A 123477-nucleotide genomic window follows, 5' to 3' on the forward strand; every position below is an offset into this window, starting at 1 on the left:
GGGGAATCCGCCGGCCAAAAGCGCCATTGTACCCTCTTCCATTGATCGAGGTCCCCTTCGAAAGAATTAGCATGAACCTTGTCAGAACATTAGAACGGAGAGCATGCAGGCATCACTTTGTGTTAGTTCTGGTGGACTACGCAACACGATAAGTATGTAAAGTTGTGGAGGCACTCTTCAGAATTATCTCCCGATTGGGGATTCCAATAGAAATCCTCACTGATCAGGGCACTACTCTCATGTCACGCACACTTTGCGAACTGTATGAATTATTGGGGATTAAATCGTTTCGAACAAGCATGTATCACCAAAAAATGGACGGTTTGGTCGAACGATTTAATCATACATTTGAAAACATGATTAGTAATTTTGTGCAAGAAGATTCTCAGAATTAGGATAAGTGGCTCGAACCCCTGTTATTTGCCGGTAGGAGTTGTCCCACAAGCCTCCACCTGGTTTTCCTAGTTTGAATGTTCCTATAGGCGGAAGCCCCGTGGCATGCTAGACATCATGAAAGAAAATTGGGAGGATGGAACTTCAGACAGCAAAAATGTAATTCAATACATTCTTGACCTGAGAGCAAAAGTCCACACACTGGGGTGACTATCACAGGAGAATTTGCTACAGGCTCAGGAACGTCAGTATAACAGGCTGTGTAACAGGGGAGCTTGGCTACAGGAATTTACACCTGGAGATAAAATGGGGAAGTCAACTATGAGTTTAGGCAAACGGATAGGGGCGGGGCACATTAGATATACCATCTCAGTCTCCTAAAACCATGGAGTGAGGCGGTCCCTGTGACCCTGGCGATGGTGGTTCTAGAGAGGGAGGAGCTCGGACCGGAGGTGAATTTAAAAGCCGATGAAGTCACAAATCACGGAAGTTTCCAGGTTGCAAAAGGAACTCTCCAACGTGTTCTCACCTCTTCCCGGCAGCACTAATCTCATAGAACAGCACATTGAAACAACCCCAGGGGTAGTGGTGTGCAGTCATCCCTACCATTTACCCGAACACAAATAACAAGTGGTACGGGAAGAATTAAAGGCCATGCTCGATATGGGGGTAATAGAAGAACCTCACAGTGATTGGGCCAGTCCAGTCTTTCTAATGTCTAAGTGCAATGGCTCAGTCCGGTTCTGTGTGTGCCCGGGGGACCCAGATCACCTGTTGGTATCTGGCACTCCAGGCCGGATGGTTCCCTGGGCTGAGTCGGGCGGTGAGTGTATGTTGGAGGCGGTGCCGTGGTCGAGCATTCGCCTGAGGGAGAGTGGAAGCGGTAAGGGTTTCCACCTGGGGTGAATTGTAGCTAATTTGCAGTGAGAGATGGGGGAGAAAAAATGACCAAGTCCACAGAGAGAAGAGAGAGATTCGTATCACACAACACATTCTGGGAAGGTTAGTTTATGATTATAAATAAAAAAATAAAATTAAAAAATACATAAATCTAAATCTAAAAAGAATATTCCTTCATTAAAGAATTTAGGGGTGCTGAGGCATTGTAAGGGGGCGCATGATACTTTCCTTGTTCTCAAATCTTGTTCACTGTCTTTTAAATCTAAGGCATTGTCACAGGATTTTACTCGAGTGTCCCGATTTTTCGTCATGGTCAATACATTTTTTTTTTTTTAAAGCCCAAAATACAAATAGCCCAAAAATGTGAAAGAAAATGTTTATGTGTGGCTTAGGGCAGGGGCGGATCTACCGGGGTGGCATAGGGTGGCAAATGCCACCCTAAATGAATACCTTGCCACCCCTGCTGCCACCCCAGTTGGCAGCAAAGAATTAAAAGTTATGGCCAATTTGCCAATTTACGAGCACGAATCTCCAATGTCCAACTGCACTGAATGCAGCACGAGATGACACCAGAGCGGCAAGAGACTGATCAGTTTGGAATAAATGTGTGTTTTGAGTAAACAATTAAAGCGATGTCCAGTACCTCGTTTGAGTGCCGTGACCTATTTATTTCCACAGTGTATTTATGCTCACTTTAGTACAGCTCAATCCATAGATCTTCATGTGTAATTTTTCTTTGTATAGTTTCTTCTTGTACAAATGCTGCATGCGTTTGCTTCCCCTCTCACACATCTGCCTGTCATCACCTGTGTCATACCTTAATGCCTTTCCGGTAATAATGCCCTTACTTCAATCATACTTCTATCTCCTATTAAGTGAGATCACATTTTATGGTCACTTATTCCTAATATGAACTGTTTCACATGAAACCACAAATGCAAGACATTGATTGCATGAGATTAAGTTTGTCTGTATGAGTTTGTAAATGGCAGTCTGTGCCCTTTTTTAGTGTGTACATACTATTTGTCATCAAACTGTGATAAACGATTAAATTAAGTATATATAAGTCTGCCATATGTTGCCACCCCTCAAAAATTCCTGCCCCTCTCTCGCCACCCCATAAATATTTTTCTAGATCCGCCACTGGCTTAGGGTAAGTATGTTTGGTTGAAGGGTTTATAGTTAGTGATTGTAACAGCCTCCTGCTAAAAAAAAAGAAGAAGAAGAAAAAAAAAGCGTGTGTGTCTGTGTTTCAATGCGGTGTGTGTGCAATATGTTCTATTTTACTCACTGGCATAGCAGAGGCGACCAAAACAAGTCCTCGTGTTATTTTTAAGAGTGAAAACACCCAATCACCAACGGCTTCAAAACGTCACGCCCATTGGCCGTCCTCCAGTTACGCGTGTAAGCCAATCGAAAACAGTTCTCGATGCTTTTTTTCACCATGACAAACGCCTCACGTCAGCTGGGTTTTGTTTTTGCTGTAACTGATTGCTGTGCGTGTCAGCAACTGGACATCGAGCATTAATAATAAGTTGTGATAAAAAAAATAACCAAAATATTTATTTTGAAGCAAAATTGGCACAATATATAGACGCATATTCGCCCCTTGAGACTTTTATTTGAGGAGGTGGACAGTAATGGGATGATTGAACCGATCCAGGACGCCAGAACCGAAGAGGAGGCGCGAAGATCCGGTTCCCCCTCCGACAGAAAAAGATCTGATGGATCTCCGACATTTCAGAGACTACTCTGTTCTTCCTTCAACCAGGACATGACGTGAGCGCAAATGCTGTCTGTCTGTTTATGTATCAAAAGTATCTATCTACACTGTACAAATTAATCTATTTATGATCAAATCTGTTTTCAGGTCTTTGGCAGTTGGTTGTAAGGATGGCTACAGGCTTTTCTCTCTGTCCTCTGTTGACAAATTAGATTGTATTCATCAGGGGGGTACGTAAAAATGGCCTCTTTTAAATACAGATCAAATCTACCCAGTCATATATAATGCTAAACCAATTAGTTTTGTTGTTGTTGTTGTTTGTTTTTTTGCACACAGAAAGTAAACAGAACTAAGGCAAGTGTCAGGTCATCTCAGACACATCTGTGCATGTACAGCCACACAGAGCCTACAAATCAATTGTTCAAATCATGTATTCAATCTAAAATGTGTTTATGAGTGGGTAAAAAGTGTTTGTTTTTTGTCCCTGCTTTTAACCAACTGTTCACAAAGGTATTTTTAAGAGGATATTTTAAGTGGAAGTTAAACATTGTTCTAGCAGAGCAACCACATGTGTAGTTCATTATATTGACTGTGAACATATTTTGGACATTTATATCTATTTTTATAATATTAAACCTAACAAACTTCTTTTTTATGTAAGTGAGTTTGTGCTATCGTTCTTTAATAAAATTTTACATTTACATTTATGCATTTGGCAGATGCTTTTATCCAAAGTGACTTACAGAGTCCTTATTACAGGGACAATCCCCCAGAGCAACCTGGAGTTAAGTGCCTTGCTCAAGGACACAATGGTGGTGGGTGTGGGGCTTGAACCAGCATCCTTCTGATTACCAGATTACCAGTTATGTGCTTAGACCACTACAACACCACCACTCGCAAAATAAATCCAGTGTTTGATATTTTGCTAATAAAATAATGTTATACATTTTGGGCCTTATTTTAAAGGAACAGTTCACCCAAAAATGTAAATTCTCTCATCATTTACTCACCCTCATGCCATCCCAGATGTGTATGACTTTCTTTCTGCTGCTGAACACAAACAAAGATTTTCAGAAGAATGTCTCAGCTCTGTAGGTCCATATAATGCAAGTGAATGTTGATCAGACATTTTAAGCTCCAAAAATCACATAACAGAAACATAAAAGTAATCCATATGACTTCAGTGGTTCAATCTTTTACTTTTACATTTGAAAGCATATGTGGTGCCTGTTTAGTTTCACTTTCACATCTAAAAGTGAAAGTGGAGATTTATAGTAAGAAATGGACTTATGTTTTGATCTGTTTCTCACCAACACCTTTTATATTGCTTCTGAAGACATGGATTTTAGCACTGGAGTCATATGGATTACTTTTATGTTCCCTTTATGTGATTTTAGGAGCTACAAAGGTCTGATCACCATTAATTTATATTGTAAGCACCTACAGAACTGAGATTTTCTTCTAAAAATCCTTGTGTTTTGCAGAAGAAAAAGTCATACACATCTGGAATGGCATTAGGATGAGTAAATAATGAGAGAATAACATTTTTAGGTGAACTATCCCTTTAAGAGCACTATGCCTTAAGTGGGCTTTGGAAAGGTGTTATACAAAATAAATGTATTATTATTAGTATGATGTTGATGATTACGATGATGATTATTATTATTATCAATCATATTGGTCTACTGTTAAACAAATCATAGCTAGTATTAAAAGTGATCAATAGCTCTTTGATAGCACTTGCTGTTGGAATCCCAAAACTGCAAATGCAAGAATTGAGTTTAGAATTTGCACCAAAACCAGACGTGGTTCTCAAACGTCTTAGTGCAATGACCTATTTCTCTGGAAAATAGCAAATTGAAAAAAGCCTCACTTCATTACATACAATACACCCGCAGTTTGTGCGCATACACACAGAGCTACTACAAAAACTCCCAACCACGCCTACTTGCGTTCGCACTGTTGTTGAACTTAGCGCTGTTTCTGGCACGGTCATGAAAATGGAGCCCTTTTTTAGAGTCTTAAGTGTCCATAAACTTTTTCTTTGTACCATTAGTTGAAAGCCCTTATGTGTACATCGTGGAGCGGCTCTTCTCCAGCAGTCTGATGGTGGTTGTGAGCAGATCTACTCCATTCCGAATGAACATCTACCATTTTAAGAAGGGCACAGAGATCTGTAACTACAGCTACTCCAACAACATCCTCTCTGTCAAACTGAACCGAAAGGTAAACATTTAACTCAAAGTAAGAACATACTAAAGCTACTCATGGCTTACTTTCCTGATAGCACACGTACATCACCCAGATGTCTATTTGATGTGTGTGTTTACATCTGGAAGACTTATTTTTTACGTTGTTTGCTCATCTGCAATACATCTATAAGCGATATGTCAATAAGTATGTCTCGGATGTCAATAAGACATTCAGCAGATGTCTTTGAGATGTTTAAGATTTAGAATGTTTGTAAATATGTTCTTTTTAAATTTAAAGCAGATGTTAATTAGATTGTGATGCAGATCTAAAAAAGACATCTCAGAGAGCTACAGATGCTATCAGGGTTATGCAAACTGCAGTCTGGTTAATGCGAAATGTTCCAGTGATTCTAGTAGATCACTTTCATTTTTGAGATGTGATATTAGCTTACAGTGAGCATTTTCAGAACACAGCTGTACTGTATTACAATTGTTGTATTTTCTTTTATTCAGAGACTTGTAGTGTGTTTGGAGGAGGCCCTGTATATCCATGACATCAAAGACATGAAGCTTCTGAAATCTCTCCGCAACACTCCATCAAACCCCAAAGGTAAGACTTAATAATCCCCTTTGTGCCCACTACCCAGTCAAACAACACTCAGGAATATATTTATGAACTGTAATGGAGTTGTTTTCTCTCACTTTGGTTGCGTTGCCTCTTAAACACAGCATTTTCAGGATGTTGTGTCAAGTTAAACATTGTTTAAAACTAGAAAAACATGCCTCTAGACCTCTGCATTCTCCATTCAGCTGTGTTTGAATGCAAGAGCACGTCCTCATCTTGTTCTGTCTGTTATTGATGGTAAGTGTGGCTTGTTGACTGTAAAAGGCTTTTTGGTTGCCTGTACAGCTAAAGTGGCGCTTACTGCCCTCTGCTGAATTGGACTGCCTTAAGTTTTGTTTTCCGCATAATGTTTATAAACACTCAGCATTTTATTAGGAACACCTGCACACTTACTTAGTCCTGCAATTATCTAATCAACCAATCATGTGGCAGCTGTGCAATGCATATAATCAAGCAGATACGGGTCAGGAGCTTCATTTTATGTTCACATCAACCATCAGAATGGAGAAACAAATGTGATCTCATGATTTTGACCATAACATGATTGTTGGTGCCAGACAGGCTGGTTTGAGTAATTTCTGTATCTGTTGATCTCCTGGGATTTTCATGCACAGCAGTCCCTAGAGTTTACTCAGAATGGTGCAAAAAACAAAACACATCCAGTGAGCGGTGGTTCTACAGATGGAAAAGCTTTGTTTACTAGAGAGGTCAACATAGAATGGCCAGACTGGTTGGAGTTGACAGAAAGTAGGGCGGGGCGATATGGCCAAAATTGTTATCACGATAATCTTGTTATATTGTTCGATATCGATATTTATTACGATATACGTTTACACATAGCACTTTCTTTTTTTTTTATTTCAAAGTTGATGGGAGAAAAGAAGAAAAAAATTATAAACAGACAAAATAGTCTCTACAAAACTGCACAGGGGGTCCAGAGATGGCCAAAGCAGTGGGGTCTGTGGGATCTTTTACCAAAATATTAAAATAGTTTATAGTTTATCAATTGAAAATGAATGTTAAAAGATCATCTGTTTGTTCTGAAGCATAGTGACAGCAGTCCAGTATTTGTTGGAATATTTTTACATTAAAATGAAATATTTTTTAGATTCAGATACCCAAGTATGGGGCATAGAAGCCCTTGTGACTGTGGAATGATGCTTAATGTGGGTTTGTAGTCTTGCCTTATTCATTGCAGACATCTAATTAATTTTCACAAAATTAGAAAAGAAATCAATTTGTTTGTTATTAAAGGCTCATAACATGCTGATTAATAAAGGGAAAAGGGAAAAACGTTATGGTCTAAAAGGTGCTTTGAAACTGCGCTTCATGTCTACACAAATGCATGTTTGGTGCCAGAGAACAATATTCAAGATTACAGCGCAGAAAGATCAGAGCTGTTGTCCACATCACTGTTGTTCTGTCGCGCACATCGCTAGAGACGATGAGAGGGCGCAACCATTGTCATGAAGTCTTGCGGTGTGGATGGAATCAATCCGGTGTCCGACGTAACCTAATCTTTAGCAAGGCAGCTAGCATTAGCAAGTTCATCCAGTCTGACCCTACGCTACCACTGGCGCGTTGTGAGCAAAGCTGAGAGCGTTTTCAATTCATTCCTATGAAAGCCGAGCATCATGCTCGCAAGGTGGATCGTAGGATTGGCAGCAGTGTGGAGCAAGCTCTCTCCTAGCGCTGTGAGCGCCTTTGAGTGGATTCCGTCCGCCCCAGTGGAAACGCAGCCTGAGAAAACCGAACTGCTTGTGTTTTAGCAACACACAGTAAATATCAAAAATTCCTCAAAAGCTTATCGTAGATTTTCTTTATCGTGATAAATATCGATATCGTTTTATCGCCCAGCCCTAACCGAAAGGCTACGGTAAGTCCGATAACCGCTCTGTAGTATTGTAGTGAGCAGAATAGCATCTCAGAATGAACAACATGTCAAATCTTGAGGCGGATGGGCTACATCAGCAAAAGACCATGTCGGGCACTTTATTAGGACCACAGTGTTGCTAATAAAGTGCTCAGTTAGTGTAATTAATCGCACTAAATTAATGATCGACAGCCCAAATCAATAGTCAATAGTTTCTTTTGACAGGTCTCTGTGCACTCTCTGTCAATCATTCCAACTCATATCTGGTTTACCCTGGAAGTTCCACTGCTGGAGAAATTACTCTTTATGATGCCATGAATCTGGTAAGAACATTTAGCACCCCACTGCATCTCTTTAAGGTTGCTTAAAAGGAACGTTTATTGCCAGTTACACCTGTCCACTGTTATTCTTTTAGAGTATGGTGACTGTGATCTCTGCCCATGCCAGCCCTGTGGCAGCCATCTCATTTAATGCTTCAGGAACCCATCTGGCCAGTGCTTCAGAAAAAGTGAGTCAAAAAAGGTTATGTTCTTGAATATCTACTCTATGAGTGGCAGACATTGGTGGAGCTACTTTTTTATCCTCACCATGGCAGGTTGCCTTATCAGTTGTTTTAATTTTGTAACAAACCAGGGCACTGTTATAAGAGTTTTCAGCATACCTGATGGAGTCAAACTGTTTGAATTCCGCAGAGGGATGAAAAGGTAAGTGTATTGACATATAGGCAGATGATTAAGCACTGCAATTTTACTGTATATACAATGCATTCAAATAACATAATTAATACTTAAGAGATTAGAGTGTCCTTTAAAGGAATAGGTTACCCAAAAATGAAAATTATCTAATTTGCTTACCCTCATGCCATCCCAGATGTGTATATGACTTTGTTTATGACAAAAACAAAGATTTTTTGAAAAGTATCTCTGCTCTATAGGTCCATACAATGCACATGAATGGTGGCCAAAACTTTGAAGGTCCAAAAAGCATTAAAAGGCAGCATAAAAGTAATCCATAAATCTCCAGTGGTTTAATCTATGTCTTCAGAAGCACTATGATAGGTGTGTGTGAGAACCAGATCAATATTTAAGTAATTTTTTTACTATAAATCTCCACTTTCACATTCTTCTTTTGTTTTTGGAGATTCACATTCTTCATGCATATCATTACCTACTGGGCAGGAAGGAGAATTGTTTTGTAAAAAGGATTTAAATATTGATTTGTTTGTCACCCACATCTATCATATCACTTCTGATGACATGGATTTATCAAGTGGAATCATATGGAATTACTTTTATGCTGCCTTTATGTGCTTTTTCTTCAAAGTTCTGGTCACCATTCACTTGCATTGTATATATAGACTTGTAGAACTGAGATATAATTCTAAAAATCGTTTTTTGTTCTGCAGAAGAAAGAAAGTCATACACATCTGTGATGGCATGAGGGTTTGTAACTGATGAGAACATTTACATTTTTGTGTGAACTATCCCATTCATTTTTGTGTCAAGGTATGTTAGCATCAGTTCCTTGTCATTCAGTGCCGATGAACAGTTTCTGTGCGCCTCCAGTAACACAGAGACTGTTCATATCTTCAAACTGGAGCATCACAATCCCAGGTATGCACTGCCACTCTCAACCAGAAAACATACTGTACAGTACAAATAAATAGTTTGATTATATCAGTGCATTAAGTATGTTTTTATATCTGCATGATTACATTTAGAGGAATCTAAATTATTTTTAATTTTTTTTCAAAAGCTACATTAACCTGCTGAAAAGACCAGCTTAGTTCCACACATAGTGTAGAAAATTTGAAAACAGAAACTGACAACATGTCCTTTATTGATGATGTTATCTGTACTAGTAAGGAGTCTTCCTCCTGGACTGCATATATGGGGAAGGTGTTCTCTGCTGCCAGTACATACCTTCCCTCACAGGTGTCAGACATGATGCATCAGGACAGAGCATTTGCTATCGTTCGACTAAGTGTTTCAGGCCAAAAGAATGTATCAGGTCTCGCCATGTGAGTGGAAAAATGTTTTACTGTACATATTGAATATATGGAGATGAGAACAACGTAGAGGCTGTAAGTATGAGGAAGTACTGCACCTACAGTAAATATAGTTATTTGTGTATATTCTGCACCATCGTTTGCAGGATCCAGAAGGTTCTGCGTCTATTGGTGACCTCCTTAGATGGTCATCTCTACATCTACAATGTAGATCCCCAGGAAGGAGGTGACTGTAGATTAGTAAAGAAGCACAGGTGAGCCAGCTCTTATATGCGGAGATTACACCTTGATTTATTTAAAAATCTTAATATTATAGGCATTGATTTACAGTTTTTTTTAGCTGGGTAGGTACACACTGACTGAAACAACCAAAGCATCAATTGCCAAAGATAATGTGTCAGAAACATGTAACATTTCTGCAAAACTGTTAACTCAAAATGTGCTGTTCTGATGCACACTTTTACAATCACTATATACACTATGCACATTGTGAACACACTTGCAACAAATCTAAAATCATGAGAGACTCAAAACTCAATGAGCTGTTGAGCAAAAATATGTCTCATCCATGCAAACAAATAACCAACATTTTCTACTCAGTTTATTGTTTCAAATATAAAAGGCACAATTGCTAATTGAAATCCTAAAAATGTGAACTGTCCATCAGCTCATACTTTGCAAGGCTATAATTAGAAATTTGAATAGTTGATAATAAAATCTCAACATAACTTTGCATTTCACCCATCCTATAGACTGTTTGAGAGTAATGATGAAGATCCAGTGGAGACCGAGCTCCAGGATGAAAGTCTCTCCTATGCAACGACTGTCAAAACCACAAATCAAAACTCTCCATCCTCCAGTTCACTCACAGGTACATCAAACCTCTCATACACACCTGCTTGATGGGAATATTAAACTGTGTGTTACTCCTTCATTTTCTGGGTCACTGGTAATGTTTCAATCACAAGACATGACATTTTAAAAAGTATACAACCAGTGCTGGGTAGATTACTTCTGAAATGTAATCAGGTTTTGATTACAAATTACACAACTTAAATTGTCATTTGTTACGTAATATTTTAGATCACACTTTTTAGGTAATCTAATATGATTACTACAAAAATCGAATATTTTATTTTTTAATTTTTAAATGTATTAGGTACCTATTATCACGCGTTTTCATTAAACGATAGTAAACATAAAATCAAATGGAAAATTGCTATTTGTCTGTTGCTGAGACAAAAAAGGTGCTTAGAGAGAGTTAGAGTTAAAGAGAGTTAACTTAAAAAAGAATATTGTCTCATCATATATTCACCATCATACCATCCCAGAAGTGTATTACTTTCTTTATTCTGATGAACACAAATTAAGAATATATTTAGAATAATATCTCAGCTCTGTAGGTCCATAAAATGCAAGTGAATAGTGGCCAGAAATCTGAAGGTCCAAACTGCACATAAAAGCAGCATAAAAGTAATCATCATCTTCAAAAGTGATATGATATGTGTGTGTGAGTGTTTATTTACTATAAATCTCCCACTTTCACATCTGAAAGTCACATGTGGTACCTGTTTAGTTTCACTTTCACATCTGAAATTTAGAGTAAAAAGGGACTTGCATTTTAAACTGTGATTTTTGGAAGTCTGATCGCCATTCACTTGCATTGTATGGACCTACAGTGCTGGGATAGTCAAGGATGAGAACAAATATCTAAGTGTGGAGGCAAAGATAACAGAATGTATTAACAATAATATAACACCGCTGAGCTGGCGAAGCATGAGGGAACCTGGCACAGACTGCGGCGTGGAGATGGAGGGTGTGTTTGTAAACTTGTGTGTGAAGTGGTAGTGTGAAGCGCAGATCCACGAGGAATCCTCTGGAGGAAAGTGTGTTTGTTGGCATGAGTGCATCGTGGTAGTGTAGAGGTATAACTGATGAGGAATCCTCAGGTGAAGAGTCGAGGCGAGCGAAGAAACCAACAGGAAGGTAACCACAATCTGGCACTGCGACAAATACTGGCAACCAATAGAGAAAACACGTTTCAGGACTGACAAGGGCAGAGAGAGAGCGGTGAGTAACTACACACACAACAACAATCTAGCAATGAGCACGAAACAGAGTGGGGTTAATATAGGCAGGAAACAAACAAGGAGCAGGTGACGACAGCCAGCTGAAAGTTGGCATGATCAGCATTCCCATGGAAACGTGTGGCAGCGGCACCTGAAACAAATGACGGAGAGAACGTAAACACAATAGAACAAAGTGGCGGACTCACAAGAGACCGTGACATGAGATATTCTTCTAAAAATCTTTGTTTGTGTTTTGCTGAAGAAAGAAAGTCATACACATCTGGAATGGCATGAGAGTGAGTAAATGATGAGAGAATTTGTATTTTTGGAAGAACTATTCCTTTAAACTGTCGTAAATGTTTCTCACGATAGAAAACAAAAAAGCATGTTTGTATTTTTTTTTAAATAATTTTTGTTATTTATGAAATTCAAAATAGTGATTGGACTTTTTATTATCCAGCTTTGAAATCAATAATGAGAGAATGTCTCTAGATGTGATGGAGAGATGTACAATCTGTACCTCCTCATAATTATTCATAAGAAGGTGTGGCCTTAACCTAAGACAGACACTTTTTTGCCATCCTGAAGCATGGGCCGAAATGCATTTGGATTGTATATCAGTCGCATATGACGACACCTCTGAAATATTTATTTGCAACTTATGTTTATTTACAGAAGAGTGTCATAAATAATCGACAGGTGGACGATTGCTTGTTTGAAATGCATTGATTTCGATGCAGGGTGCAAAAACTATTTATTTGTGCATTCATTTAAAAATGAAATTTAAAACAGGCCGCTCTTTTCAAATTTAAGAGCATACATTTGTGTCAGTTGAAGTTTAAGAGGACTACCATATTAGTCAGCACAATATAAACAATAAATTACTGAGTGCACCTTTTAAGAGATCTTATTGAATATTTTTTCTGTAAATGACTATGCTGATGATCCAAAACTATTCTTTCAGGTTAGTCTGAGGATGGAGGTGCAAAGAAAGGGGAGCTTATTCCAGAATATGAGTTTGCGGATGGACCTGTTTGTATCGATGATGAACAGGAGTTTCCTCCAGTTAGCTTTCAGAACACCTGAAGATCTACTAGATATGTCTTCATATTTCTTCAGAACGCCTTAGTGGAAAATAAATTTTGGATACAAGATTTGGAAAAGGGGACAAAAGCTGTTTGTATACACTCTGGGTAACTTGTGTCACAATAATGTGGGAATCTGCAACAAGGTTTTACTATATTTCCTGGAAAACTCCATTTAAAACAATCCAAACACAAACTACAAAATTCTTGCATTTGAAAAGAGCAAAAGCTTGTCTGATATTTAGCAGATGGACACATCTGACAAGGTAGTATTAGTCAGTAACAGTTTTAAGGTGGGGATTAGCGAAGTGTCAGTTCAGGGATTCAGAGTTACAAGCTCTTGCTAAACTTACACAAATTCATCCAAATGTATGGAGCATGTTAAAACTAGAGCAATTTATAAATGTGTGTGTATAATGCATTTCCCAAGTAGAAACTGTAGAAACAACTGCAAAATCATATTTGTCTTTCAAAACCCTTAAGCTGGCTGACATTTATGTTGAAGCACAATTCTTTTTACCTTGTCTATACATAGAAACATGGATGTAGAACTGAAATACTCTCACTGATGGGAGTGAAACTGAATTTTTATGAGTGTAGGAGGAGGCTTAAAGTCTGACAGTAGTCAGATTTTGAAATCATAGCAACATTTGCATAAATTGCAGTTAACCTACAATTACAAGTAGTAAAAGTGTACAATTAAATTTTACATATTTGTCCATCTCGAGATGTTACAGTTTTGACCATAATAAAAACATGAATTGTTGTAAATCACCACAACAGGGGGAAAGGGTTTACTGAAAAGACAACACATTTCAGGGTGATATGTAATTTATTTTCAGGAAGAATTAGGGAATAGGGACACCACAGTTTTTCCCTTCCCTTTACACACTCTAGTCTGTCAATATCACACTGCTGATTGAGGTGAGGAACTTATAAATTCTGACCCTTTTAAAATGAAGTGGCCAAAATGAAATGGTGTGTTGACATAAAATGAGTATAGGATGTAACATCACTAAATAAAGCACATGAACATACAGTATACATCTCATTAAACACAAGATTACACCATAGTAAACACATGAAAAATTACTATGGCTTGCTAAATATTTAGTAAATATGGATTCTATAAAACAAACTGGAATTATGGTATTTGTTATGAATATTTGTTAAAATAAAAATAGAAGTTACACTATATAATGGGGAGAGAACCCATAATGACAAAGACTGTTTTATGACATCACAGAGGCACAGTTAAACACCATAGATCCACCATTATGACATCATACATACTGTATTATGATTATGGCACAATTATGAAATTATAGATCCACCTTTATGACATCATAAAGGCACCATTATGAAGACCACACGTCATAAAGACTGCATTATGGCAAAATAATGACATAAATGTTGGATGATATAAAATGGTCTTTATGATAATATATGTCATAATGGTGAACAAGGGTGGACTTGGAAGAGAAAACGGCCCGGGATTTTACATAGAAACTGGCCCCCAAAAAAGGTGGGGGTGGGACTGTGTCGCTGCCCCCTTCAGCATATCGCGGTGTTATTTTGTGGCGCATTCTGCATAAAGCGGAAACCAGCCGAATGGGCCGCGATGAGTAAAAATGAGCTCCCGCGTTATGCAGAACGGACCACAAAACTGCACCACGATATGCAGAAAAGGACAGCGAACAACCAACCGCTTAACAACTTTTGGATCAACCCCTGCATTATTAAATTTATATATTATTAAATCCATAGGCCTATATATTGCCCAATAGATATCATTATTAACGGATATAGTTTAAAGAAGCCATCTTCCATATGTATGAGTTTTACTATGTATCATTTTCCCTATGAATGAGTGTTTAAGAATCGCCACCCCGGCATAGTTACTACTACCACAAGAAAGCCAAATGTAATTTCCCCACAGATTTTTCCAAAGATTAAGGTTGTATGACATTGTATGTTTCTTGCATAAAATAAAAGTCTGCATTACATTGTTTTGCAATAAAAACAAAACAGCTATGCGTTTCAATAGAGCTCTAATACCCCTAACATAAGCTTTTTTTAGCTCATGAGGGATTTACACCCAAAACAATCATTATACCAAACTTTGGTCATTAATATTCAAAAGTGCAATGAACAAGAAATATTTTCAGAGCAGTTGAGAACAAATTAACTGTGCATAAAGCAACACTATGAATGGTGCCGCTAGGATCTATGATGCTACAAATGTGCCTCCATGTGAAATCATGCAATCTTTATAATGTCATTATGGTGTCTCTATGATGTCATAATTTTGTCTTAATGGTGTCATAATAAGCCATAGATGAAGTTACTATTTACAAACAAATGCTCCACCCCGCCCCTTCCGGGTTCATTTGGTTGCCCAGCAAAGAGCTGCTGTCTAAGGGCACTTTGCTCAAATTGTTCTGAAACTGCCCAAAAAGTGATGTTTGTGGGGTTGAAACACCCCATTTCCCACAGATTATTTGAGATAAGAGCTTCATTAAATTTGCACCAGATCGTTGAATGAGGAAAAACTCAAGATTTTACATAAATGATGATATTTCACGTGTAACCGTCATTCTTATCATGTCTGCTCTATTAGACACAATTGACCTGCAGCAGCTGTTGGTGGATATTAACTTTTTTTAACAAAGAAATCATGCTGTTTTTAATTTTCAAACTGCTGTCGCTTTGATCTTATATGATCAAGACCACCATATAAGATATAACAGGAGGAACAGGAATCATATCCACCACTGCTGCGAAAAATGGACTTCTGTTTGTGAAAGGATAAGTGAATAAAAATAATGTCATACTGCCACCACCCAGTCCTCCATACTTTCTGCCCTGAGGTTGCCTCCTAGACCGCCAGACCCAACCTCTGTCCTGAGGCCTCCTCCCAGGCCTCTGGACCACGTTCCTTTCCTTAAACCCCCTCACTGACTCCATTTCTGTTGTGTTTTCTGTCCTTTGTTGGTGCTCTTTTTGTTTGTCTTGGTTTTTTTTTATGTTCCCATCTGGAGGCATCCTTCTGTCTTGTGTTTTGTGTCCTGTCTATGTGTTAAGCTCACGAGTCCGGGTGTGAGTTCCTGCTGTGCACTCTTCAGTGATGTAGCGCAGGAACAAACAAGGGACAGGTGCTGCTTGCTAGCTGAGAGTTGGCCTGATCAGCGTCCCCATGGAAACAATCAGGGTTCCCATGGAAATGCTAATTCCTGACGAGGGATAAAACGTCAATACAATTGGAACAAAACAAACAGAACATGGAACATGAGTGTCCGGATCCCGACAAAGACCAAAACCAAACCATACAGGAAGTCAGGATCCAGACACCATGCTACGGACATGAAACAAGACAGACGAAGAGCACACAGCAGTAACTCACAACCAGACTGGTGCGCTAAAAACAAGAACGTACACGAAACACAAGAAGTAGGATGATGATGTCACGGTCCTGTCAGATTAAAAACCCAACCTGACCCGTAGCATGGTGTCTGGCTGGCACATGGAATCCTGTATGGTTCAGTTTTGGTCTTTGTCGGGATCCGGACACTCATGTTCCATGTTCTGTTTGTTTTGTACCAGTTGTATTGACGTTTTCTCCCTCGTGTGTCTCATGTGCCACTGGCACATGGAATCAGCATTTCCATGGGGACACTGATCATGCCAACTCTCAGCTAGCAAGCAGCACCTGTCCCTTGTTTGTTCATGCCTATTTGAGTCATGTGTCATGTACTTTGCTGGATTGTTGAATGTAGTTGAATATGTTTAGTGTTGAAGTGTGTTTGGTGTGAAGTAACTTACCTCACTCTCTCTGCCAAGTTGGTCCTGTCTCGTGTTTGGTTGCTCATCTCTGCCTGTGTGTCGGGAGTGTGGTTGACTTCCAGTTTGCTGTACTCTTATTCTTTGCCCTCATAAATCTTCAACGGAGGATTCCTCGTCTCTGCCCGCATGTCAGGAGAGTGGTTGCCTTCCAGTTTGCTGTTCGAAAGGAGCTTCTCTGCTCCTCGCTGTCACGGCGTGTGCGATCGCCTGCAGGATCACTCTTTACTGAGGATTCCTCATAACTCTGCTGAAATTATTATTTGAACTGTAAATACATCTTTTGAACTGTTCCTCTGCTCTTGGTTCTCTGTCTCAATCTTGCTCTCTGACACATACAGCGCAAATTATGTCTTTGCATTTATTTTGAATGCAGTAATCTGTTATTAAGTTTTGATATGGAATGTGATCATATTGAAGTAAAATAGTATTTATTGTATGTGGGTTAATAATTTAAGCAGTTAAGACACATATTATATGTCCAATGGTAGTTTTAATTTCTAAGTACCCATCTCTTAGGCTTTAGAAGTGTGTTAAACGTGTGAGTATTCATCAGTCTGTTACATGTCTGACATAATCATACAGGCTCATTAAACAAAGTTTAAACCGATATTTCAGAAAAGAACCCACATAATTTATTCACTGTAAACCATAGATATTCCTTTATAATAACATTTATTAACATTAAAAGACATTATTACATTCTATAGTGCTTAAAAGATAATTAAAATTGCAGCGCTGCCTGTTTCCACCATTGAAATCTGCTGGTGGAAAGAACCCAGAAGCGTGGTTTCCTGCGGTGTGACATAACTTCATCTATATGGTTTTTATGATGTCATAATGGTGGCACTAAGATGTCATAATGCAGTCTTGACGGTGTTATAATTCGATCCTTATGGTATGTGATAATGGTCTTTATGATGCCTTTATGTGGTTTTCATGACATCTAATACTAATTGGTTTCCTTCAATAGGCTACACTTTGAATATTACATAAACATAAATTACTTGGAAACCAATTCTTGCCATATCCTATCTTCAACTTCAACATCTGGAACCGTGATTCATTGTTTATGAAGGTCCTTCTAGTTGTCCTGCTGTTCTGAATTAGTGTCTTCTTTCATAACATTATATAACATTACAGTTAGGTTGGAACATTTGATTTTGGTGCGCATTTGTGAGATGTTTTGATACTATTTTATCTCCATATCACCTCCTCATTGATCCCGTAAAAAAACCACGCCCAGCGAGATGTCGGTGTTGCGGTGGGTTGTGGGATATGTGGAGCACACGTGGCTCCTCCCCACGTGTTTGAGTGACTGTAGCGCTGCGATCAGCAGCATGGCAGCGGCAATAGCGGCCACTGCGATATAGACACGTGATAGATCACATCGTTTCAGATTGGCGAACTGAAAGAGATTAAGCCAACACCAAAGAGGTAAGGTAATAACCACGATTCTCTCGTAAAAAACAGGTCAGATTATAAACTTTAACATTATGCATTTGTTTATTTAGTGGGACAACTGAGGCCTTGCTATGTATGGGAGTTGTGTTGAGAGCATGTTGACAGTTACAATGATTTACACTTGTATCAAAAGTTACATACGTATAAAACATGCATGTAAACACATACAGATTGAGAATGTTAGTTACATAATATGATCTGGGTAAAATGTGACTTTATGGTGCCTCTGATAGTGCTGATAACATATCTTAGCATGTTGCTTTTTATTCGCAGACTATTGCAGAATTAATTATTTGAAGTTTTCAGTTTGGATATATTACGTGGATGTATACATTTTATGTAAAGTTGTGGGAATTCAGTGTAGTTTTGCACGCCCTTGCATCAGTAACTAAAGATTAGCTACCATGACAAATAGTGATTGACAGTTTAGCATGATTGGATTAAATCATAACCACTTACATTTAATGTTCACGTCTACATCTCCAGTGTTTTTGGTATTAATGTGGATGGAAATGTGCAGGGTGCTTTCAAGTATTTTGATGAAGTTAGGTGGATGAAATTAGCTGGGTAGGGCAGCCCTGTTTAAATGCACGTTTGTGCTGTATTGTTAAGCTAATTACTCTATTAGCTATATAGACTAGTGTAAAATGTATTTAGTCAAATATCTACACTAATATATATTATAATGGAGTCCATATGGTGGTACAAAATGTTGTAATTACAGTCATACTCATGTTAATGTGAGAAAAAAGCTTTGCTCCAATATGTCTGGGCCTGTTTTTGTCTGTAAGTAATTGGTGAGTTCTGTGTCTGCAGGATTGAAGTCCAACATCAGCTGTTTATTCTAGTCATCACTATGGCCAGTGGAGATGATGACGATCCAATTATACAAGAGGTAAACATGAACACATTTACCTTTTTTCCCAGTGAATAACCAAATTCCAACACCAGTGTTGCACTAGCAACTTTCTTTATTCTAACTGATGTTCCTCGTGTTAGATTGATGTGTACCTGGCCAGAAGTCTTGTGGATAAGCTGTATTTATTCCAGGTAAGAATGACACAGAATTACATATTCACACTTTTTAGTGCAGATAAACAATTGGTCGACCAATTGTGAGTTTTTCAGTGGCTGATGCCAATTCTAATAACTGTGGAACAGGGTGATTCATATAATGCTGATATATAGATATGACTACTAATGAGACAATTACCTAATATTTACTGAAAGTACTAAAATTTCACAAATAATGTAGTCAGAAGTTGTTTATTATCCATTGATGAAGATGTCTGCAGATTTTGAGACTGGTGCAAATCGGATTTGCTAAAGGAATAGTTCACCCAAAAATGGAAATTCTCTCATTTACTCACCCTCATACCATCCCAAATGTGTATGATTATCTTTCTTCAGCAGAACGCAAAACAAAGATTTTTACAAGAATGTACCAGCTCTGTAGGTCCATACAATGCAAGTGAATGGTGTCTAAAACTTTGAAGCTCCAAAAAGCTCATAAAAGCAACCAATTGTTTAATCCATGGCTTTTGAAGTGATCAAATTGATTTTGGATGAGAACAGACCAAAATATAACTCCTTTTTCACTGTACATCTTCAATTACAGGCTCTAGGCACAACCATGATTTCAAGCTTGATTACACTTTCTAGTGCTTGACGCATACGCTAGATGGTGCTAGGAAATATAATCAAGTTTGAAATCATGATCGCCAAGGAGACTGCTGATGTCAAGATGTACACTGAAAAAGGAGTTATATTTTGGTCTGTTCTCACCTAAAACCAACTGGATCACTTCAGAAGACATGGATTAAACCACTGGAGTCATCTGGATTACTTTTATGCTGACTTTGTGAAAAAGCACACAAACCACACCCCGCATCTGGCCACTGTTCACTTGCATTGTGTGGACCTATAGAGCTGAAATATTCTTCTAAAAATCTTCATTTGTGTTCAGCAGAATAAAGTCAGATGGCTTGAGGGCGAGTTAATGAGAATGAAATTTTTGGGTGAACTATTCCTTTAATTGGCAGAGCGGATATGGTTATTGGCCGATAATCTTAATATGGCCGCATATTGTTCTGGTTTATCATATCATTACAAGTTTGTAACTTTTTTTTTAATCTCATAGTACCCAGTGCGTCCTTCTTCAATGAGCTACAATAATGTGACTCATTTGACAGCCAGAATTAAACCCCAGCAGCAAAAGGTGAAAGTTTCTGAAATTAATAGAATTAATAAGTTATTTAAAAAGGCATGGAGTTCATTTTTAAGGACACATTTTTCCTACCTATATCAAGGTCGAACTTGAGGTTGCCATGGATACCATGAGTCCAAATTATTGCCGCAGTAAAGGGGAGCAGATCGCACTGAATGTGGATGGCACATCTTCTGAGGACTCCAACACTTACTCCACGTGAGGAACATCAACCAATCCCTCATTTAAAACCAGCCTTTAGTATTAGTTCAAGGTCTGATATTTTTTCCATGTTGTCTTTCTGCTTGAAGGAAAAAGATGGACAAGCAAACATTCTCATCAATCCAAGCAACCACAAATACATGCCGCTACGCTGCAGCTGTGTTTCGCAAAGGTTCGCATTTGACAATGTCAAATACCTATTGAGTGAAACAACGAAGATAAGAGGTTAGTGGGATAATGTCCTATTATTGGTATTTGTTGTTGACAGGAGAGCTCCACCTCACTCCATTGCAAGGTATTCTTCAGATGAGACCAAGCTTCACATACCTGGACAAAGCTGACTCAAAACATAGAGAAAGAGAGGCAGCCAATGAAGGTAGGCAAAGTTTGTGCAAAGCTTCCTCTTAGTTTTGAATATTGTTTTTTTTTTTTCTTCTATTTGTGATTTACTAACTACTGTATCCATTAACAGCTGGAGACTCCTCTCAGGATGAGGCAGAAGAGGATGTTAAACAAATCACTGTAAGAAGTCAATCATATGTTTCACATTGCATTTGTTAGACAACAGCACATGACAGATTTTTTTTACATCCAGTGAATGTCCTCCATTCCATTTGTTGTTTGGTTGCCCTTTGTTCAGGTGAGGTTTTCCCGGCCTGAATCAGAGCAGGCCCGTCAGCGGCGAATCCAGTCTTACGAGTTCTTGCAGAAGAAACAGGCTGAAGAGCCCTGGGTCCACCTGCATTATAACGGTATAAATGTAAGTTTGATCATGTGACCAACTGCTGCAACGTACTTGACTGACACATCCTATAACACTAATCTCATTGTAAATATCAGCTACAGAACAAACAAGGGAGTGAAAAAGAATCAATCTTTTATTCACCAATGGACGGTGTAATTTTCAGTATTATTATAATTTATACCATGGTCTGTTCGAATACTCAATACAATACAAACTGTAGAGTGCACATGTAGTTCTGGTCAGTTTTAATCCCCGTTTGATAGGAATGCGCTGTTTGTAACCCTAGCAACATAACATTACAGAGCAAGCAGAGTGAGTTATAGCAACTGAAAACATTTCCTAACCACTTTCATCAGCATAGCTAATATAATTCAGCTTGTTTTGCACAGAGGGTGAGAGAAATCAGAGACCTATTAAATGTGTCTTTCACTGTCAGTGTGTCTTTCACAGCAAGACAATTGAATCTGTTATGTGCTGAAGTGCTGCCTATAGCCACTAGAGACTGCCAAACCGCTCGCACATCTCTGATTGAACTGCTGAAGGATAAGCGTTGTTTACAAAATGCAGGCAGCATTTTGCGGTGAAGTGCTACCGTTCGTGGACAAATTGCGATTTCATTAATTCTGTCAATTGTGCAGCCTTTATGGATACTATACCAATGTCTCGGAGGTCCAAATCTGTAGGTTTCAGAGTGTTTTGAATGGGTATCCCCTTATTATACAGTAAGTGCTACTTTTCTGTCACTGCCACATTTGTAACATTGTTTTTTCCACATTAATGTGAAAATGACAATGAATAAATATTAAATAAAACATTTCTCTAGAGTGCCAAACTTTCTACATTCTGTGGATATTGTTATATCTAAATTGTGCATTTAAATTCACAGTTTTGACCAAGTGTGTTGTCGCACTACTTCTCTGTGTCTGAATAGGCAGATCTATAGATCTAAAATTAATTGTTATTTTTTGTTCTTCCAGTCAAAATTTGTGCTGCAAAAAGATATGACAGCTGTAACTAAACAATTCTGGCAAGTGGCCATGGTATAAGTGGGATAATCCACAGCGTTAACCTATTTTAAATGCACTTCGTGGAGGCAACCCCACGCCATGTCGAGTATTTAAAATGTAGCTGTGGATTATCCCTTTTTTAATGCCCATGTAAGTTACACTTACAAGGCATTTGACTAAGTGGTTTACTCCTGAGTTAACCGTAAACATGCCGTATAAATACTTACAATATACTGTAACATTACACAACAATCTTATACAATAGTTGACATGCAATACTCCATCTGAAACTTGCAGTACATAGTTCACCCAAAAATTAAAATGTTCTCATTGTTTACTCAATCTCATGCTCTCCCAGATGTGTATTACAATGCAAGTCAACAGGTTCCAAAACTTTGAAGCTCCAAAATGCACATAAATGCAGCATATAAGTAATCTACGAGTCCAGTGGTTTAATCCATGTCTTCTGAATCGATCTAATAATTTTTTTGGGGTGCGAGACAATTTGCTGTAGTCTCCTTGTCTTCCTAGTGCTATCTAGCACACTACGCATGCATCAAGCACTAGGAAGTATAATCAAGCTTAAAATCATGATAATGCCTAGAGACTGTAATGGCAAGATTATATCTTGAATAATTAAATTTTGTTCTGTTCTCACTCAAATCTGAACGGATTGCTTTAGAAGACACTGATTAAACGACTGGAGCCTTATGGATTACTTTTATGCTGCCTTTATGTGCTTCTTGGAGCTTCAATGTTTTGATCACCATTCACTTGCATTGAATGCACCTACAGAGCTGAAATATTCTTCTAAAAATCTTTGTTCTGCTGAATAAGGAAAGTCATTCACATCTAGGATGGTTTGAGAGTGAGCAAATTATGAGAGAATTGTCATTTTTGGGTGAACTTGGTATTACCATGTTATATACATCATTGTACCAATAGCAGTCAATCATCAAGTGATTAAATATATTTGCATGTTATTATTTATATTTATTTACTTCTCATTTGTTCTCATTCAATCTGTAGGATGGGCGTTCTGAGCATGAGCGACAGTATCTTTACTGTCAGGCCATGGATACCACAGAGAACACAGAGCTGGTGAAAACGCCTAGGTAAGAAGCGTGTGCTAAATCTTATGTTCTGAGTTCATTCTACCTATAAACACTAGAGGGAGCCATTTGACCAACAAAATATGGTATGTTTTTGTGCTGATGTTTAACTCATGTTTTTGCTCCCCCAGTGAATATCTGTCCATGCTTATGCCTCCTGTGGCTGAAGAAAAAGTGTAAGTAGAAGTAATACAGAGTACTGCACTATTATTGTTAAGTGAATGCAAGGAGCTGGGAATTTTGGTAGAATTTTGTATAAATTACAGCTCTTTCAACTGTCTGAAATTTCATGTGCAGATCCTTTCGTTTTTGTTTGTCTCCCCATTGTCTAGTGTCAAGACGATGGGTCCTAGCAACGTACTCTCCATGGCCCAACTGCGCACCCTCCCCCTCGGTGATCAAGTCAAGACGCTTATGAAGAACGGTTAGCTTGACTTGCATCGTCATTTATGGTCTGCTCATTATTTTAGCTTTTTTGTTTTATCTTTATACTGTTTTCTGTTCATAGTCAAGGTGATGCCATTTGCCAATCTGATGGGGCTGCTTGCATCAGGCACAGACTCCACTGCAGTTCTTCGCTGCATACAGCAGGTGGCGCTGCTTGTCCAGGGGAACTGGGTCGTCAAGAGGTGAGTGTGTTCGTTTTCTTTTCTGCCTTATGTTTAAGAAGCCAAATTTGATTCGGTTACATAATAAATTATAAAATGTCAAAGGTTCTGGACTCTCCTTCTTCATGTACCATTCAAAGAAATCAAAACAGTCTTTAGTATGTTTTTAGATTCTTCAAAGTAGATTTTTCACAGTCTGGGCAGCTTTGGCACATTCATTTGTTTTAATATGGATATTAATTCTGTCTGCAAAACTAATTTAAATTAAGATAAAATGTGTTTTAGTAGAAACATGAATTCAGGCAGGCGTGTCCCAACTTTTTAGTGATGCTGTAGATGCTGCTCTTTTTTTTTTTAATTATTTTTTATTTATAATTTTTCTCCCAATATGGAATGACCAATTCACACTACTAAGTAAGTCCTCGTGGTGGCGTGGTTACTCACCTTAATTCGGGTGGCGGAGGACAAGTCTCAGTTACCTCCGCTTCTGAGACAGTCAGTCCGCGCGTCTTATCACGTGGCTCACTGTGCATGACACCGCGGAGACTCGCAGCATGTGGAGACTCATGCTGCTCTCCACAATCCACACACAACTTGCCACGCGCCCCATTGAGAGCGAGAACCACTAATCGTGACCACGAGGAGGTTACCCCATGTGACTCTATCCTCCCTAGCAACATGGCCAATTCGGTTGCTTAGGAGATCTGGCTGGAGTCACTCAGCACATCCTGGATTCGAACTTGCGACACCAGGGGTGGTAATCAGCGTCAATACTCGCTGAGCTACCCAGGTCCCCGATACTGCTCTTTTTAGTGTTTATGGTATCTGAAGCTCTCCTTTGCTAGTCGAAAGTTCGACTTGTGTTTTTACATTTGTTGTTGCAATAATAGCTGAAAGTTTGTGAATGTCTTTGGCAGTGACGTGCTGTATCCTAAAAACACCTGCAGTTCACACAGTGGAGTTCCTGCTGAAGTGCTCTGTCGGGGTCGAGACTTTGTGGTGCGAGGTTTTTCTAATTGAAATAATGTATTGCAGTCTTTTGCTTGATTATGATTTTTGCTAATAAAATTAATTATTAAATGTTAAAAAGCAGCATCATGATAATGCAGTTGTTGTTAGTGAGCTAGAAATTTACAGTGTTTCCCTTAAGGCAGTTTTTCTCTTCTCAGTTATGGCGATTCACTCAAGAGCGAACCCTGGTGAGAAAAGAAGTTGCTGCTATCATAAAGGTTGGTCTGTTGAATTATTCAGGGAGTACTTCAGTGTAAAACCAGATGGCGCTGTAAGGGCCTGATTTGATATGTTCTGACCAAGCACTATGCCGCCTTTGGCCATTGATAGACAGATCCTGTTGCGTTTTGATCTTGATTAGCTATAATCCTAATCTGATTATTATTATTTTTTGTTTTTTTTGTTGGTTTTAATGTTTGCCCATTTTATGTGACCACAGCTGCCCCCAGAGGACGTGAAGGATTTCTTGGAGCAGATGTCTGCCCCTAGATTAAATAGAGGCTGGGAATTCCTGTTGCCCACCGACCATGACTTCAACAGAAAGCACCCTGATGTGGCTCAAAGACAACAGATGCTTTGGCTAGGCATTCAGTCTAAGTATGAAGTAACCTCTTACTATTGACCTTAAACTTAAAGGTGATGTAAGCGATTTTAGCTGTTCTGGAGCTTCCACCATACTAGCCGTTGGGTTAGCCACGTCCCTCTCTTTCCAAAAACCTGCACGCACACAAACTCTCTAGAGACCACTATGTTGGAGCAGATGGAGGGGGGTAGGAGCAGAACTCCGTACCGGCACTTATACAAGCATATATGGGTTTCCTTCTGAATGCACACAATGATTGACAGTTAGAAATACTTCTAATTGGCTAAACAAAAAATCTGACCATGGACATCTTTTCCTCTGCTGTTTTCCCAGCCTAGGGCTGTTACAGAGACAGATATGCTATATCATGACACATATTTCAGTGATATCTGACTGGTAATAGAGGTGGTTTCTGCATGTCGTTGCATACAAAAATTTTTTACAGCACCTTTAAAGTTATATTCATTGCTCTTAAAGGGATAAAAAATAAAATTGTCATAATATTCTCACTAACGTTGTACCAAACCCATATAACTTTCTGTCTTCCGTATAACACCTCCTATTGTGTTCCAAGAATGGAAATGGAAAGTTAACAAGGAGAGAATTTACATTTTTACATTTAAATATCCATTTTATATTTGTTATTAGTGAGAGACCAATATATTGGCCAGGCCGATTAATCAGATGATATTTGGCCATTTTGCGATAATTAACAATGGCCGATAACTGTGTTCGCTTGGCCGATTAACAATAGTGTTAACATTCTCTTGTGTCAGTTTCAAAATCTACCAATAGATTGTATCGTCAATGCTTTCTCTTTTCAAATTTGAGGAAATGTTGCATAAAATCAGTGTTTGCTTCACTTAATAAATTTTGTGTTCATTTGATTTGCTGTTGTTAAATTGTATTATGTTTATCGGCATTTATATCGGACATCAGCCATCCGGCTTTCTAGATATTGGCATTGGCCTTTGAAAAACCCATATCGATCGAACACTGTTCTTTATCATTCATGATGTGTTGCTAAAGGCCTTTTCACATGACTTGCATCAACTTTCCCCAGTGTGGAAACAATTTCAGCTTTGACCCCATTTGCTGCTGACCTTATGAAGCACAGCCAATGTTTTCTAGACCGTCTGCATTTTGTAACGTTTAGGGACGTGCATGAGAATTCGACTACTCGAGTACTCATTCTGCATATACTAATTGACTAGTAAAACCACTACCTGAATGTCGCAAATGTATTTTTTTTTTCAGTATTTGCACTGTGAGCGGCGCTGAATATGGTACTTTCCCTCTGAATCTCACACAAATCTCGCAATTGCAATTGAGTCCACTGTGAGTTTGTGTTGTCGAGGTGCTGAATTGGAGAAGACATGATGACGCCTCGTGTAACATTAGCAATACTTGTAATATTTTAGATTCTTTTTTTTTATTTTACTCTTGATATTCGGTTGTTTTTGGAGTTATGCAAACCAATGGACAAGGATCTGCTTTTGTAGTGGAAAGAAACAGTGAAGCGGTACAAGAAACTCACAAGTTTATCAGACCACAGTGTATGTTAAATCACTTAAAAATGGGCAGAGCACATTTTATGAAAAGCCAACTTTCACTAGTTTTTCTTAATAATAACATGTGAAATTATAAAAACGTGAGATTATGTGCATTACCCTTATGCCTTCAGCAGTGGCTTCTTTGTTTCAAAGCTCCCGGTGAGTGCAAATGTTTTTTACTTAAATGTTTGTATTTTTTTATTCCCAAATGAAAAGCCTTGTTTGTTGAAGTTAGCTTATTTTGAAACCGTTCTTGGTAATGTTTGTGAATAAAACAAAATATAAATTTCACTTGACTTCAGTTTTTTTGTGGGGAGAGTACTCGACTACAACATTTCTTGAAAATGCCCATCCCTAGTATTGTTATGAAGGCAGTGCCAAAAAAAGAAAAGAAACGTGTGCTGGTCTAGATGCATCAAAATGTTGTGTTGATGTAAGTTGCTATCTGATGAAGCAGATCGTATTGTACCTCCAATAATGACACCCTAACCTATCACAAAATGAAAAATTAGGCCTTTTTGGTTTGTTTGTGTATGTGATGCTTGCGTTGAGAGGTGCATTAAAGCCCTTATGCATGTCACGTGAAAGGGCTCTGAGATATTTCCCTTCTATTTACAATAAGTTGTATACAGTATCCTTAGTCTCCCAGTGAATCTAAATAAAGTTCTGTATTTCAGGTTGGAAAAAGTTTTTAACTTCTCAAAAGAAGACTTCATGCCTAAAAAGGATGCTCGGATAGGTAAGTTTGGACTGTTATACATTTAATGATCTTTGTTTGAACACCAAGTTATGCTACGTAGTTTTAGTTTTGCATATGTTAAAGGGGTAGTTCACCCATAAATTAATATTCAGTCAATATCATTTACTCATCCTTATATTATTCCAATCTATTATGACCTGTATGATTTTTGGGTGAACTGTTCCTTTTATTAACATTTTGCGTTTGCTACAGAGCCCGTTCACGTGAGTGGAGAACAGCGTCTCAAAGCTGCCAAGGACAGTGCTCGGCAGAAACACACCACTATGCAGAAGGAATTGGATGCTCATAGACTGAATGCCTCCAGCCTCCCTGAGGCCTCAAGTGCAGACTACACCCCAATGCAAGTCAAACAGGAGCCCATGAGTGACTCTGAAGAGCCCATGGACACCTCTCTCACAAATGGCTCCAATGGTTACCCGAACTCTACCTCTCCAGTCACAGACCCTCATAATGGACATGGGGTCAGCAATGCACCCACACCTGAGCTCCAGCTTTTTGTGCGAAACACTTTCCTTAAGCATTATGTGCTGTGTCTGAGTGAACTGAAGAGGCTATTTAATTTACATCTGGCCAGCTTGTCCACGGGTCACTCCGTTTACGGCCATGTGACAGACCGTAAGCTGCAGGACACCATCCTCCTGAGTCGGTGCAAACAGATCCTGGTGCCTGTAAGTACTGAGCCCTGATCTGACATTAAGTTCTTTATTTTGAGTCGCAAAATTATCTTAAAACAGCAGACTGTGAGGTGGAAAAAAACTGAACCCAATTATTAATTTAGTGAGTAATGATCATTTATAATGTGCATCTGACATACAAGTAGGCATGCACCAAAACTACATTTAGAAGCTTGCACAGGCGTAAACAAATTGCATGGTAGCTCAGCTAATATGAGCAATGCACTTGAGGTGCAAAAGACCAAGGACGAGTTCTGAATAGCACATGAGCTGAAAGTTTCAATAGTTTTCAACTATTGCTATTCCATTTTTTTTTTTTATCTCGTATAAGCTTTTTGATGCTTTTGGTTAGATTTAGGTTAAAAGACGTGATTTTTTTTTTTTATATATATATGTTCCTTGAGGATCATTTATAATATTAGTGAAGTTTTTTGCTAAAAAAAATAGTCACATATTTGTAAAACATGATAATTTTCCACCCTCATTCTGACCCTCTGCTTCTCCTATAAGACTTGAGAGTAAACGCCCACTGTTCTGACCTGCTCTTTACTTCCCATCTCACTGTTCACTTCTATTGGGCAGACTACGGAAGAGATTGAAAGTAAAGTAGGCATTTATATGTTGTTGTTCAGGCTGTCAGATGGAAATGTCAGCCACGGTGTGACATCACAATGTGGAAGAAGTAGAGAACGAGTCGATTTGGCAGCTTGGTATCAACAAATATTATGTAGAAGAGGAAGTTTTGAGTTCTGAAACCTACAGTATGTTTCTAGAGTTATTATGGTAGTAATTCTGACTCTGCACAAAATACAAACGGGTTTAAAAATGAATTAAAATACAAATTCTAGTATACGTGATGTAAAGTGAGTCGTGACAATCAGACGTTGTGTAGAGCGATGGAGACCGTTTGAACAATCATGAGTTCTTTCAGCTTCACTCACTTCAATATGTACTCTCTCTGGAGCAATCAAACTCATGTTTTATTTGAGCTTTAAATTGTCATTTTTACAGTGGTTTTAGGGTTAGTTGGAAAAGAAAGTTGTAAAATTGGCTATAACTTTACACAGAAAAGATTAGTAAGTGATTTGTCACACTAAAACTAACTAATCTAATGCAAAGGTTGGTAGTTTTTCAGTAATGTGCAGTGTTTGTCTTTTAACAAAACATTAGTCTTAAGATATTTATTTTATATATTCTGCTTTAGTGTGTTAATAAGAAATATCAATAGAATAGAAGTAGAACAAGGAGTCCTGTAACTGATGGCATGGCCCCCACAGAGCCAGATCTCAACATCATTGATTCAGTTTGGGATTACCTTTCTGCCAACAACCTTGAAAAACTGTGCGCAAGTGTACCTAGGAGAATGGACCTCCTCCCCCCTCGGTTGTGATCGCTTGCTCTGACAAACTCAGCAGAACTCCCCATAGGAATGAATGGGGAGATTGCCATGAACTGTGCGGTTTCTGGCAAAATATTCTCAAAAATGAAATGGATAATATTATTACGTTGGCTGGAATGAAGAGTGACATTGTAAAGCTTATTTATCTGACATTTCTTGTAAAATAAATTGTTAAATTACACAGTAATTTGATTGAAAACGGTGGATACTGTGAATCAGAATTGAGGCAAATGAATATCACAGTCACATGAATAGAGAAAAGCATCATTTGATAGCGAATACACACCTGATAACATTAGTGTAAGTGAACAGAACTGCATATAACATCTCATAACACTTATTTTGATGCTGTGAACTCTTTATTTACCATCACCTTTAATAAGACTTGACTCAGTATGTAAGTTAATGAATGTTAAGTTATTAGCTTTAATTTACCTTGGAGCAAATGTAGATGTCCTCACTGATGTTATACATTCATTGGGAATGAGGAATGACACTTTAATCCATAGCATGCTCTTAAAGATATTTTTTCTAAAATAAAGTAACAAAATAAAAATAAATCACTGCTTGTATCCTTTCTAGGTACCTCGTTGCACTATTAATATTATAAGTGACCTAGCAACAACAGGTTATTTTTTTATTTTTGGTTTATTTATTTTTTTATATTTGATTGATTCAATAAAATCCCACTTAACTACTCAATCAAACATTACTTCCGTAGGCTTTTATTGGGGAAAAAGGCAAACTCTTGTCAGAGAAATGGCGGCGGGGCAACATTTTGCTTAGACAGGATTGATCAGAAGCACTTTTAAGGCAGGCCTTAGCGAAGAGTCGATTGGTGCTGTTTTCAAGGCATAGGATGGTCACACCAAATATTGAATTAGGATTTTTTTATTTACTCCACTAAGTTAATTGATAAATGTAATTTCTTATTTTTTAAAAACATCCTCACTATACAACATTTTCACAACTGCATAAAAGTTTTGCACAGTGCTGTACATCAGCAGCAAAATCTTCTCAAAAATATTGTGAATATTCAATATATTGAGGGCTGACATACATTTATTTAAAAAAGCAAACTGTGAACTATTAGGACATTCTGTCCAGAACTTTCTCTTCGAGGATTTGACCGAGAAATGCACCTAATTTAAGTGAGATTCTGTATTGACCCAGCTGTGATTTGTGTGCCGTGTAGTTTCCCCCTCAGAGCAGTGCCACCACAGAGGAGCAGAAAGTGTTCGGCCTGTGGGAGAGTGGAGAAACCTTTGACAAGGTAATGTCTATGAATGGAGATTTTCTTAGTTTAAGTGCTGTTTTGTGAACGTGTCTACACTGTGAGACTCCGTACTAGCTTTGTCAATTAAGTCCAAAATCCTTCATTCCACAGCACCGTCAGGTTCTATTTGAGATCTTCATGAAGAACTATCGTGTCAGGAGAAATGTGATCCAGTCTCGTCTTACACAGGAACTCGGTGATGCTGTCACCAAAACAGATTTGGATAGACTGCTCAAGGTACCATTACAATACTGGATTCAATGGTCTTCATAATACAAAAATATGAATAATCCATACAAACAGCAGTGAAATGTTACAGTTCTCTGTACCAGTTTGTATACCACAGCAAAGACGCACACCGTCTGAAAGTAAAAAATTAGAAATATTCATTTAAAACGGTGACATGTAGCCTTCAAGTATTTCTCAAATAAGCAATTCAAGTAAACTGAAGTGCAAAAAAATCTATATAGAAAACAAAGAACAAAAAAACAATGGAACAAAGATAATAGAACAGTTTTCAAAATATTTCTGTAAACTTGTTTAAAATGTTACAAATCTCTCTATTTCTATATGTGTATATATATATATACTGGTGGCCAAAGTTTGGAATAATGTACAGATTTTGCTGTTTAGGAAGGAAATTGGTACTTTAATTCAACAAAGTGGCATTCAACTGATCACAAAGTATAGTCAGGACATTACTGATGTAAAAAACAGCACCATCACTATTTGAAAAAAGTCAAACTATTTTTGATCAAATCTAGACACGCCCCATTTCCAGCAGCCATCACTCCAACAACTTATCCTTGAGGAATCATGCTAAATTGATTAATTTGGTAGAAAGAAGTTTATCGTTGTCTTTGTGTTTGTTTTTGAGTTGCCACAGTATGCAATAGACTGGCATGTCTTAAGGTCAATATTAGGTCAAAAAGAAATGAAAGAAAGCTTGAAATTGCCAAAAAAAAATTTGAAGATTTCATACAAAGGTGTACACTACAGTCTTCAAAGACAAAGGTCAACTGGCTCTAACAAGGACAGAAAGAGATGTGGAAGTCCAGATGTACAACTAAACAAGAGGATAAGTACATCAGAGTCTCAAGTTTGAGAAATAGACACCTCACATGTCCTCAGCTGACAACTTCCTGACATGAGGAATCATTTTCACGCATTAATTGGCCACAACAGAGTCCTGACCGTAACCCCCATTGAAAGTCTTTGGGATGTGCTGGGATCTCCCGTCGTCAATACATTATCTCTGCCAAAAATGTATGCAACTGGACGGAAATAAATGTCACATTGCATAAGGCTGTCGAAATTGTGCCATGACGAATGCGTGCCGTAATCAAAGCTAAAGACGGTCAAACTAAATATTAGTGCATGCAAATAATTTTTTTGGCCAGGCAGTGTAGATTTAACTCAACTTCATAAGGTTAGTCAAACTCAATTTAATTGTTTTTATTTAATTTTAAATTTTCCTACTTTATTTATTATATTAATCATTAGTAAATGCCAGGTGAGCAAGTGTAAGGACAGTGAAACTGTCAGTTGTATAGCAACTATTTATGGAGCTCAGCAGCACCCGAATCAAACTTGAATGTGAAAGTTCACCCTCAAACTAAGCACAAGTGCCAATCTACACCACAATGGTAACCCCCAAAACACCAGCATAACAGACACTCTTTCAATAGACTGGCATGTCTTAAGGTCAATATTAGGTCAAAAAAAAGAAACTGTAGACTGTAGTGTACACCTTTGTATGAAATCTTCAGTTTTTTGGCAATTTCAAGCATTCTTTAAAGTCAAAGGACAACTTGCCAAAATAACAGTACATTAAACATTATCAAATCTCCTCCTTTTCTCATCTTGCTCAAAAATAGAAACATTGTTTTTATTTTTTCATTAAGTAAATGGACCCATTTTGTGGTGTTTAATTTCAGGAATGCTGTACAAGCTTAGGAGGGATGTGGTACCTGAAGGGTACTGTGCACTCCTGACAGGAAGAGCAGGAGCCCCGGGGATCACGTCAATAAACTCAACTCCCTCAAGTCTAGTGAGAGTAAACTTTGCACAGGGAGGCGGAGCAGACACATGAACCAATCACTGCCCTCAGCACATGAAGACTGGGGCAGGGGATGTCCATCCACTATTTTGCAGAATCTGTGTAAGTTAACCCTTCGGAATGCAAAAACTAGTGTACTCGTGACCACGTCTGGTCCGAACACATTACCATCTCAGAAAAAGGGCCGAAGATCTGTTTGATCCTGTGCAAGTGTTCCAGGAAAAATTAAGCCCTAGGAGATGTTGTATGCTGAATGCATACCTGGACTTTCAATCAATTGGGTTTTCTTTTGGTTCAGTTTTTTATGACCTATTATGAAAGGAGATATTACTAATAAAGATAGGAGGAGATAATGGTTCATATTATTTTGTCCTGTTTGTGGCCTTTGGGAGCTTCCTGTCAGATTTTTGCCTTGTCTAGGATCTTTAGTTGACTGAAAAAAGGATGTTTTTGTTTAATAACTTTCCTTGATTTTATTGCATTTTGTTTTTCTTGAATTGCTTTTTTTTTTGCCCCACATTGAAGCACGAGTACTGTAACCAAAAGAAGTAGAGGACGCAAATACAGGATACTAACAGATTTGAAAGAGCACTAGATCATGTCAAATAAATTCTCTGAACTTCTTGCTTTGTGAAATGTTAATTTCTCTGCTCTCATTGGGTCAAATGAAGACTGCAAAGATCCCCATTCACACTATGCACTTTAGTGCCCTTTGCTCTCTTTGAAATGTTTACATCCCTTCTCAAATATATCAGTTGTAAAACACAAATCTCTGACAACTAAAAATGTTTTTTGATTTGACAAAACATATTGCAAGCAGTTTGGATCAAAGAACAAGAATTATGCTGACAACATGTGTTGGTTATATTGTTGCATTATTTTTTAGGGTCGAGTCGGACCTAAAGAAAGTACCCCCGCCGCCCTCCCTCCAAATCTAAGGCATGACATGAATTTCACGAAAATGTAATATTTATTTCCTGTCATACTGGTAAAACTGGGGTTATGGAAATATTAATATTTCACGTTTAGAGGTTAAAGCTGTTTTAAGGGGTTGCTGAACTGTTTTTTGGAGCGTGATAGAAAGTGCCCCTTATTTATTCAGGGGAAGTATTGTACTTTGATATTAAAATCTGACATTTATGACTGAAGCAACCTTCCCATACACCTATAGTAAACAACATGTCTGTGTTTTCAAACTAATGTACACCTTCTGTACCATGTAAAACTGCTTTCTTGTCAGTTTTTAAAGCATTCCACATATTCAAAGACTCACTGTAAACATTGTTGCCAAGTATGTGACCACAGACTCAAACAGAAGGTCTCCTCTCCAAATCTAAACTCGACCCTAACCAAGTGTACATAATACACTGAAGAACAAAAAATGGGAAAATGCATGTTGTCTGATTTACTAAAGCATAAGTCAGAAGATTACATACACTTAGCCAAATCCATTTAAACTCAGTTTTTCACAATTCCTGACATTTAATCGTAGAAAACATTCCCTGTCTTAGGTCAGTTAGGATCACTACTTTATTTTAAGAATGTTAAATGTCAGAATAATAGTACAGATAAAGATATATTTCAGCTTTTATTTCTTTCATCATATTCCCAGTGGGTCAGAAGTTTACATAGAATTTGTTAGTATTTGGTAGCATTGTAACTTTACAATGGCATGGTAACTTTAAATAGTTTAACTTTGGTCAAACATTTTGGATAGCCTTCCACAAGCTTTTCACAATAAGTTGCTGGAATTTTTGCCCATTCCTCCATACAGAACTGGTGTAACTGAGTCTGGTTTGTTGGCCTTCTTGCTCGCACATGCTTTTTCAGTTCTGCCCACAAATTTTCTATTGGACTGAGGTCAGGGCTTGTGATGGCCACTCCAATATCTTGTCTTTGTTGTCCTTGCTATTTTGCCACTACTTTGGAGGTATGCTTCTTTGTCCATTTGGAAGACCCATTTGTGACCGAGCTTTAACTTCCTGGCTGATGTCTTGAGATGTTGCTTCAATATATCCACATAATTGGGGATTGCGTTCTTCGGCTTGCAAGCCTAACCCTTTTTCCTCCAAATGTAACGATGGTCATTATGGCCAAAAAGTTACATTATTGTTTCATCAGACCAGATGTGCACTTGCAAAGTGAAGTCTGGCTTTTTTATGTTGGTTTTGGAGCAGTGGTAACTTGCTGAGCATCCTTTCAGGTTGATATAGGACTTGTTTTACTGTGGATATAGATACTTGTATACTTGTTTCCTCCATCTTATCAAGGTGCTTTGCTGTTGTTCTGGATGGATTTGTACTTTTCACACCAAATTACATTCATCTCTAGGAGACAGAATGCATCTCCTTTGAGCAGTATGATGGCTGCGTGGTCCCATGGTGTTTATACTTTCGTACTATTGTTTGTACGTGGTACCTCGAGACGCTTGGAAATTTGCTCCCAAGGATGACCCAGACTTGTGGAGCTCCACAATTCTTTTTTTCTGAGGTCTTTGCTGATTTCTTTTGATTTTCCCATTATGTCAAGAAAAGAGGCACTGAGTTTGAAGGTAGGCCTTAAAATACATCCAGAGGGACACCTCCAATCAGAAGCTAATTGGCTTATTGTCTTAAGGCACAATTAAGTGTATGTAAACTTCTGACTTAAACTCTATATTATTTGTGATCAACACAAAAACAATTGTGTTTTTTCTTTAAACTTGTTTTCATTGCTTTTCGATAAATGTCATTTTCTGAAATGTGCACTCTACTAGATTAAATTATGTAGGGTAAATGTGAACCAATCAAGTATGTTCAACAACATGGGCAAGGGGATTTGTTCACAGCAATGCTTTGCTTGGGACTTGAGGCGGAGAGAGAAAATTAAAGAGTCGTTTTAAGCAATTTTGAGAGAGGTGAGAAAAGAGGAAGAATTAATAGTGTTTACTATTGTGTTGAAAAATGGAGCTTTTGCTTCTGTTGAGGACGGGTACCCAATTAATGTATGTTGCTTTACTCGAGGAGTAATACCGCTTTGCATTTAGCATGCTAATGTGTCCTATACAGCGTAACAGTGCCCGTCCACTATTTCAGCAGTGTGGGTTCCAGAATTATTTCCCCCCATTTATTTTTCCATAGACTTTTTACAAAAACCTTCATAAAAGACTTGTAAGCCAAGAACCAAACCAACCAGATCCAAGGTGAATTACAACATCACAAACTTTGTTTTGAGACAAAAAAAAATTAGAAAATCGGACATAAAGACAAAGGTACAGGACCGTGTACTTACCGTCTTTCACGAGGGCACAAACTACAATCCCATGAAGCATTGTGAATGATTGCATTGAATAAAAAGCTATGGGATTTATTGATTTAAGGTTGTTTCCTTTTAGCATAGAAACAATATATTTTAAGTTTATTGCATAATATTCCAATATGTACAAATATACAAATAGTTTAAGGGTGAAGGGAGACCGACTCGATTATGACATTCATGGGAGCACGCGGTCACTAGGCACGTTTCTCGGGTTTCGTTGTCCGTGGTTCTCTGATTGGTGGATTTTATTTTTTTTTTCTGCTGTACCATGGGCAATGTAGTTGTTTACCATGAATTCCACTATAATACATGATTTTTAAACAATGAAGTTGAAATAACGCAGATGGATAGCTTCAACTGAAGTTTTTACCATCGATGAACAACCTTGTATCTCACAATAGGTCTGTCATTTAAAGGTTGATAAGATATAATTGAAAATCAGTTCGTCTATAGAAAAAACGTATGGGATTTTTACTTCCGTAGTCAGACTGTTGCACTTTGTGAGCTAAAAGTTAACCAAGTAGCATAACTTTAAAACATAAATCAGTAATGTGACACAAAAATTATATGTAAAACTGAAGAAATGAATCCTGTTTGGGACATATATAAAATCACTTTGAGGGTACATTAGGGAACATAATTCCATTATGTTAAAAGTACATAAATTATGTTTTCTAACAAAGAATGTGCTAAACCAAGAGGAAAAATATATACTTAATTAATGTGGAATCTTTTTCAGTGTCTAATTCACATTTTTACATATGAAAATGATATGCAACCTCACACATAATCTTCTCTGCATGTGCACTGTAATAAGTGTTCACTTTGATGAAGATAAGGAAGAGATGTAGCATGAGTTTTTGTACTCTGTGTCCTTTTTTATGTCACCCTGATAAAGACATTACATAATACCATGCTATGTCACTGAAATCTTATCAAGGGCTTTGATTACAAGCAGCCTTTCAACTGGGAGTAAAGACGACTGTTCTTTGATGTCTTCAGTCCAAAACTGTCCCCATGAGCTAAAGGTCCATGCGGTGTTGCGAACAGGAGACCAATGTACGTATATATATATATATATATATATATATATGCAGCAATTAATGGGGTTCAGAATGAGGAGATCTGTTTTATGATATAAATAACGTGTCTGTCTGAAACATTGCAGAATACACAACCATTAACACATGAAAACACGAGAGCACAAATATTCGTTGACGGACACCTTCCAGCAGATGGGATTGCCCTGCAAATGCATCAGGATGTTCTTCGCCTGACACTCAGCGCCTGCAGCAAAAGACTCATATAAAGAGCTTCTTGTGTGTATGCCTCTTTTTAAAGATGTCATATCGCAAGTGTTCCTGTGAGTGACACATCGCTCTGTCAGACCAACATGAGAGCTGTGTTCACATCTTGGGATGCACCCAAGCCAAAGCAGCTCTCATGGGGACAGACTGCCTTCACTGCGAGAACATGAGTCTCAAGATGCTCTGCTCTAGGGTCGCTCTCATTCTGAGGGACGATTCCAACACCAGCGTGAACCTATGCCTCTGAACGGAGCACAGTGAGCGAGCCTGAATTGGCTCAGTCAATGGTAATGAACACCATTTTGCAGGCTAGAGCACTGTCTATGCGACGCCGCTATGCCCTAAAATGTGGTGTGAATTGCTTCATAACGGAGATCCTTACATTCCTTCAAGAGTGGTTGGATGCAGTTCTTACTCCAACACTTAAGGTTTATGTAGCAATGATCTATCAAGTTCTTTAGGGGAGCGAGGCGCTTTATCCCCCTCGCCCTGCTAGGGTTCCAACATGGGGCTTAAATTTGGTGCTGAGGGTTCTCACGAGCCCCCAGTTTTAACCACTGGAATCTGTTGAGTTACGTGTGCTCTAAAGACTGCACTGCTGTTGGCTCTGGCCTCAGTCAAATGGGTTGGTGATATACAGGCGCTGTCAGTTGATAGTTCATGTCTGGAATTTGAACCGGGCTTTCGAAAGCCACCATCAAACCCAAAAAAGGCTATGTGCCTAAGGTGCTTTACACGCCCTTTAGGGCTCAGATAGTCCACCTACAAGCTTTATCTTCCCCACCATCTAATTCGGATGAGGAGCATTTAGCGCAATATAATGCCCTGTGTGGGCATTGCACACATATTTGGAGTGCACCCGTCAGCTTAGACTATCAGACCAGCTCATTTGTTATGGAGTATGCACAAAAGGCATGTCCGTTTCCAAAGAAGGCTTTCTCACAGGATTGTTGATGCAGTCACCCTCGGTTATGAATTACAGGGTGTGTGATGCCCTATTGGCATAAAAGCACATTCAATTAGAGGCATGGCCTCTTCACAGGCACAGACAAACGGTGTATCCCTACAGGATATATGCTTTGCAGCAGGATGGTCTTTGCAGAACATCGCAAGATTTTATAACCTAGATGTGGCTTCCATCATTTCGTGAGTCTTCTCAGCCTAGAGAGTTTACTATTCCAACACCTGGCAGTTGAGCCCGAGCTCCATATTACGTGTGGACTACCTATTATAATTTTAATACAGCCACCTGTGTAGGCTGCTATCCAATTTACTCCCACTAAAATTCACAAGCACTTCAAGCACTATAACGTTACATAGTGTGGTGTGATAGGACTCAAAGTGTTTAACTGCAATGTTGAGTGAACTGAATCGATAGGGAACGTCTCTGGTTACTCATGTAACCTCGGCTCCGTGAGATAAAGGGATGAGATACTGCAAAACTTGACCGCACTACTGCTTCAGAGTTATGAGGTACACACGATGCGTTCTTGTCCTTCAGTCAGAAGCGGGAAGTTTGAGCTCCCGCTTATATATGGCAAATGCACGCCTAAAGGGGAGGGGCTCAAAAACCATTGCCAATAATAAGATTGGCGTTATGATACAAGGGCTTCAGCTAGGTCGTGGAAAAGGAATTCCCCATAGTGTTTCACTGCAATGTCTCATTCCCTTCATCTCAGTGAACCGAGGATACATGAGTAACTGGGGACCTTTTCCTTTAGCAGTTATTGGCTTTTGTGTAATCTAGGTCACACAAGTTTAATTTACCTTGTTATAGCCATGAAAAATTAAAAGTTCAAAATTTTTGGATAATTATTGATCTAGGCTGTCCAAAGATTCTTCCTGTAAAGGTTTTGTTAATGCCACCTTAAAAACCTAGGACTAGTTCGCAAAAAGTATTATTTAAAGGTTTTTTAAATAATCTCAAATATTATTTGGGTGGAGGGGGACCCTTTGAGATAACTGGTCCCAGGGACTTAGCAAGACATAATCCGTCCTTGCCTAGACATGCTATCGTTAGATTTAATTTAGTTATGTATTTGGAAGTTGCTTTTATCCGCAGCAACTTATAATGAATTCAAGTTATACATTTGATCAGTTTGTGCGTTCCTTGGGAATAGAACCTTTGGCGTTGTTGGTGCCATGCTCTACCAGTTGGTTCACCCACTATAAATATACACAAAGATTTGTGAATAAATCACTTACAGTTCTTTTAAATTTACAGAAGCAGCTTTTTGTTTTCAACATTAAAAGCATTTACAACTTGCATTTAAAAAGTGCTGTCTACAGTAAATAGTCATAGGATCTTATGTACATTTCACTGAGTGCAGATGAAAGCAGATTTGTTTTCAGGTGTGTGTTATCAGGCTGTATCACACATTTTATGTCTCTACGAGTTCAGGCATTTAGCTTACTAATGGATTACTCCAGTCAGACTAACGCCCTTTGGCAGTGAATCCAGGTTCAACTATAGCACACTGGCTGAAAAATCTCCAGAAGACGCAGAGTGGCGACTCATCCAACCTGACTGGGCTTGATCCTGTTTTCCTTCATGTCCTTTTTGCTCTTTTCAATAAAGGTGAAAATCTTATGGAACAGGGCTTTATACTCAGGCAGCTGGGTATTGTCATGTGTGCTTACACTCTGGGACTGTGTGTGGATTTGGGTGGAACTGGCAGGTGGTGTCTGCACAGCTTTATGGTTCTGTGGCAACATTCTGGTTTCACAATGACGCTGTAGTGTGTTGTATTTCTCCTGCAGGGCAGTGTATTGGGCATCCACCTCGTTTAGAAGCGAGATGCTGGGATGCTTCACCTCCTTGACATGTTGAAAACAGCCCCATCCATTCACTCGGACAAAGTCTATTGTTCCTCCCTCCTCACAGACAGAGTTACGCAACTGCGTCTCACTGCAACAGCGCTGTAAACCACACCTCCTAGGTTTGACCATGCCCACTTCCTCCTCTGAGGAGAAGAACACTGTGTCTGGCAGGATGGTGTGGGTGCTAGAGCGCAAAAGAAGTCGGAGCTCCTTGACTTCAGTCTCCATCTCAGCCATTTGGTTCTGGTAGCTTCCCAGTAGTGCCAGTTTTGGCTCTAGTTCACTAAGCTCACGTGCCAGAGCATCAGCTTCCTGCTCTGCAGCCTCTCTCAGAGCGTGCTCTGTGCTCAGCTGGGCCTGCAGGGAATGCACGGATCGCAGTAGGTCCAAGTGCTCCTCCTCCTCCTTCAGAGAAGAATGGCTGGCAGAGAAGGTGTACTCATGGGAACAGAACCTGAGAGAAATGTAGCATGGTAGAAATCAGAGCCATCAGATAAATTAATATTAAAACCCTTTTAACTCTATGGACCCATCGGCAGATCCAAAGGGGGTGCTATATCACAAACTAAGTTACACTTTAAATTTTAAAGTCCCAGGATACATATGTCAGGCATAAGGGGTCTCATTTGAATGCTTAGAATCTGAACATTTTAATTAGGTAGAAATATTAATTTGAATATAAATGTCTTTCACATAGCAAATTGACAATCATAGACCAAATGAAAGCTCCCATTCACAAGAATGTGAATATACCATTAATATTGTTGCCCTAATACCACATTTCACAAAAGTGAAATATGATTTATGCAAGACATCAAATACAAATGACTCTTTTATGCGCCGATTACTGCTGCTGTAAGCCCCAAATAGATAAATATAAAAACTTTATATTTCCTCTTACCTTAGGCAGTGTTCTACAAAATGACCCATTTTTTTACTTGTATGTGAGCTTTCTTGTGTGAAAAAATCTATTTAATACCTTAGCTGTCCAGGACAAAATACGCAGTCCAGCACGAAGTGCATGATAAACAAATCATCAGAAACATATGTTATTGATTATTGGTGATACATTGTTTTATATCATCGCAGATATCTCAGCTTTCTGGTGACACATTGGGTTAAAGTTGCTATATTTAAGATTGACAACAAGCATTTGAAATGGGTACTGTAGTCCAAATTCAAAATATTGGGGAGTTGTCTGCCCCGCCCCAGACTCGAAGCTCATGCGGGTTGCCAGAATGTTGACATGCAAATTTGCCAACTCAGCATCCGTTTGAAATGATATCTGGGCTTTAAGCTGTCTCCGTCTTCCAATATTTATCCTTGTTTTACTACGCCTCTGGTCATGGTGGTTTTTAGACGGATGGTGAGGCTTTTTAGGTCGGGGGAATCTGTAATCTCTGATCCAGTTTGTTTGTTGGCTTCCATTGCTGCTGCATGCAGTGTTGTTTTCCTGCCAACTTTATCAAATCTGGCAACCCGGCGGTGTCTAAATACTATTGGTGAGTGGGCAGTGGGCGGGATCATACAGGCCAAAACATAAACAGAAATTCCGGCCTGGAATGGAAACTTCAAAGTAGAATAGACTGGCTGTAGCACTGTTATCGGAGAAGCCAGTATTTCAACTTTGCATGTTTCCATGTTTCCTAATTCTCTAATGAAATACTATGGTCATTTTATGATTTTGTACAGTAAAAATATCACATATAGCACCTTTAAAAAAAAATCTCTCTGAGACCAACAAAAACAATGAAAAGTCTAATCTAAACCTGGAAATAAAGTTTCATGATTTTGAAACATTTATTAGATAAACAAGGAAAATAAAAAATGGCACTCCATGTCAAAAAGGTTGCTGAGCCCTGGTCTAAGCTATAGTATGTATTCAGAAGACATGGAATATATCGCCATATGGACGTTTTTTTAATCATATTTTTGTCCTTTTTGAAGCTTGACAGACATGGCCACTATGACTTTAAGATGTCTCTTTGAGATTGACCTTTGAAAAGAAACAATCTTGGTTCAGTCAGGTCAGCAATGTAAACTCATAATGACCACTTTACCAACCAAGATTACTGTCTTTCAACGGGATTAGGCAAGCTTAGCAAAGGGCGATTCTCTTCACTGATCCTCTTATTTCAGCAAAGACTTATCAAATACAATCCCGTTCTACTTAACAGAGTAAACAGTGTTGAAAATGGAATTAGTTAGTTAATTAGTGCTGAACTAATTAGTCTGTTTGGGCAAATGTTCGAAAATATTGAATAGTACGTACGTACGTACGCACGCGCACACACACACACACACACACACACACACACACACACACTATATTGGCCTAATTCAACATTTCTTTAAACCATATTCATGGTCTTTATATGACCACAGCAGAAGATTAAGCAGAGCCTCCCTTTCTGAATCCCAAGCACTGTACAAGAAGTTTAAAATCCGTTTTCTTCATTTACTAATCCATTTGACCATTACCATTTCAGGACTGATAGTTTCATGAATTTAACTTAGCAGATAGGATGTAGACAAAACACTTAATTTGGAATTTCAAATACAATGAAAATGCATGTAAAACAAAGCTTACTTTTGTAATTGGCACTGCTTTTTGTAGCATGTGAGACCCTGATCGTTACAAGGCTGTGCCCTGGGCCTGGTCTGCTCAGCAGAAAGCAACTTCAGCTCTTTCACGTTTCTCTGGAGCTCCTCCACATAAGTCTGCAACCCTTCCACAGTCTCTGTGAGCCTGCCGTGACGAGACACATGATTGTTCTTGGCTTGATACATTAAGTTCAGTTCTGTTCTTTTTTTTACTTTCTTACTTTTTTTTTTTTTTTTTTTTTTACAATTTTGTGTTTCAGGTTTTGTGTCTTACCCATAAATTTTGAGCTGGGCTGCACGGTTCTCCAGGACCAGTGTTTGGTTTGTCTGCTCCAGGTCTCGTGCAGAATTGTCCAGCTGCTCGTACACATTAGCATGCTGATCATTTACTGACCGCAGTAAATCCACCTGTTTGGACAGATACTGAACAATGGAGAAAAGAACGTTAGATCTTTAGAACTTTAATAGATACGTTTAAGTACCCTTGTCTCTCTTGATTACATTATCTTTAGAAGAGTGGATAAGCAAAAATTAAAAACAAACACTCTCTGTTTGGGACAATTAGATTTTTACTGATTTTTAACAGTTTGACTGTTGCATCATCAGTAATAGATTCTTATTGCTCATCCTGTCATCTGCATACAGTAAATCCGGACATTTGTCTATCAAGTACTGCTTGTAAATCAGGCAGGTTATCTGGCCTCTAAACGTTACAATGATTATACACCCAGTTAATAATTACACTCAAATAAGTTCAATAAACTCAAATAAAGTAATGTGCACCTAGTTAATAACTCAGCCCTTTATGCAGAGAAAACCAACTGCTCTATTTTTTTTAATTTTTACTTTTATTTAGCTTTCTAAATAAAAGTTATTTGTCTGTTCTTCTTTCTATGGAGGTTTTTAATCATCTAGGACAATGTGTCAACCTGCTTTTTAGTCTGTAATGATTTTTAGTCAAATGATTTCATTATGCACACCTTCTGTGCACATATACAGTAGATAGAGGGAATAGAAATGCCCTGCTAGAGAAAAGAAACTCCAGTTGCAGTAACATTCTATTTACAGATAATTAAATAAATGGGGTATACCTCTATTTCCTGTAGCTGCTCCTGATCGGTGGCGTACATCTGTTGAAGTCCCTGTTTTAAATCTCTGTTCTGCTCCAGTAAACTTTTACCCAATTCAGCAGCCAAATGAAGATCTGCACAATGAATAGGAGAAATCAAGGCAATGTCATTGAATTTCCATGATGGGTAGTCTATTTTAAAGGCTTGCTAGTGTAAATATAAGCTATAGCCCATGCAGTTGATGATGCCAAGAGTAAAAAAACTAACAGCAATAAATGAACAAGTGTATCATACACATTCAAACACGCCAATGTGTTCTTTAAAGTGCTGAAATGATTCAGACCAGCACTGAAAAAAATGAGTAAATATAACAGAAAACATTAAGTACTTTCTACATTCAAATATGTAAACATTAGTGCTTTAGCTTATAAGTAAATATTATTTATGATTGTTTGTTATTTATTTTTACAATGTGTTATCATGTATAAATCCTAAAGTAGAAAACTTTGTCATATTTATTTGCTAATTTGAGTAAATTTCACTGGTAAAAGAATAAGTGCATTTTACATAACTTTTCAAAGTTGGTGTTTCCAGCATGCACTGGGCTTGAATAATTAATCAGCTTGCAATTCACTAATTCACTATTTGCAAGTTTATTTACACCGTTTTATTGTTATATTTTGTAACTTCTTGTTTTATGAAGTTGTGAGTTTATTTACTACTCATAATTACCTGTTAATTATCATACAAATTATCTGTTAACTGTCACCGTCATGGTGGTTTGTGTAAAAAGTGTTGAGGTGTGCATGCACAGCTCTAACAGGGCTTTTCCACTGCACAATGCAGCTCGACACGCTTTTTCTGGGTTTTCCACTGTGGATAATACCTGGTATTTTTTAGTACCACCTCGGTCAAGGTTCCAAGCTAGCCGAGCCGATTCTAAATGCGACGTCAAAATCCTGGAGATCACTGATTGTTCAGAGAGAATTGTCTCTACCAGTGTCACTGGATTTGCAACACGGGACATAAACCTGCTAGTTTTAAAGTTAGCAACAGCGATTGCATGTTATGTTGTTTCTATTGCTGGTAATGCTGGATGATGTTGTCTCATACACATAGCATGCATTAAGTTAAATAGCTTAATTACTAAGTTAATTTAAGTAAAATGTTGAAAATATTTGTAAGTAAAAGTTACCAAATTTGCTGAAATTAATTTCACTCACTTTAATCAATATTATATCGATTTTACTTTTTTATACCATAAAGTTTTACTTAGAAAAAAACTGTGTGAAAAAACTTGCAAAAGATGAATGAACTAAATCTTACTAGAATTTTTTTAGTGTACTAATATTAACTTCCAGGCTGAAACAGGCTGTAAATTGTCTTTAAAGAAAAAAAAGATTCTGACCCCCTCAACAGCCAAGGACTTTTCCTTACCTTCATCTTTAAAATTTGGAATACCATTTTCATTTAATTTCTATTAGGATAAATACATTTACTTGGGAAGTATGATTAATCTGGATTATGCATTAATTTTGATTATGTTTCAGTTTACATTATGAGGCAGTGTTTAGTTCTCCTTTTTCATAATTTAGGAAACTTCCATTTACTTATCTGCTTTACGAACATCAGTTTCAAGCTGCAGTTTACTGAAACTATATTTGATGCCACACAGGATGATATGAAGGGCCATGAACAGCCAACAGACATGTTCACAACATGCTCCTTTATTCAACAGTGTTGTTTTAAAGTTTAATTAGATTTCCAAAAAGAGATAAGCCAAATCACAGAGATGAAATGCAACTAGCCTACATACTAAATATATCAATATACTGACAGCTAAGTATAGTAGTTTTTGCACAGTCTACCACATGTTCATTTGATAAGTAGCAATGATTATCTTCTGTGCGTATTATACCAGTATGTCTGATAAAGAATAACTTACCATGTTCCAGATCTTGATGGTCATACCATGGTTCTTCTTCTTTAATATCAAATTCATCTTCTATCATGTTTGTGAGCATCTTTAGTCAGATGTTTCACTTAACTAAGACCTTAAGTTTAGTTCAAGTTTAGATCCTGTCAGAAAATTCACTTTATATATTTTTTTTCTTTTATGTTTCTTCATAAATTATTTAATTATGAGGTATGAGAAATGTCTCTGCATATTAATCTCAGTCTGATTCTGAATGAGAAGAGGTCTGTTCTGCTCTCCTCAGCAGTGTGATCCATGAGGAGGATCTCAACATTGCACGCGCTCTCTGTAATCTAATGGTATTGTGACGTATGGATGCACTCCCTGCCAAGTGATCTCTGCAGTTCTACGTGTAATCTAAACACAGGTGTGCAGTTGCTAGGTGATGTTTATCTGATTTTTCCTTAAAAGATCTAAATGATGGATCAGTAAAAGCCCAAATAGATAAATTAATTGACCTACTATAAATATAGGCTAGCATTTACAAATTTCTACATATACATTTATAATAATAGGCCTGAAAAAGTTGTGAAATAATACTTTAACGTGTATGCTCCCTCTATCAACAATTGGTTATCTTTAGATGACCTTTGAGCTTTTGTATAATGTGTACATGGCATTTCTGATTAGCATCTATATTACAATATCTTATTCAGATATGATTGTGAAATGTGCATGCATGCAAAAAAAAAATGCTAATTTAATTTATAATTTCTTTGGTAATGGGTTAGATGCTCCTCTCAATACATTTTCTAAACTCTTCATACTAGTATCAACACAACATCAGTGTCTGTGGACTGAACTGTGGATTATCATGTCATTGCTTTGATACAAAATGCATTTAATGTCTACATCTTTCAAATTCATTAAATGTTTTCTCACTCAAAAGCAACCATTAGATAAACTCTGTGTATCTATAACTTACAATAACTGAATTAGACAGCATATAACTTACATGCATTTAAAACACCTTACATACATTTAAAACAATCAGTAAAACCTACTACAGCTTGTTTCTCTTTTAGCTAATGACCTACTCGGCTATTTTGCTTTATCAATGTTGTTTGACTACTCACATAATTTGTGTTTTGGTCATGTAACAGGCGCTATAGTGCATCCTGTAGGCCTACATGTTTGTAAATATTGGTTTCTGGAAAACATAGTAAATATAGTATATAGTTAAATATCATTTTCAGTATGTAGTGTTTTAAGGTCATTGTGTTATGAATGACAAGCTGTGGTTGCTGTGTGCGAATGTTTGCTGTAATGGTAGAATGAGCTGATTTTGAGACCTGTATTCAGAAAAGCACGCAACCAATTGTGAAAGCTGTAATTTAATTTTAATTATCCAGTCATAATTTATGGCTACGTATTTTTTACAATATTTTTTTTCAATAATGCTCTATTTCTACAATTAAATGTTCCCTACACAGTTCATATTACAGCTGAAATGCGCCACCTAGTGGTAGTATAGGACTCATTGACAAATCAGGCTGTCCGTGGTGATAAATATAATGTTTTAAAAATGTAGTTTAAAACACATGTCAAGTTCGTAGACAAATAAACTTTAAGTTCATGTTGTTGTCACAAATGTTTGAAAAGGATTTCTAGCATTTTCTACAAAGAAAATGATTTAATGATATATATAAAAACAAAAGTCATATGGTGCAAACAAGGTAATAAAATAGCTTCATTGTGAAACATATACAGGTGGCCAAAGGTTTGAAATAATGTACAGATTTTGCAGTTTCGGAAGGAAATTGGTACTTTTATTTACCAAAGTGGCATTCAAACTGATCACAAAGTATAGTCAGCACCATCACTATTTGAAAAAAGTCATTTTTATCAAACCTAGACAGGCCCCATTTTCAGCAGCCATCACTCCAACAACTTATCCTTGAGTAATCATGCTAAATTGCTAATTTGGTACTAGAAATTCACTTGCCATTATATCAAACACAGTTGAAAGCTATTTGTTTCTTTACAGTATGCAATAGACTGGCATGTCTTAAGGTCAATATTAGGTCAAAAATGGCAAAAAAGAAACAGCTTTCTCTAGAAACTCATTGTTTTGAGGATTGAAGGCTATACAATACTTGAAACTCCAAAAAACCAGAAGATTTCATACCAAGGTGTACACTACAGTCTTCAAAGACAACTGGCTCAAACAAGGACAGAAAGAGATGTGGAAGTCCAGATGTACAACTAAACAAGAGGATAAGTACATCAGAGTCTCTAGATTGAGATATAGACGCCTCACATGTCCTCAGCTGACAGCTTCATTGAATTCTACCCGCTCAACACCAGTTTCATGTACAACAGTAAAGAGAAGACTCAGGGGTGCAGGACTTATGGGAAGAATTGCAAAGAAAAACACTTTTTCCACTTCTTATCCTATCAATACGGGCCAACATTTCTAAAGAATGCTTTCAGCACCTTGTTGAATCAATGCCACGTAGAATTAAGGCACTTCTGAAGGCGAAAGGGGGTCAAACACAGTAATAGTATGGTGTTCCTACTAATCCTTTAGGTGAGCGTATATATATATATATATATATATATATATATATATACAGTGGGTACGGAAAGTATTCAGACCCCCTTAAATTTTTCACTCTTTGTTATATTGCAGCCATTTGCTAAAATCATTTAAGTTCATTTTTTTTCCTCATTATTGTACACACAGCACCCCATATTGACAGAAAAACACAGAATTGTTGACATTTTTGCACATTTATTAAAAAAGAAAAACTGAAATATCACATTGTCCTAAGTATTCAGACCCTTTGCTGTGACACTCATATATTTCACTCAGGTGCTGTCCATTTCTTCTGATCATCCTTGAGATGGTTCTACACCTTCAATTGAGTCCAGCTGTGTTTGATTATACTGATTGGACTTCATTAGGAAAGCCACACACCTGTCTATATAAGACCTTACAGCTCACAGTGCATGTCAGAGCAAATGAGAATCATGAGGTCAAAGGAACTGTCTGAAGAGCTCAGAGACAGAATTGTGGCAAGGCACAGATCTGGCCAAGGTTACAAAAACATTTCTGCTGCCCTTAAGGTTCATAAGAGCACAGTGACTTCCATAATCCTTAAATGGAAGACGTTTGGGATGACCAGAACCCTTCCTAGAGCTGGCCGTCCAGCCAAACTGAGCTATCGGGGAGAAGAGCCTTGGTGAGAGAGGTAAAGAAGAACCCAAAGATCACTGTGGCTGAGCTCCAGAGATGCAGTCGGGAGATGGGAGAAAGTTGTAGTAAGTCAACCATCACTGCAGCCATCCACCAGTCGGGGCTTTATGGCAGAGTGGCCCGACGGAAGCCTCTCCTCAGTGCAAGCCACAAGAAAGCCCCCATGGAGTTTGCTAAAAAACACCTGAAGGACTCCAAGATGGTGATAAATAAGATTCTCTGGTCTGATGAGACCAATATAGAACTTTTTGGCCTTAATTCTAAGCGGTATGTGTGGAGAAAACCAGGCACTGCTCATCACGTCCAATACAGTCTCAACAGTGAAGCATGGTGGTGGCAGCATCATGCTGTGGGGGTGTTTTTCAGCTGCAGGGACAGGACGACTGGTTGCAATCGAGGGAAAGATGAATGCGGCAAAGTACAGGGATATCCTGGACGAAAACCTTCTCTAGAGTGCTCTGGACCTCAGACTGGGCCGAAGGTTCACCTTCCAACAAGACAATTTAGCACACCGCTAAAATAACGAAGGAGTGGCTTCACAACAACTCCGTGACTGTTCTTGAATGGCCCAGCCAGAGCCCTGACTTAAACCCAATTGATTATCTCTGGAGAGACCTGAAAATGGCTGTCCACCAACGTTTACCATCCAACCTGACAGAACTGGAGAGGATCTGCGAGGAGGAATTGCAGAGGATACCCAAATCCAGATGTGAAACACTTGTTGCATCTTTCCCAAAAAGACTCATGGCTGTATTAGATCAAAAGGGTGCTTCTACTAAATACTGAACAAAGGGTCTGAATACTTATGACCATGTGATATTTCAGTTTTTCTTTTTTAATGAAATAAAATGTCAACAATTCTGTGTTTTTCTGTCAATATGGGGTGCTGTGTGTACAATAACGAGGAAAAAAAATGAACTTAAATGATTTTAGCAAATGGCTGCAATATAACATAGAGTGAAAAATTTAAGGGGGTCTGAATACTTTCCTTACCCACTGTATAATATATATATATATACAGGTCCTTCTCAAAAAATTAGCATATTGTGATAAAGGTCATTATTTTCCATAATGTAATGATAAAAATTAAACTGTCATATATTTTAGATTCATTGCACACCAACTGAAATATTTCAGGTCTTTTATTGTTTTAATACTGATGATTTTGGCATACAGCTCATGAAAACCCAAAAGTCCTATCTCAAAAAATTAGCATATTTCATCCGACCAATAAAAGAAGTGTTTTTAATACCCCCAAAAAAGTCAACCTTCAAATAATTATGTTCAGTTATGCACTCAATACTTGGTCGGGAATCCTTTTGCAGAAATGACTGCTTCAATGCGGCGTGGCATGGAGGCAATCAGCCTGTGGCACTGCTGAGGTGTTATGAAGGCCCAGGATGCTTCGATAGCGGCCTTAAGCTCATCCAGAGTGTTGGGTCTTGCGTCTCTCAACTTTCTCTTCACAATATCCCACAGATTCTCTGTGGGGTTCAGGTCAGGAGAGTTGGCAGGCCAATTGAGCACAGTAATACCATGGTCAGTAAACCATTTACCAGTGGTTTTGGCACTGTGAGCAGGTGCCAGGTCGTGCTGAAAAATGAAATCTTCATCTCCATAAAGCTTTTCAGCAGATGGAAGCATGAAGTGCTCCAAAATCTCCTGATAGCTAGCTGCATTGACCCTGCCCTTGATAAAACACAGTGGACCAACACCAGCAGCTGACATGGCACCCCAGACCATCACTGACTGTGGGTACTTGACACTGGACTTAAGGCATTTTGGCATTTCCTTCTCCCCAGTCTTCCTCCAGACTCTGGCACCTTGATTTCGAATGACATGCAAAATTTGCTTTCATCCGAAAAAGTACTTTGGACCACTGAGCAACAGTCCAGTGCTGCTTCTCTGTAGCCCAGGTCAGGCGCTTCTGCCGCTGTTTCTGGTTCAAAAGTGGCTTGACCTGGGGAATGCTGGGGATGTTTCTACTCCAGACTCAGTCCAATGCTTCCACGAGGTCCCCAAGGTCTGGAATCGGTCCTTCTCCACAATCTTCCTCAGGGTCCGGTCACCTCTTCTCATTGTGCAGCGTTTTTTGCCACACTTTTTCCTTCCCACAGACTTCCCACTGAGGTGCCTTGATACAGCACTCTGGGAACAGCCTATTTGTTCAGAAATGTCTTTCTGTGTCTTACCCTCTTGCTTGAGGGTGTCAATGATGGCCTTCTGGACAGCAGTCAGGTCGGCAGTCTTACCCATGATTGTGGTTTTGAGTAATGAAACAGGCTGGGAGTTTTTAAAAGCCTCAGGAATCTTTTGCAGGTGTTTAGAGTTAATTAGTTGATTCAGATGATTAGGTTAATAGCTTGTTTAGAGACCCTTTTCATGATATGCTAATTTTTTGAGATAGGAATTTTGGGTTTTCATGAGCTGTATGCCAAAATCATCAGTATTAAAACAATAAAAGACCTGAAATATTTCAGTTGGTGTGCAATGAATCTAAAATATATGAAAGTTTAATTTTTATCATTACATTTTGGAAAATAATGACCTTTATCACAATATGCTAATTTTTTGAGAAGGACCTGTATATATTACAAATGTCACAAATTGTTAAGTAAAAAATCTTTCTCAAGGAATTACCATTTCTTGTCCATTACCACCTTCTGCTACTTATACCAATGACTAAAATAAGCGCAGTTAAAATAGCTAAACATGTGGGAGAGCATTGTTTAGAACCGTACTATGACCTTGTTTTAATGCATTATGTTGCACTTAAAAGTATATAGTTTACACAGTGATAGGAACCAGACATAGATTAAGGAGAAAATGTTTATTAACTGTCTCCAAAGGTTACATATTAAATGTATGAAACCAGAATGCATACTACCTATGGGGAAGAGAACAAAAGATGGAAAGAGAGAGACTGTAAAGAGGCCATTGAGAGCTAGGATGGCCTATGACCATGCTGCCCAAGAGTAGAGCCCAGAGAGAAGTCAGAGAAAAGAAAGAAAAGCCCAGTGCAAAAGTTACAAACTTTTATTCCTTCCCTGACCATGTGACTAGAACCAGACCAGATACATTTAGACTGACCACTTTTAACCCCGACTGTACTCAACTTGTGACTATTTACTTTATTTATTTTTATAGGCTGATAGATCACTATCAGCACCCTCTGTATGTCTTGGAATGCAACAGAACTGTTTTCACAAAGAAATGGGAGTTGTAACAGAAATTAGTTAGTTAATTTTCCAACCCTACACACTCTGTGTGCTGTTTTGGGCCCTGAAAACTATATTTGATGTGAATAGGAATAGGAGGTCCACAAAATGCCTTTGCCACCACATAAATGCCTGATTGCGGGTCAATAGGCAGACTCTGTAAGTGGCATTGTTTTGTGATGTCTGGGAACTCAGAATGTCTTCTTTGCACATGGCGCTTCAGATTTTTCCGATGCATAGACATATTGCAGTGAGGACACTCTACAATCCTTTGGCTTAATGTATTAACTCTTGCAGGTCTCTGGATCACATTCTTGCAAAGAAGACTGCCAGGTTGCTCCTCTACATTGCCAGGGCTTGGTATGGTGACACTGCCAGGTCTTAGTATGCTGACACTGCCTGGGCTTGGTGTGGCGACACTGCCAGGGCTTTGTGTGAAGACAATGCCAGGGCTTAGTATGGTGACACTGCCAGGACTTGGTGTGGTGACACTGCCAGGACTTGGTGTGGTGACACTGCCAGGACTTGGTGTGGTGACACTGCCATGGTTGTGTGTCTTGACATTGCCAGTGCCTGCTATGGTGACACTGCCAGGGTTTGGTGTGTTGACACTGCCAGGGCTTAGTATGGTGACACTGCCAGGGCTTGGTGTGTTGACACTGTCAGGGCTTGGTGTGTTGACACTGTCAGGGCTTGGTGTGTTGACACTGCCAGGACTTGGTATGGTGACACTGCCATGGATGGGTGTCTTGACACTGCCAGGGCCTGCTATGGTGACACTGCCAGGGCTTAGTATGGTGACACTGCCAGGGCTTGGTGTGTTGACACTGCCAGGGCTTAGTATGGCGACACTGCCAGGGCTTGGTGTGTAGACACTGCCAGGGCTTAGTATGGTAACACTGCCAGGGCTTGGTGTGTTGACACTGCCAGGGCTTAGTATGGTGACACTGCCAGGGCTTGGTGTGTTGACACTGCCAGGGCTTAGTATGGTGACACTGCCAGGGCTTGGTGTGTTGACACTGCCAGGGCAGTTCGATAAGTGAGTCAAGAAATCTTTTCTCCTTATTCTAGTATTCTTACAGCCTGGGCAATGGAAATGTGGCGATGCCCTACAGTGTTGGTGGCATTTGTATACTCTGACACCTACACAGGGGTAAAAAAAATAGTTTTTTGCAGCTCAGTGCGAAACAAGAAAATATGAATAGTGGTGGTGGTCATAATAATACTAATAATAATGCACAGGGTTGTAAAGTATTGGTGATGTTTAAGGTCATGTGCAACTGACTGTCTAAAAGTTATTCTTGGAGATATTAAGTATATATCATTATGCAAAAAGCTCTTACCTTTATAGTCAACAAATATATTTAAATGCGAAACAATGTGTGCTTTTGCCTCAGCCTCCTGTCCAGTTTGAAAACGACAGACAGGACAGTGGAAGCGTCCAGTCTTATGCTGTATGGAAAGTTTCTGTCCAGACAAAACGATTGATCCATGCACCTAATAAAATCAGGTCAAAATATTACACATGTGGAATTATTACACTAATTCATCACTTATTATTATTATTGCATACAGTACACATCATGGTGTATTGTGTTAATTTCTCAAGCAAAAAAAGAGGGCCAAAACATGGTACAAACTGCATGAATATTACCGGTGTTATGGATCTTCTGGGGATCGTGTTATCTGGGATGTGCACGTGAAATATTTTACATGGTTTTTCCAGCATATTTGTTCAATGTGAATTGTCAAGGACTTTTTGCACATTATAGATAATATGTTGGTATCATTATTAACCCGAGCCGTTTCATCAATGACACCGTTTAAAAGCGATTTTAAATCAAGTAGGACATTGGTTTGAATGGGAACTGGTGATTACACTTGTCAGAGTATCAAATCGCAAATGGAATTCTTTGATTTGCAACACTAAAGCATTATTGGCTGATATGTGTCAATAATAAACTTTCAATTGCTTTTATTTCTTTATAATGACTAATGGCTTGATTAACCATAATAATTTGAGTAACTTTCTCCTACTGTTGAAAATGAACAAATTATTAGTGCTTGGACACTGGTCCAGTGGTTAAGTCATAATATTACTGGCAGTACTCAAAGAGACTGGGGTTCAGGTTCAATTAGGATACGTTTGTATATTTGCTGCAGATTGTGATGTATTTTTAACAGGTCTATTGAAAACCAATTTGTAAAACACATACACAATTTATTATATTGTTTTAAATAAACAAATCAAAATTGCAAATGAATCCGACAGCCAGTAATTACAGTACAATCTATCTACTGAGAAAAATATAATATTAACTACGTTGTCCATAGTTTACAGGCTTTTTAAAATTGTCAAACAGATTTAAGATAGAAAATTGTAATCTCAATAATCATGTTTCCTAAGAACTTTCAGTAACATTTATTCTAACTTATTCTACTAAATAAATGGTAGTAATTTAAGAGTATATGCCTATTATTGGCAGGGTTGGGAGGGTTACTTTTGAAATGTATTCCACTACAGATTACAGAATACATGCTGTAAAACGTAATTTGTAACATATTAGATTACTCAAGGTCAATAACGTATTATAAATACTTTGGATTACTTATTCAGCACTGGTAGATATTTTCTCTGGTTTTGACTATAAAAACTCTGTCAGTACAATAAGACAAATTACACATGTTAAAAATACATTCTCTGAAATACCTAAATATCTTATGCAATCTTGTTTTACTTATTTATTTTTACAGGAAAACAATACAAATATTATTATCAATATGATTTGTGCCCTAATAACAAAGGTCTCACTAGAAAAAAAAATATTCTTCAACGTGAATTTTCATGATAAAAAAATATGATCGTGCCTGGTAACATGCATGTAAAATGGCTAGAAATAGCATTTTAGCATAGCATAAAGCTGACAATTTACACAAGGTTTATTTCTATTTCTTCAGCTCCAAAATGACTTCCAACTTCTCTGTCTGCTCGTATGAAAATCATAAGAAAATGTTTCACTGCTGTTCAAATGCACTTTGGATCGCATCATTTATATGTATAAATGTTTTCCATCTGAAAGGACTAAATATTAAATGAAACAAAATGACAATAACATGCAAAGTAATCTCTTCAGTTATCAAAATACTTTTTGAATGTAACTGTATTCTAATTACCAATAATAAAATTGTAACTCGTGGAACAGTTACTTATATTTTGCTTCGTAAATACGTAATCCCGTTACATGTATTCCGTTATTCACCAACCCTGATTATTGGCACATATCAGCCCACATAATGTCCCACATTAACATGGGCAACCAGATGTTATTCTGTGAAACCATGATAAAATCACTCTTATTAATTAACTGGTACAGACATCGATGAAACAAAGCGGATTAATAATGATAACAACATATTTTATAATGTGCAAAACGTATGTCTTTGCAACATGACAATTCACACTGAACGAATCAGCTGAAAAGGCAAGTAAAATTATGCATGTGCACATCCCCAGTTGAGCAATAACACCGCCAATTCATCGTCTTGTTTGATGGCGTAAAGTTATTTTTATTCCTTAACAAGAACAATGCCAACTTTACACCAGATCAGAAAGACAGGACGCTTAATTATTTTCGATTAAATCCAACACTAATAGTACTTAACGTGTACTATCATAACGCGTGATCTCCTCCTCCGCTTACCTCCCGTGCCGCCATTGTTCTTAATAAAAAAAAGTTTGGAAGTTAAGCGTGGCTGTCAATCAATGGTTGTAGGTCCCGCCCCCTTTGGAGTTAAACTGAATTTATGATGGACGACTAGTGGTAGTATCGGGTATGACAGGTGGTTCTCGTGGATTGACGGGCTCTTTAACATGTAACACAGGAAGTAAACGTCTACAATGAAGCTCCACTGATTTTTGGCAAATGTATTTGTCTTGCGGATTACAGTTAAAAAAGATGTGGCCGCACCACACCTTCAGGTTTGTTTGTTTGTTTGCTTTCTTTGAATTTTGGTTCGTTGAATTGGGGGGCTGGGGATGTTTCTTCTTGTCCAGGTCGTTTTTCTTCACTATGTGTCATCATCTGTTCACGCGCCGGTCTTTTTGACTCACTGCACTGTCTCTATGTGTAATGTACAGATGAAGACGCTCATCTTCTCCGCTTGGGTGGTGTTTTACGTGTCCTTTCTACTGGCAATGCGAAAGATGTGGTCTGGAAAGTATGTTCGCAGTCCACTTGCTCGTTCTCTGTTAATGAACATGGCGACTGAGAGTGACATTACTGGAAATGAAGCCCAGAAGGTAAGTATTTAAGTGGATGACCGTTTGTTGTGTTTCATTGAATTGTTGTTGAGTAATTTAAAGTGCATGTTTAACTATCTTTACAGTGGTACGTTTGCTATGCAGACATGCTTGGAGAAAAAGTCCAGTCTGTGTTTGTGCAGAGCCACCTGGATGATGAGACGCAGGATTTTCTCCGCAGGAGTGTAGAGAAATCCAGTTGGCTTTTCACCCAGCTGTACCACTCATTGTTCTCCACCGTCTTAAGCCCCATTATTTCTCGAACATCGATCAATGGGTAACTGTGTTCTGCACTCATTTTATAATCCTCAATGTTTTGAATTGTCTTTGATTTTGTCATTTTGGCTTGTAAAGTGACTTTGTCCTGGCTGTGTGTTTGTCCAAAGCTTTCTGGGACGGGGCTCCATGTTTGTCTTTTCAAAGGACCAGTTTCGACGACTCCTCCGGATCAGTCCCGACTGGAAAGCAGAAAGACTGTTGGATCTGGGAGCCGGCGATGGGGGTATCACGGAAGTGATGGGATCTCATTTTAATCAGATATATGCCACAGAAGTCTCTACACCTATGAAATGGCATCTCAAAAGAAAGAATTACAGGTAATGGCACCTTTGGATGCTTCCAATTCCTGTATTTCTGGCTATTGGCCTGCTGTCAAACGGTAATACAATGCAACATCTACCGGCCCTTGAATTATCCATGAAGGTGAATTTGAGTCCTCTGTGCTTGACTTTCATTTGGTAGCTTGTTAGGGATAGATGAATGGCAGAGAACAGGGCTCCAGTATGACCTGATCAGCTGTCTGAACCTGCTGGACCGGTGTGATGAACCAATTAAACTACTGCAGTACATCAAGCAATCCCTGGTGCCTGGAACAGGGCGGCTGATCCTTGCAGCTGTGCTGCCTTTTCAGCCTTATGTAGAGACAGGTAAGATGAGGGTGTAACCAAAACTAAAGTTCAGTTAATACTGTCTGTGATACTTTTTCATCCTTGTGAACAATATATATATTTATATATTCATTTGAAACCTAATATTACTTATTTTTGTGACGTGTTTGCTTGAAAAGTGTGTTTTATGGTAGGGTTACTAACAAAAAATCTTGAATAAATTATCACGAAACCAAAAATGTAAAATGTTACGATATCATCTAGGTTGCTAATTTCAGTACCACACTCCAGGATAGTGCCAATTTTACTACATGTGAAATTTTTTGTCTAATATCCCCTTTTAAGTTTCTATTTTATGTAAATCGTTAAACTGGCCTAGTTATTCAAATGACTAATTCACAATGCAGAAAATATACCTGTACAGGTCAGATGGAGATGAGAGATGTGTTTAACAGGGCAATGAAGAAGTCTGAAGCATTTCTCTTTAATTGACGATTACACACATAATTTTTGCTATTTCTACCTTTGTTATCAAAGCAGCTGTATTATGAGTAAGCACGACGATGTGACTAGGCAAAAAGATCTCTCTGATGTTGCGCGTTTGCATTGCAGACAGCTCTGTTGATTATAAAGAGGCGCGATTGTTTATCGTCGAGACATGGTATATCAATGCGCTTCACGGCCATTGAGCCCAATGAGCTGTGGGAATGCTGCGTGAGCGAGGCGCAGTGGGAGTAATATTATTATTATTATTATTACTACTTGTTATTATTTAAAAAAGTATGACATTTTGTTTTTTAAGATATGCATATGCATTTTAGTTTTTCACACTGCACCCCTGAACTCGCCAGAGGGCACCCCTGATTGGAAACGCTGTGTTAAACTGCACAGTAGGAGTATATATCTTTTGCAGTTTCTTTTCAATTTCAAATTTTCAATTTTACATGTCTAGTTAAATCCAGCTTTTATTTTGGCGAAAAGCCAAATGAAGCACTTTGAGTTTTAATGTTTTTGACAACAGCTTTACACCTTCGCATTAGCAGTTCGCTATATGGCTTAAATCTGCTTATTAAACCACAAAAGCTGCTTTCATTATATAAATGTATAGTCTGCATGTGCTGCACGCTTCAAGCTTAATGTGTGCTCTGCTGTTTGTTATCTATTACAAACACGGAACGCACATGATGCTTGGGCTTCTGATGAGATGTTATCAGTTTATGAGCGGCCAGCTTCACACATTACATTTGAAGTGTGCAGCACATTCAGACTATATTAAATAAATCTCAGCCTTTCGTGGTTTAATCATCACACCAGGACATATCACAATTTGAATAATTGAGCATTAGTACGTTTATTTTATCCCAAATATGTAACTTTCCTTGACATTCCGTGTTTAATAGTTTTTATGACTGGATTTGACGATTCCGTCCATGTTTTCCGCATCGCGAAATTCATTGTGCTGTACCTTAGGTATTTTGTAGTCTAATGCATTGTCATTCATTTAAGTGTGGCTTAGGTATTCAAATTATTTTAAAGCCACTGTATCTCCTAATGTAAAATCTTGTAATTTACTAATTTTAATTTCAATACGAGTGGTTTATGTGGGATTTTATTATTATCATTATGCTCTCAGGTGGAAATTGGGTACGACCAAAAGAGCATATCAAGGTCAAAGGCAAGACGTGGGAAGAGCAGGTGACACACCTGACCACAGAAGTGTTCCAGAAGATGGGGTTTGAGGTGGAGGCGGTCACACGCTTGCCCTACTTGTGTGAGGGAGATATGTACAAGGATTACTATGTGCTGGATGATGCAGTATTTGTGTTAAAACCTCAGAATTGAAGTTTTACATATTTAACTCTTATTGCAGTGCAGCAAAATCAATTTCTGCTTTAGAACTGAATTATTTTAGGTAGTCAAATTTTAACATTTAAATTAAATGAAAGGGCTTAATTTACCAGTAAGTATAGATTAATTAGGTTCATTGTCTGTTACATCTCAGGAAAATTACAACTTTGAGCAACTTTTTATGGACTGAACTGTAATTGTACTGCAGGTGGAGTATTATTGGTGGGAGGTATTTCATGTAGTTGAAAAAGCACAAAGTATACAAATTATGAGTTCTGTGAATATGGAGGTATTAAGGACTCCAAATCTCATTACTGTGGTTAACTTGGTGACATATGTGCCTCTCCCTCTAAGTTTTCTGTGTTTGTACTGCCAGCCAGTATAGACTGAATTTCTCATGTGACTCTGTGAAAGTTGTTTGAAACATTTTAGGACCAATGTAAAACATAATTTTTCTTAATGTATTAACAATATTCAATAAATGTATGTCTGTTGTTCGACATAAAGTGACTAAGTCATGAAACACTAGCAGAACTAAACCATTCTTATGTAAATTCATGCATTTAATTCACATGCAACAATTTATGAATTAACTGATTTAGACAGAAACTCGTTCTGCGCATGTTTCATCAATGAGGTCCAAAGTGTCTGAATATAACAATATGTAGTTAATGGTTAATTACATGGGTGGGTGTGATGCTCTTTTAGTGTAGCTACTTATTTTTCCAGTGGTGAATATATTCTCCTGACATTGATCAAATCAATCACATGGCTAAACCATTACTGTGCAATAAATCTCTTTTGGTCTCAGTATTTTCTTTGAGCCCTGATATGTGATGCATTGTTGCCAATATGTGTCATGATGAGGTAAGCAGGATTATTGTAGGCTTTAACATTACGTTTAACTGTGGGATCAAATCCTATTAAAGGGATAGATATCATAAAGAGATATCATAATTTACTCATGCCATCACAGGCGTGTATATCTTTTTCAGAAAACAACGATTTTTAAAAGAATATCTCAGCTCTGTTGGCCCATACAAGATGTGAATAGTGACCAAAACTTTGAAGCTCCAAAAAGCACAAAGTCTGAATAAAAGTAATCCATACGACTCAAGTGGTTTAATCCATGACTTCTGAAGCGGTACGATTGGATTTGAGTGAGAACAGACTAAAAATTATGATTTGAAGCTCTTCTATACTTTCTAGTTCTATCTAGTGCAAGCGTCAAGCACTAGGAAGTGTAATTGAGCTTGAAATCATGATCATGCCTAATGACTGCAATGGCAAGTTGTACAGTCAAAAAGGAGTTATATGTTGGTTCAGAAGACATGGATTAAATCACTGGAGTCGAATGGATTACTTATATGCTGCCTTTATGTGCTTTTTGGAGCTTCAGATTTTGGTCACCATTCATTTGCATTGTCTAAACCTACAGAGGTGAGATATTTTTCTAAAATTATTATTATTTTTTCATTAAAATCCCACATGTGGGATGGAATGAGTGTGATTAAATAATGAGAGCGTTTTAATTTTTGGGTGAACAGTTCCTTTAAATCCGGGTGAGGCCACCTCAATTAGTCAGATAACTATTCATTAAATCTAATTAGTAAATAAGTTATATATTGGTACATTACAAGTTGACATTGTATGGATAAATATGTTTATATATTCTTATGCTAATCCTGCACCAACACACCTGCCTGCGAATGCCAATCATCTGATTCATGTGTGTTTGAATACGAGTAGGATTTAAACTGTACAGAGAGGTACATCCTCATGAGCAGGATCCCGCACGCCTGACTCAGTAGAAACTCCCCACCCTTAACAAGCGTCCGAACGCCAAAGAATCAGAATAAATTGGTAGAATGGCCATTAGCCTGAAAGATGATTTACAAAAATGGCGGGGCTTAGCGCTCCGTGATTTGGTAAGGTGACCTAACTGGTAATGTTATGATTGAATTATTTTACGAAGTATTTTAATTTTATTTTGATGGTTATTAAAGTTTCGTAGTCATTTCTGAGATGTAAATTATTGTCCAGAACACGTAACAAGCGTCAGAAAAAAGAAAACAAAAACGTTTTCACATGGTTGCTGTTCCTTTTCTCAGCACTGTTGAAGATGGGTCAATCACAATCGCTTTCGATTACTGGGGATTTTTGCTAATTTAAATTAGACTGTTACGGATGATTTGAAATCGCATGTCACGTACCAAAACATTGGAATTATTAGATGTAAAAATGTTACTTCTTATTTAAAAGATATCTCGAGTCAAATACGACAAAAAGTCCTCCTAAGTTTTGAACGCAGCTCAACGGAGAATTCGACTGTCTGAGCCGTCACGCGCCCCCTTGAGGAAAATTACTCTACCGCATATAAACAATTTATTGGCAAGCAACATATACCGCCCAACGATGAACTCTTCTGAACATCATCACGAGGCTCAGCCAACCCGCTGTCAGCCCGTACTGAACGCTCGTGTTGGCCACGTCCCCGGGCCACGTCGCGCTGCTCTCGCCATCTTTCGGTCGGGAATAGCCGTCTTTATTGCGCTGTTGGGAGAAAGCTCAGCACTTTGAAGTATCGGACAGCCTGTCCACCAGATACATTTCATTCACCCATTCATCAGCTCTAAAGAAACATGAACATTTTCAGACTGACGGGGGATCTTTCCCATTTAGCAGCCATCATCATCCTGCTGCTGAAAATATGGAAAACCAGGTCGTGTGCAGGTGGGTTGTGCATTGAATGTACGAGAAATTGACACGCCAGTTGCACTCTGCGCTGTTTACGGTTGTTTTCTGAGTGGATGCATTTGGTCTGTTTGACAGATATGTTTATTTGGGCAGATAATCCGTTTATTTGTGTGTGAACTCTTGCACTAGGCCTCATTTGACTAAAATAGATGGAATGATGATATATGAATAGTGTTTGTTTGTGATTATAGCTTTATATTTTACTGTACAATTGATGCACTTTAATGCAATTAATTACGTCTTTGCCAGTCCTGCCACCCATAGTTGAACTTAAGTTTGTTTTGGTACTAGATGCATGACATATAAATCAAGCTACAGTTAAAAGAAGTGGTAATCTAAGCAAAATCACTTTTTGAAACCACGTTCAACTTTGTTGCATGAGTTTTGCATCATATGCAGATAATATGGCTGTAGATAAAGTTCATGATGACTTCATTCATTCATTCTGATTGCATGCTGTGACCTGTGACGTGGCAGCAGGATGCCATTATAATATTAGTTTATTTAATTTAGACGGGCAGACATAACAGAGATTTGATATATCAGCTAAAAAACTAGTTGAATTTGTAATTATGGGTTAAGTTTACTGTGTCTGACCAGATTTTCATATCTGTTCAAGGTTGCTCAAGAGCTGTGCACTAGATAGACCTGATAGTTCATTTACTAGTCAAAATTTGGACAAAACTACTGTTATTTTTAAAAGAAATGGTGATTATAGAGTGATGAAATTGCACAAATGGACGTATAGGGATTATGTAGGTCAGTGATTCATTTATTTTTATAATTGTTTTGTCTGGAACTAAAAAATAAATGTAAAATGCTATTCACACAAAACAATTACTTGAATACACTCAGTCATTTTGAGATATATATTTTTTTAATTATCAAAAGTCAAATTGTCTAAGTGTAACTCTTGGGAGATACAAATAAAAGTATTTTTAAAAGTTGATATTTTGGATTAAAAAAATGTTGGCATAGGCCTGAGTAGTTTGGAATAATATGTTTAGTTTTTTTAAAGGCACATGCATGAAACCTTTTTTTTTCCTCAAAGGGATAGTTTACCTAAACATGTGTATAACTTATGCAGAACACAAATAAAGATTTTTAGAAGAATATTTCAGCTCTGTTGGTCCTTTCAATGCAAGTGAATGATGACCAGATCTTTGATGTGCCAAAAAGGACATAAAGGCAGCATAAAAGTAATCCGTATGACTCCAGTGGTTAAATCCATATCTTCAGAAGTGATATGATAGGTGTGAGTGAGAAACAGATCCTTTGAGTCTTTTTTTTACTATAATTGTTGTTCTTTTGTTTTTAAGATTCACATTCTTTGTGCATATCGGCACCTACCGGGCAGGGATGAGAATTTTGTTACAGAAATACTTAAATATTGATCTATTTCTCACTCACACTTATATTTCTTCTGAAGATATAGATTTAAACACTAGAGTCTTATGGATTGGACTTTATGCTGCCTTTGTGCTTTTTGGATCTTCTGAATTCTAGTCGCCATTCACTTGCATTGTATGGACCTACAGTTGAAATATTCTTCTAAAAATATTTGTGTCCAGCTGAAGAAACAAAGTCATACACATCTGGGATGGCACGAGGGTGAGAAAATGATGAGAAAATTTTCATTTTTGGGTGAACTATCCCTTTAAATATTATAAAATATTATTAATTTGAAAAACTTTGTCTATCAAATTAATGTCATGTGGTGTAACCAACATGCAGGTAGCCACTCTTTTGATCATGTGACAACTGTAAAACAGAGAAGACCCCTTTAGAACTTCATGAATATGTGAAGTTTTTTTTTTATATCAGATATTTTGACTAATATATATATATATATAAGGCAAAGTTTGTTCAGGACAGGTCAAATTGAGAAACCACAAGAAAACTTGATATGACTCAAATGTATGTTATTTCTAATTCTATTTTTTACCTTCAAAATATGTTTGAACACCTTTTTGAAATGAATGATGAAGATACAAGGAAATAATTGTAATAACTTGATGGTTACACCACTTTACTTTTTAAAGTCATGAAATGTTTGTTTTTTTATTTTTTGTAGGAAATGTTATAAATGTATGAAACCAACACAGACACAAAGATTGCATTCCTACAAACTACAAATTATAATAATATCCTTCACTTTCGACAAATTTGAATTTAAAAAATAACATGACTGCATATACAAAGTGAGTGTGTGAAATGGGGTCTCATTTGAATAAACATTACTGTTCGCACATAATATTGTCAGATCCCATTTGTGTGTTTTTCAGGTATATCTGGAAAGAGTCAGATTCTGTTTGCCTTGGTGTTCACCACGCGTTACCTGGACCTTCTCACCTCCTTCATTTCCTTGTACAATACCAGCATGAAGGTGATGATGAACAGACTGATTGAAGTTCATCCTTCTACACAAAGCAAATAACAAAGAGAAGAATAATACTAGTATTATTGTTTAAATTAACCCTCATTTCATGTTTCAGGTCATCTATATTGGATGTGCCTACGCCACAGTGTACCTGATCTACATGAAGTTTAAGGCCACATATGATGGCAACCATGACACTTTCAGGGTGGAATTCCTGGTCGTCCCAGTTGGCGGCCTGGCATTCCTCGTTAACCATGATTTCTCTCCGTTAGAGGTAAGAGAGCAGATCCAGGTTGTTGTTTTCATTTTGCATTAAATTAAACATGTCTTTTGATAAGATTAGCTGCTTATAGAAAGCTGTTAATGTTGTTGTGCTCTTTTCATTACAGATCTTGTGGACCTTTTCCATCTATCTGGAGTCAGTGTCCATCCTCCCTCAGCTATTTATGATCAGCAAGACCGGAGAAGCCGAGACCATAACCACTCACTACTTGTTCTTCCTCGGCCTCTACCGTACCCTTTACCTCTTTAACTGGATCTGGCGCTTCTACATCGAGGGCTTCTTTGACATGATAGCTATCGTGGCAGGCATCGTTCAGACAATCCTTTACTGTGATTTCTTTTATTTATATGTAACAAAAGGTGAGTTGGTCTTAAGAAATCCTAGTATGTGTTGCGCATTGTTAGCGCTGGCTGACTTTTATGTTTGAAATGTACAGTTTTTTTTCCTTAAAGGTCAAGTGTGTATTTGTTTCGAAGTTAAACAATACTTTCCTCTTATCCCAACTTAATGTGCAGAATCAACTATAAGTAGGATTTTCGTAGGTATTAGTTTGTGGTGGGACTATCGGACCATTAAACACTTCAGTTGTTTTATAGCAGCTGACTTCCTGAGATTTGTTTGACATCTTTGGGGGAAAGTCAAACCGATAAGCTTGAAATGTTAGATGTTGCAGCCACATAAGTGATTGGAAGAATTTCTTTTCAACAGTTATTGAAGTATCATCATGTCGTGTCAAAGGACTTTTTTGATAGACTTTAGCAATGATCAGGCATCACTGTCAGGCCATCATGACATTTTCCTTTATTTAGTCTGAGGTTTTGATTGTTATCTGTACTGATTCTAATTGACCCTTCCTAACAGAAAATTCTGGAATCAATGGAAATATTTAGGCCTTTTGTGATCATCTTACTGAACTTTGCTGTTACCTGTTGTAATCTGATAGTTGGAAGCAATTCATGTGTGTCTTTCCATTTTTAGTGTTGAAAGGAAAGAAGCTGAGTCTGCCAGCTTAAGTGCCAAAGAGAGGGGCCCTGGCAGTCCACTGAAGGGCTCGGGACACCGCGACCACAGAGGACAAGTAAGATGCCTGAGACGGAGTGCGAAAGAGATCCATTTCTGTTCATCCTGAGCCCTCGTTCACAGCAAATGCTCTGGATTACAGCAGTGACCAGTCTTCTACAGTCTTCGTATTCCTGTTTTACGCATCTTGTCTTACCTTTTTTTTTATTATTCTGTATAAAGGAAAAAGTTAGAAAAATGTTTTCTACATGCAATGTGTAATATGATTTGACTGGCAGCATCAAAAATGCCTTGAATCTGGCAATGTTAACAGTCAGGGACTGATTCTTATGATGAATATTGATTATGTTTGTAAGAGTATTTTCAAACTGATTAAATGTACACGTGTTTTCAAAATGATTAAGGAAAAGTTTGTTGGACATCGCTTCTGATACAAAAAGGGGGGGGGGGGGGTTTGCTCAATTTCTTACTGCAATATTTCTTTGTTAAAGAAGGTGAATCATAATACAGTGGTTACACAAACAGTGGTCTGCTTTTTCATTTAGATTAAATGGATCAATCTCAATATTAATTCAATGTTTTTTGTATTATTATTTTTAGTTATAAAGCAGCTCAACACATGGAATCCACACCACTGTCTGTCAGCGTACAGTATTGACACCGCCTTTATCACTGGAAAAGGCACTGCAAATCAGTTTTTATTTTGAATCCAAAAAAAATTATTAAATCAAATTTGTTCTGTTATTCGGACTAATTCACCCCCAAATTCCATTGATTCCATTTTTTTATTTGTGTAAGCTGATAGGATGGAATTTGCTGAAACTTGACCAGTGCTGCCCATACTAGTATCCTCATGATATTTGTTTATGAGCTGTATATAATCTATAAGAGATTTGGTGGAATGGGCATAGTTCAAGATTTTCACTAAGCAGACACCATCCTTTTGCATTTTATTTATCCCAACAATTACCACTTTAAGATTATTTGTAGCCAGTTTTTGATTTGTTTTTTAAACCACTTTTGCATGATATCACAGCCTCAAATAAAGATTTTATGGGAAACACTACTTGTTTTGAAAATGTCACTTTTGCCATGACATAAAATAATAGTTTCATTTTGCAACTTACATTATTTTACAAAGAAGTACAAATGTTTTTTCACTGTTGTAACAATAGATAGTTTCCATTGAACACGTGACAGTCCAAAATTTTAAAGACAGTCACAGAGAAAGATACATACAAGATAAAAAGGTAAAAAACATAAAAAATGACTAAATATGATAACATGATGATTGATATGAAAGGTTATTTTGTACTTGTAAATAATTTTTTCACCTCTTTTTTTTGCAGTTTAAAACACTGCCTTTTAAGGTTTAGGCATCACGCAAGGCCTTACTAATTGCAATTTGAATCTTAATTCAATCAAGCATGCTTTCATAGATATCATACAGAGATCTCTGAAGTTAAAGTCTGCTTGTTTCAAAGAGTTTGGATGGTTTCATCATGTAGCCAAAAAGTAACTGTCACGTTTTCAAGGTTATAACCGATATGATCATGGTTTTGATTTGGTCAATAATTGGCTGATAAATATCAACAGCCGATATATTGGTGCATCCCTAATCATTTCAATTTTAAAGAGAATTACAACTATTTCAAATAGCTAAAAAGCCCGCACATACCTAAAAACATTGGGAAAGAGAAAACACTGTGCCCTGCACCAGCATTAATCACAAAGACTTTTCACATCTACACAGCAACCCCTTTCTTACATTATCACAGTAAATTGTAACATATTTTTTCATTACTACTTTGGCAGTTGTAGTTAAAAAGTTATGTTTTTAAATGTGTTTAGGCTATTATATTTTTACATAACAAATCAACAGTATATTTGAAGAAAGACTAACTACCTAGCCACTGAAATGAGGAGCCAGCCATACATGGTCTTCCCTGTGATTATTGCATTACAGATGAAACTGTTACACAATGGAACTAGGGTAAAGATAAGGGAAAATTCAATTTAGAATACAAATCTGGACCTTTATAAATTATGAACAAATTTATGTGTAATACTGTAATATATTGTATTTCCTGTTCTAATGATTTTAGATATTAGGAAACAAACTGGCCTGGTTTGCCTTCAGATATTCCTAGAAACAAAATGATCCCTAAACCATAAAGAGTCTGATAAAAGGAAAACAATATCTGTTACGGAGTAGGAAACAAACATTTTCACTATAGATGCAAGGTCCCAAATAAGTCAAGTGGTTTACTCATTAATATTCTTGTTGTAGCAATATGTAAAGCAATTGTTGTGTATTATGTTTGTTTAATTTGATTGTATTATTTTGTGTGTCACATGGACGTAAATTATATATGTCATAGGAGGCGGGCAATTCAGTGAGGATGGCAAAATGTTGGAAGACTTGGGGTGGAGCAAATACGATTTATGGCCACATCATATAACTTTATTTCGTTTGGAAAACCTTTCTTTAAAGTGGATTTCGTTTTAATACATTTTACCTTTATTTATGCTAATGTATCTGTCATAACTCTTCACTAGATTTAATGAAAGAAGCACATGTAAAACAGCATCTAAGTGGAATTGAAGTGCGTACAACAACCCACAGCAAATGTACTTTTTTGTATTTGATATTGATTGTTTCCAAACAGGTTTCCTAACCACTCTTACCTCTCCTTCCATCATGCCCCTGACATACAGGTAGTCCTGCATCAAACTCACACCATTGTTTGAGCCTGAAGTTGACATGTTAGTCTGCATAATCAAACACTGCGATGTTGGAAGCTTTTTAGACCACAGAGTTATACTTTTTGGAATGTCAACTAACAAATGGCTCCTTATAGTTGTCTCTGCACATGGAATAGGAGTATTAAGTATTTTAACATCGGAAAGATTACATCTTTAATGTGTTGATATTGTGCAAAACTTTGTTAATGAATAATGTCTCGGTTACTGTCGTAACCTCCGTTCCCTGATGGAGGGAACGAGTCATTGTGTTGATGTAGTGACACTAGGGATTGCTCTTGAGAGCCCCGAAACACCTCAATCTTTGAGAAAAGGTAAATGGGAATTGGTGAGTGGAATTTGCATGCCACTCCCCCAGACATACGGGTATAAAAGGAGAAGGAATCCCCACTCTCATTCAGGTTTTGTTCTGAGGAGCCGAGGCAAGGTTCCGGCCATTTCAGCGGCTAGCACAGTGTTGTGGTAAGAGGGACACAACGTCTCATTTCCTCCATCAGGGCATACAGGGTCCACGACTTTGTGAACTCGACTGGGGGTAAAAGCACACGTTTTCACCTCAGGGGAGGGGAAAGGCGCTATACTCAAGCAATACACTCGGCCAGCTGTTCCGTATTACCAAACTCTACCTGTTCATACCTGAAAGAACACTGGACAAAACCGGCTCAACCCGGAGATTGTAAAATCTCACGAAGGTATTGGGTGTTGCCCAGCCCGCTGCTCTGCAGATGTCTGCTAGAGAGGTGCCATTGGCCAGTGCCTAAAAGGATGCCACACTCCTTCTAGAGTGTGCTTGAACTCGCAAGGGGGTGTGCACAGCCTGGGTCTGGTAGGCCAATGCGATGGCATCCACGATCCAATGCGTTCCCTTTCCGCTGTGCACCAAAGCAGACAAAGAGCTGCTCAGAGCGTCCAAAGGATCACGTGAGAGTTTTCCGGACTGAACTCCAGGCACGTTTCGCTGACAGAGAATGCTTGCAGGTCCTCGACTCTCTTGATGAAAGTGAGGGCGGTCTTTAATGAGAAGGCCTTTAACTGGACTGGCTCTAGGGGCTCAAACAGGGCTCTCCGAAGGCCCAGCAGGACTTCGGTGAGGTCACACTTAAGTCTTCCGTATCTCATCCAGGGACCCGATGTGGAGGTTCCAGAGGTCTGGCCGTGTCTGAGAAAGAAGGTCCTTCCTCAGGGGAATTTGCCAGGGAGGTGCTGTCGTGAGGAGAGTGAGGTCTGAGAACCAAGTCTGGGTGGGTGAATACGGCACCACAAGGTTGACTTGTTCCTCATCCTCCCTGACCTTGCACAGGGTCTGTACAAGTAGGCTCACTGTGGGGAATGCGTATTTGTGCAGCCCCCAGGGCCAGCTGTGTCCCAGCGCTTCTGTGCCGAGGGGGTCTCCCATCATTGCACACCAGAGCGGGCAGTGAGAGGATTCACAGGAAGTAAACAGGTCCACATGTGCTTTTCCTAATCGAATCCAAATCAGTTGGATCACCTGGGGGTGAATTCTCCATTCTCCGGTTTATATACTTCGTGATCTCTTTATGCAGGGTGGTGCATTCTCACCCTGCACTGAAGTGAAGCGGATGCCGCTGCGTATTCAGCAAGCAGACGGAGTATGGGATCTTGAGCCACGGCCAGTTAAGATGAGCTGTATAGCCGAGTACTGCTGGACAAAGTCCTCAACGGTGACGATAAATAGTCCGATCTGGGAGATGGTCGCATTGAGAAAGCGAACTTTGTTTGCGTCCCTCATCTCGAACAGATTTAGCCACAGGTGGCGGTCTTGGACCACAAAGGTGGACATCGCCTGCTTGAGTGCTTGCGCTGTGACCTTAATGGCCCAGAGGCGATTCTCCACCCGAGGTCGGTCGCTGAGCGCAGCTCCTGCAGCACATCGGGATCAGGACTACCCATGTGCAGCTGCTTCAGTGCCTTGGCCTGGTGTTCTTGCAGGAGGGCCATGGCATGCAGGGCGGAGGCGGCCTGTCCAGCAGCACTGTAAGCTTTGGTCACCAGAGATGACGTAGTCCTACAGGCCCCGGAGGGGAGTGCTGTACGATCTCACCAGATGGTGGCGTTTTGCGGGCACAGGTGCAACGCGACTGTCTTAAGTCACCTGAGGGACCTCCTTGTACCCGTGGGCCGCCCCGCCGTTGAGGGCAATGAGAGCGGATGAACATGGAAGTCAGTTTCGGGCAGCAAAAGGTGCCCTCCACGACTTCGTCAGTTTGTCGTGCACTTCCGGGAAGTTCGTTGTGGCCGTGAGCGGCGCCCTTAACCCAGAAACCAATCATCAGGGGAGGATGAAGGTTTCCAGTCTAACCCAATACTCGCAGCGGCCTGTGCAAGCATAACGGTCAGCTCTGCGTCGGCCTCAGACTGGGAGGGCAGACCCAAAGGCGGCAGCCCAGTCGAGCCCACAGCATCTGACTGGCGATCAGTGCGCTCTCAGATGCATCGATTGAAAACTCATCCTGCTTGCGAGCCCCAAAAGAGACATTAAGCTGGCCATGAGGCGAGCTGGTCTCATCTCGAAACTCAATGGGGGCAAACAGGAGGTCCGCTGGGATTTACCTAGAGAGACCGCGCCCATTGAACTCCCCAAATCACCTTCAGCACCAGCTGGCCCGGCCTCGTAGCCTTAGGTAGAAGGCGCAGCACGGGGGGTGGCTAGAGTGGCTTTCCCCCGGAAGAAGGAAAGCCATGACCACAACGTTGCCATGGTCTATTCTTGCAATGAGAACATGAACTATCCACAAACGCTGCCTCAGTGTGATCGCTGCCCAGACACATGAGGCAGCGCCCATGGCCGTCGGAGACGGAGAGACAACGACCGCATCCAGGAATCACACAAAGGCATCTTTTTAAAGACACTTTTTAAAAAGATATTCATGTCAATGTGTTTGCTCTTAAAGAGGAAATATACTCTTTTAGTAGCGCTGACGAAGCGCCCAGGGGTGAAATCTACTCTAGGCATGCAGAAGGAGAGAAAGTCGCTGGAATGCGCCATATATCCAACAGCATGCGCTTCTTTGAGGTGAATGGGACAGCAGAAGAATTCAGCTCACTGATACACAACCGCTCGGCTACGAAGAAAAAATCTGAATGAGAGTGGGAATTCCTTCTCCTTTTATACCAGTATGTCCGGGGGAGTGGTATGCAAATTCCACATGCCAATTCCCACATGCCAATTCCCAGTGGCCTTTTCTCAAAGACTGAGGTGTGTCTGGGCTCTCAATGGCGACCCCTAGTGTCACTACATCTACACAACGTCGAGTGAGTGACAGAAGGGGAATGTTTGTTTGGTTTTTCATTTTTATTAGTTTATTTGTAAATGTTGTATTCATAACTTGTGTGTTGCTTTGTGGCTTTATTGTTAACGTTAAAGTGGTGAAATGTTCTCTGGACGTGTGGAGCAGTGAGGACGCTCTGGAGGAAGCCAAGGAGAGCAGAGTGGAGAACAAGGATGTGCTGAAGCAAAAACGCTTCAACAAGAAATGTAAAGGTATGAAAGCCAAACGATCTCATGCCATGAATCATTGGTGGCTGGATAGACGGTTGTTGAAGGTGAACCCAAGCATTTTTTTTTCCAGTTATAAAAGCTCATAAACAAATACTACTTTTTGTCAGATAGGTTTATAATATCTAGATGAAGACTTCCTGTTGGTCTAGAAAAATTACGATTTAGTGTAAATAGCAACAAAAAGCACATTCTTTGCACTAAGTGCAACTTGTGTTAGATGCTATTTGCACCCCTAATTAAATACTAACATACAGTATTACTGCACTGTGTTTGTGTTTATTTAGAGTCCCACAGACTCCCTAAACCAACCCCTACCCTAAACCTAACCTGCATTTACAAAAATGCACTATAGTTTTACTACAGTAACCACAGTATCACCCTGGTGTTTAGTCAAATCAAGGTATACACGAAATTAAACATGGTTACTTTATTAACACCATATTGCTTTAGTAACACCATGGTTAATTGCATTAGAACTATAGCTTCAATCATAAAAACATGGTTAATCCAATATTAATGTAGTAAAATCATGATTAATTTTACCCAGATCAAAACTTTCTCTCAACTCCCCAACCTTCACTGTGAACAAATCACTGTGAGGCAATCAACCTTTACATTAATTGGTACTTATTATTATAATAAATAGAATTAAAGGAAATAATAAGAGTGGAAACATGATGAGAAAAAGTGGGACAAAAGGGGGAATCAAACCTGGGTCGTCCGCATGAATAAGGTACATCCACAGTCTAAGAAGGTGCTACTTAACCTAGTTCAAAGAATCACTCCTAATAACTAAACTAAAAACTGTGAGTAAATATTCCATTAATTTGTTCCATAGGGGAATTGATTATTAACAATAAAGATAACCTACAAGACTAATTACAAGATTGTTAATTAGAACAGAATTTTTGATGAAGAGCGTAACTATCCAAAGATCCACCAATCCCAGTGGCTGCTGCCCACTTTCATGACACACTGTGAATGATGCAATTGTGTCATTCTCCCAAAAATCTCAAACTATTTATTTATTTGTATATATATATATATAAATATATATATATATATATATATATATATATATATATATATATATATATAGTTTGTGAGTATTGAAATATTGATTTGTATAACAAAAACAATTATGAAAATAGTCATATAAATGTACACAACAAGTAACAAAAAATGCCAGTTCATGCTCAGCAATATTTTTTTATTAATGAATTAACTCCATCTTTTTTTTATTGTTACGGCATCTTTTTATGATTGCTCTCCCATCTTTTTCATGGTTGCATTCGAACTCCATCTTTTTTTTTATTGTTACGGCATCTTTTTATGATTGCTCTCCCATCTTTTTTATGGTTGCATTTCTATGCTGACCATTTTCTCAAGGACATGGTTTCACATGGCATCTATTTTTTCTCCTGAAGATTTTGGAAAGGGAGGCTCGGATACTGAGAAAGCAAAGAGCGGCCTCTCTTTGCTTTAGGTGTTTCTTCTCTGGGAGGCGGACTGGGAGATCTTCTCTCCTCAATGAGATCTTCATCTATCTCTTCCTGATCCGAATCTTCTCGCTCAACCAGGAAAGTTCCAGGCCTCATTACAGTAGTTGAATCGTCACTGTCAGTTGTTGAAGCACATGCCTGGATCAGTTCTTTCTCACTGTTCACGGGACTGCAGGACTCAGCCCTTGACCCATATGGCGTACAGTCACTCTTCTGTGCCTTCACACGCACCATGGTGTAGTCAAAGACGACTGCTGACAAGATAACTGTCATATAGGCAACAGCCATCTCATCCTCATACCATGCCGCCCTCAAATACCTCTTTTGTGCCAGGATGTCATGGGCTTCATCAACAATGTTTGAAACAGTAGCATCATTGGTAGACCAGTGTTGTTTAGACCTGCCATGAATAATTCTCTTTTCTGTAAGCTTTTCCAGTCCCTTTACCACCTTGTCGACAAGTTTGTCACACAGGTAGATGCCAGGGATGTTCACATCAAATGTAGCCTCAAGCTGTGAAACAAGTCCATCAACAATGTTCTCTATAAGGTGGAATGGCAAAATGAAAGTGGCCTCAGGGATTTGTTCCATTGGTGTTTCAGGTCTCCTAGTGGAATTTCTGTTTCCCTCAACTGCCCAATACTGACAGTCTGGTTGACAGTAAAGACCCTGGTCATCATTACCCCAGCTACATTCATGCTTTATAGAAGCACTGCTGCTTTCTTGGGCATGTTGACTGCTTCTCTCAGTGGGAGCAGGAGATTCATCCTTCCCAAGCAATTCCTCAATGTCTATCTCTTCCTCTTTTTCTTCAGCTTCGTCCTTCCTTCCAGCACTTAGACTGAGCATATCATTCTCAGGCATCACATCAGGTTTGGGAGTTCTTCTTCCAAACAGTTCTGCCTCATCTAGGTGCTCAAAGCCTCTGGAAGTGACATCACTGGATTGCATAATTGCTTTCTTCCCTAAAACAACAACATGAATTGGTAATCAATTCAATTTGATTACAGATATACTTAAAAATGATACACAATGACATCAAGTGGATGAAAACTATAGTACATGTACCTTGCCTGACTATCTCTGCAGTCCGTAGAGGATTTTCAGTGACTTCATTGATGATATCCATCACTGTGCTGTTCACTAATTTGCTGAGGGCATTCAGTGTAGTCTTCTCAGCTTTAGTGATGGTTGTGGAGCTAGCAGAGTCCCAGGTCGATTCCAAGGTGTTGGAGCCATCCAATTTCAGGAATATTTTCAGGTTGTTCTTTGCTGCGCACTGAGAAAAGTGATGAAGCACGTCCATGTAGAATTCCCGGCGTACAAACATTTGAGTGGGCCCTTCAAACATCAAAAGGTCAGAGAACAAGTCATCTTCATGTAGTGCCTTGCCCATGTTGTTAGCTAGGAGTTCACTGTAAACACAGTTCACCAGATCTTTAGTAAACCTGATGATTAACTCCTGATTGAAGCACTGCTCTGATGCTCTAAAGTTGCCCAATAGCCCAAGTACTTCCATTGAGCGTCCTCGTGGCATCATTGGCACATCTTTGCTGTGCAAGAACTGCATCATACAGGCAAAAATGTTCTTCCCGATAATGCGTGCCTTTTCTGCAGAGCTCACATCTGAGATTCCAAGATTGTCAATAGGATCAATGTTAAGATTGATGCCACTGTTGAACTTCCACTCTTCATCTCGCTTTTGAAGTACCTGAGCTTTCTCAAGTAGACTTTTTTCCTCTTCCATACAGATGGAAAAAGCTGGAAGGACCACATCCATGGAAACAGTTTTTATGCACTCAACAGTTTCCTTTATCACATTACACAGTTGTGATTTGCTAATGTGTTTTTCTTTTAGGGTCTTCTTAACACTTTTGCGGTATCTGAAAGAAAAGAAAATTGGTTTATGCCTAAAATTACAATTATAGTTATGCTGTTCTATACATTGCAATTGAACTTACTTGTTGGGCAGAATCAAGTATGGGTCAATCACTTCCCATGTTGCTGGTAGTTGAAGCTTTGGCTTTGAATCAAGTGTCATGAAAGTGCATTTTCCATGGAGAGGTTCTTGGTGTGAGACGAGAGCTGACACCTAAGCAGACAATGGCATAGCAGGGGTTAAACTTGCACTGTCAACATATTACAGATTTCCCTCACTTTTTGACCGGGAACTATGAAATCCCAATGAAAATGACATTTCTGTGACTTTTCCAGTTGTTTGTGATTATGAATTTTTAAAAATCCTTTTATAGAGATTACACTGACAAATAGCAATTTCTTACCAATCAAATATTTTGATATTTACAGGTTATCCGTGACCATTGGAGCTGTTATATCAGAAACTTTATATATATATATATATATATATATATATATATATATATATATATATATATATATACATATATATATATGAACAAATCTATTCAATTAGTCATATTAGTGACATTATTCATAACTCTGGGACTGGCCATACTTGCATATAGTTATATACTACTATTTCTCATATTTATATATAACCCATCTCTCTATCTATATTTATATATAACCTATCTCTCTGTCTATATTTATATATATAACCTATCTATCTATCTATAAAAATAATTTAGTTTCATATATAACTATTTATTTATATATATTTATTAAACAATTATATTATGTGATACATATTTTGTTTCTATATATAGTCTAACTCTTACCGGAGCTGTAATAGGTGGAAGCATGGAATTTCTTTCGAAATCCAGCGGGGTTAGACTCTCTTTGATTGGGCCCATTGCCCCATGAAATGTTGTCTTGAAAGTTTTATTCATACTGTCTGAAGAGCGATACAAATCCATCACTGCAAAAATACAGACTGAATTTTGGCATAATGCGTCAGCGAGTTCTAAATCATTACCATCACGTCATAATGCGAGTTCGCAAATATCCGCTGCTTAGCGACCTCTCGTCACTTTCATATTGCCCATTAAATCAGTTGCTGAAAAATTAAACTATTTTTTTTTTGTGCTTGAAATATTTATAGATTTTGTAAATGTTATGAATCCAAGAATGTACAATATTGTTCTAACTATTTGAATTCTTTTTATGATTAATACTTTAATTTTACACTTTGTGGTCAATATTCGCTTCACCGTGTGTCAGTTAGTAGTTATTTTGATGAAATAAACCGAATAGTATTTTTCAATGGCTTTGGGATAGAAATAAAATAGTATTAGCCTATTAATAATATTTACACAACAATAACTGACGAAGTTCAACATTTATAAAATGAAAAGGTCTGTCTCCATACCTTTTTTTGTTTGTTTGTTTGTTTTATTTTTAAACAATACTCTAGTATTTTATAAAAAATGTAAAAGCAAACAAGCTATCATAGCCTGTATAATATAGTTTTATATGGAAAGATAAATAAAAAACTAAATCACCCTTTTCTCTCTTTGTTTTTATTATACTTTGGCACTTTTTCTTTGCCTGTATGTTAATGTTTGCGCAATTTAAGCCGTGTAAAGATGGAAACATTCTGTTCATTGTAGACTATAAATGAATATTATTATGCACGTAAATGCGCTCAATCTCAATGTTTTCCACAACATAACCAATAGATGGCGATGTTGATCTTGTGCCAAATATCCAGAGAAGAAGAGGAGTCAACACAACATTTCATTCACAGTGATTCTCTTGGTTCATTGTATCCTTTGTAAACATCAAACTAAAAAAATTCAGTCACATTAGATCAGCCATAAGAAAACTGTTTCGAGGTGCGAGATTTCGAGCTCTTTTCTTTATTTACAATAGTGAACAACTATATTTTCTGACAAAATACACAGTCACTATAATTATTGTTTCCACACTGAAATCATATCAAACTCAAATTAATATGAGATATTATTCAAAACGTGATAGAAGCTTTCAGAATTGCTCTGTTCATTTGTATAACAAGTTACCACCATTTTATTGTAGAAACATTGACTGTAGTCTTTGGTTATGTCAGGTGAAAAGTTGTGGCGCACTTGACTGAATTTATTGTTTTCATTATCTTATTAAAGCATTTTATCTAGAGACTTAAATGCTTGAAATCTATTTTGTAAACGAATAAATATGAATTACTTTGTAAAACTAAAACTTAAAGGTGCACTCAGTAACGTTTGTCTTTGAGTCATCTTAGACTTACTGACACCTAGTGACTTGGATGTATCATCATTTCAAATCAATAGTTTTCAGTTTCAGATGTCATGAAATGTAGTATTCACAGTCAGCCTTGATTACTTGAATCAATGAGGGAAAGTGTCAAATACAGTGGGGGTAAATAAGTAAATAAAGGTGCACTCAGTAACTTTTGTCTTTGTGTCATCTTGGACTTACTGACATGTAGCGTGTCAGTTTCAGGTGTCATTATAGACATATAGTATTCACATTCAGCCAGGGGTGGAAAGAGTACTGAAAAATCTAACTCAAGTAGAAGTACGGTTACTTCCCAAAAAATGTAGAGTAAAATTAGCTGTCCTAAAAACTACTCAAGTAAGAGTAAAAGAGAAGCTCATTTAAAAGAACTCTTGAGTACAGAGTTGCAAAACCTATGCCCCATTATAATGAACACTGTATGCCAACTTTTAAAATACATCACTTATCTATGATAAACTACACAAATCTGATTCCAAAAAAATAAAAGGGAGACATGATAACAGAAATTTAAATATTAAAAAGTTATTTTCAATACACCGATCACCATTTTAAATTGTAATGTATGAAACAATGACATTAAAATTAGTTTATGTGTAGGGTCTAAATTTCCCTTAATGATGACAGAGCATTATTGTTGTGCATAAAACATGTTCAAACAATGCAAGGGATGCAAAAAATAGCTAAATAAGCAGGATCACTTGGCACGTCATGTCCTGCACAATAGAGGACGTAGAGCAGGCATGGGAAAAGTTTGTTACAGGGGCTACATCACGCTTAAGAAGGAAGAGGTCACCCAAAAATGAAAATTCTCTCATAATTTACTCACCCTCATGCCATCCTGGACATTATTTCTGCTGCAGAACACAAATTAAGATTTTTAGAAGAATATACATAGATAAAAATAAAATCAGGACAGGGAAATAGTGAACACAGATGGTGGGAAAATAGTGCAGTAAAAGTACAGTTACAGCACTTAAAATATTCTCAAGTAAAAGTTTAAAAAAAAATAAACTACTTAAAAAGTACATTTCTTGGGAAAAAGTAGTTAAAGTAATGAGTATTTGTAATTCATTACTTTACACCCCTGCATTCAGCCATGATGACTTGAATCAATGAGTTAAAGTGTCAAATAACAGGATGGTTAAGCGAGTAGTATTCAGCTGGTCATGTGATGCTAACATGGCAGCCACCATGTGCTTTTATAAGGTTACTGGTATGACTGAAGTCTTCATTTTAATGTGAGTGGTCATGATTTCCTACATATATTGCAAAATGACAATTCATGTCTTTAGGAGTTCCACTTTTTTAATGAGGAAAAAAATGACTGAATGCAGCTGGGTCATTCCTGGCTATTGGTGACTTTTCCGTCCCCAGGAAATAAATCTTAATATTTTACTTAAAGTAAAATGAAAGGTTTATTATGAAAGGCTTTTATTATAGATTGAGGTTTTCTTTATTACATTAACACAAAATAATGTATGTAAAAAAATATTTTAATTTTAATGACCATTTTCTTTGGCACTTATATTTACAATGTCCCCAAAGAAAATTTTCAGTTTCAATGAGACACATTTGCAATATAAATAGAAATAAATAGAAATATGCCTTTTTTTTATTGTATGATCAAGTTAAAATCTCTGTAATTATAAATATATATCAATGGAAAAGTAGGTATTATTTATTATTGTAATAATTTCATGTGTGTCACCAAAATCACATTCCAACCTGTTAGTTTGTGGTTTTTCACCTCCTGAACTAAAAAACCTTCAATTTCCATGAATCCACATTCAGGAAGTGACATCACTCTTTTGGAGGGAATTCAAAGAAGCAAAGTGAGGTGAGCAAAAACTTTGTGTCTGCTTGTTTTATTTTTTTGAGTTTTATGATGTTAACCTCTATGTTGTACTCTTAAAATTCAGTTTGCATGTAATGTCTAAATTTCCCTTAATGCCGACAGAGAGAGTTACTCTTGTGCATAATACATGTTCAAAACAATGCAAGGAATGCAAAAAAATACAAAATAATCCCCCCAAAAAGTCCCGTACAATATAGAGCATTTGTTTGGTACAGGGGCCACATCAGGCTTTAAAGGAATAATTCACACAAAAATTACAATTTTCTTTTCATTTATTCACCCTTATGCCATCTCGGATGTGTATAATTTTCTTTCGTCAACAAACACAAATTAATATTTTTAGAAGAATATCTCCATACAGTGCTTTTTTGGTCCATTGGTGCCAAAATTTTGAAGCTCCAAAAATCACAAAAGTCAGCATAAAAGTAGCCTACACTGTTAAACGTTTTCCTGTAAAAAAAACAGTAAAGAACTGGCTGCAGGGTTGTCAGCAAGTTACTGTAAAATTAAAAGTATCTTGCTGTAGCTGAAATTTACAGTTTGCTGCTGTTTTTGCAAATACAGCATAAAGCTGTTATTTTACTACCTTTACAGTAAAATCAGTAAAATCTGACAAAAGGATCAGCAGTTACTTTTTATTTGCAGGATTTTACTGTAAACTACAGTACAAATACACTACATGTTACTGTATGAGCTAATGAGTTATGGAGTGCTAGCAAAAAGGACTACAATGTGTTTTTTTTCTAAACCTTGTGATTTAATAAATGATTAATTAGTCTTGCTATAAAAATACAGTGTTTTAATACAGTGTATAAATGTAGCCTTTGAAATAACGACTTCAACTTTTAACACAAATAATACAGCTTCAAAGTGTCTTCTCAAAACATGTCTCTCTTTATTTGCAAAAACACATTCTTGTAAAACATCAGAAAATTAGAAGGCAATTGGTAAAACAAAGCTCAAAGCTGATTCGGGTAAATAAACGTACATTTCAGCCATATAAATAATAAATACATATTATAACAAATTATGTAAATAACTGAGAATGTAGCTGAATGAATGACTAAAACAGTGTGTGTGTGTGTGTGTGTGTCTGTGTGTGTGTATGTATGTGTGTGTGTGTGTGTGTGTGTGTGAGTGAGTGTGAGAGACTGGGTTCACTGACTTATATAAAGTCCCACTCAAAGTCCATTTGTTTCTTTAGAAGACTGGAGACACGAGGGTTGACTGATGTCATCTTTTTCTGGGCAACTTTCCCCGTATGCTTTGACAGGACTTTGCCTCGTCCATCCTTGATGCTTCTCTCAGGATTTATCCTGATGAAAAGTCTGAAAATAAATGTGTGTGTTCATAATTAGTATGGATAATTATATTATAGAAATATAGCAAAGTCTATTTTTGTATCAGGAAAACTGCCCTTTACTACAGTAGGTGTAGGTAATGTTACATTAGCATCTTTTTAGGAGTTATGCATTGTCACTGGTAAATCAATATATAAACATAAAGTGGTAGTTTGCGTTGCCCTGATTAGTGTCAGGAGAGTTTTCTTAAAGGTCATTTTCATTTCCCAAAAATACAAATTCAAAAATAATTTACTCACCTTAATGCCATGCCAGATGTGTTTGATTTTCTATCATCATCAGAACACAAATGTTGATTTCTTTAGAAGGAAATAAGGGTTCTGATGTGCTTACAATGCAAGGGAATGAATGCCAAAACTATGAAGATCAAAAAACACAGAAAAGCAATTCAATGACTCCAATGATTTATTAAATGTCTTCTGAAGTGATATCAATGGTTTTAGTTGAAAACAGACCAAAATGTAACTCCTTTTTCTTGCCATTGCAGTTTACAGGCGTGATCGATTTCAAGCTTGATTACACTTCCATGAGCAATCTAGTGGTTCTACCCACATGTCAAGCACTAGGAAGTTTAATCAATCTTGAAATCATGATCGCCAAGGAGACTGATTATGTCAAGATTTATAGTAAAAAAGGAGTTACATTTTGGTCTGTCGTCACCCAAAACTGATGAGATCACTTCAGAATTTAATAAATCATTGGAGTCGTTTGAATTGCTTTTCTGTGTTTGTAACTTCATAGTTTTGGCACCCATTCACTTGCACTGCATGCCCCTCAGAGCTTAGATTTTCTTCTCAAAGTCTTAATTTGTGTTCTGCTGAAGAAAATAAAATGTCATATATATTTGGGATAGTATCAAGGTAAAAAGTAAAAAGATGAGATCATTTTCATTTTTGGGTAAACAATTTCTTTAACAAGCTCCAGCAATTAGATCTATTGGGCAGTTGTACATGACCAGTGAAATGAGACAAGGTCCTCAAAACATGAATGCAAGGGACATTGACATATTTGACCAATTCACAGATGAGCCCTGTTCTTTTAACATAAGAAATGAATTTTAATATGTTGATTATGGACTGGTCGGGACATATATTAATGTCAAAATGTGTCATTTTTCCACCAATATTAAGTCTTTTGCTGAAATGCAGAAAACACCCTGGTGGCTTTTGTAATCATAAAAAGAAAACAAATATACTTCTATACATACCAAGGAGTATCAGTCGAGGAGTTGCAGGTAGCTTAAGTGTCATTTCTACATCAGCTGTCATTTCAGTGCGCTACAGAGACAGCAATGGAACATTATTTAAATACAATTTGCAACAAAGTTTGAAGTCTACACGTCGCAGAATAAAAATAATTGACTTTTTTATGAAACTCACCTTGCAAAATAAGATCTGATTCAGAAATTCAGCTGCACTCTATGTGTCACAGTTGCAGTTACTTCCCTCTGAAACAAGTGTTTAAAAAAGTTAGATACCATTCCAGTATCACCAACATTTTCAGATTAAAAGAGAAGGATTAGCATGCATCCCTGTATAAAACTTTTGTTTCCCAAAAGCTCTGTATACTTTGTATGCAAAGTAAGTGGATTGTATAAATTTTTGCCACCAATGGTTATTTAAGCTTACAATGCTTTTGCGATTCGCAGCCCAGATCTGAACTTTGAAGTTGTTAATGTTAGCTGACCACACTGACCGCTTGAGTAAGGTGTTTCTGTCTGCAATGTTTTGTGTGTCAGCTCAGACTCCAATCTCAAATCTGACATGAAAATGTAAAAATGATCCCAAGTCCAGTGCATTACTCAGTCTGACAACAAATCACTTCAAGAAAACCAATTTAGTAAAAGAAACAAAGATCTTGGGCTTAAAGACAGAAATACAAACTGTTTATTTAGTTGATATTGGGATCTGATGGCAGGTAGGCTACCAAAATCAATATCACAGCACAATATGAATTCAACACAAATGTATTCTGGCTGTGATAAAAGCAAAGCAAAAGGGCACTCACCTGGTTAATCAGAAGATGATGATGGGTGTAAAAATCAGCACTTAAACACGTGTGGGCTCACTGTAGATTTGTGTTCCAAATATACTATTACATTAATACTTTTAAAGTTACTCATGTTATTCAGCCAAAAGTAGTGAGGGGTTTTCTCATTTCCTTGTTATTATAGTTTGATTAATAGCCTTTATATGACATAGCCTACCAGACACTGCTCAATTTGGTTACATGCGCACTTCAAGTCCAACATTTTGATGCAAATACGCTTTTTGTCCCACTGTTCCCTTTAAAAAAAGCTTCACTATGATGCTGCGCTGCTAAGCGCTACGGGGAACAACCCTAGTTGTGACCAAGCTGAATAATGTGTGCAACACGTCAATGAACATTGACCGGAATTTATAGCCTCGGCTGATGTAATCATTAGATGCACCTGCGGCCAGGCTATAAATGGATACGTCACCAGATGTCGTCAAAACTCTTTTTTTCAGAGCGATTCTGTTTCTGTGTGTTTTACAAACCCTGTCAAAACTAACTTTCCTCTGTTAGGAGTTAGAATTGGTTAGACAGTGCGCAGTGAATATTTTCCTCTTTTCTCTTCTGTTTAGAAAATATTATATATATATATATATTTTTCTAAAAAAAGAAAATAAAAAAAAGAGGGAATGACTGAAAGCCGCAAACACTTGCATAAGTTTTTGCTCTGTTTGTTTGGGGGTAAGAGCACGCTGCTCTCGCGTTGCAGCAGGGCGGGTGCGAGCACTGCGATTTGCTTTAACAGGCAAAGTGCTTCGTGCTCGCCTCGCTTGCTTCCGGGAGTCAGCACTCACGAAAAAAAAAAAAAAGATCATTCGTGGGGCTCTTGCATGGATTTGGCTGAGGAGCAAGAGACGGGTTGATCCCTTTCTCTCACTCTCTCCCTAAACCCAGCTGGTCCTTCACAAGATCTCGAAGCGCGTTCCGACGCTTCTTCGGATCATGAGGAGGATCGCGATTCTCTTCCCGCCTCCGAGCTTTCCGTCCGCGATAAAAAAATCTACGGAGGAATTGCTCAATGTTGTTACTCGTGCGATTGCCAGATTGGACTGGCCACGCGAAAAAGAGACCCCCAAACGCTCCAAATTAGGGGATAGATTTTATCTTCCAGTCTAAGAAAGGGAATGCCTCATGGGTCCCTTCAGTTCTTTGATAACCTCCATGAAGAGCTATTTCGCTCATGGAGAACCCCTAAAAAAAAAAAAATTAATAAATATATATATATTTTCTTCCCGTGTTCACATACCCTCGACGTCATTATATTCGACTATCGTGGGTGCTGAGGCATGGGGGTATTCAGTGATGCCGCCGGTCGAAGAGACGCTTACTTAAGAAGCCCTCTCTCCCCTCAAAGCCTTGTAGAACAACCTCCACTTTAGTGGGAAGGGCTTATCAAGCAGCAGGTCAGGCTGGTGCTGCTCTGCACACTATGCTGTTTTACAGGCGTACCAGGCTGACCTCCTGGACAACCTGAGTGTGGGTTTTGCGCTTGACGAGCAAGCCTCAGACCTGCCTCGGTCCTGACTGAAGGGAGGCTCAAAAGCAAAGCGTGGCTAGTCGTGCTCCTTCTCCCAGGGATTGGGGACAGTCTCGCTGCCCTCGCCAGCCCCCGAAGCAAGACCTCAGGACTATAAATTCTAATAAGAGAAAACCCTGACGGTCTTGCGCCTAGATTAGGGGGTAGCTCCCCTCGGGACGGGGCGCGTGCTTCACTTCACCCCTCCCGGTACCCCCTCGAAGCCCCTCCATTCCCGCCACCTCTTGGTGTTTTGGGTTGCAGAGGCTTCCGTCAAAATTGGGTGTTTTCACTGTTCATGCATTTTATTCAGGACGCGAAACACTCGACAATCCCTCAACAGGAAGTGTTCAAATATAATACCCATCTCATAGATCCTGGCAGCGTGGAAACTTCTGCCAGAAATATTCTTTTCTGTGGGTCTTATAAGGGCGTCAGGATTTAATTCACTCGCCGCTTTTCCATGTTTCAACGGCATGTTCTCACTACCGTAAACCGGATTTCTTTTTATGTAAAAACAAAAAACTCAATCTCCTGGTTAAAGGGGCCATGGTATGTGTTCCCCTTCCAGAGAGAGAGTTAGGTTATTACACTAAATACTTCCCGTTTCCCATGGAGGGTGAGGGGTGGCGTCTGGCTTAGATCTTAAAGCTTGAACTACCCGTGGGTGTTGAAGTCCAAGATGATGCCTGTCAAGACGGTCGTGTCTCAAGCCCTACAACTCGTTTGGCTGGTCACCATCGATCTTATGACGCACTTCTATACTTCATTTAGAAGTTCTGCCACAACATGGAAAGTTCCTGAGGTTCGCTTCCGGGGGTGAAGTCTTCCAGGGTCAGGTTCTTTCACTCAGCCTAGCCCTTTTTACTCGCACATTCACAATGCATGATGTAGTGCTGGCTCCTTGCGACTCCGGGGCATCTGCATTCTGAATTATGTAGACGACTGGCTGATCCTAGCGCAGTTCCAGGAACTGGCAGTTCAGCACAGGGACATCGTCTTAGCTCATCTGTTTCCCTGGGGTTGACACTGTCTATCGGGGCATCGTATGGAGTTCAATCACAATGCGGGCACAACTGTTTCCCGCTAGGATTGAGTCCATTCAGATCACCCTGAGCAAAGTCAGGCTAGGTCAAGGTTGCACTGTTATCAGTATCAATGATTTCCAGGTCTCAGGGCGACCGCGTCCATGGTGATCCCTCTGGACCTTCTGCTCATGAGACCGTTTTTGTTGTGGCCAAAAGCCAGGGGATTTCTTCCAAGGGCCAAAACCCCTAGGCTAAAAAGGGTTACGCGCCTCAGGCTTCGTTCCCTTTCTATGTGCTTCAGACCCCGGTTTTCTGCCTTGGGTCCCACTGTAGGTGCATCTTGTTGTCGCAGGCTGCTAACGACAGACGCCTCCCTGACGGGCGGGTAGCGGCCTTAAGTGGTCATCCAGCTTAAGGGGATAGGAGGGTCGTCAGCTCGGTTGTCACAGTCACTGTCTCGGGTTGATGGCTGTATTTCTGGCCCTGAAATACCACCTCCTGAGGTTGCCATGTCTTGGTGCGGGTGGACAATACAGCGGTAGCCTCTTACATAAATCATCAAGGAGACCCACGTTCTTGTCAGCTGTATTTCTGACACGTCGGGTTCTCCTTAGGTCCCAGGGCAAGCTCCTGTCACTCAGGTCAGTTATATCCCTGGATGCCCGTATACGGGAGCAGATTTACGGTCCAGACAGAAAATACCAATGGGGGAGTTAAGAACTCCACCCTAAGGTAGTAGTTGCCCAGAGTTCACCAGCAAGGGTTTTTGCCTCTTACTGATAGCACCGCGCTGGCCGAACAGGGCTTGGTTCTCAGAGCTAATCTCTTCCCTCGACGGTTCGCCTTGGGCGATTCCGATCAGGAAGGATCTTCTATCTCAGGCACAGGGCAATATTTCATCCCTGCCCCAAATTGTGGAATCTTTCATGTTTGGCCCCTAAGGGTACCAACTGAGGGACACAGGGCTCTCTCCTGAGGTTATCGAGACCTTTTTAAATGCCGGGCTTTTTTCACTTGGAACAAGTTTGGGTGAGATCTTAGGGCAGAAGAGGACATCTTCGCCTCTATGAATAGCGCAATGTCTCCTCTACTTCTCCCTGAACTCAACCAGCCCCCTTGGGTCTGGACGTTAAGACACATACATGACCCAGAATGCGTCTGTATGCGTTTCTTTCCCCGGTTTCTCTGCTCCCAGGAGTCTTGGCAATGTTCACCAGCAAGGGTCTTGCCTCCTATTAATGGCGTTGCGCTGGCCGAACAGGATATGTTTCTCGGAGTTAATTCCTCTCCTCGACGGCTCGCCTTGGGCGATTCCGAACAGGGAGGACCTTCTCATCCTTGGCCCGAATTGTGAAACCTTTGAACCTTTCGAATTGTGAAACCTTTCTGGCCCCTAAGGGTACCAAATGAGGTTCACAGGGTTTTCTCTTGAGGGTTATCGAGAATATTTCAAGTGCTAGGGCTCCCTCCACTTGGAACTGATCTGGGTAGATTTTACAGGGCAGAAGAGGACCTCTTCGCCTCTGTTGATAGCACAATGTCTCCTCTACTTCTCCCTGAGTCGCCCAGCACACCCCCCCCCTTGGGAGGGGCTGATCGTAATAACGCATTCATAGCACAAATGCGCCTGCATGCGTTTCCTTCTACTAAAGTTCTTATTACAGATCCAGCTAACTGCCAGTTTGCTTCAGTTCTGGCTTTTCTGTAGAAAGAACTGTCAGCGGGCACTTGCCTCGCCACTGCCAGGTTCTATGTGGCCACTGCGGTTTGCCACGGCTTGGTGGGCGGGGTGCCCTCAAAGAGGCATCCTCATTATTGCCCGGGCCTACGAGGCGCGAGGTCAAGCTTTATGACAAGTTTGTGTTGCGATAGGGTTCTCTTTGCACACATTCATCGAACTTTATGGGTTAGATGCTTTGCTACTCTGGGCTCTTATGCCCTTGAGTCGACATCTCAGCTCATGCCTGAACAAGTTTGTGATGCGGCAGGCTGGTCCTCTCCGCTCACATTCATCAGTTTTTTTGACAAGTTTGTGTTGCGATAGGGTTCTCTTCGCACACATTCATCGAACTTTATGGGTTAGATGCTTTGCTACTCCGGGCTCTTATGCCCTTGAGTCGACATCTCAGCCCATGCCTAAACAAGTTTGTGATGCGGCAGGCTGGTCCTCTCCGCACACATTCATCAAAATGTTACGGTTTAGATGTTTATGCTACTCCGGGCTCTTATGCCCTTGAGTCGGCATCTCAAGCTCATGTCTGAGACCTCTTGCGTTTTTGTGAGTACACTGCACAACCGTAGGGGTCCGGACAGCCCCAATTGCGGTGGCGTGGGTATTGCGTTCCCCGTAGCGCTTAGCAGCGCAGCATCATATTGAAGCTTTTTGTAAAGGGAACGTCTCGGGTTACATGTGTAACCCTTGTTCCCTGAAAAAAGCGGAATGAGATGCTGAGCTGCTCTGCCGCACTGGGACGTCCCAGGACTGCTCTTCAAAAAGAAGTATCTGACGACACCTGGTGACGTATCCATTTATAGCCTGGCCGCAGGTGCATCTAATGATTACATCAGCCAAGGCTATAAATTCCGGTCAATGTTCATTGACGTGTTGCACACATTATTCAGCTCGGTCACAACTAGGGTTGTTCCCCGTAGCGCTTAGCAGCGCAGCATCTCGTTCCGCTTTTATAAGGGAACAAGGGTTACACATGTAACCCCAGACGTTTACGCTCACTTTAGACATAGCTGTCTACCTCATCAAGACGGGTATTGGCGGAATGATAAAGTGTATTTGATAATTTAGGCGCGAACACGCATTAGCGTACAAACGTTACCCTTACGAAAAAGAAGTTTATTCAAGTGTGCTATTAGAATACTTGTTTTAAACTGAAAATAAGAGAGTGTGCTTTCAGTCTACTTTTAATATACTCATCAGATATATACTTAACAAAATTATACTTAAGTATACTTGGCTTATACATCCAAGTATACAGAAAAGTCTAAGTATACTTGGCATATACTTGTACTTAATCTTTTGATCAAGATATAATATAGAAAAGTATTCTTTCCTTCTACTGAAAGTTGAAGTGTACTTGGCTTGTAGTTGTGCCTACTCTTGTGGTAGAGTAGCCTATTAAATACTTTTCACACACATTGGCTTTTTTAAGGTAATACTCCAGCATATGTTTTACGCACCATCTTTTAAACTTTCATGCTCAAGTTTATGGTAACAGGTCAACTTTGGGGTGGAATAACTTAGAGTAACTAGTGCATGATAGCCGAAATCAACTGAACCTGATTTTTTATATACAGTGTTATTAACCCACACAGAAACAGATAAATATTTGGCTGATTTTAATGACAATTCTTTCATGGTGTGAAAGGAGCCATGCGCCATTACCAGTTCATTATATACGTACAGTATATATGTAGTCTTTTAAAATATCATCATCACAATACATCATGTAGCAGGTCTCTTTATGTACTAGGCCTACATAAATCATTGGCTACAACACTGAATATGACTCATGACTCTTTTAGTCCCATTCATATGGATTTGGCAAAGGTGTAATGTACATTTTGTCAACTATTTCGACAACAATACATTTCATCGTTATCATATCAGGCCAGATGGCATTGAAGTTTCCAGTCTTCCTTACCTCATGTATGAAAGTACTCTGTACATTTAGTTGTGAATCTTTACATAAAGGCCTGCTGGATTGAGCAAGTACCTCAACTAAAACACAGCAATGTTTGGTACATGCACAAGATGCAGGGCTTTGATGTCTACACTTTTGTTTAAAAATGACTAAGTCATTAATTAAACACAATGTTCCATCTTTCAAGCATACAGCACTGTTGTATATTTTCTGTAGTCTGTCATACTTATGACTGTGATACAGAACTCCATCAACAAAAAACGGTTGTAGGACCAGAAGCAGTTACTTAGATTTCCACCTAACTTAGTAATGGCAAGCCTATATGAAGCTGTGATATTTTCTTGCAAAGGGGGATGCCCAAAACCCATGACACTTTAATTTAGTATTTCAAATTCTTCAGTTCTTCGCTTATTAAAATAAAGTTAGTCAACAAATGATTGAACCTTTGCACATTTTTCTGGTAATTCTCATCACAATAGAAATGTTCTAGCTATTTGTGAAGGGACATACTGTGTTCCATGAAAATACTTCAATAGAGTGCCCATATTGAATTCAAAAGCAAAGGTTGACGTTGCCCATAATGGACCCCAGTGTTTCACACTTTGTGTGATCTGTGTGAGCAAGTGTATGTTGAAAGTCATGTGGTCTTTCCCGTATAGTCTTTGAAATTCAATGACACATTTTTTAAGAGCCAGTTCTGACATCAGGATGCTTCTAGTCTTGATCTTATCCTGCAGTAATGTATATATGCCAAACACCAATAGGAACAAATGATTCCAAAATCTGCCAGGGAGTATTCCTTTCAGTACAGGCAGAGCATAGAAGAGGAGAAATGCTCGCCACTCTGAAGCTTTCCAGAACTTCCTTTCACTCACTGACCTTGGTGTCCTAGTTAGCTCAACAAGAGGTTTTATTTTTACAAGTCGCAAATCAACCTCTTCACTTTGTTTGCCAATGTACCAGGGGGCTTCACTGTTCATTGTATCAAACCACAACATAGTCAATTGCCGAGTGACTCCAAGGCACACATTGTGTTGATATTCAGGAATGAAACCATTGATCATTTGGAAGTGACTAAGCTTCATTAAAGGAGATGGCCCTTTGACTCCAAACACTGGCTCATTTACTGAAGCTGACATTGCATGACTGAAATGATCTCTCTCATTTCGAAGTGGGGGTTCATGTTGATTGTATGGATAGGATTTACCACCTTTGTGATAGCAAAAGTCACAACCGTAAAAGCCATTAAACTGCTTTGTGTTACTAAGCAATGGACGAGCCATTGAATTAGCTACAAACCAGCACAAACACTTTAGATACATGATAGTTTCCCTGTACGTCTTGCCATTCAATACCTTCAGTCTCTAATAATGAGGCTTCTTAAACAAATGGTTTTAGTAATGCTAACATGGATGGTTTACTTGGCCCAAACCATAATGCTGACATCAAAATGTGCTTTTTCCTCACTTCTGGTCCCGGTTCAATTACCTGACACTGAATCGGCCAAATGCTGCATTTAGAACTTTTAAACACTGGTGCACCATCACAATTCCAAATTAGCATCAAGTCATCTTTTCCATGAATGCCACTGTCACATACATTTTGATACTCTTCACCAGACTGTACGTCAGAGAGAACCCCAAAGGTTCTAGTTTCCATTAAGACTGACACCATGTTCTTGCAGAAGTTGCTTAATCTGTGCATACAGGGGCAACACAAGAAAATAAAAGCCATTCTTTAGGTTTGCATTGGCATAAAATACTGAGTTGCAAGAGTCACATTGAGAGGGACAGTCTGTGCTAATGCCAAAGTATTTTAAACAGCTTTCAAAATAAAAGTGAACTTAAAATTTAGATGAACTTCCAAATTCTTTGTGGAAAATGTAATGTGAAGATGGGATCAGACCTGGAAACATTATGTTAAACATTTCCAGTAAGTGAGTAAGTGCCTTGCCGGTTAAATTATGCCGCAACAGATAGGACATCAGCATCAAAACACTTTCTCTTTTTGAAAGAGGTGCACCAGGATACAAGGGCTTGTCACCAGTATCTGCTGTATCTTCACTGCCCTAGAGAGAGAGCGAGAGAAATACTCATACCATAAAATCAACTTGGCTATTCTAAAACTATTCAATACTATTTTATCAACTGGAACTTTTCCAGACATCTGGAACAAAGGTTTAAAAACCCCAATTCATAAATCTGGAGATACATATGATCCAAATAACTACAGAGGAATGAATACAGGTGAAACTCGAAAAATTAGAATATCGTGCAAAAGTTCATTAATTTCAGTATTTCAACTTAAAAGGTGAAACTAATATATTATATAGACTCATTACAAGCAAAGTAAGATATTTCAAGCCTTTATTTGATATAATTTTTATGATTATGGCTTACAGCTTATGAAAACCCCAAATTCAGAATCTCAGAAAATTAGAATATTACATGAAATCAATAAAAAAGGATTTTAAATACAGAAATGTCGGCCCTCTGAAAAGTATAATCATGCATATGTACTCAGTACTTGGTTTGGGCCCCTTTTGCATTAATTACTGCCTCAATGCGGCGTGGCATGGATGCTATCAGCCTGTGGCACTGCTGAGGTGTTATGGAAGACCAAGATGCTTCAATAGCGGCCTTCAGCTCTTCTGCATTGTTTGGTCTCATGTCTCTCATCTTTCTCTTAGCAATGCCCCATAGATTCTCTATGGGGTTCAGGTCAGGCGAGTTTGCTGGCCAATCAAGCACAGTAATACCATGGTCATTGAACCAGGTTTTGGTACTTTTGGCAGTGTGGGCAGGTGCCAAGTCCTGCTGGAAAATGAAGTCAGCATCTCCATAAAGCTTGTCTGCTGAAGGAAGCATGAAGTGCTCTAAAATGTCCCGGTAGACGGCTGTGTTGACTCTGGACTTAATAAAGCACAGTGGACCAACACCAGCCGATGCCATGGCTCCCCAAACCAACACAGACTGTGGAAACTTCACACTGGACTTCAAGCATCTTGGATTGTGTGCCTCTCCATTCTTCCTCCAGACTCTGGGACCTTGGTTTCCAAATGAGATGCAAAATTTGCTCTCATCAGAAAAGAGGACTTTGGACCACTGAGCAACAGACCAGTTCTTTTTTTCTTTAGCCCAGGTAAGACGTTTGAGATTTGAAGCCCATGTCCAGGACCCGTCTGTGTGTGGTGGCTCTTGATGCAGTAACTCCAGCCTCAGTCCACTCCTTGTGAAGCTCCCCCACACATTTGAATGGCCTGACAATCCTCTCCAGGCTACGGTCATCCCTGCTGCTTGTGCACCTTTTTCTTCCACACTTTTCCCTTCCACTTAACTTTCTATTAATGTGCTTTGATACAGCACTTTGAGAACATCCAACTTCTTTTGCAATTACCTTTTTGAGGCTTTCCCTCCTTGTGGAGGGTGTCAATGATGGTTTTCTGCACAACTGTCAGGTCAGCAGTCTTCCCCATGATTGTGAATTTAACTGAACCAGACTGAGAGACCATTTAAAGGCTCAGGAACCCTTTGCAGGTGTTTTGGATTAATTAGCTGATTAGAGTGTGACACTTTGAGCCTACAATACTGAACCTTTTCACAATATTCTAATTTTCTGAGATTCTGAATTTGGGGTTTTCATAAGCTGTAAGCCATAATCATCAAAATTATATCAAATAAAGGCTTGAAATATCTTACTTTGCTTGTAATGAGCCTATATAATATATTAGTTTAACCTTTTAAGTTGAATTACTGAAATTAATGAACTTTTGCACGATATTCTAATTTTTCGAGTTTCACCTGTATGTGTATCCAGTAACCTGGGAAAAATATTCTGCAACATTATTAATAAACCTCTCCGGGAACCAGCATCTTATCGTGGTGGAGAGGTTTGTGTGCCCTTATGATCCTGAGGGCTGTGTTGTCTGGAGCCAGGTGCTTCTGGTAGGGTCTCCCAAGGCAAAGTGGTCTTGGGTGAGGGGCCAGTCTAAGAATGGTTCACAAAGATTCCATGAAAAAAATGGCAAGACGAGGAGTTACCCTGCCCGGAGGAAGCCCGGGGCCCCCGTCTGGAGCCAGGCCCAGATGGAGGGCTCGTCGGCGAGTGCCTGGTGTCCGGGCTTGTCACGGAGCCCGGCCGGGCACAGCCCGAACAAGCGACGTGAAATCCCCCCTCTACATCCCTTGGGCCCACCACCCATTGGAGAAACTGCAGGAGTCGGGTGCGCTGCCATATGGGTGGCAGTGAAGGCCGTGGGCCTCGACGGACCAGACCCGGGCAGCAAAGGCTAGCTCTAGGGACGTGGAACGTCACCTCACTGGGGGGGAAGGAGCCAGAACAGAAATCGCACAATTTTGGCTCTGGATCCGTACTTCTGGATAGGGGTTTGGACTCTGGAGTTTCCTAGAGCAAAATCTACTGAAAAAGAGATGGAAATTTATTAAATAGACAAATGAAATGAGGCTTGACATCAACTCTTGGAATCATATCTTCAACATTTGGAAAAACAGATTCTGAATGACGAGATTCTGTCTCTGGGTTTTAAAGGTGCACAGAATATTTTTTCATGTTAAAAAGTTTCACTCCTAAATAAATAAATTGTCATTTTGATTCATAAAAGCTGTTTTATTCTATTTGGAAAGATTCCCCTCAAGGGGGCTGGCATATTAGGATCACATGACCAGCCGAATAATGAGTTACTGGCTAATTGCCCTATTATCTGACACTCATGGATTAAATTAATCGTAGCTGCTGTGAATTTCTACAATGGCATCGGTAACTGAAAACTACTGTGTTTGAATGATGCTGCATTCATGATTTGAGCTGTCAGTCAGTGTAAGTCCAAGATGAAATAAACAAAAATACTGAGTGATCTTTAACCACGTGCAACCCACCGTACACATGCGTGGATGTTCTATGTTGACCTCCCCTACGAAAACCGAGATTTCCTGCTGGTGGATCTTTTCACTCAATGTTTCAGAGAATTGGAGTTACAGAATGGGTAACTGTGGTGATGTGGGCATGGCCATGTGACATCTGTGGAGAGAGAGGCTGGGAGAGGAAGACTGGTAAGGATTGACACTTGTGGGAAATTATCTCTAACAGTTGTTCTGTGTTTCAGTGAGAGCTGGAGAGGGATAAGAGGGCAAGTGACTCCAGACTGCCGGAGGGGAGAGAAAAAGACGCATGCAGCAGTGCCTATGTGTGCATTCCTGTATATTCTGCTGAAAAGCAAAACCATTGCATTGTAAAATAGAGTTCATTTGGAGCTGACATCACTGTTCCCCCACAAACATAAGAGTGTTAGTGATCTGTCACAATAACCTATCCTTCACTTTCATCATCACGTGTACAAGATCCTCCATGGGAAGATATGGACAACTCCCCAATTGACCTATACACTCACAGGGAGATGCTGTCAGCAAAAAGGATGGTCTCCCAATTAAAGGCGGTGACTGACTCATCCTATGTAATATTAGAAGGCTCTATAACCCATACAAATAAAAAAGAAGGGAGAAAAGGCCATGCAATGTGCCTGGTGTGAAACCTATTTGATGACACGTACACAGTGTGAGGGAGAAAGGGTTATGGGTCAACCCATTATGAAGAACCCACACCAAAAACCGCATGTGCTACTGGGGTTCTAGTGGCATGAAGTTAGTAGTACCTGACAAAAGTGTGGGGGGAAGCACAACATGCAGCTGAACAGCAAAACCATTGCATTATAAAATAGAGTTAATTTGGAGCTGACATCACTGTTCCCCCACTAACATAAGTCTTTCAGAGAGACTTTCTGAAACAGGGCCCAGGAAGCAGCCATGCCTCTTGTGGAGTGGGCCCAAAGGCCTAAGGGGGGGCTGGAGCCCCTTAGCTGTGATCAAGCTTCCAGCACCATGGAGAGGTCCCACTCAGGAACAAGCTTTCTAGTAACTGGCACAGAACGGCGAGCACCCTTCATGTATCTTTGAATGAGAGGGTGCTGCCCCACTGCTGCGTCAATGTAAACCTTGATGATAGAAAAGGATTCACCTTTGTCCAAAAGGTTTTGTAGAAAGCATAATATGTCATTGACTAAACACTGATATGACACCAAATAATGTGAACATTTGACTACTTGTATCAGAATAAATTATGCTAATTTCTAATGGGTAAATACTTCACTTGTTTGTTTGACAGTACAAAGAGAGAACATTGAGATTTTGTTGCCAAAGTAGAAAAAAACATAAAAGTAAAATCGAGTCAAATCATTTTTATGTGTCTAGTTTTTTATTTGGGCTTTCCCCAATACAAATCCTTCCAAAGCAGCATTACAGAAAATCAGCTGTAACATGTTAAAACATGAATAACCAACACTCTGGAAACATTATAAACAATCTGATAAGAAAAATATGACTTTCTATAGCTTGATATTATTTAAAATTTCACAACTTGTGACTTTCTCCTTACACAAATCAAAAACAAGCGGTCTCTTTCTGACACGTATAGAGAAAGTCTGTGAATTTACAAATGTTCTTAATACCTTATTATTACAACTCTCCTCGATAAAATTGAAACCAGATATGATTAAAGTTCTCAGTCTTGGTATCACAGGTGAATAACACAATGCACCTTTAAGCAATTGAGACAAGCCCGCCGGAATAGCTTTTAACAAAGACATATACAATCTCTGAGTACACGTGATATTGTGCTTTCCACAAAAATCATCATAACTGAGAAAATGCCCTTCTCCATTCATAATGTGTACAATAGACCAGACACCTTTATCCATCCAATCACGAAAAAGCACAGATTTTCTATTAACGAGGATACACTGATTATTCCACAAACAGCTATGTGGAGACAAATTGTGTTAGTATAACATCTTCCAATATAATAATACCTGACTATGGAAAGAGGATAGTTTTCATTTTAATTTTGACAGCTCAAAGTCGCATCTCAAAAGGAAATCAAGGCCCTCAAAAGATTCAACGATTTTTGAAGAAAAACAAGACCAAACCGATTGATCATTTCTAAGGAAAGTTTGGAGCCACTTCAATTTGAGAGTCCCGTTCAAGACATCGAAATCAATTATATTCAACCCACCCTCACTGATTGGCTTCACTAAAGCTGCGTACACACTGCCAGCGACATCGCGCGAGACAGCGACACCATCCCATTCGTTTTCAATGAGAGCTGGCGACTTCCAGCGACACGACTTGACAGGTGGAACCGGAAGGAATGGGATTTCGAAAATGGCGGACCACGCAAGCCACAGCCAAAACAGAGAAAAGTAGAGTTGAATTTCATCCATGAATGACTGGACCGATTTGTGAAGCGGGCCTGGTAATTTGCATGTACGGAGACTGTGATCTGCTGTAAAGATGTACGGTGTGAGAATGGCACGTGAGGCCGTTGTGACAAACGACTCTGTGGCAGGGCGGAGGGTGGGGCCAGGTCGTGATCCTACACACCCGGTCCCGTATTAGGCTAATTAAGCAACCGTGAGGGATAAATGTCGACTGCAGAGGATCATGCGGGAGAGAGAGAGAGAGATCATTTACGGACATGTCCGTCATGTGTGTGTTTGTGTTGTCTTTTAAGTTTATCATTAAACCATTATTTATATCGTCAAGCCGGTTCTCGCCTCCTCCTTTCCATTGAATACCTTTACACTGGTGCCGAAACCCGGGAAGGAGGAGGGATACGCCGTAGTAGAGTTATCTCCACTACCGTCCACCCCAACGGAGCAGCCGCGGCCAACTGCCGGGGGACGAGGAGCCCAGCCGCCTGAAAGAGGACGATGGCCGCCGACCGCGAGGGGAGAAGGGGCTCCTAACCGACCGCCTGGAGCGGTCAGGGCCGCTGCCAGGGGCGGAGGAGTTCCCTACCAGCCGCTGAAACGCGGCAGGGTTTAAGACCGCCAACTGCGAGCGGGGAGGGGCTCACTGCCGACCGCCTGGAGCAAGAGAACCGCTGCCAGGGGCGGGGGAGACCCCTTCTGTTCCCAGAGAGCGCGGCGGGGCATTCCGTCCGCCAGGGGCTGGAGGACTGCCTCTGATCCACCTGGAGAGGCACGGCTGTCGTTCGATAGAGGATGGAGGAGGGACACTTGTGAACAATGACAGTCGCACCTCAAAAGGAAAATCAAGGCCCCCAAAAGATTCAAAGATTTTTGAAGAATAACAAGACTAAACCGACTGATCATTTCTAAGGAAACTTTCCTTAGAAATGATCAGTCGGTTTGGTCTTGTTTGGAGCCACTTCAATTTGAGAGTTCCGTTCATGACATCGAAATCAATTATATTCAACCCACCCTCACTGATTGGCTTCACTAAAGCTGCCACACTGTAAAGTTGACACATTGCCAGCGACATCGCGTGAGACAGCAACACCATCCCATTCGTTTTCAATGAGAGCTGGCGACTTCCAGCGACACGACTTGACAGGTGGAACCGGAAGGAATGGGATTTCGAAAATGGCGAACCATGCAAGCCGCAGCCAAAATAGAGAAAAGTAGAGTTGAATTTCGTCCATGTACCGACTGGACCAATTTGTGAGGCGGGCCCGGTGATTTGCATGTATGGAGACTGTGATCTGCTGTAAAGATGTACGGTGTGAGAATGGCACGTGAGGCCGTTGTGACGAACGACTCCTACACCGAAAACCTCATTGGCACATTGTTGGCTATCTTCGGAAACCTTTTGGTCAGTATCTCTGTAAACATTCAAAAACAAAGTCATGTGGCGTTAGCAGGGAATAAAGACCCGAGGCAGTACTACCACACCAAGACCTGGTTGTCTGGCCTGGTGCTGATGGTTCTGGGAGAGGGCACTCTGTTTGTGTCCTATGCGTTTGCTCCACTCTCTCTCATCGCTCCTCTTCATGCCATGTCTGTAATTTCAAGCTCCATCTTAGGTTTCCTGTTTTTATGGGAAAGGTGTAAGGTGCAGGAATTTTTGAAATGCTACATTTTGACTTTCCTGGGCTGCGCCTTGACAGCGGGTGGTCCTTAAATGTTTGTGACATTTGGGCCGAACTCTCACGAGAAACTGAATGCGGAAAACATAGTAAAACATGTTAAAATCACAGTGAAGGCAGTTTCAGGGATGACTGTGCTAAGTGTCTTGGGTCCTCTACAGCTCTCATACCCCATATTCTATGTCATGTTCATCTGCATGGTGGCTGCTGTCATCTTCCAAGCATCGTTTTTAGCACAGGCATCTCACTTGTATGATTCCTCTCACATCGCCTGTGTGAAATACATTTTATCAACAACGTTCGCTATTGTGGCAGGAGCCATATTTTACCAGGAGTTTAATCATGAAGACATTCTACACATTTGCATGTTTCTCTTGGGATGTGCTGTGTGCTTTCTTGGGGTGTTCCTGATCACCAAAAACAAGAGGAATGTCAAAGCCTTTGAGCCATATGTCAGCGTGGACATGGCAAAAGTTATTCCAACCATTCACAACAAAGGCTGGGCTGTGCAGCCTGATTATAATGGCTCCTTTTCCTATGGGACACTTGTGAACAATGACAGTGTGGGTCCTGTAATTCTTCCAGTGGACCAAGAGCTGTCCGTGTCTCCCGGTCCTGTCTACCAGAACCAATCATCAGAGCTGAAGAAAGACTGAGTGGAAATGTGTTTTAAGTGCAAATAAGACTGATTTAATATAAGAAATGCTTTGCTGTGTTTAAGCATCATTTGCTTTTGTCGACAGCTAAATCTGAATCTAAAACATTGGACCATTCTGGAGCGTCTGTATTGTTCCAGTCTGATCCTGAGTCAGGAAAGCAATCTAACAGTTTTGTGTTAGAAATTAGGACTTTCATTGGTGGGTTTAATTTGACCTTCCTCAGCAAAGTGATTGTGGCATAAAGTCTTTGTATAAAGTTTTTTTTATCTATAATAATGCCTTTAATATGTTCTCAGACATTATTTTATTTACATATATTATGATAATTCCTCACCTGCATCATAGTAAAAAAGCTTCTATAGTTAATCTAAGAACCCATATATACCTCAAAAGATGTTTTAAATTCTGCTTCTGCTTTGTACCAAACATACTGCAACCAGTCAAACTATATCACCCAAAGGCCAAAGACTAATATAGACTTCACAATTCCCTGTCATTTATATGGAAATATGTGTTTGGTACAGGGGAATTAAATGCACAAACTCGCACACATTTTACTTTCATTTTCCAAAGTATGTTGACCTGAATAGCTGCCCTGCTGTGCCTACTATTCTGTGCCTGTTTGATCCAAAGTTCCTGACCGATCTTCTCTGTCCAGAACTCTATCGTGGCCCCTGAGATTTGAACCACATTCCATATATAAAAGAGACAGTAGCAGTATTTTTTTGTTAAAGAGACAGGAGCAGCATTTCTTTATTAAAGAGACAGGAGCAGTATTGGGGATCGTACTTGAACACTTGAAGGTTTCCCCCTGTATTGACCAAACTGCATGTTGCTTTGACTTGCCAGCAGCAGGTCATCAAAGGGATCCCCTCCACCTCAGATAACCCAGACCTTGGCCTCCCCCAGCACAGCGTCAGGGTCTTTAGGCACAAAGGGCTCTCCTTTGGACACCTGAGAAAGATGGACTTTCTCCATAGTGAGTGCCCCCCGAGATGCCCTCAGCACCAGCTCTCCAGCTTCCAAACGCAGGTTGAGTTTGCTTTCCATTCTGCAACAGTAAAGCAATGCGCCTGATGTTATGATGAACAATGCACTGAAAAACCCAGACACAAAATAAATATTTATGGAAAATGTACATCTACTAAAAAAATCCATCATATTTTCTCAAATCAAAAAAGGATTATTTTGTAGTTGTTAAACAAACTAAATTTTCTTTTAATAGTTTGTTGATTATTCGGGACATAAAGTGAGTAAATGGTCAAATGAACGGATCAGCGTTCTCCATGCATTACACATATTTTAAAGAGAAATAATACAAAAAAATAAATAAATGTAAGTGAATTTACTGGCGTCCATAAAAATCATGAATGAAACAGTACTTTTAATAATGAAATCTATGTTTTAGGCAGGTCAAACGTCCTCACAACTTTGCGAGACCTCAATCCAATGGCAGGCGAGAAGCCCTCTCAGCCAATGGGAGAGACGCGCGCCCCTGAAACATTTCGTCGACCGTCCAATAAGCCGAGGAAAGAATGGGAGGTGCATGGCGAAACAATTCATCCGGCGGCCAATCAGGACGCTGGTCCGTCTGAAACAATTCAAAACATTCACCCGAAGGATGACACGCAAATTCGTGAAGCGCTCCATATTTTTATTATTCATTTTTTTATGATTATTAATGTAGTCATTTTTTTCCTACTGTATGTGTTGCCACAGATCCCATGTATTTCTGCATGCAATACGCAAGGCCGCCGCTAGAGCGCAGCCTCTGCAAGTGATCGAGTCTAAGTGCATCATGGCCACTCACTGGCTTATTGGAGAATTTACACCTTCAACTCGGGTTCCAGAAATAGCATTATTTCCTCGACATATCCTAAAATCAGGGCCGGCCCAAGACTTTATTGTGCCCTAAGCAGAATTTTATTTGGGGGCCCCTCGGTGCTGCCAATATGATTGAATATTGTCAATGCTTGATTATTCACACACTATAAATCTAACACACCCCTTATCAATTTTATTAGTTGTAGCTGTGTTGCTTACAACATACCAATGTCTTCCTCGCATGATTTTACCCTTCTATGGTTTTAATTGTAACAGTAGCACACCTATATTTACCCAATCTTGTTATCCATCTGTTACCAGTTTTGTGGACTTCCTAGAGAACAATTTGCAGCAGAAGCTGTTTTGAATAAGTGAGCTGGCTCCACTTAAATGTTTTCCCCATTAATTACTTTTCTGTTGGTGTAGTGGTAGTGGAAGCTTCGGCCATCAGGTTTTTCAGGGAATGTGAAGTTTTCCTTTATAGGGAGTGGCCCTCTGCTTACCAGATCAGTCCTTTCTGAGTCGGACAGGATGATCCATGGTGTAGGCTGGAAGTTGCTAAGGGGGTAGATGTGACATTGATCCCAATGACCACACAGGTAGAAGGATCTACTGTATAAGGAAATTACATTAATAATTATAATTAGAAAAATGTATCTCAGGATATTCTACAGTAACTGAGGAAATACAAAAGCTGCTGTGCTATTAACTTGCCACATCCGCTGAGGTTGATACAGACATGGAAGTAACAGCAGGATCAGTGGATGTACGTGCTGGGAAGTGCTCCTCGTCTGCAGAGGATGGACCTGATGAAAGATGAAAATAATAATAATAAAAGCTAGCCATGTTAGATGTCATGTTAGAAAAAAGGTCTCACAAAAGGCATGGTTTATCCATATAAATATATTAATCTGGGATTGTTGAAAAATCATCATCAGCTGTAGCACTGGCACCTGGGGAAGGTGGCATCGGTTGTGCCCCACCTCCAAAACATTTCAACAGTGCTCATTGGGAAGTTTCATAAGAGTACATATTTGACCAAACAGAATGTTATTTTCTCAACACAAATTATTAAACATAGCAACAAGCCATCTGTACACCTAAAACAGCAACTCTTAATCTAGCTAACTGAGGCAGAATGATATTGGAATAGTAAAGACCCCAAAATGATAGATTAAGGTAAATAATGTTAAGTTGTTATTAGTACCAAATATATATATACCCAGGGAAGTTATTTTTACACAGAAGATAAAAACTTTCATCTAAGACTAGCTAAGTAATATGTTGTACTATAATATATTAAGATGTCAAGGCTATTTACGGATGTTTAATCAAACTTTCCTAAAAAAGAAGATATGCTACATAGGCTATGTTAACGAACTAGCCAGCTAATGTTAGCTCGTATCTAACGAACCTAGCTATTTATCATACCTTTATCATGCTGTTTATCTCTTCCTCTGTTTTCTTCTTTTTCCTTTTCTCTGCACCAGAGGTTATGTCCTTTTTTGTGACATTGATGTTTTGCTGTCTGAATGCGCTTGCATCCTGCAGCCCGTTAACATAATATTGCGTTTTTGTACAATTACCTTTGTCCATTGACAGTATATCACAAAAACAAAATCCAGCTGTCATTTCATGTGCTCTTGGGGGCCCCCTGGTGGCCACGTGGGCCCTAAGCAGCCGCTTAGTTCGCGTATGCCTTACCTTTGTAAATAAAGAAAAGAGCTCGAAATCTCGCACCTCGAAACAGTTTTCTTATGGCTGATCTAATGTGACTGATTTTTTTTAGTCAGGATTTTTAGTTTGATGTTTACAAAGGATACAATGAACCAAGAGAATCACTGTGAATGAAATGTTGTGTTGACTCCTTTTCTTCTCTGGATATTTGGCACAAGATCAACATCGCCATCTATTGGTTATGTTGTGGAAAACATTGAGATTGAGCGCATTTACGTGCATAATAATATTCATTTATCGTCTACAATGAACAGAATGTTTCCATCTTTACACGGCTTAAATTGCGCAAACATTAACATACAGGCAAAGAAAAAGTGCCAAAGTACAATAAAAACAAAGAGAGAAAAGGGTGATTTTTTTTTTATTCATCTTTCCATATAAAACTTACAGGCTCTGATAGCTTGTTTGCTTTTACATTTTTTTTTTTTTTTATAAAATACTAGAGTATTGTTTAAAAATAAAACAAACAAACAAACAAACAAAAAAAGGTATGGAGACAGACCTTTTCATTTTATAAATGTTGAACTTCGTCAGTTATTGTTGTGTAAATATTATTAATAGGCTAATACTATTTTCTTTCTATCCCAAAGCCATTGAAAAATACTATTCGGTTTATTTCATCAAAATAACTACTAACTGACACACGGTGAAGCGAATATTGACCACAAAGTGTAAAATTAAAGTATTAATCGGAAAAAGAATTCAAATAGTTAGAACAATATTGTACATTCTTGGATACATAACATTTACAAAATCTATAAATACTTCAAGCACAAAAAAAAAAATAGTTTAATTCTTCAGCAACTGATTTAATGGGCAATATGAAAGTGACGAGAGGTCGCTAAGCAGCGGATATTTGCGAACTCGCATTATGACGTGATGGTAATGATTTAGAACTCGCTGACGCATTATGCCAAAATTCAGTCTGTATTTTTGCAGTGATGGATTTGTATCGCTCTTCAGACAGTATGAATAAAACTTTCAAGACAACATTTCATGGGGCAATGGGCCCAATCAAAGAGAGTCTAACCCCGCTGGATTTTGAAAGAAATTCCATGCTTCCACCTATTACAGCTCCGGTAAGAGTTAGACTATATATAGAAACAAAATATGTATCACATAATATAATTGTTTAATAAATATATATAAATAAATAGTTATATATGAAACTAAATTATTTTTATAGATAGATAGATAGATAGGTTATATATAAACACAGATAGAGAGATGGGTTATATATAAATATGAGAAATAGTAGTATATAACTATATGCAAGTATGGCCAGTCCCAGAGTTATGAATAATGTCACTAATATGACTAATTGAATAGATTTGTTCATATATATATATATATATATATATATATATATATATATATATATATATATATATATATAAAGTTTCTTATATAACAGCTCCAATGGTCACGGATAACCTGTATATATCAAAATATTTGATTGGTAAGAAATTGCTATTTGTCAGTGTAATCTCTATAAAAGGATTTTTAAAAATTCATAATCACAAACAACTGGAAAAGTCACAGAAATGTCATTTTCAATGGGATTTCATAGTTCCCGGGTCAAAAAGTGAGGGAAATCTGTAATATGTTGACAGTGCAAGTTTAACCCCTGCTATGCCATTGTCTGCTTAGGTGTCAGCTCTCGTCTCACACCAAGAACCTCTCCATGGAAAATGCACTTTCATGACACTTGATTCAAAGCCAAAGCTTCAACTACCAGCAACATGGGAAGTGATTGACCCATACTTGATTCTGCCCAACAAGTAAGTTCAATTGCAATGTATAGAACAGCATAACTATAATTGTAATTTTAGGCATAAACCAATTTTCTTTTCTTTCAGATACCGCAAAAGTGTTAAGAAGACCCTAAAAGAAAAACACATTAGCAAATCACAACTGTGTAATGTGATAAAGGAAACTGTTGAGTGCATAAAAACTGTTTCCATGGATGTGGTCCTTCCAGCTTTTTCCATCTGTATGGAAGAGGAAAAAAGTCTACTTGAGAAAGCTCAGGTACTTCAAAAGCGAGATGAAGAGTGGAAGTTCAACAGTGGCATCAATCTTAACATTGATCCTATTGACAATCTTGGAATCTCAGATGTGAGCTCTGCAGAAAAGGCACGCATTATCGGGAAGAACATTTTTGCCTGTATGATGCAGTTCTTGCACAGCAAAGATGTGCCAATGATGCCACGAGGACGCTCAATGGAAGTACTTGGGCTATTGGGCAACTTTAGAGCATCAGAGCAGTGCTTCAATCAGGAGTTAATCATCAGGTTTACTAAAGATCTGGTGAACTGTGTTTACAGTGAACTCCTAGCTAACAACATGGGCAAGGCACTACATGAAGATGACTTGTTCTCTGACCTTTGATGTTTGAAGGGCCCACTCAAATGTTTGTACTGCGGAATTCTACATGGACGTGCTTCATCACTTTTCTCAGTGCGCAGCAAAGAACAACCTGAAAATATTCCTGAAATTGGATGGCTCCAACACCTTGGAATCGACCTGGGACTCTGCTAGCTCCACAACCATCACTAAAGCTGAGAAGACTACACTGAATGCCCTCAGCAAATTAGTGAACAGCACAGTGATGGATATCATCAATGAAGTCACTGAAAATCCTCTACGGACAGCAGAGATAGTCAGACAAGGTACATGTACTATAGTTTTCATCCACTTGATGTCATTGTGTATCATTTTTAAGTATATCTGTAATCAAATTGAATTGATTACCAATTCATGTTGTTGTTTTAGGGAAGAAAGCAATTATGCAATCCAGTGATGTCACTTCCAGAGGCTTTGAGCACCTAGATGAGGCAGAACTGTTTGGAAGAAGAACTCCCAAACCTGATGTGATGCCTGAGAATGATATGCTCAGTCTAAGTGCTGGAAGGAAGGACGAAGCTGAAGAAAAGAGGAAGAGATAGACATTGAGGAATTGCTTGGGAAGGATGAATCTCCTGCTCCCACTGAGAGAAGCAGTCAACATGCCCAAGAAAGCAGCAGTGCTTCTATAAAGCATGAATGTAGCTGGGGTAATGATGACCAGGGTCTTTACTGTCAACCAGACTGTCAGTATTGGGCAGTTGAGGGAAACAGAAATTCCACTAGGAGACCTGAAACACCAATGGAACAAATCCCTGAGGCCACTTTCATTTTGCCATTCCACCTTATAGAGAACATTGTTGATGGACTCGTTTCACAGCTTGAGGCTACATATGATGTGAACATCCCTGGCATCTACCTGTGTGACAAACTTGTCGACAAGGTGGTAAAGGGACTGGAAAAGCTTACAGAAAAGAGAATTATTCATGGCAGGTCTAAACAACACTGGTCTACCAATGATGCTACTGTTTCAAACATTGTTGATGAAGCCCATGACATCCTGGCACAAAAGAGGTATTTGAGGGCGGCATGGTATGAGGATGAGATGGCTGTTGCCTATATGACAGTTATCTTGTCAGCAGTCGTCTTTGACTACACCATGGTGCGTGTGAAGGCACAGAAGAGTGACTGTACGCCATATGGGTCAAGGGCTGAGTCCTGCAGTCCCGTGAACAGTGAGAAAGAACTGATCCAGGCATGTGCTTCAACAACTGACAGTGACGATTCAACTACTGTAATGAGGCCTGGAACTTTCCTGGTTGAGCGAGAAGATTCGGATCAGGAAGAGATAGATGAAGATCTCATTGAGGAGAGAAGATCTCCCAGTCCGCCTCCCAGAGAAGAAACACCTAAAGCAAAGAGAGGCCGCTCTTTGCTTTCTCGTATCCGAGCCTCCCTTTCCAAAATCTTCAGGAGAAAAAAATAGATGCCATGTGAAACCATGTCCTTGAGAAAATGGTCAGCATAGAAATGCAACCATAAAAAAGATGGGAGAGCAATCATAAAAAGATGCCGTAACAATAAAAAAAAAGAGATGGAGTTCAAATGCAACCATGAAAAAGATGGGAGAGCAATCATAAAAAGATGCCGTAACAATAAAAAAAAGATGGAGTTAATTCATTAATAAAAAAATATTGCTGAGCATGAACTGGCATTTTTTGTTACTTGTTGTGTACATTTATATGACTATTTTCATAATTGTTTTTGTTATACAAATCAATATTTCAATACTCACAAACTATATATATATATATATATATATATATATATATATATATATATATACAAATAAATAAATAGTTTGAGATTTTTGGGAGAATGACACAATTGCGTCATTCACAGTGCGCCATGAGAGTGGGCAGCAGCCACTGGGATTGGTGGATCTTTGGATAGTTACGCTCTTCATCAAAAATTCTGTTCTAATTAACAATCTTGTAATTAGTCTTGTAGGTTATCTTTATCAATATATTGCAGATAAACCCAACAGATCACTCAGATCATTAGGATCACATCAGCTAGAAATACCAAGGGTTCACTCTAAGCAAGGAGAGTCTGCTTTTAGCTATTATGCCAGCCGCAGCTGGAACCAGCTTCCAGAAGAGATCAGATGTGCTCCTACATTAGTCACATTCAAATCCAGACACAAAACACATCTGTTTAGCTGTGCATTTACTGAATGAGCACTGTGCCACTGTGTGTCCGACTGTTTGTACTGTATTTTATTTTATTTTATTCTAAACTGTTTCAATTATTCTTATTTTTTTATTCTTATTTTAATCTCTTCTATGTAAAGCACTTTGAATTACCATTGTGTATGAAATGTGCTATATAAATAAACTTGCCTTGCCTTATTGTTAATAATAAATTCCCCTATGGAACAAATTAATGGAATATTTACTCACAGTTTTTAGTTTAGTTATTAGGAGTGATTCTTTGAACTAGGTTAAGTAGCACCTTCTTAGACTGTGGATGTACCTTATTCATGCGGACGACCCAGGTTTGATTCCCCCTTTTGTCCCACTTTTTCACATCATGTTTCCACTCTTATTATTTCCTTTAATTCTATTTATAATAATAATAAGTACCAATTAATGTAAAGGTTGATTGCCTCACAGTGATTTGTTCACAGTGAAGGTTGGGGAGTTGAGAGAAAGTTTTGATCTGGGTAAAATTAATCATGATTTTACTACATTAATATTGGATTAACCATGTTTTTATGATTGAAGCTATAGTTCTAATGCAATTAACCATGGTGTTACTAAAGCAATATGGTGTTAATAAAGTAATCATGTTTAATTTCGTGTATACCTTGATTTGACTAAACACCAGGGTGATACTGTGGTTACTGTAGTAAAACTATAGTGCATTTTTGTAAATGCAAGTTAGGTTTAGGGTAGGGGTTGGTTTAGGGTGTCTGTGGGACTCTAAATAAACACAAACACAGTGCAGTAACTGTATGTTAGTATTTAATTAGGGGTGCAAATAGCATCTAACACAAGTTGCACTTAGTACAAAGAATGTGCTTTTTGTCGCTATATACACTAAATCGTTATTTTTCTAGACCAACAGGAAGTCTTCATCCAGATATTATAAACACATCTGACAAAAAGCAGTATTTTTTTATGAGCTTTTATAACTGGAAAAGAAATGCTTGGGTTCACCTTCACAACAACCGTCTATCCAGCCACCAATGATTCATGGCATGAGATCGTTTGGCTTTCATACCTTTACATTTCTTGTTGAAGCGTTTTTGCTTCAGCACATCCTTGTTCTCCACTCTGCTCTCCTTGGCTTCCTCCAGAGCGTCCTCACTGCTCCACACGTCCAGAGAACATTTCACCACTTTAACGTTAACAATAAAGCCACAAAGCAACACACAAGTTATGAATACAACATTTACAAATAAACTAATAAAAATGAAAAACCAAACAAACATTCCCCTTCTGTCACTCACTCGACGTTGTGTAGATGTAGTGACACTAGGGGTCGCCATTGAGAGCCCAGACACACCTCAATCTTTGAGAAAAGGCCAATGGGAATTGGCATGTGGAATTTGCATACCACTCCCCCAGACATAATGGTATAAAAGGAGAAGGAATGCCCACTCTCATTCAGATTTTTTCTTCGGAGCCGAGCGGTTGTGTATCAGTGAGCTGAATTCTTCTGCTGTCCCATTCACCTTAAAGAAGCGCATGCTGTTGGATATACGGCACATTCCTGCGACTTTCTCTCCTTCTGCATGCCTAGAGTAGATTTCGCCCCTGTGCGCTTCGGCAGCGCTACTAAGACGGTGTTTTTCTGCAAAAAGAGTATATTTCCTCTTTAAGAGCAAACACATTGACATGAATATCTTTTTAAAAAATGTCTTTAAAAAGATGCCTTTGTGTGATTCCTGGATGCGGTCATTGTCTTTCCGTCTCCGACGGCCACGGGCGCTGCCTCATGTGTCTAGGCAGTGATCACACTGAGGCAGCGTTTGTGGATAGTTCATGTTCTCATTGCAAGAATAGACCATGTCAACATTGCGGTCAAGGCTTTCCTTCTTCTGGGGGAATGCCACTCTAGCCACCCACGCCATACTGCGCCTTCTACCTAAGGGTACGAGAATGGTCCGGCTGGAGATTTGGGGAGTTCAATGGGTGCGGTCGTCTCTTTCGGGGCTCGTGAGCAGGATGAATTTTCAATCGCTGCATTGGAGAGCGCACTGGCGATGTCAGACGCCGTGGACTCGACTGGAGCGAGTATTGGGTTAGACTGGAAACCTTCTTCCTCCCGTGAACCCACGCAGCTAGATGATTAGTTTCTGGGTTAAGGGCGTCGCTCACGGCCACGACGAACTTCCCGGAAGTGCACGACGAACTGACGAAGTCGTAGAGGGCACCTTTTGCTGCCTGAAATTGACTTCCATGTTCATCCGCTCTCATTTCCCTCGACGGCGGTGTGGCCCACGGGTACACGGAGGTCCCTCAGGTGGATAAGGCAGTCGCGTTGCACCTGTGCCCGCAAAACGCCACCATCTGGTGGGATCGTGCGGCACTCCCCTCAGGGGCCTGTAGAACTACGTCATCTCTGGTGACCAAAGCCTACAGTGCTGCTGGACAAGCCGCCTCCGCCCTGCATGCCATGGCCCTCCTGCAAGAACACCAGGCCAAGGCACTGAAACAGCTGCACATGGGTAGTCCTGATCCCGATGTGCTGCAGGAGCTGCGCTCGGTGACCGACCTCGGGCGGAGAATCACCTCTGGGCCATTAAGGTCACAGCACAAGCACTCGGGCAGGCGATGTCCACCTTTGTGGTCCAAGACCGCCACCTGTGGTTTAATCTGTTTGAGATGAGGGAGGCAAACAAAGTTTGCTTTCTCAATGCGGCCATCTCCCAGATCGGCTTATTTATCGACACCGTTGAGGACTTTGCCCAGCAGTACTCGGCTATACAGCTCATCTTAACTGGCCGTGGCTCAAGATCCCATATTCCGTCTGCTTGCTGAATACGCAGCGGCGTCCGCTTCACTTCAGTGCAGGGTGAGAATGCCGCCACCCTGCATGCAGAGATCACGTCCCTTCTTCGGAAGGGCGTGATAGAGACTGTCCCTCCAGCTGAGATGAGGAAAGGGTACTACAGCCCTTAATTACTCGTACCAAAGAAAGGTAGTGGGTTGCGGCCAATCTTGGACCTGCGAGTTCTAAACCGGTCCTTACACAGACTCCCAGTCAAGATGCTGATGCATCCGGCATCAAGATTGTTTTTTAGCGGGAGACCTGAAGGATGCGTACTTTCACATCTCGCTTTTACCTCAACACAGACCTTTTCTATGGTTTGCTTTCGACAGCCAGTCATATCAGGACAATATCCTCCCCTTCAGCCTGTCCCTGTCCCCTCGATTCTTCACGAAGGTCACAGAGGCAGCTCTTGCCACATTAAGGGAAGTGGGCATCAACATACTCAACTTTGCTGTGCACACACAGGGACCTGATGCTCATGCACCTTAGCCATCTAGGGCTTTGGGTCAACTGGGAAAAGGGCAAGATCTTCCCAATTCAGAGCATCTCATTTCTTGGCATGGAGTTAGACTCGGTGTCGATGATTGCACGTGTCATGAGCGAGCGTGCTCAGACAGTGCTTAACTACCTGAACTCAATCAGACGGAGGACAGCGGTTCCACTGAAACATGTTCAGAGGCTCCTAGTGCATATGGCATCTTCGGCACTGGTCACGCCGCTTGGGTTGATGCATATGTGACTGCTGGCTTCAGACTTGAGTCTTTAGATGTGCATGGCACTGCGGTACACATCACGTGGCTATTACGCTCCCCGTGCCATCACTTATTCAGCCATTGGACAGACCTTGCATTTTTACGGGCCAGATTTCCCCTACAGAAAGTGTCCAGAAGCATCGTGGCCACCACAGACACATCCAAGTCGGGCTGGGCACGGAGCCGCTGGTTCCTGGACAGGACCGCGGCTGTGTTGGCACATTGTGAGTTGCTGGCTGTACTGCTCGACCTGCGGAGGCTATTGCCATTGATCTGGGTAAAGCACGTGTTGGTCCGGTCCGAACACAGCGACAGTAGCGTTTATAAATCTGAGAATGGAGACTCCACCCCCAGGTGATCCAGCTGATTTGGAGTCGATTAGGAAAAGCACATGTGGACCTCTCACTGCCCGCTCTGGTGTGCAATGATGGGAGACCCCCTCGGCACAGAAGCGCTGGGACACTGCTGGCCCTGGGGGCTGCACAAATACGCATTCCCCACAGTAAGCCTACTTGTACAGACCCTGTGCAAGGTCAGGAGGAACAAGTCAACCTTGTGGTGCCGTATTGACCCACCCAGACTTGGTTCTCGGACCTCACTCTCCTCACGACAGCACCTCCCTGGCAAATTCCCCTGAGGAAGGACCTTCTTTCTCAGACACGGCCAGACCTCTGGAACCTCCACGTCTGGTCCCTGGACGAGATGCGGAAGACTTAAGTGTGACTTCTCCGTAGTCCTGCTGGGCCTTCGGAGAGCCCTGTTCGAGCCCCTAGAGCCAGTCAAGTTAAAGGCCTTCTCATTAAAGACCACCCTCACTTTCATCAAGAGAGTCGAGGTCCTTTAAGCATGCTCTGTCAGCGAAACGTGCCTGGAGTTCGGTCTGCTTTGGTGCACAGCAGAAAGGGAACACATTGGATCGTGGATGCCATCGCATTGGCCTACCAGACTCAGGTCGTGCACGTCCCCTTGCGAGTTCGAGCACACCCTACAAGGAGTGTGGCATCCTTTTAGGCACTGGCCAATGGCACCTCTCTAGCAGACATCTGCAGAGCAGCGGGCTGGCAACACCCAATACCTTCGTGAGATTTTACAATCTCCGGGTTGAGCCGGTTTTGTCCAGTGTTCTTTCAGGTATGAACAGGTAGAGTTTGGTAATACGGAACAGCTGGCTGGGTGTATTGCTTGAGTATAGCGCCTTTCCCCTCCCCTGAGGTGAAAACGTGTGCTTTTACCCCAGTCGAGTTCACAAAGTCGTGGACCCTGTATGCCATGATGGAGGGAATGAGACGTTGTGTCCCTCTTGCCACAACACTGTACTAGCCGCTGAAATGGCCGGAACCTTGTCTCGGCTCCTCAGAACAAAACCTGAATGAGAGTGGGGATTCCTTTTCCTTTTCTACCCGTATGTCTGGGGGAGCGGTATGCAAATTCCACTCACCAATTCCCATTTACCTTTTCTCAAAGATTGAGGTGTTTCGGGGCTCTCAAGAGCAATCCCTAGTGTCACTACATCAACACAATGACTCGTTCCCTCCATCAGGGAATGGAGCTTACGACAGTAACCGAGACATTATTCATTAACAAAGTTTTGCACAATATCAACACATTAAAGATGTAATCTTTCCGATGTTAAAATATTTAGTACTCCTATTCCATGTGCAGAGACAACTATAAGGAGCCATTTGTTAGTTGACATTCCAAAAAGTATAACTCTGTGGTTCTACAGAGCTTCCAACATCGCCGTGTTTGATTATGCACATTAACATGTCAACTTCAGGCTCAAACAATGGTGTGAGTTTGATGCAGGACTACCTGTATGTCAGGGGCATGATGGAAGGAGAGGTAAGAGTGGTTAGGAAACCTGTTTGGAAACAATCAATATTAAATATAAAAAAAGTAAATTCACTGTGGGTTGTTCAATTCCACTTAGATGTTGTTTTACATGTGCTTCTTTCATTAAATCTAGTGAAGAGTTATGACAGATACATTGGCATAAATAAAGGTAAAATGTATTAAAACGAAATCCACTTTAAAGAAAGGTTTTCCAAAAAAAATAAAGTTATATGATGTGGCCAAAAATCGTATTTGCTCCACCCCAAGTCTTCCAACATTTTGCCATCCTCACTGAATTGCCCGCCTCCTATGACATATATACTTTACGTCCATGTGACACACAAAATAATACAATCAAATTAAACAAAATGAATAAACAATAATTGCTTTACATATTGCTACAACAAGAATATTAATGAGTAAACCACTTATATGTTTACTAATAAATAACCATTTGAGAGTGAGGTTTACACACTGCACAGCTATCTACCTGCTGGCTCTCATTACAAGTGCAGTGTGATCAAACTAGTGTTCCTGGCTACCCACTGACTTAGTGGCCCATAGGCTACCGACAGCAAAAGAAACTTATTCTATAGGCTAGATTATTTTTAAGACCCATGTCTATTTTTACAGGCTGTTTGCAGTATGTGCAAAGCCAAAGCACAATGAAATAAGGCAACTTATGATTACGTGGGTTTACATAGGCTATTGTCCGGTTTCATATTTGTCAACATTTCAAAATACATACGGGGCTACACTCAAAACATTCGGGGCTGAAGCCCCGGCAAAATCGGCTGACGCTGCATCTGTGCCTTGGGCCGGCTCTGCCTAAAATTATATGTAAAAATGTATTTAAACGCACTACCATTATATTGGATGGATTTGTAAGTCTGCATACCGTTTATGCTAAAATAGTGTGACCATACGTCCTCTTTTCCCCGGACATGTCCTCTTTTTCGCACCTTAAAAAAGCGTCCGGCCGGGATTTCTAAATTTGCGAAAATTTCCAGGATTCGGCTTTAGTTGCATTATGATGTGAATCTGTTCTAATACTTCCATTGTGAGCGCGCGCATATTTGCATCGCTTTAACCTCGTCAATCTGCCTGTCAATCTCTCCGCGAACGCTTGTTGTGTTCGGCATCAAACAGTTGATTGATAGTAGCAGCAAATAGCAGCTGAGTGGAAACAATGCCCTAACGAAAGTGCAAATTTACAGAAGATTTGCTATATATATATATATATATATATATATATATATATATATATATATATATATATATATATATATATATATACACATACAGGTGCTGGTCATATAATTAGAATATCATCAAAAAGTTGATTTATTTCAGTAATTCCATTCAAAAGGTGAAACTATTATATTCATTCATTACACACAGACTGATATATTTCAAATGTTTATTTCATTTAATTGTGATGATTAAAACTGACAACTAATGAAAATCCCAAATTCAGTATCTCCGAAAATTAGAATATTACTTAAGACCAATATACAAAAAAAGGATTTTTAGAAATGTTGGCCAACTGAAAAGTATGAACATGAAAAGTATGAGCATGTACAGCACTCAATACTTAGTTGGGGCTCCTTTTTCCTGAATTACTGCAGCAATGCGGCGTGGCATGGAGTCGATCAGTTTGTGGCACTGCTCGGGTGTTATGAGAGCCCAGGTTGCTCTGATAGTGGCCTTCAGCTCTTCTGCATTGTTTGGTCTGGTGTATCGCAACTTCCTCTTCACAATACCCCATAGATTTTCTATAGGGTTAAGGTCAGGCGAGTTTGCTGGCCAATTAAGAACAGGGATACCATGGTCCTTAAACCAGGTACTGGTAGCTTTGGCACTGTGTGCAGGTGCCAAGTCCTTTTGGAAAATGAAATCTGCATCTCCATAAAGTTGGTCAGCAGCAGGTAGCATGAAGTGCTCTAAAACTTCCTGGTAGATGGCTGCGTTGACCTTGGACCTCAGAAAACACAGTGGACCAACACCAGCAGATGACATGGCACCCCAAACCATCACTGACTGTGGAAACTTTACACTCTCCTCTCTTCCTCCAGACTCTGGGACCTTGATTTCCATAGGAAATGCAAAATTTACTTTCATCAGAGTACATAACTTTGGACCACTCAGCAGCAGTCCAGTCCTTTTTCTCTTTAGCCCAGGCGAGACGCTTCTGACACTGTGTCTTGTTCAAGAGTGGCTTGACACAAGGAATGCGACAGCTGAAACCCATGTCTTGCATACGTCTGTGCATGGTGGTTCTTGAAGCACTGACTCCAGTCCACTCTTTGTGAATCTCCCCCACATTTTTGAATGGGTTTTGTTTCACAATCCTCTCCAGGGTGCGGTTATCCCTATTGCTTGTACACTTTTTTCTACCACATCTTTTCCTTCCCTTCGCCTCTCTATTAATGTGCTTGGACACAGAGCTCTGTGAACAGCCAGCCTCTTTAGCAATGACCTTTTCTGTCTTGCCCTCATTGTGCAAGGTGTCAATGGTCGTCTTTTGAACATCAGTCAAGTCAGCAGTCTTCCCCATGATTGTGTAGCCTACAGAACTAGACTGAGAGACCATTTAAAGGCCTTTGCAGGTGTTTTGAGTTAATTAGCTGATTACAGTGTGGCACCCGGTGTCTTCAATATTGAACCTTTTCACAATATTCTAATTTTCTGAGATACTGATTTTGGGGGTTTTCATTAGTTATCTGTTATAATCATCAAAATTAAAAGGAATGAACACTTGAAATATATCAGTCTGTGTGGAATGAATGTATACATTACCCAAGTTTCACTTTTTGAATGGAATTACTGAAATAAAATCAACTTTTTGATGATATTCTAATTATATGACCAGCACTTGTATATATGTTATTCTAATAGAGTGTCTTTTTCACTGTATTAAAGTTTGTATTCATAGTAACACTGTTTTGAACCCTACTATTCCACCCCACCCCAATTGGCACCTTATTCACTTTTATTGCTCATTGTAACAATCTCCTCCAAGTATGACACTTGACGTAGTGGCTCAGAGGTGAGGTTCTTTATTAACCTTAACAATGTGCGCTCAGCACTTCTAAACACAAGCTTAATGACACACACACACACACACACACACACACACACACACACACACACACACACACACACACACACACACACACACACACACACACACACACACACACACACCAGTCACTCTCTCTCCATGGAGGCCCTCTGGCTGCCTTTTATGCTGCTCTCCCCGTGCTCACTGAAATTAGAGACAGGTGTTAGACATAATTTAGCTCAGGTGTAAGCGCCCTTACCGCTTTTCTCTCCCGGACGGGCACTTGACCACGCCCCCGCTGCCACACTCATTTATTCTGAAAACAGATGCTGGGTTAGGGGAGGCCAAGGTCATCTGCAGTGGAGGAGACCCCCTTGAAAACCTACGGCTGGCAAGTCAAAGTTCCATCCAGTTTGTCCTGAACAGGGGGAGAACCTTCAAGTGGATGCTTGATTATGACCTTGGTTACTCCCTCATGATCCTAGCCAGTCATCAAAGGGAGCATGAAGCTGACAGACTGGACAGAGGTGTCCTCATGTTCAACAAAGATGTCTTTGCATTCCCTGATGTTGCAGAGGCCATCAGATTGCGCTGGCAGAGAGAGGGCACCTTACCTGGCTGTGAGGGAGACTGCATGGTGGGCTTTGGGCTTCACAATAGGAGCACATATAAAGAGCTCTATGATGCTAAGGACAAGGAGAGGAGAAGGTAATCTGCATTTCAATTGGCATTTTATACGTTGATTTATACCACATTGCTTTTGTGGGTTATTTCAGGTAGGTAGGTGTTAAATCACCCTATAGTTTGTCTTGTAGATTTGTTTGCATATCCTTGAATTGTCCAGCCCAAGCTGGTTTTATTTCATGCCTTTCATGTTTCCTAATGCATACACAATCTGTGCACATTTAGCATTAAATTATTTGCATTTGCTTTGGCTCATCTAATCATACGTGATTACAAGCACATTACCTCATAGTAGCATAACAGTCTTCAAACTAAAAACTCTCATCCCACTGCTTGAATGTAATTGTAATGATCTGGGAAATCAGGAGAAGGCAGACCGGAGGTTCGGATCCACACGCGGCTTTTATTGACAAGAATAAACAAAAACAAATTCAGGAACAAATGAAAAGTCCACAATGGGAAAAATAAACTAAATGAGGAAAACATAAAGGGGCTAAACAGGTTGGGGAAACCTCGAACGAAGACAGAGAATATGAAGGACATGCAACAAAAGGTCAACATTCAACAACGATCGACAATGACTGAATAAAGAACCAGGTTTAAATACAGGAAGGAACAAACAAGGGAATGAGGGACACCTGGAGGAAATAATCAGGGAAGGAGAACCAATCAGGGGAACACCAATAATAAAAAGAAACTACAGAGGACTACAACAACCAAACAGGAAACAGGAACTAAACTAAACTTCAAAATAACAGCACAAAAACAAAAGACAACAGTGAACATGACAGAATAAAATAAACTACAAAGGACTACAAAAACCAAAACAGGAAACAGGAACTAAACTAAACCTCAACATAAAAGCACAAAACAAAAGACAACAGTGAACATGACAGTAATGGAGATGTGTTTTTGATAAATGAGTAAAACAGTGTATATATTACACAAATCATGAGAAGAACAAAGTTGCTATACAGCATTAATACATCATCAACTCCTTAGTAAAAAGTTGTTTCAATAACAGTTACTGAAACTTTTGATTATAAATGTAATGTTTGCATACATAAATACAGTGCACATTTCAGAACATTATTCCACAATTATTAAACACATTAGTTCTTTAATTTAGCTATTTTTTTTACTAATTTTTAATTCACTTTCAACTATATTCCATAATTTCACCCCTGTAATTGTATTGCATATATTTATCAAATCTGTCCTAACTCAAATTTATTTTTAAAATGAAAGTTAATTGCCATTATGGTGTAATTTTTCATTGCTCAGGCTAATACAAGGCAGCTTCATATCCATCTTTGTATTTTATTTATTATTTATTTTAACTAAATTAAAATAAAAAAAATAAAAATCTTATTAAAATTGTGTGTTGTTCAGCAAACCTCAACCAACACCCCACACAGCAAACATAGGCTGCGTCTCGTTTCGAAGGCTGCATGCTAGGTAGGACACATCCTTTGAAGGCTGCAGTATACTGTGTGTACTCCTTTAAACAAATCTCCTACAAGATGGCCTTTGTAGGACAAACGGAAACAGAACTCATCATGGTTGCTATGACAGCATGCCACTCTTTAACAAGCGGGAGCGCTTTGAGAATGAGAACGGAACAAAGTGTCTTTGGAAGGGAATGTATGAGGTACATTTTGGGAGAGTTATAATGATGTAAAAGAAAAGAAAATAGATACTTTTACTCTAATAGTTTATTTTAATTGTATATTAATATAATTATACATATTATATTCTCTGCACCCGTCTACTGAGGTACTTCAACTTGGAAATTAACATTCCTTGCATTTGAACATCACATTTACGGGCAAATTGGCGTTATTTTTTAGACATTTCCGTTGAAGCAAAGAATTGTGGGTTGTGAGTGCCCACTAAGGATACACCTCATGCATCCTCCGAATTCCCGAGAAAGAAGGTTGCATTTGAAGGCTGCATTCGAAGTGTCCTACTCGCTTTTCTGAAACAAGACCGCCTCGATTACGCATGCGGCCGACAAATGCGACCTCCGGAGGACGCATCCTTCCAAACGAGACACAGCCATAGGCTATGCACAAAATGAACATTTGCAAATAGAGGTCACGCTTTTATGACAATTAAAGGTAGAGTAGGCATTGATGCGTGGAGGCGGTCAGATGCAAATGTCTACCAGTGTGGCATCACAATGCCGAGGAAATAGAGTCTGAGTCATTTTAGCAGCTTGGTTTCAAGAAATGCTCTTTTTACAGAGAGGAGGAAGTTTTGAGTTCTGAAACTCACAGTGTGTTTTTATAAAAGATAAAAGATCAAGGAATAATAGATTCCTTATGTCATGACCTCTTAGAAAAAGCAAAGTTTTTTTTTTTAAGCATTTATTATGGAAGTGAATGGGGCAATCGGTAAACATTAAAACATGGCTTGCTGCTATGTTTAATAATTTGTGTTGAGAAAATAACATTCTGTTTGGTCAAATATGTACTCGTATGAAACTTCCCTAGGAGCACTGTTGAAATGTTTCGGAGGTGGGGCACAACCGATGCCACCTGCCCCAAGTGCCAGTGCTACAGCTGATGATGATTTTTCAACAATCCCAGATTAATATATTTATATGGATAAACCATGCCTTTTGTGAGACCTTTTTTCTAATATGACATCTAACATGGCTAGCTTTTATTATTATTATTTTCATCTTTCATCAGGTCCATCCTCTGCAGACGAGGAGCACTTCCCAGCACGTACATCCACTGATCCTGCTGTTACTTCCATGTTTGTATCAACCTCAGCGGCCACTTAGCAACTTCCAGCCTACACCATGGATCAGCAGCTCCTCCAGTTGACCCAGCTGAGTTGTCATCTATCCTGTCTGACTCAGAAAGGACTGATCTGGTAAGCAGATGGCCACTGCCTATAAAGGAAAACTTCCCATTCCCTGAAAAACCTGATGGCCGAAGCTTCCACTACCACTACACCAACAGAAAAGTAATTAATGGGGAAAACATTTAAGTGGAGCCGGCTCACTTATTCAAAACAGCTTCTGCTGCAAATTCTTTTCTAGGAAGTCCACAAAACTGGTAACAGATGGATAACAAGATTGGGTAAATATAGGTGTGCTACTGTTACAATTAAAACCATAGAAGGGTAAAATCATGCCAGGAAGACATTGGTATGTTGTAAGCAACACAGCTACAACTAATAAAATTGATAAGGGGTGTGTTAGATTTATAGTGTGCGAATAATCAAGCATTGACAATATTCAATCATATTGGCGGCACCGAGGGGCCCCCAAATCAAATTCTGTTTGGGGCCCCATAAAGGCTTGGGCCGGCCCTGCAGATCAGCGTTTGCGTTTTCGCTGCAGATAAACAGCCGCTATGGCAAAGAGCACGCCTTGTTTCTTGTTCATCTTTGATATGAAGCATTTTATGTACTGATTCCATTTATATTTAGTCTTTTCCCTCCAAAATGTTTGTTTTTAGCAGCAAAAAAACTGATTCGCTGTCAACAGCAATGGAATGGCATCCGTGAATGTCATTTATAAACGTTAATAGGCAACCAGTAGTGGGAATGCCCACTAGCGACCTAACTGCCAGCCACTGGCGACCTGCAGTGACAAAGTCGCTGGCAGTGTGAACGCAGCTTAAATCTCCCTTTCTTATATAATTGTGTTTGTTTTTCCAAATAAATTTATACTGAATTTGTTTAATATATTTTGTCCACCTGTCAGAGATACTTAAAGAGTTTGCTGGATAAATTAGCCTAGAAAGAGCTTTGGTTTTCTGTACGGGAATTCTACCAAAAATAGAAATTAAGATTCACATTGAGATCACAATGAAAAGTCACAACATTCCCAGGGCAGTTTTTAAGGCATATGGCGACACTTGCTGACCGATTGGAGCCATGACTAAACAAAATTATATATCCCCACTGCATTTTCCAAAAAGCAGCATCCTCTTCAGTAGAGTGAGTCTCTTGCAAAAAAATAAAGTGTGACTTCTGCCCTTTACAAAACATAAATATATACCTTTGTGTTTTACTATGTCCTTTAGTCCCCTTGCTGTTAACCAACAAAAAGATAAACAAGACTTTAAAGAGAACATATGCTCACTGGAACTCACAGTGAACAAGCAACTTATGCTATCACAAAAGGAGTCGAGATCAGAAGAACGGAACTGCAATAGTTACAAAAAAAGTCCTTCAAAGATCAACACAATTCTCATTTTTCCATGTTCCATCATCAGCCAAAAATCTGCTTCCCCTCGATGAAAGCAAGTGGACCACGAAAGAACGGCACTTTTCCTTCAGCACGTGCTTGTTTAATGCGAGGCCAAAGCACTTCTCAAGCTTCTCTGTCCTCTTTGTTTATGTCCTCCGCAAAACAAACGCCTGCCTCCTTGCACTTGGTTGATCCCTTTGACAACACCCAAACTTGATCTCTATAGATTCTATTTGAAAATTGAATAACGATCTGCCGCATGCGATTTCCATCCTTTCTGCTAATTCGATGAACTGTGTCAACTGCCACTTCCATTTCCCAGGGCACTCCAGGAGCAATCTTTGAAAGCAGCAAAATCACCTCTGCTCTGATGTTCTTGTTCTGTTTCTCTGGCGAGCCTTTGAAGTTGCAACGCCTTATGTGATCCAGTCCTCCTACCCTCGCCTTCAGCTCTTTATTTTCCTGTTTGAGAACAGAAAATTCCAGATTCATTTCAGATGCCTTCTACTTGTGAGCTTTCAGCTCTCCCTTAACCTCAGAGATGACACTTCAGTTCTACATTTACACTTACACTTATGCATTTGGCAGACGCTTTTATCCAAAGCGACTTACAGTGCACTTATTACAGGGACAATCCCCCCAGAGCAACCTGGAGTTAAGTGCCTTGCTCAAGGGCCCAACAGTGGCATCTTGGTGGTGCTGGGGCTTGAACCCCCGACCTTCTGGTCAGTAACCCTGAGCCTCAACCACTGAGCCACCACTGCTCCAACTTTAATTCCTGCTGGTCAAACCTCTTTCCGGGAGAGTGAATAGCCTTGAGGATATCCAAATTAGAAATCGCTTCCTCCTGCTCAGAATGCACTTTCTTCATGATGTGCACTTTGCTGGGAGTAACAGGCTGGGAGTAACCAGTTTCCTCCAAAAGACGCTTGTTTGCAGAACAGCTACCTCCATCACTTCGGCGTAATCGTGCTTGTTTCTGTTACTACTCACTATCTTATCTTCAGATTGTTTTGATCTGCCTGCCATCTTTAGATGATGAGAAATGTATTATGTTGAAAAACGAATTGGGAAAAGTCTAAAAACACAAAAATAAACTTTGGGACTTTGCTAATTGTTAACTATGCTGCAAATGGTTACGGATAGTGGACGCAATGCAAGTAATGATTGGAAAGTTGGAGAAGCTAGAAAAAGTAAGATAAGTTGGGGACAAATATCAGAAATGGACTGTAAAAAGGGAAGTCTGGCAAGAAGGAGGAAAGAGGAATACACGGTACTGATGAAGTTTGTTACAGAGTCTGTAAATATCATCAACCCTTTGAAATGAACAAAAACACTGAAAGAAATAATAGGGATGATTGAAAGTGTTAAGACCTTGAGGGATGGTAAACTGATGCAGTTTTTTAAAGATGATAGGCAACAACAAAAGGCTTTGGGAATTAAATCACTGATCGGGCATAAAGTAGTTGTTTCATCCCTGAAGAAAAGATCTGGGTTAGAGGTGTGATAACAGGTATTCCAACTGATGTTCCTGTTGAGAAGATCAAAAGAAACTGGAGCTTCAGTAAATTATGTCAGGCGGCTGAAGTGTGTCAGAAACAATGAAAAGACAGACAGCCTCTCAGTGGTATTAAACTTCAATGAGAATAAGTTACTTGAGAGAGTAGGATTTGTGAGTTATGTGGATAGACCATATGTTCCACCGCCACTAAGATGTTGTAAGTGTCAAAAATACAGACATGATGTAGCAGCTGTGTGCAGAGGCAAACAGAGATGTGGAGGTGAGCATGAATATGGCAAATGTGAGCAAGGTACAAACTCTTAAGTGCTGTAACTGCGGAGGCGATCATAGTGCAGGATATGGAGGATGTTTAGTGAGGAATGGTGCAGTGAAAGTTCAAAATGTCAGAGTAGAGGAAGGAATATCATAGCTCTAAAGAAGGTAAAACAGACAAAGTAATGGAAACTAAGGTAACAACACCACAACAAAAAGGTAAGTTGCAAGAACAAAGTAAAGTGAAAGAAGTGATTGTAGATAAAGTGTCATTCGTAGCATTCCTGGCAGAAGTGGTGAATCGCTCTGCCCAAACAGAAAGCAATTAAAATCATTATCAGAGCTGCTGAAAAATACTTGGGATTAGAGGATGTTACTGTAGACATGATCCTACGCATCCTACCTAGCACGCAGCCTTTTTGGGTGTAAAAGGAAACGAGGAGGCAGACCATCTGGCTAAGCAGGATTTCAAACATTCACAAATAGACATAAAAGTGTAAAACAGAATTAATAGGATTAATAGCAAAGGAAATTAAAAGATATGGGAGAAAGAGTGGGATAGTGGAACTAAAGGTAGACACTTCAAGAAAAAGTTGGTCTAGAATGAAGAAAATTTGGAAACAGGAAAGAGGATGTTTTAATTTCCAGAATGCGTATTGGACATTGTACATGTGTGTTCATAAAGAATAGGGAAACATGAGAATGGTAAATGTGACAAATGTGGTCAAGAAGAAGTAGAACAAATAATTATAACATGCGATGCATATGAAAGAGAAATATTTCATTTAACTCAAGCTTTAAGATCTCTG

At 39.3% G+C, this 123477-nt stretch overlaps 6 protein-coding genes and 1 pseudogene across 9 annotated transcripts; 5 read left to right on the top strand and 2 right to left on the bottom strand.

The window, feature by feature from the left end:
• The first annotated feature begins 2747 nt into the window (after nucleotides 1-2747).
• On the top strand, nucleotides 2748-14006 carry LOC127626570 (WD repeat domain phosphoinositide-interacting protein 1). 2 transcript variants are annotated; one of them, XM_052102455.1, is made up of 12 exons: nucleotides 2748-3072; nucleotides 3164-3246; nucleotides 5073-5242; nucleotides 5722-5818; nucleotides 7932-8029; nucleotides 8122-8214; nucleotides 8340-8410; nucleotides 9212-9319; nucleotides 9568-9726; nucleotides 9861-9968; nucleotides 10467-10585; nucleotides 12748-14006. In XM_052102455.1, the coding sequence occupies exons 1-12, from the start codon at nucleotides 2939-2941 to the stop codon at nucleotides 12750-12752; spliced, it is 1245 nt and encodes a 414-aa protein (XP_051958415.1). In that variant the 5' UTR covers nucleotides 2748-2938; the 3' UTR covers nucleotides 12753-14006. The 2 variants fall into 2 exon arrangements, with proteins under 2 accessions (XP_051958415.1, XP_051958416.1); XM_052102456.1 differs by lacking the exon at nucleotides 2748-3072 and adding an exon at nucleotides 3353-3370.
• A 3981-nt stretch (nucleotides 14007-17987) lies between these two features.
• LOC127626565 (DNA-directed RNA polymerase III subunit RPC5-like) lies at nucleotides 17988-34004 on the top strand. 2 transcript variants are annotated; one of them, XM_052102448.1, is made up of 21 exons: nucleotides 17988-18145; nucleotides 18989-19067; nucleotides 19172-19222; nucleotides 20313-20390; nucleotides 20482-20597; nucleotides 20690-20772; nucleotides 20869-20976; nucleotides 21073-21122; nucleotides 21241-21360; nucleotides 23382-23467; nucleotides 23596-23640; nucleotides 23797-23888; nucleotides 23973-24093; nucleotides 24990-25071; nucleotides 25242-25301; nucleotides 25523-25680; nucleotides 27897-27958; nucleotides 28172-28647; nucleotides 31248-31325; nucleotides 31440-31565; nucleotides 33266-34004. In XM_052102448.1, the coding sequence occupies exons 2-21, from the start codon at nucleotides 19029-19031 to the stop codon at nucleotides 33320-33322; spliced, it is 2088 nt and encodes a 695-aa protein (XP_051958408.1). In that variant the 5' UTR covers nucleotides 17988-18145; nucleotides 18989-19028; the 3' UTR covers nucleotides 33323-34004. The 2 variants fall into 2 exon arrangements, with proteins under 2 accessions (XP_051958408.1, XP_051958409.1); XM_052102449.1 differs by lacking the exons at nucleotides 17988-18145; nucleotides 18989-19067; nucleotides 19172-19222 and adding an exon at nucleotides 20096-20190.
• Nucleotides 34005-40360: 6356 nt separating this feature from the next.
• On the bottom strand, nucleotides 40361-51738 carry LOC127626657 (cerebellar degeneration-related protein 2-like). Its single transcript, XM_052102637.1, has 7 exons — nucleotides 51729-51738; nucleotides 51369-51380; nucleotides 46431-46487; nucleotides 44507-44619; nucleotides 43690-43838; nucleotides 43402-43560; nucleotides 40361-41265 (listed from the first exon to the last, which is right to left on the bottom strand). Exons 1-7 carry the CDS (start codon nucleotides 51736-51738, stop codon nucleotides 40506-40508), a joined length of 1260 nt encoding a protein of 419 aa, XP_051958597.1. The 3' UTR covers nucleotides 40361-40505.
• Nucleotides 51739-52503: 765 nt separating this feature from the next.
• On the bottom strand, nucleotides 52504-56695 carry LOC127626568 (mucin-2-like). The gene is made up of 3 exons (XM_052102453.1): nucleotides 56579-56695; nucleotides 54221-54374; nucleotides 52504-54020 (listed from the first exon to the last, which is right to left on the bottom strand). The coding sequence occupies exons 1-3, from the start codon at nucleotides 56591-56593 to the stop codon at nucleotides 52900-52902; spliced, it is 1290 nt and encodes a 429-aa protein (XP_051958413.1). The 5' UTR covers nucleotides 56594-56695; the 3' UTR covers nucleotides 52504-52899.
• Nucleotides 56696-56718: 23 nt separating this feature from the next.
• Nucleotides 56719-60718, top strand: LOC127626575 (protein-L-histidine N-pros-methyltransferase-like). 2 transcript variants are annotated; one of them, XM_052102463.1, is made up of 6 exons: nucleotides 56719-56856; nucleotides 57016-57177; nucleotides 57264-57454; nucleotides 57564-57773; nucleotides 57919-58103; nucleotides 59698-60718. In XM_052102463.1, the coding sequence occupies exons 2-6, from the start codon at nucleotides 57016-57018 to the stop codon at nucleotides 59904-59906; spliced, it is 957 nt and encodes a 318-aa protein (XP_051958423.1). In that variant the 5' UTR covers nucleotides 56719-56856; the 3' UTR covers nucleotides 59907-60718. The 2 variants fall into 2 exon arrangements, with proteins under 2 accessions (XP_051958423.1, XP_051958422.1); XM_052102462.1 differs by lacking the exon at nucleotides 56719-56856 and having other exon boundaries at nucleotides 57001-57177.
• A 1657-nt stretch (nucleotides 60719-62375) lies between these two features.
• On the top strand, nucleotides 62376-67412 carry LOC127626578 (ER lumen protein-retaining receptor 2). Its single transcript, XM_052102466.1, has 5 exons — nucleotides 62376-62645; nucleotides 64955-65055; nucleotides 65165-65323; nucleotides 65439-65691; nucleotides 66311-67412. Exons 1-5 carry the CDS (start codon nucleotides 62555-62557, stop codon nucleotides 66343-66345), a joined length of 639 nt encoding a protein of 212 aa, XP_051958426.1. The 5' UTR covers nucleotides 62376-62554; the 3' UTR covers nucleotides 66346-67412.
• A 30889-nt stretch (nucleotides 67413-98301) lies between these two features.
• On the top strand, nucleotides 98302-99407 carry LOC127626573 (NIPA-like protein 3; annotated as a pseudogene).
• The last annotated feature ends 24070 nt before the right edge of the window (nucleotides 99408-123477 follow it).

The sequence above is a fragment of the Xyrauchen texanus genome, chromosome 33, assembly GCF_025860055.1.
Source record: "Xyrauchen texanus isolate HMW12.3.18 chromosome 33, RBS_HiC_50CHRs, whole genome shotgun sequence".
Classification (NCBI taxonomy): Eukaryota; Metazoa; Chordata; class Actinopteri; order Cypriniformes; family Catostomidae; genus Xyrauchen; species Xyrauchen texanus.

What these genes read in the sequence shown, in the direction of transcription:
- LOC127626570 (XM_052102455.1), top strand. Translation starts at nt 2,939, where the DNA reads ATGATTGAACCGATCCAGGACGCCAGAACCGAAGAGGAGGCGCGAAGA. An exon ending in TCCTTCAACCAGGACATGAC is followed by an intron (nt 3,073 to 3,163) that starts GTGAGCGCAAAT and finishes ATCTGTTTTCAG; the next exon opens with GTCTTTGGCAGTTGGTTGTA. An exon ending in AGATTAGTAAAGAAGCACAG is followed by an intron (nt 9,969 to 10,466) that starts GTGAGCCAGCTC and finishes CCCATCCTATAG; the next exon opens with ACTGTTTGAGAGTAATGATG.
- LOC127626565 (XM_052102448.1), top strand. Translation starts at nt 19,029, where the DNA reads ATGGCCAGTGGAGATGATGACGATCCAATTATACAAGAG. An exon ending in TGGCTAGGCATTCAGTCTAA is followed by an intron (nt 25,681 to 27,896) that starts GTATGAAGTAAC and finishes TCTGTATTTCAG; the next exon opens with GTTGGAAAAAGTTTTTAACT. An exon ending in GCAAACAGATCCTGGTGCCT is followed by an intron (nt 28,648 to 31,247) that starts GTAAGTACTGAG and finishes TGTGCCGTGTAG; the next exon opens with TTTCCCCCTCAGAGCAGTGC.
- LOC127626657 (XM_052102637.1), bottom strand. An exon ending in AGCAGCTACAGGAAATAGAG is followed by an intron (nt 43,839 to 44,506) that starts GTATACCCCATT and finishes TCCATTGTTCAG; the next exon opens with TATCTGTCCAAACAGGTGGA. An exon ending in GCCCAGCTCAAAATTTATGG is followed by an intron (nt 43,561 to 43,689) that starts GTAAGACACAAA and finishes TCGTCACGGCAG; the next exon opens with GCTCACAGAGACTGTGGAAG.
- LOC127626568 (XM_052102453.1), bottom strand. An exon ending in TATATTTGTTGACTATAAAG is followed by an intron (nt 54,021 to 54,220) that starts GTAAGAGCTTTT and finishes ACCCCTGTGTAG; the next exon opens with GTGTCAGAGTATACAAATGC.
- LOC127626575 (XM_052102462.1), top strand. Translation starts at nt 57,001, where the DNA reads ATGTGTAATGTACAGATGAAGACGCTCATCTTCTCCGCTTGGGTGGTG. An exon ending in TCTCGAACATCGATCAATGG is followed by an intron (nt 57,455 to 57,563) that starts GTAACTGTGTTC and finishes GTTTGTCCAAAG; the next exon opens with CTTTCTGGGACGGGGCTCCA. An exon ending in CTCAAAAGAAAGAATTACAG is followed by an intron (nt 57,774 to 57,918) that starts GTAATGGCACCT and finishes TTCATTTGGTAG; the next exon opens with CTTGTTAGGGATAGATGAAT.
- LOC127626578 (XM_052102466.1), top strand. Translation starts at nt 62,555, where the DNA reads ATGAACATTTTCAGACTGACGGGGGATCTTTCCCATTTAGCAGCCATC. An exon ending in GAAAACCAGGTCGTGTGCAG is followed by an intron (nt 62,646 to 64,954) that starts GTGGGTTGTGCA and finishes TGTGTTTTTCAG; the next exon opens with GTATATCTGGAAAGAGTCAG. An exon ending in TTATTTATATGTAACAAAAG is followed by an intron (nt 65,692 to 66,310) that starts GTGAGTTGGTCT and finishes TTCCATTTTTAG; the next exon opens with TGTTGAAAGGAAAGAAGCTG.